Source organism: Cupressus sempervirens, chromosome 4 (genome assembly GCF_028749045.1).
Source record: "Cupressus sempervirens isolate cs-2001-9-10 chromosome 4, ASM2874904v1, whole genome shotgun sequence".
NCBI classification, from domain to species: Eukaryota; Viridiplantae; Streptophyta; class Pinopsida; order Cupressales; family Cupressaceae; genus Cupressus; species Cupressus sempervirens.
The window spans coordinates 487384504-487528682 of record NC_143121.1 but is presented as its reverse complement, the minus strand read 5'-3'; the positions used below and the strand labels follow the sequence as shown (position 1 = coordinate 487528682).

The 144179-nt window shown below is 36.2% G+C and overlaps 1 protein-coding gene across 2 annotated transcripts; it reads right to left on the bottom strand.

The window, feature by feature from the left end:
- Nucleotides 1-70931: 70931 nt before the first annotated feature.
- Nucleotides 70932-141554, bottom strand: LOC149562075 (uncharacterized). Of its 2 annotated transcripts, none has more exons than XM_089825612.1 (10): nucleotides 140320-141554; nucleotides 140034-140234; nucleotides 139643-139756; nucleotides 139451-139488; nucleotides 139221-139332; nucleotides 102751-105915; nucleotides 102366-102521; nucleotides 90334-90444; nucleotides 90028-90170; nucleotides 70932-71451 (listed from the first exon to the last, which is right to left on the bottom strand). In XM_089825612.1, exons 1-10 carry the CDS (start codon nucleotides 140386-140388, stop codon nucleotides 71208-71210), a joined length of 4353 nt encoding a protein of 1450 aa, XP_089681738.1. In that variant the 5' UTR covers nucleotides 140389-141554; the 3' UTR covers nucleotides 70932-71207. The 2 variants fall into 2 exon arrangements, with proteins under 2 accessions (XP_089681738.1, XP_089681739.1); XM_089825613.1 differs by having other exon boundaries at nucleotides 70932-71439.
- Between the last annotated feature and the right edge of the window lie 2625 nt (nucleotides 141555-144179).

Below are 144179 nucleotides of genomic sequence, written 5' to 3'. Positions count from 1 at the left end.
CTCTTGAACTGGATCTACGTATTTATGTACCTATCTCTAGCATTTCTACTTATGTTTCTCCTATTGTGACTACTCCTTTTTAGGCATCTAATCCTCTTAGTAGTCTTCTCATTCCTTCTTTTCTTATGAGTGTTTCTCTTGTTTCCTTTCTAACTTCATATTCTTCATATAACAATGTTCATTTAACTTAACTACTTTTTTTGTTATGGTTCCTAGTGTTTCACTTATGCTTCCTTCTATTTCAAAGAATTAACACACTTCCTAGTGTGTTGAATGTGTTTGTGTCACCTATTTCTTCTAATGATTCCACCATCCTTAGTCTTTCTTGGATTGTTTCTTCTTTACAACAACTTGATTCTTTATTCAATCTAAGTTTAATGTTCCTACATGTGATATAGGTAGTCCTTTATCTTTTGACATTATCCATATTGCTTCTCTTCAACAAGATGATATGCCTTGCCTTAACACTTATAATGGTAAAGGTGATCTTGTGACACATCTTTTAGCTAAGTTGTTTTCTCATACTTTCTACGGCAAAGGTTTGCAATGGTATTGCTCTTTGCCACCTTATTTTATTGATTATTTTCATAAAATTGATAATTCCTTTATATAAAAATTTTAGAATAGTATTGGTCCTTCTCTTTCTTTGACTGATTTGATGCATTGTATACAAGATCCTAAAGAAAAAGTGAGTGATTTTATTGGTAGATTTAAGCATTTTCATGCTCAATTTTCTTATCGTGTGCTTAATATTTATTTTTAGCATATGTTTATTTCAAATTTACAAAAATACATTCTAGATAAGATTCTTCATCCTAAGTTTACTTCCTTTTCACAACTTTCTATAGCACATCATCATTATCAATTACAATTGAGTGAGTTTGAGAGCACCACTCCAGTGACTCCTATACCTGTTGATAAGAGTGATGTGACACATGGTCATACAAAATTCCAAAAACCTAACAACTATGTCAAGATTAACAAAGTCATGAATATAATAGATGATCAAATAACTACTGCATCTTCAAGTGCCATTTCTTCTTCCTCTATTTTTCACATGAATTGTAAGCTTGCTCCTATTTTAGTCATTAAATTCCATTATGAGTAGGTTGGTTAGTGATAGTATGATTATACTTCCTTATGTTAAACTTATTCTTCCTTAGTGCTAATATGATTACATCAACTCCACACTTTAATCCTAAATCCTTTTGTTAATATGATCACCAAACTTGCCATGATAATGAGATTTGTTATTCCTTGAAACATACTATTAAGGATTTGATGGTTTTAATGCCTTATTTTTTGATAGTCATGATACTAGAAATAGTTTTGCAGCACCTCCTAATAAAAATATTCAAATATATACCGTTCCTTTACTTAAGCACACTACTAATACTATTGTTCAACATCCTCCTTCTTCTTCTCCTGAAGTGAATGTTGTACACTAGAAATGTGTCACACTCTAAACCCTTCTATCCAAATTATTCTATGAGTTTGGAATGCTTGGATGCCGGCTTAGAGCTCCCTATCCATGGAGTACAAGAGAGTATATTTCAAGTTCAAGGGCTCTGAACTGAGCCTTAGAAATACTCTTCTTGCCAGTAAACTATGCAATGGGAGGTTCCAAAGACAAGATGCAAGAATGCAAATGTCTCAAGGAGTTCCTCAAGAATGCAATGCAAGTATGGAAACTAAGCTAAGAAGAGAATGCAAAATGTAGCTATGCTAAAACATGTATGAGAGTGTTACAATAATATTAAGCTATGTGAGAGATTATTGCAAGGAAATAACTAAACTAGCATGTAAGTATGAATCTAAACTAGTGTGCAATGGTAATGAGAGAATGAGACAAGAAATGAGAAATTCTCCACAAAGCTCCAAAGAAACCTGTTAGAAAAACATGTAGCATAACAATATTCAAAAGATGGATGGATTGAGGGGGAAAGCTCTCTCCCTTTTAAAGTTGTATGGATGGTAGAGATCAAGATGAATATGGTGGATGATCAATGGTGGAATTTGAAAAGAGGAGTTGATCCATGTGCACACACAAGTCAACCAATAAAATATAAGTTGACTTCTCATATATGACAAAAGTCACAAAGCCTTTTCTTTTAATTGCAAAATAGAAAAAGGACTTTATGTGTGCACTTTAAGTGGGTTAGAAGAATGGAATCTTTTAATCAAATAATGAACTTAGGATAGCATAGTCAAACTATAGGTTATAATCAAATAAATTGATTATTAGCAATTTGGTCTAGGTAAATGATTAAATTAAATTAGCCAAAATGTTGAGAAGGGAGCTAATAGTCTAGATGACCATTTTTAGGTGATTACATTTTCCCCTCTTTGACTAATACATGATCAATCGAGGAACACATTATGTCAAAGAAAATAGAAGTCAAGTAGGCATCAATAGAAATAGATGTCTGATTTCGAAGAATGAAATGCAAAAATAGATAGCAAGTCCTGAATGCACAACCTAATAGCGGTAGTACTGAACACTAGGAAGATGATGTTAGGATCAAAAAAGAATTCTAACACCTAGCAAAGTGAATAGATCAAGAGCAAGTGATAAGGTCAAACAAATGCTCCTAAGAAACAGATAGCTGTAACAATCAGCTATAGAATATTTATGCCCCCTCAAGATCGAAATCGAAATGAGGTAAGGGGACATAAAAACAAACTAGATATGAGAAAATTGAGAATATAGCAATGTCCAAGATGACAGATAGAGATGATTAGATCCCAAGAATGACTATAAGAAAGTGATTAAATGCCCCAGTTTGACTTAGAGTTGACCATGAAGGACATAGTGTAAAATTAGGTCAAATCTAGTAGAAAGATGATTTAGATGTGAAAAGGTGACTAGAAGTAGATATGAAGCATAGAAATGATGAAGACATGAAGAAATGAAGATGCCCCAGTGATGATTCAAAGATTAGACCTCAACGATCAACTAACTGCTCAGAAGAAGGAGAAATTTTAAAATACAATTTTGACCATCAAGATGAAATCAGATTTTGATTTTGATTCCAAAAATGGATCTAGGATGTCGAAATTAGCTAGGGGTGCAATTTTTGCGCAATTTCAAGGAGTTTGAAAATTAGGTCAAAATGAGGTTGGAGGCTATAAAAGGGGTCCAAGTGTCATTTTCACTATTCATTTGTCTTTTTGTGATTTGAGAGATTTTGTGAGTGGTCCACATAGCATCATGGCTCCAATGAACATTCCTCTTCATCAACATCGATTTGAGCGCAGCCGGTTGCACAACCAGCCAGAGCGATATGGGGTGTCGGTAAGTAATTACTTTTTTTATCGCTTTTCGAGCTTTTTGTGAGATTTTTCACACATTTTAAGGTTTTTTGAAAAAAAGTCACACGATACTTTTAAAGTATCGCATGGGCATTAAAATAATGTCGTGCGACACTTTTTTTCAAAAAAAGTATCACATCGCTAAGGGAAAACTATTGTTGCGGCCATACCCAAATGTCGCATGGAATGGTTCAAAATGTCGCATGACAAAATAATGTTGCACAGCCTTAGAAAAAGTGTTGCATGACACTATTGCAGAAAAATGTGTTGCACGAGGCATGTAAAAAGTGTCGCACAAATGTTTTTTAATGCTTTTCTTAATGCTTTTTTCATCATGAGACTATTACTGATAGTTGCATGTTTTACCTGGATAGGAGGTATTCTCAGCATTATAGATCAGAGCTCCTAGGGTGGTGGGTTTGCACATTTTGTAGAATTTGAGCGATGAGGAGCAGATTGTGCTAGTGGCTATGGGTTTGTAGTGGGTTGTACAAATGCCCCATATTCGAGCAAACCATAGTTTGTTGTCTGCGCTGGTAGAGACGTGGCATAGTGAGCATAACACCTTTCATTTATCGATCAGTAAGGCATCTATTACCTTGGAGGACGTATATCACATTCTGCAAGTGCCATGCCATGGCAAGTTGGTAAGTTACTTGATTAGTAGTTTATTAATTTAGCAATTTTAATGTTGGATGTCAGGTGTACTGATGTTAAGTTTGATGATGGCACAGGTGTACTATGATATGACCCCGAAAGAGGGGCAAGCGCAAGTGCAAGAGCTTTTCCAAGATGTGACCATTCTGGACCATCACCTGAGTTGGGAGAGATTGATGACTAAGTATAGATATGATTATCCTTTGCCCAACTTGCTATGTTCTTTGGTAGCCCAAGCCCTGGTGACAGACCGAGGCCAGAAGGGCTTTCCACTAGGATGGGTCGACTAGTGTATGATTTGATCTCTCGACCACATAGGATGGCATGGGGGCCTGGCATATTGGCAGAGATGTACCAAAAGCTCCATGTGATAGTATACCATGAGGGTGGGTCATGGGCATGTGGAGCAGTGTTAGGACAGATCTGGGCTTAGGAGTACATCGTTATGATCTGACCGTGGGTGCAGCCATGAGAGCACAGCTAGCCTTATATTTTTTGTTAAAGAGGTTTTATCCCACAAAGACATAGTGTGGATGTGACCTATTATCGGCATGTACATGATGAGCTGATGGTATTCACATGGCAATTGTACCAAGAGTGTCAGCGGTGGTCAAATGCATGGGAGCTAGACTACATGCGGTACATCAGACCACTGGTGGGTCGAAGCACAGACATTGTGGAGCAGTTTGTGATTAGTCGCGTATGGAGATAGTTTGCAGAGTGGCAGGTGGTATCAATAGAGACTACTACCTATGCTCAGATGTGCATAGATGAGGGATTAGGGTGGCTACTAATGCTGGACTATCAGACAATAGCTCAAGATATAGTGGCACTAGTGGTGACTCCCTGGGATTATCACCCAGATGTGGCAAATGTAGGGGCAGATCCAAGATATCTTTATGAGATGCAGAGACACTATTTCCCTTGATTCACATATCCATATGTGGCACCTACAAGAGTGGGAGGTGGAGGTAGCGGGGGAGGAGGAGGCAGAGGGAGAGGGAGGGGGAGAGGTGGCAGACAGATGGAGGGGGAAAACTCTCAAGCAGGGCAGAGGAGGATGCAAGCACAGACGATGTAGGAGGTGGAGGAGTCATCAAAGTCTGATGATGATGATGGTGGGGAGGAGGAGGTGCCCCTGAGGAGATGGTGGGCAGTGACGGTAGAGGCACCTGCAGAGCAGCCATCAGGAGGAGAGGATTAGGGTGCATTGATCTGTGCCTTGGAGGCAGAGCTGCAAGTAGCTCGGGTGACTATCATTGTTCAGGATTAGCAGCTGATGGATGAGTGGGCACGAGTAGATGAGCTACATTAAGAGTGAGATACTACGAGGTGAGAGGTAGCACATCATGGTGCACGAGCTACATATTATCATGCCACCTATAGGAGTGTGGTACCACTAGGATAGGGTTTTCCTGACTATTCAGAGTGAGCGAGTAGATTAGAGGGCACAGTGTAGCCACTAGATAGGAGACAGGCTCCTCCACCAAGGCCAGCACCAGCTGCAGAGGCTGGTAGTTAGACATGATGTTGAGCGATAGCTGTGTTTTGATTGTACCTTATGTATTTTTGAGACATATATCCAGATTTTGGATCCCATATTTGTATATGTACCATGACACATTTGATATATATATGAGATATTAGATTTATCGATATTCTTGTGTACTTGTCTCAAAATGTATGTTTTAGCTTTCATGTGGTGTTTCAGTTTTTGTTTTTAGCTCATGTATGTGTATATGCTCATGTGTATTGATTTTGATCTCATATGGATGGTAAAGACTTAAATGTTTTTGTGAAAATGTGACACTTGGATAGATCATATGTGATGTTTTTGGATTAACCCCTTGTGATGACAGGATAACAAAGGAATGTAGCGAAAGATTAAGGAGGTGAAAAGACATGAAGAAGTGAAAGATGAAATCAGCTAGTTGATATGTCTATGAAAAGATGAAGAGAGAGCTTTTCCCCATATGGAAGAATGCAAGACTAAGCTAAACAATGAACCTAAAATGCAAGCTAATATGCAAAAGTGGTTTACCAGCAAGAAGTGCATAACATTTAGACTCTTAATTTCATCATTGAGCATTTATTAGGGACATCATGAGATCATACAACCATCACTAGTATAACTATGAGGATATGAATATGATCGATATCAGATAGGTATGTGGAAATCCAATCTAAGCATCTGAGACATGTAAGTCAAGATAAATACATGATTAGATTCCCTAAGTTTAATTTAGCAAGATTACACCTATATCAAGGCATAAGCGCTAGGATAAACCCTGAGTGCAGTCTTGCAGAACAGTCAAGGATGATACATTTGTAAGTCAAAATGTTGAATAGGACAAGCATAAATTATTACAACACTATAGACAAACAAAGTATACCCACAAGCATAAATCAAGAAAATATGTCCCATGCCCCTAGTCTTCTAGTCAATGACATCCTCGAAAGACTATTAGGGAGGGAACACATGGCAAAAAAATTGTCATAGACAGCACACAAAGTAGATAAAAGTCAGCATAACTCATTCATTTAAGTGTTAAAGTGCATGTGTGTAAGTCACTTGGCCATTTCTTCAAGACTTGATTTTGATAGTGAGAAATATCGCGACATCAGAGACTGTAGGTAAACTATCTGAAAAGTGTTGAGAAACACTTGATGTCAAAGTGGGTGGGGGTAGTGTTGAGAAACATTATTTTGTAAGTTGTCAAAGAAACCCTAATGCACAAGAATACCTCAAAAGGCTAAGTAGCTATGCCCCTGAGATGAGGACAAGAAACAATTCCAAGCTAGGAAATGTGTAGCGAAGTGGATGATTGAGACTGATAGATATAGGTGTGAGAGTTTCAAGTAGCACCTGTTTCCAGGTTTTTACTACTTAACAGATTTTTTTAGGACTTTTTTCAATTTTTTTTTTTTTTTTTTGTATTTTTCAAAAAAAAAAAATTTGGTGATACATCAAAGCGCCTATTGCTAGGTTTTTACTAAGATGATCTTTTTTTAGGACATTTTTTTTTTATTTTTTTGGATTTTTTCAGGATCATAGATATATACAAGATAGCTAAGTAGCAAGCCTCTAAGCATAGAACTTCTTCTAGTGTAGGATGTTGATAGGCTCTGCAAGTTCTTCACCCTCTAAAGTAGACAACTGATAAGCACTAGACTCGAATGCTACTATGATAATATAAGGACCCAACCAATTAGATTCAAATTTCCCTTTCTGCTCTCGATGTTGCTGATTTTTTGGATTCTCTCTAAGCATGAGTTCACCTACTTGAAACTCATGGGGGTGAACCTTCCTGTTATATTGTGTAGACATGTGCTTCTAATAAGCTCTCATGTGATCAAAAGTAGCCTTGCGACGTTCATCTAGAGTTTCCAGTTCTTGTACTCGCATAGCTCTATGATCTTCATTGGTTATTAACCCATGTAAGGAGATGCTCAAGGAAGGTATCTCAATTTCTAACGGGAGAACAGCCTTAGAGCCATAGACTAGAGAAAAGGGTGTAGCCCCTGTAGGAGTATGAATGGTGGTTCTATAGGCCCAAAGTGCCGAATTTATTTGCAAGTGCCAATCTTTCCCAGACTTGTAAACTGTGCAGTGTACGATTTTCAGCAGTGTTTTATTAGAGGCCTCAGCTTGGCCATTCCCTTGGGGATAGTAAATAGAGGACCAGTGTTGCTTGATTTGAAACTTTTTGAACAGCTACTTTAAGTCCTTATTCTTGAGCTGCCCTCCATTATCCATAATAATAGAGGATGGGATACCATATCGGCAAATGATGTGATTTACTATAAACAAGGCAACATGCTTGCCTGTAGCAGTAGATAATGGTATAGCTTCCACCCATTTAGTGAAATACTCTGTTGTTGTGATGATGAATTTATGACCATTGGATGAGCTTGGATGAATCTTTCCTACCAAGTCAAAGGCCCATTGCTGAAATGGCCAATATGTCACAGAAGGGATTAACTCTCACCTGGGAGCATGTATCAAGTTGTCATGGAGCTGACATTTTTGACAAGACTTCACATAGCGCACAGCATCAACTTGCATGGTGGGCCAGTAATAACCCATCCTAAGTAGTTTTTGGGCAAGTGCAAGGCCATTAGAATGTGCCCCACAAATGCCATAATGGATTTCGGTGAGTGCCTTCTCGGACTCTTCTAGCTCTAAACACCTAAGCAATGTTCCATCTAGACCCTTCCTATACAAGTCACCAGAGACCAAAGTTTAGTGTGAGGCATTACGAAGGAGTTGGCATTTTTGGTTGTGTGTGAGGGTTTCAAGAATAACCTAATCACGTAGGTAGGAGAAAATAGCCGCATAGTTGGAGGAATCATGACCCACAACAGTGCAAATTACTTGGTTATCTGAGGAATCATTGGCTGGATGATGCAATTCTTCCACCAGGAACTCAAATTGTGATTCATGTTCTTGCAATTGGAGGATAGATGCTAAGGTGGCCATAGCATCAGCAGCTTTGTTTTCTACTCTAGGAATTTGTTGGAATGTTACAAAGATAAAATAATTCCTTAGAGCGTCTATCAACTTTTTATAAAGGATCAACTTGTCATCCTTTTTTTGATATTCATTATTCACTTGGTTCACAACCAATTGAGAATCCCCATAGATGTGTAGCACAGTTATTCACCATTCAAGGGTCATTTTGATCCCATTTGTTAATGCTTCATACTCTACAATTTTGTTTGTACATGGGAACACTAGTTTGTAGGACTTTGGGATCATATAACCATGAGGGGAAACAAACAAAACCCCTACTGCAGCTCCATTCTGTGTATGGGATCCATCAAAAAACATCTTCCATGTTCTGTCAGTAAAGTACATGATCGAGGCATCTAGAAACTCAATTTGCATAGGTGCTACATCTTTAAGTGGGAAGTCAGCCATATGGTCAGCTATGGCCTGTCCTTTGATTGCCTTATGTTCAACATATTGAATGTCAAATTTGGAAAGAATCATCATCCACTTAGCAAGACGACCAGTAAGTGTAACTTTACTTAATAAATATTTCAAAGGGTCTATCTTGGCAATCAAGTGAATTGTATGGGCCAACATATAATGCCAGAGTTTTTGGGAGGCAAAAACTACAACAAGGCATGCCTTCTCTATACTTGTATAATTTAGTTCATAAGCCACCAAAGTTTCATTAATATAGTATATGGCTCTTTCTTTACCCGTCTCATCACTTTGGGCTAAGAGTGCTCCTAAAGAAGAATCTGTAGCTAAAATGTACAGAATCAAAGGTTTTCCCATAATGGGTGGCATCAAAACTGGAGGTTTTGCCAAGTAGCCTTTGATTTGATCTAAACTTTGTTGACAATCACTATTCCAAATATGGGTAGATCCTTTATGAATTTTTTTTTTGAAAGGTTGAGCTTTATCAGCTAATTGAGAGATAAATCTTCTTATGGATTGTAGTCATCCTTGCAGACCTCTAAGCTAATTGATAGTCTTTGGTGGAGGCATATCCATGATAGCTTGTACCTTTTCAGGGTCAACCTCAATGCCTTTTGCTGAAATGATATAACCTAGCAATTTTCTAGAAGTGACACCAAAGGCACATTTTTTTGGATTTAGCCTAAGTTGGAATTGTTCCATACGGTCCAATATCAAACTAAGGTCTTTGAGATGTCTGTCTCATTTCCTTGATTTTGCCAATGTGTCATCAACATAGTCTTCCATGTTTTTATGCATCATATCATGAAAGATGGTTGTCATTGCTCTTTGATATGTAGTGCCAACATTTTTAAGCCCAAAAGGCATGACATTCCAACAAAAGGTACCCCATGCACATGTAAAAGCTATCTTTTCTTGGTCTGCCGAAGCTATCTTGATTTGGTTATACCCAGAAAATTCATCCATGAGCGAGTACATCTCATAACCTGTAGTCATGTCCACTATCATATCGATGTTTGGTAGTGGAAAGTCATCCTTGGGGCACGCTTTATTGAGATCTCTAAAATTAGTACAAACTCGTATGGATTTGTCATGCTTGGAGACAGGTACGATGTTGGAAATCCACTCTACATAATCAATGGCCCTAATGAAGTTTGCATTCAATAATTTTTCTAACTCTATCTTGACCAGTAGGGCCACATGTGGATGTATTTTTCTCAACTTCTGTTTGACAAGCTTGACATTTGGTGATATTGATAAGTGATGCATGATGAGATCTGTATCAAGCCCTGGCATATCAGAGTATGTCCATGCAAAGTTGACCTTCTTGTCTTGAAAGAATTGAGCAAACTGTGTCTTTTCTTCGTCTGACAAAGATTGAGCTACATGGATAATCTAAGGACATTCTTCTATTCCCACATTGATAGGCTATGTAGGTTCAATGAGAACTGAAGATCTATCCTAGAAATAGCTTGGCAGACTACCAAGTACCTCATCTACAGGTGCCTCAAAGAGGTTTTCACCATTAGACATGCCTTTATTTTCACTTTTTTAAGGATTAGACACCACCACAATGTGGTTTTCGCCATCTGATCGCTTATTTTTCCTTTTAATTTTTTGACTGAGGTACTTGATATCTGATTTTCTCATGTTAACCGCAAGTTCACTGGTGGAAGAAGTGACAAGTTCAGTTGTGTTCAAATAACAAGCGATCTCATAGTTATTTTGGAAAGACCGTATTTCAAGTCTTTAATTTTGGATAGACCAATCTATGAGATCTAGGTGAATTAGTGAGAGTGAGGGGGAAGTTTCAATGCGATTAACATGGAAGGAGTCATCTCTGGTGACCTGTGAAGTTGAGCCTATAGAAAATGTCACAAAGGAGTCCAACTCAGGAATAGTCCTGTAGGGACTAGCGTGATCCATTGAGACATGTTGTGAGTCAAACTCATCCGACCCTATACTAGACCATTCGACTACATTGGGTTGGATTGTATAGGTGTGAATGACATCCACCCCTAGCTCGCAAGATACATCAGAGAGACTTTCCCACTCATACTCATGAGAATCTGTACTCTGATCCCTAGCATCCACTGGCCCATAGGGCTATGGCTCAAAGGGAATAAAGAGATATGGCCCTCCTCCCCGATCCCTTTGCATCAACATAGATGGCTCTAGTTCACATGCAATAATATGCCTATGATGAACCAGATGCCTATTATTTTATTTCCATTGATCGATCAGAGAGCTATGAGATGAGTAATATTCTGCCTAATTCATCCTCTATTTATGTCCTCAGAAGTAGACCCTTCTTGTTCCTATTGTTGGGAGGTAGAAGCTTCTTCATTATTAGAAGTCACTATTTCTTCTCCCCAAAGGAGGGAAGTGAGAGGAACAAAGTCTTTGCCTTGTGCAGTGGTAGCAATTATAGGAGAGTCATCATCCTCTGATTCACTAGACATGAGCAATCTTCGATCATAGGTTGGTTTATCATTGTTTAGCCCAAAGCCTAGACCAATAGTGTCTCGAGTATCACAACCTTGAGTGTGACTTAAAGGTTCAACTAGAGCATTCTTACAACCAGTTAAGGACCCGTGGCCCTAGTAGCCCATTTTTGTCAAAAATTTATAGCCTTTTCCATATCTTTTGGGAGAAATAGGAGTAGTCATTGTAACCTCCTCGTCTTCCTCTTCTCTGTAGATCCAATCCCTAATGGCCTGTTCTTCCTTTTTTATTTCTAGAGGTATGGAAGATTGCACAAAAGTGCCAAAAAGTGTCATAGCAGAAGCATAAGACTTCTTTGAAATAGTTGTTTTCCCATAGGATCGAGGGGAAACTGGTAAGGCAGCAATAGAGTCCAAAGTGTACTTGCCCATACCAAGGCTCATCATTTTCAATTTTTGTTCACATTCTATGAAAGATGGTGCTAGCTCATCAGAAGAGTGATTGTGCAGGACTAGCATTTCAGCAACAGATAATGTGTTGATAGACACGGAGTTGTTGTCGGGGACAACTACTTCAGTACCATTAAAAGGGAACTTAATGCACTGATGGTACATAGAGGGTACTACTTGCATATCATGAATCCATGGCCGTCCCAACAACAAGTTGTATGCAAGTGGTATGTCTAAGACTTGGAAAATGAAATTCTTCTCAACTGGACCAACTCTAATTGGAAGTACAATTAGACCTTTAGAAGGCCTTTCGACCTCATCATAGGCCTTTATAGTGATCTTGCGCTTAGGATCGATGGCAAATTCAGACATGCCCAACTGTTGGATTACATTGAACAAAATGATATTTAACCCTGCACCATTTTCTATTAAGACTCAATGGACATAGGTACGAAAGATTTGAACTTTTACATGAAGAGCAAGGTTATGGGGATGACTAAGAGCTCGGTTATCTTATTTAGAAAAGGTGAGATAGTGAGGCGAGGATATGTGGTTCACCATAGCTCGAAATTGTTCTACATCAATATCTGTGGGAATGTTGGTAGAACGTAAAGCTTTCTCAAGGATATCCCTGTGCAAAGGAGATAACTCTAGCAATTCGAAAATGGAGATTTGTGCTTGTGTGTGTTGTAGTTGGCTAACAAGATCATAGTTGGAGATCTTGGAAGTAATTGGTTGCTTAGATGATGAAGCATTTTTAGGATCATTAGCAACTTTTAGGACAACCTTAGATTGCCCCCTAGTGACAGTGTTAAGTGGTTCACCCTTAAAAGATGAAGACTCAGCCACTCAGAGTACCACCTTGGGTCTAGTATCAGTAAGATCTTGAGGAGTGGATCGTGTCCTTAAGACCACTCTTGGTTGTTCATCTTTTGTGTCATAATTTGGCCAGTTGTCTTTGTTGGAGCTTGTCATACATATGTATTCAACGGGCTCAAGCATGCCTGTAACATTATTAGTGTCAACGTAAGCATAACTAATTTTGGCATCATGATTCTTTTTGGAAACTACCCTTGAGGTCTCACCCTTTTCGTATTCGGGTAATGGTTTTTGGAAAGCCTTATGATCAACATTTTTAACAAGGCCATCTGTGACAACTTTGCCAGCTTCGATGAGGTCTTGAATTAAATCTTTGAGTTTGAAGAAATTTTTTGTGTTATGTCCTTTACTTTGGTGATAGCTACAAGTATGATCTTCTCTCCACCATGGAGGTCTAATGGGTGGATCATAAGGACACGATTTGTCTGGTAAGGTAACCAATTTGTTTGCAATTAAGGTTTTTAAAACCACTTCATAAGGTTCGACCATAGGTGTGTAAACATGTCGCTTCCTCACAAATTTAGAACCTTTGTCAAAGGGTTGTGGCTTTAAACATTCTTGTTGTTTTTTTGTATAGATGGCATTGGAAAGGTTAAATGCAGGCTCCTTAGTCTTCATTGAAAACATACTTGTTTTTGTTCCAAGGTTTTCCTTTGTCTTTATCGTTTCCATTGTTAACTTTATCCTTGTTTATGGCAATGTCACCTCTATTGATAGCAACATCCTCAATGCGATATGCACTTTCCACCATGGTGTTGAAGGATGTGAATAACTATTTTCTTAGATCAAAGTATAATTTGGGTACAAGCGTATTGACAAAAATGTCAATTTTTTTAGCCTCAGGCACTTGTCGAGGATACCGAGAGTATAAAGATCTCCATCATTGAAGTTATATTGCAAAAGATTCTCCTGGTTTTTGTTTGATGTTGCATAAGTCTAGCACAATCACAGGATGTTGAATGTTATATGAATATTGCTGGATAAAGCATTGTGCAAGTTCATCAAATGTCTTGAGAGGGGGACTCAATTTGGTAAACCATTCCATGGCTTGTCCTCTCAAACTTCTGAGGAACAAACGCATAAGAAATGTGTCTTCATGCATAAAGTCCATGCTAATAGCATAGAAATGTCTCACATGGTCATGAGGGTGATGCAGGAGCATCCAGAGGTATAAGGGCAATCCTGTGTCACCCAAAAAAAATGTACTTAGACTTAGTTTCTGTTTCATGTCTTTACATTTTTGGATACCCATTTGGGTCAAATAAAGGTTCCAACTCTCACAGTTCCACTATCAGTGTGTTTGAAAATCTCAAAAAAATAGGAGCATGCAATTTGGCCATCATTTTGGTGACATAGAAGGTGTGAATTGGCCAGATGAATATAATTGTGATTTAGAGCATTCCAGAAAAAGAATCAGGTCAAAAGGCCCCACGGTTTGAAAGTTATTGCAGTTTTTTGAGTTTTGGAGACCTCCTAGGAATGCTTCAAAGTCAGGTTAGGGGCATTAAATGACCTCAAAAAGGGCCAAAAAATGGGAAATGAGAAAAGCTTCTACATAGGGCTATAGAGCGCTTTGAGAGCTTTCCAAAAATGTAAACGGTTCGTCAATTGGAGCTACGGTTCAAAAGTTATGCCTCCCAAAAGTTTGGCTACCGTTTCTGGAATCTTCTAGATTTGCACCGACTTCTAACGCCGCTTCTAGAACCTTCTATTTGGTCTGTGGATGCCTACTAGCACTTTCTAGAATGTACTCCTAGTCCTTAACCCTCTGGGGTCTATTTAAGAAGATTTTTGGCATTGTAAAAGGCAGTTCGGAGTGGAGTTTGAGAGGAGGTACAAAAAGGAGAAATTATCTCTAGATTTATGCTATTGTAAGCCCTTAGGGCATGTTTTGAAGTTTATTTTCTCTGCACTATTTGTACTAGCTTATTTTCTCAGTTAATATAATTTTCTCTTTTTGTTGGTTCCATTCTGTTCTTGGGTCATGTCCCCATCAAGTGGTATCAGAGCGGGTTTTCTTGAGTGTGTAGACAGAGCACCGACTGTGAGGCAGTTTGCACCAGGACTGTGTGGTTGTGGGTTTGAGTTAGAAGATGCCTCCATGAAGAGAGCATGGTGGAAGGGCCAGAGCTATTAATCCTGAGGAGGTTAGAGCCCTCTAGAGGCAAGTACAAGCATTGCAAGAGGAGCTTCGTAAAGGAGCAAATGTTGCCGCAGGTGACAATAGTGAGGATGACAATGAAGAAGAAGTAATGGGACCAGAAGAGGAAGTTGACGGGGAAGTTTTGAATCCTGTAGAGGAAAGGCTTTTCATGGCCATTACTAAGTTTGGAAAAAGACCTACAATTGAAGTGGGTGTATTTTTCAGGAAATCTGAAACCAGATGAGTTGATCGATTGGATCAATGAACTGGAAGAATACTTTGAGTATGAGGATATAAGGGACCCAGATAGGGTTAAGTTTGCAAAGGCCAAACTGAAAGGCCATGCCAAAATCTGGTGGCAAGAGGTTCAACTGGAAAGAAACAAAGAGGAAAGGAGAAGATCACAAGATGGGATCGCATGGTGGACAAATTGAAGAAGCAGTTCATTCCTGTGGACTACGAGCTTGATCTGTTTAAGAAGATGCATGGGTTAAAACAAGCAGGAAGATCAATCCAAGAATATATAGAGGAGTTTTACAGACTCTTGATTAGAGCGGGGCATGTAGAAGCAAATAAGGAGAAGGTTGCTCGTTATATCAATGGGTTGCGACCTAGCATCTAGGAGGAATTAAGTTTGGTAAGAATGACCAGCGTTGAAGAGGCATACCAGTTTGCCCTACGAGTTGAAGAGAAGTTGAATAAAAGGTTTGAAGGAAGACAAAGAGGGTGCGGTCAAGGAGGAAGGGGAAGTGGTAGATCATCTAGAGGCTGCAATGAAACCCAAAAGAAAAATGAAGATGTGGGTACTAGCAGGAACCAGAGGAATGAGGGTTTCAACCGCTCCTATGATCAAGACTTTGAAAATCAAAGAGGAAGAGGTAGAGGACGTGGACAAGGAAGAGGAGGCTTCCGTGGTACCTATTTCCATTGCAATGAAGAAGTTCATCGTGCCTTTGAATGCCCTCAACAACAAGGAAGGATAGATAGGAGAGCTGAGGGCCAAGCTAGGGTTGCTCATGTGGATGAGGATGTACAATCATCACATTCAGAGGATGCAGAAAGAGGAGAGACCTTGGTAAATGAAAGAGTCCTACTAAGTGGTGAGAATGAACCAGGACAATGGAGGAGTTTGTTTCGTACCAGATGCAAGTGTGAGGATAAATGTTGTGATGTGATCATTGATGGTGGTAGCACTGATAACTTGGTATCAGAAGAGATGGTCTCTAAGCTGAAGATCAAGAGGGAGAAACATGCCCAGCCCTATCGGATTTCTTGGGTAAAAGATGATCATAAGGTCAAGGTAAGTGAACAATGTTTAGTGAAATTCAAAATTAAGAGTTACCATGATGAAGTTCTCTGTGATGTCATTTCGATGGATGTTTGCCATCTATTGTTGGGTAGACCATGGCAGTTTGATAGATGTGTAGTGCATGATGGACATGCAAACACATACTCTTTGACAAAGGATGGAGTTCACCACAAATTGAAGCCCATGAAAAAGGAAGGTGAAAAGGTATGTAGCAATGCTAGGATTTGTCTTGTTGATGGAAGGAAGTTTTTAGATGGCATGAAACATCAGCATATGTGCTATGGTTTGATTCCTAGGAAAGATACAGAAGGTATTAGTGAAATACCACTTGAAGTTTCAGATTTACTAGGGGAGTTTGGAGATATTATCTCTGATAATGTTCCAGATGGATTGCCACCGGTAAGGAAAATCAGTCATCAGATAGATCTGATTCTAGGAGCTAGTTTTCCGAACAAGGCTGCTCATAGGATGACTCCTACTGAAATAGAGGAGCTAAATAGACAGGTTCAGGAGCTGTTGAGGAAGGGCTTGATTCGAGAGAGCCTAAGTCCATGTGCAGTACCTGCAGTACTCGCACCAAAGAAGGATGGAGAATAGAGGATGTGTACAGATTCTCAAGCTATAAATAGGATCACCATCAAGTACCGGTTTCCTTTGCCAAGGATGGATGATATTATGGACTGCTTGAGTGGAGCTCAGTACTTCACAAAGATAGATCTGAAGAATGGTTATCATCAAATACAGATTTGAGAAGGAGATGAGTGGAAAATAGCCTTCAAGACCAAGGAGGGTCTTTATGAGTGGTTAGTCATGCCCTTTGGATTAACGAACACCCCAAGCACCTTCATGCGGCTCATGAATAAGGTACTTAAGAAGTTCTTGGGAAAATTTGTTACTGTCTATTTGGATGATATTTTAATTTTCAGCAAGACTTTGGAAGAACATTTACTGCATATTCATAGTGTCCTTGAAAGGCTAAGGGAAGAGAAACTGTTAATTAATCTAAAGAAGTGTGTCTTTGCAAAAAGGGAGTTAGTCTATTTGGGATTTGTTATATCACCCGAAGGTCTCAAAATGGATCCAGAGAAGGTAAAAGCCATCTTGGAATGGCCTACTCCAAGGACTGCTACTGAGGTAAGATCATTTCATGGTCTGGTTAGTTTTTACAGGAAGTTTATTAAGAATTTTAGTGGCATATGTGCACCCCTAACTAATACAATAAGAGGGGATAGAAAAGAGTTCAAATGGACTGCAGCAACTGTGAGAAGTTTTGAATTGCTGAAGAAGAAGGTAACAGAATAGCCTGTGTTGGCACTTCCAAATTTTAGAAACGTTTTTCAGGTGGATTGTGATGCTAGTGGTAGTGCTATTGGGGCTGTATTAAGCCAAGAAGGTAAGCCTATTGCATATTTTAGTGAAAAATGGAATGATGCAAAGAAGAAGTATTCTGTTTATGATCAAGAGTTTTATGCAATAGTTCAGGCCTTAAAGAAATGGAGGCATTATTTATTGCCAAAGGAATTTGTTTTGTATACTAATCATCAGGCATTATAGTACCTAAATAGCCAAGGTAAATTGAATCAGAAGCATATGAAGTGGGTAGAATTCTTGCAGAGTTATACATTTGTGTTGAAGCATAGAAGTGGAAAATCTAACAGGGTTGCAGATGCACTAAGTAGGAGACAGTCACTGCTTACAGTAATGCAGGTTGAAGTAGCTGGGTTTTATGAACTCAAGAATTTGTACCCCGAGGATCCTGATTTTGCTGAAGCATAGAAAGCTTGTAAAGAACCTATTGTTGTAGATAGAACCAAGTGGTTAGACTATTTGATTCAGGATGGCATGCTGTTCAAAGGTAGTCAATTGTGCATTCCAAGGAGTTCCATGAGGGAAAATCTGATTAAGGAGAAACACAGTGGAGGAATGGCAAGACATTTTGGTCGAGATAAGACCATTTCCATTCTTAGAGAACATTATTTTTGGCCTCAAATTTCATAGGATGTGAAGAAGTTCGTACAAAGTTGCTAGGTTTGTCAAGTTGCCAAGGGGTTTAGTCACAATACTGGTCTATATTAGCCATTGCCTGTTCCATCAAGGCCATGGGAGGACATAAGTATGGATTTTGTTCTTGGATTGCCAAGGACACAAAGGGGTAATGACTCAGTATTCGTGGTGGTTGATAGGTTCTCCAAAATGGCACATTTCATTCCATGCCACAAAACTCATGATGTTGTCCATATTGCAGACTTGTTTTTCAGAGAGGTGGTAAGACTACATGGTCTTCCAAGGAGTATAGTTTCTGACAGAGATACTAAATTTGTGGGGTATTTCTGGAGGACATTGTGGAAGAAGTTGAGAAAAGACCTAAAATTCAGTTCCACGCATCACCCACAGACTGATGGTCAAACAGAAGTGGTAAATAGAAGTTTGGGCAATTTGCTGAGATGTTTAGTTGGGGATAAGCCCAAGGGATGGGATTTGATTCTACCACAGGCAGAGTTTTCTTATAATAACTCCGTAAATAGGAGTATTGGAAAATCACCATTTCAAATTGTATATGGGAATAGCCCAAGGACTGCACCAAAATTGAGGAAGATAGAACAAGGGGAGAGGACAAGTGTTGAAGCTGAGGAATTTGCTAAACATATCAAGCGTCTACATGAGGAGGTTCAGGCACACATAACCAAGATGAATCACGAGTATAAAGCTAGGGCTGATCAAAGGAGAAGACATAAGGAATTCCAAGTAGGAGATTTAGTCATGGTGCACTTACGAAAAGAAAGATTTCCAGCCAGTACTTACAACAAGCTGAAAATGAAGAAATTTGGCCCTTGCAAAATTTTGAAGAAACGTGACTCAGGAAATGCATATGAAGTGGAGCTGCCAGATGGTATTCACATTTCTCCCATTTTTAACATTGCAGATTTAACAGAGTATTATGATGGTGGTGCAGATGATGAGCTAGTGTTAGAGCCATGTCCAATTCCTGCTTCTAAGAAGGAGGAGATAGAAGACATTCTAGATCATCGTGTGGGTAGGAGTACCAGAAATAGGAAGTATGAAGAGTATTTGGTCAAATGGAAAGGATGACCGATCGAGGACTCAACTTGGATTTTAGCAGCTGAGTTTTCCCATTTGGGATTTCCTCTACCATCCATAAAGTGACAGGGTCACTTTTCAATCTACCCTGGGTGTCTGATGCAAGAGCATCCAGAGGTATAAGGGCAATCCTATGTCACCCAAAAAAAATGTACTTAGACTTAGTTTTTGTTTCATGTCTTTACATTTTTGGATACCCATTTGGGTCAAATAAAGGTTCCAACTCTCACAGTTCCACTATCAGTGTGTTTGAAAATCTCAAAAAAATAGGAGCATGCAATTTGGTTATCATTTTGGTGACATTGAAGGTCTGAATTGGCCAGATGAATATAATTGTGATTTAGAGCATTCCAGAAAAAGAATCAGGTCAAAAGGCCCCATGGTTTGAAAGTTATTGCAATTTTTCGAGTTTTGGAGACCTCCTAAGAATGCTTCAAAGTCAGGTTAGGGGCATTAAATGACCTCAAAAAGGGCCAAAAATGGGGAACGAGTGAAACTTGTCCATAGGGCTATAGAGCGCTTTGAGAGCTTTCTGAAAATGTAAACGGTTCGTCAATCGGAGCTACGGTTCAAAAGTTATGCCTCCTGAAAGTTCGGTTACCATTTTTGGATTCTTCTAGATTTGCACCGACTTCTAACGCCGCTTCTGGAACCTTCTATTTGGTCGGTGGATGCCTACTAGCACTTTCTAGAATTTACTCCTAGTCCTTAACCCTCTAGGGTCTATTTAAGGAGGTTTTTGGCATTGTAAAAGGCAGTTCGGAGTGGAGTTTGAGAGGAGGTACAAAAAGGAGAAATTATCTCCAGATTTATGCTATTGTAAGCCCTTAGGGCATGTTTTGAAGTTTATTTTCTCTGCATTATTTGTACTAGCTTATTTTCTCAGTTAATATAATTTTCCCTTTTTGTTGGTTCCATTCTGTTCTTGGGTCGTGTCCCCATCAGAGGGTCACCATTTCCATTGTATTTGTCATACTTAGGAACCTCTATATCCTTAGCAAATGGCAGCATGTATAGACTCCTATCAAATGGAAGAGCGCAAATTGATTCAACAAATGATGTTTTAGGTGGCCCTTTTGAATTTTGTAGTTATGCAAATTGTTTCCTTAGTTCCTATATTTCTTCCCTTAACATTTCAGCCTCAATGGGCTCTCATTTTAGAATAATATGCTCAACATTAAAACCTTGAGGGAGTTTCCATCCCCTAGCTACCATGTATCAGAAGTATTGGTCTCCATTTTCCTCTAAAGCTCTAAGCATTAGTTTTTGGGCGAAGCCATCTGGTTGAAATTTGATCACATCTTTGCTAGTTACTTCTTTGTCACTATCATGATGAGGTGGTTTAGGTGGTGAAGGACATGCACCAATAGCAGCTCTAGGAGTCCTTAGAGGCATGTGATTACCATCATTGTTCTCAAAAGGATTTCAAGGACAAGTTCCTTTATATCCTTCATAGCATGCCTGATTGTTAGTGTCGACTTGTTGGTTTTCTCTTTCCATAGCCTATATCACCTCCAAAGTCTTTTGGGTTTCATGTGCTTGTTCTTCTAGGCGATGCTTAATTTCATCAAGGTGCACCATAGTGATTATACCACTTGTATCCTTGGGTGTCTCAGAGGGTGTACCAAATGGATTTTCAAAACTATAGAGCGGATTATGTCTAACGTTAGCTGTTTGTGTTTGAGTAGACTCGGGATCTTCCACACAAAGTTGTTTGCGAGGACGCTTAGGTGGTGTCTTCAATTGCTTGAAAATGAAAGGCGTGTGGCTACCGTTACCAACTTGATATCTAGTTGTGACTGAAATGTAAAGAGTTGTCTTTGTTTAATAGGACAAGAAAAGCGAGCCGAATTTGAAGCTTTTATGATCAGGACTAGTCACTTGTCAAAATGTGGTAGATGGCTTGTCAAACAGTGCTCAAGATCTTACAGCACGGGTGACTCGAGCCAAACAGATGAGCGAGAAGCTCAATAGTAGATAGCTAGAATAAAATAGTAGCTGAATTTTGACAAGTGATTCATCAAGATGTTTCAAGACTTACATTCGACGAACTAAACCCATCTTTTCAACCTAGGACAAATTCTTCACACATTGATACGTAGCCAGGATCAAGGGTGACCAACGTGATGCTCCTTAGACCAAAGAATCCAACTGTAAACTCTATTTTTGACCCAAAGTGACTCTAGGCGATACTTTCTCAAAAGGAGGGCAACATAAGTTCAGCAAATAGTGTCGCGCGATAGAATTTTAACACGGGTATGACACTTTTTGTCTAAGCGACAGATATTGTAACTGAGTGTGACAAAATTTTATAGGTAGTGCAAAAAAATTTACTACTGACATGTGACAGATTTTTGGTTAAAAATATGTCACACGATATTTTTGGTGAGAGTGTGCGACAGAGTGCCAGTTTTGTGCAAAAAAGGTTAACTTTTGGTTTGAAGTTTGTTTCAATTTGTCAATCGGATAATTGTTTCAATCAGACAGTGTTTCATTTCAGTTCGTATCAGTAAACAACAAGGTTTGCAAATCGAAAGTGTTTTAACATGTCTCAAAACAATTGATCAAGGGTAAAAACAACCTTCTCAATACGCATTTGGGATATTAGAACGGCCTTCCTAACAAATTTTTATCAGAATGTTTATGTTGCAAGAACATTAACACTGGTCAAAACATCAAAAACAATAGCCAAGCAATCTACCTTAGACTCATGGTTCATTACTCAACAACTTGGCCCACGCTTGATGCTCCTTTGCCTCACACCAAGTGATTTCCCACAAGAGATATTGGCTTTGTCATGGAAGTGGCATAAGCACAACCAAGGGAACACATATGGTGAGTGTAAATCTTGGGGTGATCCGAGTAGTCCACTAGGATCAATTCTTGCACCAAGAAGTTGAGCAGCAAAATAAGGTGGATACTAACTTAGGGTTTTTAGATTGGGCTTCCGTTCATAGTGTTCCTCTTGCTCCCAATCATGGGACACCTCACCTTGTGATGAGTAACTAATGTCACGACCATAAGAGTACCTTGAGCATTCTTGCCTAGTGATCTCCCTATGGTCAAAATCCCATAAGTGATCACACTAGATGAAGACAAACACTACGTCTACCAAATTTTTGTGTCCTTGGTAGCCTTGAGTTTATAGTGGGTTGGAAGAGCCAGGTAATCGACTTGTCCCCACTTGATTCATTCCTCTTAGGTTGTTCGAGAGCAGGCCCTCTAAAGTATTCTAACTACGCAGAGTGGATCAACTTTCAGAAGTCAAGATTTTTGGTTCACCACAAGGGTGAAGAGCATACTCTCCTATTCCAATTGTTTTCTCCCAAACACATTAGGAAGATTCAGTTACCCCTTGCTTTTGAAACCAAATGGAAAGTCAAGATTTTTGATTCACCATGAGGGTGAAGAGCACACTCTCTATTACTAAAAGACTCCACTCACAAGTTTTATGTGCCTATAAAAAATGAACAATTAGTCAATGTCGCACATGAAAACAAAAAATCAAGCAAGTTTGGGTTTTTATGCTTTGGGAAGCCCTGCAAACAATGTTAGTAGCCCTTGCACATTTGAAGCTTTGACATGCATTCTTTTGTATGCAAGGTTTCAATTTTTCTTCACAAAGAGGGCAACCTGCAATCACAACTTCTTAGCCCACAAGTTAGCATGAAATAATCACAAAAACTGTGAATTAAACCTCTGTAAAATAGCCTAGAAATCTACTTAAAAACAACAGTCAGCCAGCTAAGAAGAAATTTGATCAAATCCCTCAAGGAACAAGCAAAAAATTGTTAGGTGATACTTTTTGCTGAACAAATGTCATGCGTTACTTTATAGTATAGCAGAGTGATAGTTTATGTTCAGGCAATATAGTTTATTTAGCCGTACTACAGAGTTTTGCACAAAGGGTGATAGAATGTAGGCTTCAAGTGCGACACTTATTTCCAAAAAAAGTGTCGCACAATAGTACTGTGAACTGTCGGGAAAAACTAAAAAATGTCACCCAACATTGCGACTATAAAAAAAGAAAAATGCAAAATAGTAAGGGAAATGCAGGGTGAAACATATAGTACAGCCCCACGGTGGGCACCAAAAATGTACACTAGAAATGTGTCACACTCTAAACCCTTCTATCCAAATGATTCCATGAGTTTGAAATTCTTGGATGCCGACTTAGAGCTCCCTATCCACAGAGTGTAAGAGAGTATATTTCAAGTTCAAGGGTTCTCAGCTGAGCCTTAGGAATACTCTTCTTGCTAGTAAACCATGCAATGGGAGGTTCCAAAGACAAGATGCAAGAATGCAAATGTCTCAAGGAGTTCCTCAAGAATGAAATGCAAGTATGGAAACTAAGCTAAGATGAGAATGCAAAATGCAGCTATGCTAAAACATGTATGAGAGTGTTACAATTCAAATATTAAGCTATGTGAGAGATTATTGCAAGGAAATAACTAAACTAGCATGTAAGTATGAATCTAAACTAGTGTGCAATGGTAATGAGAGAATGAGACAAGAAATGAGAAGTTCTCCACAAAGCTCCAAAGAAATTTGTTAGAAAAACCTACAGCATAATAATATTCAAAAGATGGATGGATTGAGGGGGAAAGCTCTCTCCCTTTTAAAGTTGTACAGATGGTAGAGATCGAGATAAAGATGGTGGATGATCAATGGTGGAATTTGAAAAGAGGAGTTGATCCATGTGCACACACAAGTCAACCAATAGAATATAAGTTGACTTGTCATATAAGAAAAAAGTCACAAAGCCTTTTCTTTTAATTGCAAAATAGAAAAAGGACTTTATGTGTGCACTTTAAGTGGGTTAGAAGAATGGGGTCTTTTATTTAATTAAAAGGGGACATGTTCTTTTAATAAAATAATGAACTTAGGATAGCATAGTCAAACTATAGGTTATAATCAAATTAATTAATTATTAGCAATTTGGTCTAGGTAAATGATTAAATTAAATTAGCCAAAATGCTGAGAAGGGGGCTAATAGTCTAGATGACCATTTTTAGGTGATTACAAATGTTTCTTATGATACCTTACGATAAGAGAATGATAATAATATTAATGATATGGAATGTGTAGTTCAACCCCCACATCCACCTAAGAAAGATATTTCATCTACATCTAATCATCAACCTAAACTTAAATTGAATCTTAAGCATACTAGAGCCCTTGTTATCTCATTTATAGATGCTAATAATTTCAAGCCTCATGATGGTCCTCTTTACATTACTACTCAAATTGATAAATATCCTTATTAAAGGTGTCTTGTCAATCCTACTTCCATGGTTAATATTATTATCGAGGACAATTTATATGCTAAGAAAAAACATCATTATTTCTAGGATTCAACTAATACTTGGATTCAAACTTGTAATTGTTTCTTGTATCCTCCTTAAGGTTCCATTTTGTTTCCTATGGAGTTCTATGGTAAAGTGGTCAATAGTAACTTTTTTCATTATTTCTACTTTTAATCAAATTCCAAGTGAAACTTATCTTACCTCGGTTGACTTCCATGCAAGTGTTGGTCTCAGATTGGTTTTGAAAATTGAGTGTCAACAGACTTAACCAATTCTTAAGTTAATGTCGAGTATAATACAGATGTCAAGCTATAGTATGTGCCAAGCCATAAATTCAACAAGTATCGAGTGATAAGTGATGCTGAGCCACAATAGATGTCAAGCAAAGTATAGATGCTGAGCGAAATAGAATTACTATAGGAGCCGAGTGAGACATAATTCCTATATGTGTCAAGCATCAGTAACTAGTAAGTGTCAAGTAACACAAAATCAGAATATGAGTTTATGTCTTCACAAACTTAGATGTAAACCATTTTTTTGAGCTGATTTAGGATGAATCTTGAAGGATCTTGAAGATAAGATCGAATCTTTTGCATTACCTATGTAATCAACATGCAGCCAATAAGAAAAATGAAGAAGGCATGTAACCAATTAGAAAAGTGAAAGAATTGAGCAAGAAAAGAAGAATGAATATTGACCATAGATTCATACCTAACCCTAAGTCTTCGAAGCCTTTAAAAGGAGGACAAAGCCCCATTGTGTGTGCACATGAGTAAGAGTTTATGGGAGAATGCTAGTGAAGTATAGCGGGGTGTAAAGACTTAGAAAGAGTAGAACAACATTACATAATTTAGTTGATCAAGAATAAAGTATCAAAATTTTGAGGAGAGACATATCAGATCAAGCAAGGATCAAAGTAAAATAACAATCTGGAATCAAAAATTGAAGATTGCAAGCCATCAGGTCAGAACTTTCTAATACTCTCTAGCCATTGTATCAAGAATGAAAATCTTATGATGATAGGTTGGTTTAATAGCCATGTTGTAAGCCTTTCAATAAGGTGCTAAATCCTTTAATAGGGTAACATTCCAAGTGAGTGTTCATAAATCCTCTAACTAGGTCACTTTTAATAGAGTGTAAAGTCTTTAATAGGATAGGCCTTTCATAGGGCAGACCATTAGAAGTGGTCAAACTTTGTAACAATTTCCAAATAGAGAATCCAACATTTGAGCCAATTTCAATAATGATTCAACACAATTTCATCAAATTCAAGGTATTTACATTTGTGTTGAGCTATATAGTTTCACATTTTCTTTTTGTTAAAACTCTAGCTAGCACAAATTGCATCCAGTTCTAGGAAACCATAGGAGAAAGAGTTGTTTGAGGTCCAACTATAAAAAAAACTAGATTTTTGGCCAATCCAAGAAGTGGCATACAAAAATGATCCAACCGGAGCCCTATCAGTGATACCCCCTAAGGTAGTTATGGTTCAAGATGTTAGAAGATGTTACAACTACAAGATTGGAGCCATAGGAGATATGGAGATGAAGGAAGCCTATGAGAGATTGTGTGAAAATGGAGGTTTGAAAGAAGAGTATCAATTTGTTGAAAAGAATGGTTTGAAACGTGCCCTAGAATTCCCACATTTTTTAAAACTAAATGGATTAGGATAGTGCTTAGCAGGATTCATGATGAAGTTTATGGTCGGAGGATCATCCAATAAAAATAACAAAAAGCATTGTACATAGAGTGACAGGGTACCCAACCCTAGATCGGCCAAAGACCCTTAGAAGTGATACCAAGGAAGCAATTTAAAAGAACAATGGTGTCAAATGGAACAAGGGAGGAATGAAAATAGACACCATCCAAGACCCTCTTGTTGACTTTGTTGTTAGGGTTATTGCACACAAATTTTACCAATCCAGTAGACTCAATAGTGTACCATGCATTGCAATGGATGTAGTTTACAAACTAGTGAAAAAGGATCATACTTATGATCTTGTAGAACTACAATTGCAACAAATCAATGAAAATTTAGTAGCAACAAGGAGAACCAAGGGAGCATAGTGCAAGTTTGGTGCAATTTTGATTTGCATATTTTTCTATGTATAGAATGAATTTCCATCTTTTGGTAAAGTTGTTTGGAAAGAAAATAAGTCTATAATAGCTCAAGTTAATGAATAAATAGAATAAAAAAGAGCTAATTTTGAGACTCTAATGACTAGCTATTTTGAAGACTTCAAGAAGACCATGAAGCAGAGGCTAAGAATACTAGTTTCATTGGTAGAAAAGCATGTAAATGATGTATATTTTCTTGTAGATATTGATTATACTTACATACAAGCTACCATACCAAGAGTTAGATGGTTAAGACCTCTTGGCTATGAGATAAATATAGATGAGGCATCTGTAGCTATAACTGCATTATTAGCTGAGGAAGTGGACAAAAGTGCACCACATTTTGGAACTTTTGATGTGCTCAAATCAAAGGTGGATATGGAGTTGAAGATTGCCTCCACATTGAAGAAAAAGGATAAACTTGTAAAGGAACTCAAAGCCAAATTTGGTGAGGGCACTACAGAAGAAGAAGAAGAAGAAGAAGAAGAAGGTGAAGAAGCAGAAGATGATGAAGAAGAACAAGGAAATGAGACACTTGCATTGACCCAAGGCATGGGTGAGGATGTAGAAGAAAAGGAAGGTGCCAAGTAGGAAGCACCAAAGCCAAATCCTAAGAAAAGAAAGGCACAAAAACAGCTAGTTGCACAACCCAAGGGGAAGAAGAAAGCAACAAAATCCAAGCCCATCCAAGTCAACTACAAGGGTAGACACTAGGGAATCAAAACAAGTGGCAAAGGAATAGGGGAAGCAAAAAGCCATAGAGAAAGGAGGGCTTGTAGAAAAAAAGAAAAGAATAAAATATGTTGCACCCCCATAGCTAGATGAAGAAAAGACAGAGTCTGACAATGACCAATTCAGATTGGTAAGACATTCTACCAAATCTAATTTGGAAAATATTTGTGATAACATTAGGGACAATGTAGATTTGACTGGATTAAAAGGAATTGATTTTAATAAATTGTCAAGAGAAGAACAAAACATAGTGGAAGAGTCTATCTACATTATGATGGCCAAGTTCAAGACTACCCCACTTGAACTAGATAATTCTATGCCTAAGGACCTATGCTCCATTGTAGAAAATAAATGGCATTACTGTCTTAATATGGAGAAGGAAATAAGGGATTCAACATTGGCACATGTAATGCTAGACCTTATGAAAGGTCAAATAAGTAAGGCTACCAAGAAACATGGGAGCAAATTTGTACCCAAATATAGAGGCTTTAGTAGTTTACAGAATAAAATAGAGGATGTTGTAAAGAAATCCATACAAATGTGGAAATTGTTTTATGGATTGACTATTGTCAAGGAAGGGTAGGAAGATCCCTTTGAGGGAAGAAATGATGAAGAGGAAGAGGAAAATGAAAAGGATGAAGAAGGAGAGAAAGAGAAGGAAGAGGTAACTATGGAGGAGAAGACACAACAAGGTGAAGAGGCAACAGCTGAGGAGCAACAACTAGAATAGAGTGTCCAAGACACCCAATTGCCACCACCAAGTTCTCCACATACAACACCTGTAGAAACTATAATTGCAAAGGATGTTCCTGACACCTTAGGTCAGAAAATCAATCCATTGACTATAGAGGATCTCAAAAAGATCCTTCACAAAACAACATTGCAATCACAGTTGTGCATAAATTCAATTTTGGTGAGTGTAGAAGAGTTGCAAAAAGTTGTAGCAGAAATTACCAAGGAGAAGGTGAACACACAAGAACCACCTTCACAACCTCCCATAGCTATAGATGATCAACCAAAAGAGCAATAAACACAAGACACAACTACTAAAGTTGATCCTACAATAATAGCAAAAAAATTGCCAAGGACCCTGCAAAGGAGAAGACATGACAAGATGTTCCTATAGCACAAAGAGAAGGTGCACATCCTCAAATCATTGTCATTAATCAAGGCAAAAGTAGAGAAGATAGGGAAGAGGAGAAAACCCACAAGGAAAGAGAGAAAGAGGCAATACAAACACTGGTAAACTTGCCTACCTTAGGGACTCCTACCAAACAGTCGAGCATTGATGTAGTACCTCTACAAATCTTAGCACCAGGCTCAAGCTCCACCAAGGTAGCAAGGGTACTTCACTATGGAGACCTTGCACTTGATGAGGAAATAGTCATACCAAGTTATGACTACAAAACAATGAACCTAGCATAGATAAATGAAGTGCAAGAGGCATTGGAGAGGAAGAAGAAGCAAGAGATACTTAGAAATGAGTATACACAAAATCAAGCATTCGTAGAAATCAAAGACATATTCCTTGATGCATTTAGCTTGTTTGTACCTGATGAAACAAAGCCTATCATGGAGCAGTTGTCCAACATAGTGGACCAGGTACAAAATGAAGACCTTGACACTAATGTTAAATTATTAGAATGGTTTGAAAAGAAATTTCAAATGAAAGTTAATGAGAAGATATCCAGTGAGATAGCACTATCACAGGTTGAATTGGTTAAGAAAATAGAAAAGGTGAAAACAGTACTTGAAAAAATATTCTCATTGTACTCCAAATTGTATGACTCATCATATTTCACACAAGAAACTAGCAAGAGAATACTGAGCTTGGAGAGGAATCTTAATATATCTAGCACACAGCTACATAAAGATGTAGCTCAAAGTGAGAAGCATTTTGCAACAACGCTTCACACTCAGAAGGAGTTAGTTGTATTAACAGCAGAAGAGGCCAATGTTAAGGCCAAACTAATACAAATACAATCTGCTATTACCCCACATCTAGAAGTACTACATAAGGAAATAGCCTATGTAGAAAATGTTTTAAAGAAAGATCCTAATCTTTCTACCTTAGAAGGCCTTGTACATCTTGTAGCAATGACAACCATCCAGCTCAAAGCACTAGAAATAGAATTGAACAACTCGGATGCTTCTCTGAAGATAATAATGGAGGTAAATAAAACATTTTTGGCTAAATATTTTATTCATTCTTAGGACCCTTTGACATAAGTGTCAAAAGGGGGGAGAATTTTCATTTTTTGAGAAATATATGGAGATAATACATTTTTTTGATGGAAGTAATAAAGAATATCCAAAGGGGGAGACATAATAAAGATAGGAGATGATAAGAATGGATGTGTAAATAAAGGGAGAGATAAGGAAATAAAAGCCAAAAGGACAATAAAATCTACAAGAAGATGTGTGAAAGAGGCAGCAAAAACAAAGGGGGAGTACAAACAGACCAAAAAAAGGGTACATAGAAATAGAGACAAAGGAATGATAAGATAGATAATGGAAACAACATGAGACAAATTCAGCCTAAGAGAATTTTGGTTACAAAAATGGCACATTAGCTCATGGGAAGTTACAAGTTTTTGAGGTATATAGTCTTCTACAAAATTTTGAACAAGTTTTTGAAGTTTTGTACATATGTAGAACAGAATGTGTAGTATACTCATAGAGACTAGATTCATAATGCTTAGTTAGGTGTTTTTGCCACTCATGTCAAGGGGGAGATTGTTAGTATCATATTGGTTTTGATAATTGAGTGTCAACACACTTAACCAATTCTTAAGTTGATGTCGAGTATAATATAGATGCCGAGCTATAGTATGTGTCGAGCCAAAAATTCAATAGGTTCCAAGTAAGATTCAAGTGTTGAGTGATAAGTGACGCTTAACCACTATAGATGTTGAGAAAATTAGAATTACTATAGGAGCCAAGTGAGATAGAACTCCTATATGTGTCAAGCATCAGCAACTAGTAAGTGCCTAGTAACGCAGAATCATCATATGAGTTTGTGTCTTCACAAACTTAGATGTAAACCATTTTTTTTTGAGCCGACTTAGGATGAATCTTAAAGGATCTTGAAGATAAGATTGAATCTTTTTCATTACTTATGTAATTAGTATGCAACCAATAAGAAAAATGGAGAAGGCATGCAACCAATTAGAAAAGTGAAAGAATTGAGCAAGAAAAGAAGAATGAATATTGATCATAGATTCATACCTAATCCTAAGTCTTTGAAGCCTTTAAAAGGAGGACGAAACCCCATTGTGTGTGTGCATGAGTAAAAGTCTATGGGCGAATGCTAGTGAATTACAAAGGGGTGTGAAGACTTAGAAAGAGTAGAACAACATTGCAGAATTCAGTTGATCAAGAATAGATTATCACAATTTTGAGGAGAGACATATCAGATCAAGCAAGGATTAGAGCAGACAGAGTAGAACAAGGATCTAGAATCAACAATTGAAGATTGCAAGTCATCAGGTCAAGACTTTCTAATACTCTCTAGCCATTATTTTAGGAATGAAAATCCTATGATGATAGGTTGGTTTAATAGCCATGTTGTAAGCCTTTCAATAAGGTGTTAAATCCTTTAACATGGTAACATTCCAAGTGAGTGTTTGTAAATCCTTTAACCAGGTCTCTTTTAACAGAGTGTAAAGTTTTTAATAGGACAGGCCTTTTATAGGGCAGACCATTGGAAGTGGTCAAACTTTGTAACCTAGACAATTACATATTGTTGCAGTGATACTTTTTCGGTGTCATCCCCACCCCAGTTTTACCTTCTTATTTTGGAGGGTTTCTAGGTTACCAAATCTTGTGATGTCTATTTTCATGCATGTCTTTACTTTCATGTTTATTAGATGAATTAGATGCATGTGAATGATTTCAGCTAAAAGGTTTTAAAAGGTTAAAATTAGTTACTTCTAATTCAACCCCCCCCCCCCCCCCCACCCCAACCCCTCTCAGAAGTAAATTTTCCACTTGTAAATTCCAATAGCAAGTCATTGCTTCTCCTATTCATCAGTGTATTAAATTTCCTTATAATAGTGAGATTAAGATGATCATCATAGTATTTATCATCCTTCTAGACCTCAACATTGTGCTACTTTTGATTGCTTTTAGCCTTATATTCCTACTACACCTCCTGATCTTCAATTATTATTTTTTGCACTTATCAAGCTCATAAATGTCAACATGTTGTTAAGTATGCCTACAATATTTCTCATGGTCTTTTTCCTACACCCTCTACACCTATTTCTTCTACTTCTTCTATTTCTAATGGTCAACCAAATCCTACATCTATTGATCCTCCTAGAGTGGCTCCTCCATGGAATATGGTTTCCTCTTCCACTAGGAATCCTTCTACTAGTGTGGTTCCTCCTTATAATGTGGTCCAACCTCCTAGTTATCATCCTCTTGTTGTTCTTCCTCTTGTGTCATCAAAAGTTAAGGAACCTATGGTTTTTAATATTTCTTTTTCTCAACAAATCTATAATAAAAATAAGTGAAACTGACATTCTTATGAATGTCAAAAGAACTGCCAGGATTGTGCTAAAGCTAGTATGAATGCTTCTCATCAACCTTTTTTTGAAGAGGAAACTAATGAGATGGATAGATTTGATATTCCTAGTTTGGATTCTATTGCTATTAATTTAGATAAAGAAGATAATTTAGATAATGATTAACATGAGATTATTGATCTTGATATTGACTTACCTAACATGATTTTTATGCATCATATGCTTACATATACTCCTGAGCATAGTGACTCTCTCAAGGGTCCTTCTTTAGGTTTAGCTATGATTCCTACAATGTTGGATATAGCTCCTCTTATAAGTTATCCACATTCTATTATTACTACTATCCAAGACAGAGAACAAGGGAAACATGCTTAAAGTGAGTGTTCTAGCATAGTATCTTTTTGTGTTTTTTCATGTTGTAGTGTTCTTCCCCCATATCTTTATTTCTTAATGTTTGTTTAGATTTATTTAGATGATCCTTGTTGATTTGTCAGCTCAAGGTGATAAAATAATTAACATGTTCCATAACTCTTCTATTTGTATCTAACTTCTTTTATCTATTGTTATATATTATGTTGTACATGTGCTATTTGTTTGTACTTGTATCCTTTTGTTATCTACTTAGATTTGTGACATGGTAGCACCAATTCTTTTTGGTCTCCATGATGGTAGTCCAAAAAGACTCTTCTCTATAATGCTTGCATGTCTTTCTTCTGTTGTGTTGTATTTCTACTTCCTTTGGGGGATAATGATATTTCATACTTCATATAATATTTACATGTTATCATATGATCATATTGACCCTAAAATTAGTAGATCACTTTCTGTTCTTTATATGTTACAATTGTATTTTACTTGATTTGTCTTCTCCTAGGGGCATCTTATAGTGTAAATTTATCTTAGTGATCATACATATACTAGTCTGTTAAAGTCATTGCTCATGTTAAAGTATTAGAAATGACTTCAACATGGGGGCATACACTCTACTCATTCTTGCCTTCAATCATGGGGTAGTGAATATGGATTTCGAGTATAGCTTGGGGTACTTTAGACCTAGATGCTTAGTATGCTTCCTAAGTTATCCTTAAATCTATGCATTTCTACTTCAACCCTTTTTCTATACACACATTGTTTGAATCTCTTTGTAGATTATGCACAATCCTAAAGAAAAAAATTTCTATGCACGCATTCAATATAAGAGGTGAGCATCATTGACATTGGGTCTCACTTTCCTTTACACACACATATGTTGAATTTCGTCTATGGGTAACATAAAAAAAAATTCTAAGTCCCATATATGGGTAACACAGTCTTATTGGACCATGCCATGGTGATATAAATAATGTTGACCTATGGGTGGGTCTTTTGATGGGATGACTAGTGGGTTACCACCCTGTTAGACTATTTTCATGTCATCTTTCATAGTCACTCTTTAAATGATTCATAGTAGGGTGGGAACTCTGTTGGGTGAGATAATCACTCCTCTCCTCTTCTCTTTGATTCTTTTTAGTCAATGATTTCTATATTGCTATTATTTTAGAGTTTTCAAAGTTTCAATCCCTCGGGGGCTTGATGGATTCTGTCTCTTTGATTATAATGAGAGTATCTTATGCTCTGTGCTCTACTTTACCAAGGATTTTGATTGAGTCTATACTCTTGCTAAAGGGGGGGATATATATACCATCTTAAATTGGAAACACTCCAATTTAATGAAGGTTTAGCACCTATTTAATGTGAGATCATCAATATTCTTGCACATTTCCTTCTTTCTTTCCTTTTTTTTTTCTTTTTCCTAGGTGGAATTGGGGTAAAACCTAATAAATCCTCTTTAAATCTCTAATTTTCATAGTTTTAATATCAAGGTAGGATCTATCATCCTAGGTCCCTCGTTCCCTTCATCTATCCACTTAAAATATTCTCTCCATATCGTAATGACTATATTTTAGACTATTTACCTCATTTTAAGGATCCACAACAAGTTTTGGGATGTTGTAGGGACTTTAGAGCTTCTAGAACCTAGTTGTGAGGGGAATAGCATGCTCGTCATGGGATAATTGGGGCCATAGTGCACCCTTGATTGGGACATATTATGTGTCCCTTCTTTGGATCCCATGTTTGAATACCTTCAGGATGTTAATTCCTTATCAATTCTGAGCTCTATATAAGCATTTCCATCTTCTCCTTTTCTAAAGACAATCCCTCAACTTCATATGAAATCATTCTATGATCAAGAACTCATGCTCAAGTATTTGAGTTTTCAAGCATTTAAGTCTTCAAGCATTCATTCAAGCATTCCTCCATTGAAGATAAAGGATTCAAGAACACAAGAAATTGAAGGATTTTATCTTTAAGATCTTCTTCAATACATTCAAGATCCTTTTGTTGCATCTTCTACATCCATTCATCTTCATCTTCTTGATCCAAATCAATTGGTGAAGTAAGCACATTACATTCAATTCAAGAAATCCTACTATTGTAAGGTGAATTCATACATCCTCTTTAATTTCATACTATTTCAATTCAAGGTTAATTCTAAAACTAGGGTTTGACCAAGGCAAATGCCCCACCAACAACAAAAACCCCTTTTTATTGTAGGTTGTGAATCAAATCAACAAACATGTGGTAGATTTGAGCACCCTTTTTAAATTTCTTTGAGATAGAAAAATTACAATCAACATTACACACATTCTATCAGGTCTAAAGGGGCCACCTCTGATGCATAAACAGTGACCCCCCTAAATCATCTAGCTTGACCCTAACAAATTTTTGAACAATTTCTAGGTTAGGTCTGTTGTATAATTTTAGGCCTAGATGCAATGATTGGCATTCATCGTGATCATTACAAAAAAGCATAAAAACAAATACTAAAGGTGCATAGTGTACCTTCCTTAAATTTTTAGCATATCTACTTATATCTAGCTCTACCTTATCATATCATCTAGGGTTTTCAAGGATTTAGTTATCTTTCTCCTTATTCTTCCTAGACCTAGTTTGCATTAGTACCACTTTTTTGTTTGGTTAGCACTATTTCTAGAATTATTTCTTTATAATTGGGATTGAAAGGACTCATCTCCTTGACTTCCATCTCTTTATTATGCATGTATATGTGGTTATGTGATAAACATAGGCTCTATATCCTTGATTCCCATTTCACCCATCACAAGTATACTAAGAGCGAGTGAGGGGAGAGACAATCAGTATATCCTAAGGATTTCAAATTTTCTACTACTATCACACTTCACACCAATCTACATGTTTTTGCTGACTACAACTCAATTGGAAAGGATCTAATAAAAAAAAAAACATGAACATAGTGACACATAACACAATATTTATCTCATGTAAATATGACTAGGGTAAAAACCATACTATGTGAGTTGATCCTCACAAATCTTGCACTCTCTTGAAGTGTGCCCGATCAAGAGCTTATCTCTATTAAAAGATTAAAAAGACACTATTAGGTGCCACTCAGTTAAGGGATATTTATGAGACCTATTAAATTCTTTCCCTATTAGGAGAAGACAAATTAAAGGACTTATAGACACGAGTCAATATGTCACCTTGTTAGGAGATCCAATACAAAGAACCTATTCGAGTCTACCCTCGATGGGATTTACTACTGTAGTGATTAGTAAACAATAAGGAATGATCTATTAAGATAGATACTACACTTCTCTTGGATATAGATCCCTCTAAAACTCTACTGACTAATTTGGAACTCAGCTCTTCCTTCTCTTGGCTTTGCAACTTCACACACAATCACATATGCTCTTGGCATTATTCTCTCTTGTAAATAATCACTCTTGTGCTATTCCAACTCACTCACTTTTTCTTAGAACATATGCTAACTCCTTAGTCATGACTTAACTCTATCACTCTCTTCACACTTTCATATTATACTTAGCTCATCTCTTGGATGTCTAGCTAATCAATCAAAAATCTAACCTTTTCTCTTTTGAATCTATTTTCTTTTATAGTCCCATCTCATTCTACTTTGGAACCCTAAATTATGAATTCAAAATCTGAATTCTCAAGCATACTTCTACCTTGTCTTCCCATTGATGTTGTGTGTCGTTGTTGTCAGATGTAGTGTGTTTGTACAAGATACAAAGGTTTCATGCACTCTTAATGGATAACATCATTGGAAAGAATTCAAATTATTTCAACTATTTCTTGATGTGACAACACCATCACCATTAATTCAATGATGAGTGCACCACTACCTACTTCATGACATTGCATTCATGATTATCTTGCTCCATACTTTCCTTGCTAACTCGACCACTCCATCCTAAATGATCACCAATTGCTCTTACTTCCTTTCATACTTGGCATTCTTCTATTTATTCTTACTTCACTTATCATTCCTCAATATAAGTGGATGGCATTTGTCATCACCTCTCTTGGCCCTTCCCTTTACCTTTCTCTAATCACCCTTCTGAACAAGACTCATACCCTTCTGAACAAGACTCATACACACAAGATTGATGTACCTTGTCGGTCACTTCTCCCTACCAACTTAATTTCCTTCTTGTGCCCTGACATCAATGACAATATCATCATAATTGATTTCACCATTCGTTATATTAGCCAACCTTCAAGATTTAAGATAATTATGCCAACAAAATGTGCACAGTACCAAATCCATTTTTCATAGAAATTAAAGGATACTAAAGTTATTGACCTTCAAACTAGGCCCTCTAGAAAATTTATAGCAAAAGAATCCCTAAGTGTCATAGTTAGCTTTCACATCAAAAGCACTTCAAATTTATTTGAAACTTTAAGGCACTAATAGGAAGAAATCAATGATCTTATCATCTATAGCTACAAAGTTCTCGTCTCCTAAGAAATCAAATTCTAGTCTGTTATGGAAAGGAAAAGTGATAATATTACAATAAAAGAATATTGATTTACAAAAAAGGTTGTCTATTGGCATATATGTTTAGAAAGATGATGTATTGAAGAAGAAATAATTATTTTCCTGAAGTCTTTTTAGGGATTACTCTCGTGGTTAAAGAAAGAAAGATTTAAAAAATGGTTAGAAAGAATGTCCATAATAATAAAGTGCAAATTAGTTCAATATAAGGTAAGATACACAATGACCTACTCACATAAAGAAGATCAAGGAAAACATAGACTTCTCAGAGTTCCAAATAGAAGAAATTGTCCAATGTTTTTATATCCACAATATGAAAATGTAAGGAACAAGATGAGTGAGTTGCATTCTTATCTAATAGTTTGGTAGAGTTAGAGAGAATAATAAAAATAATTTTGTGATTTGAAAGATATTTTGGAGATTTAGAAGTCTATTTTCTTGAATATTCTTGTCAATAGGGAATAATTTGTATAAAATATACATGATGTGGAAGATATAGAAGAGTGGTTAATTCAGTGTAAATCTCATAGTAAGATTCTTTTTGCTACTATACATCCTTGAGAGACTTCTTTTGTCAGCTTGAAGAAGCACTTCAAAAGTATTTGACCTAAAAAGTTGATCAATTGATATTTATTCCTTCCTTTGATTGGTATGTTTGTGCATAGCTTTAGAAGAGATGCCATAGTAAGCGAGAGTAGAAAAAACATTCTTTTATTGGCACATTTTTGGGTTAACCTTTGTTCTTGATATCAAAGGCAAAATCATTTTTGTTAATATTCATAGGTGTTGTCATAAATAATAAAGAGGTAAAGAGGTAAATTCTTGCAAATATTGTATTTTAGTTTCCATTTATATCAAAATTATTGAAAGTATATTGCATTGATGATATACTTCTTGGTGTCTTGTTTATTAGGTCTTATCAAGTTGGTATGGATAGTAGGAATGGGATGGAAAGTTTCCTTTATGGATATTTAGAATATATATTGTGTTTCACACCTAAAACTCTCTAGGTTAGGAAGATGTTTTGTATTCTAAAAATATTCCAAACTAATTGCAACAGATTTTCACAATCCATGATATTTTGTATTCGAGCTTCTTGGTGAGATTGTGTAAGATTTTTTAGCATCAACGTTTCAGATCATACTCCACGATCCATCATCAAGATGTTAATGAGAGAGCTAAGAATGATTCTCAGCTCTCTCATTAACATCTTGATGCTAGATCCTGTAGTATGATCTGAAATGTTGATGCTAAAAAATCTTAGACAATCTCACCTAGAAGCTTGAATACACAATATTCCAAATGTTTTAATACTATTGTTGATTTCTTTGACCAATTATATGGTGTAACTTGTATGGCATATATATCCTGGATGATAGCATTTGTGTTGTGGTATCATTAATCCTTGGTGTGGTAAATGTCCAATTGTAGTAGACTTGGAAGACAAAGGTTGTACTTGATGAAAATTTGAAAAGAGGTCAATATCTTATGTGGTGTGGATTGCTTATTTACTTTGATATTATGCAAGAATGTTCGCAATGACTATTTTAACTCTTTGTTTAGTAGGTTCAGAGTTTGTTCTCTATTGTAGAAGGTTTACTTAAGGATTTTGTATTTGTACAATAGGTGGCGATTTTGTGTCCATAACTAATTTCTACATTTGGTAACATTCAATGATTGAAGAAATATTTGGAATACTATAGAGGGGTGTATTGACTTGATGTTGTTAATTCTACATATTGTAATTCAATCCTTATGTGCCAGAATGAGTTTACATATCTCATTATATATGTAAAAGGTGCCCTTTTACCAAGGGACACCATTAATATAATTATATATTAAATAATTAAATATAACTATTTATTACATTATCATATTAATATAACATAATTTTAACATATTATTAATAATTATATTTATCAATATAAAAATATTATCACAATTATTATATTATTAATATAATATAATAATAATTATATAATCATATAACACAATAATTATACAATATTATAATAACTATATTATAATATACTTATATCATCTCATTATAATTTAAATAATTATAAACTTTGTGATATTTAGGTTGGCTTGTGGATTTCGACCATAGCTACCATAATAGTCAACAATGCAGATCTCCACACATCTTATTTCCTTTCCAAATATCACTTTTGTTGAAATGTTTGGTTGACCTTGCATCTATATGATCTCTTTTGGCCTATCCTATTGTGTGGTCTCAATGGTATATTAAAACAATCTTGTTGAATATTTAGTGTATGGTTTGTGAGATATATAATGTATGTTGTCATATAGAAAAATGATGTGGAGCAATTCCATGGTTCAGATGTTAATTTGTACAAAAACAAAAACATATTCAAATGAGCATTTATGGTGAATTGTAATCCAACATGTTTGATGCTAGTTTTTGTTAGTTCAATTTCACTTTGTAATAAAAATATATTTTGTATCTTTCTATAAAGAAGCGATCTTAAGTTTGCAAATCATTTTTGTATCTTTCTTTATAGGTAGTTAGCCTTAGTTACAAGTCTTGAGAAGTGATATCTCTGGCAATGAGCCTAACTTTTTGTAATCATAAATTATACATATATTGTACGATAACTTTCATTGTGGTTTTTTTTCGTTTTGGTTTTCCATTAAAATAATGTTCTTAAGATTATCATTTGACTAATTTTTTTCTTTATTTCATACATGATAAATGAATGAGCTAAGTCCAGCATTTTTATGGGTCAAAGAAAGTCATTTAAAAGTGACATTTTATAACTATATAGCCCACTATTACGTAAGTATATAATTTCATGTTGAAAATGGTTTCAAATTGTTACCATGAATATAAGTTTGTTACAAAAATAATACTAACCTCTATATAAAACACTAAGAAAATAAAAAAAATTCCAATAAAAAATTTGATGTATATATCTTTAGCTAAGTAAAAAAAAAAATTGAGTTTGTATATATGTATAGATAATTGTATTATATTATTACCACTTAAAAATACATAATAAATAAATCCTTTAATGAAAAAAGTACCAACAATAGTCCATGTCCTAAAAGCTAATCAAGAAGATCTCATTTTATATATATATATATATATATATATATATATATATATATATATATATATATATATATATATATATATATAAGGTCTACATAAACATAAATTTGTCTTTAAATTTTTGATATATTATTTTGGTAAGTTGAAAAAAATTAGTTGAATGCTGAAAACTATTTTTTTTGTGCCCCAACTACATTAAAAAGTGGGGTGTTACTGTTCAATCTTCCATTATGAAGATGACCTATGCAAGTGAGGTTCTAACCTCTTTAAATCCCTGAATGTTTAATTTATGTTTGTCATTAATTTGTGTCTATCTCGACATAAAATACTTTTTGTGTTGTGAAGTTTGAATGACAATGATAGTAATCCCTTGTTACAAACCCCTCGTAAGAGTACCAAGCTAAGAAGTTATAAAATGATCAAGGACAAGAGCCAACCATGCCATAGATGTCGTACAAGATGATACAATGCATATATTTTCAATATACAATCCTCCATTATTGTATAAATAAAAATGTGTTCTAAATCTCCATGACTAAAAATGAACTTTGATTACCCTTTTAAATAAAATTCTTACATTTCTAGTCATTGTGCATAGCCAAATGGGAAGGGTTAGATCAGTCCTAAATTTAAATTCTAAAGGATTGGAGGCATTTTATGCAAGTACATATTTGAACTAGGACATTTATATGATTGTGGATATGATCTAAGGTAAGAGATTAGTGAATTTGTTGATCGGGACTAGTCCTTTAGAGTGAGTGTAGGTGGAAACAAATAAGACTTATGTGTTATCTATCACTAGAAAATGCTTCATTTTTACCCTTTTCTTTGTAGAATAAACAAGCTAGCCAAATGAATGAAATTGGAGAGGAAAAGTGAAAGGTGTGTGTTTTTATCATACATATAAGGTTCATGATCATCTCAAGGGGATTATTGTTGAGAATTGGTATCTTTGGTTAGATGAATATGAATGATAATAAGATCAACAGGATGATATATATATATATATATATATATATATATATACATGATGTACATTGATGTATACACATACATATTTAAATTATTGAAATAATATAATCATACCGATCTTATTGGTGAAACAAAGAATCATTCATAATTAGCTCAAAACATTATATATGTTTCAAGTATAAATATGCATCTTATTGATCTATATTTGAAGATAATTATTATTGACATGTATATATGTATCGAGTAATTAATGGTGTTATCATCAATGTTCCATAATGATAAGATCATAACTATTGGTTATAAACTAATGCATATTAATTTGTGCAATGAATTTAGTCATTTCTCTTGTGTTATAAACTGATGCATATTACTTGTGTTATGAAAGGATGCAAAAATGTTGATTAATACAATCCACTGATAATGAAGCTACATGTAGAATATAGGCATCTTGATGTAGAGACATGTCTTTACACCAACATGTCCTTCCTAGGATCTTTATACATATGTAGTCATTATGAGATTGATTAAGATGAAAAACACATAAATTTATTATTGTAAAGCATTTTGTGTTTGATATCAATATTGTAAATATTTAAAATTATATTCAAATAATTATTGTATCAAGAAGACTTATGTTGTGGAGCACCATTACAACCTAAAGAAAAAAATTGTAAATGTAGATTAGATTTATATCAGACTAGATGCCTTTTCAATTTTTGGAATTAAGTGATTACTAATATAAATAAATCCTATTTTATGGTTGCATATTAAAATATGGTTATGAAGGTTTTTATCAATCTCAATTAAATGTGAAGTATATTCAATATTTATAAAGATTGAATATTAAAGTCTAATCGCATAACTAAAGATCAGGCAGAGAGAATTTATCGCTTTCTATGCCCTTATGCCCAATCAGGTATGAATATATATACTAATTTGGAAGGACATGTCTTGGGTGCATGTGTCTCCAAAAAGTCGTGATATTTTTACACTTGACATATTTTTCACCAGTGATTAGTTTAGCAAATGAACCAATTAACAAGTGTCTTTGATTATCAATTTGAACTTAATCAAACCTCTTCACAGGTTTGTCAATTTCCAAGGGTAGTTGGTTAGATTTCGATCTGATTATCTAATGCATATAAGTCAATATCATGATCGTGTCTTGTTAAATATAATAACATGAAATGAAAAAAGGAAAGATTAGTTAGAACAAAGCAATAATACACTTGGATAAGAATGTAGATTTAGTGGATGACAACATAATGATCTATATTGATATAGCCATGGTGTGTCTGAATGTAAATATCTGATATGAAGATTCATATTATCATCCAGTTTAGTTGAATGATGTTATTTCTTCAACACTCCCTCTTAGCTAGGGAAGATAAAGAATTTAACCAAGTATATATGTATCACAATAGGCTCATCTATTATGAAAAAAATATATCACCTAACTTGTGATATATATATATATATATAGATAGAGAGAGAGAGAGAGAGAGAGAGAGAGAGAGAGAGAGAGAGAGAGAGAGAGAGAGAGAGAGAGAGAGAGAGAGAGTTGAAACTCATTATGACACTTGATGCCAGTACATATACCATGTATATCCAAGTTATGATATATGTAGTGGCACCAAGTCTCATGATGTCTACCATAAAAAGTCATGGCATATCCACAGAAACACTTTTCCACAATAATTATCGCATAAGTAACATAATGGATTTCAACTAATATCAAGTCAATGATATCCATTAGAATGTCCAAGAGATACTAACTATCATGAAATTTCTACAATCATCAAGTCACATGATATTCATAATGATAGTGAACTAACCATTTTAAAGTCTCCACCTTACAATGTTAGATACAAGTGTATATTATCTGAAATATCTTAACCTTTCAATAATTTACATAGGAGGGCAATAAATTCATAGAGTCAAACATATGACAAAAGAGTTTACACATTAAATTTTATATATATATATATATATATATATATATATATATATATATATATATATATATATATATATATATATATATATATATATATATATATATATATATATATATATATATATATATATATATATATATATAGACAGAGAGAGAGAGAGAGAGTTAATAACTTACAATTCAACAATACCAAGTTTCCTTCTAGAGTGTTCAACTTTAACTCTAGGGAGAGGCTTGGTGAGGATGTCTATTGTTTGATCACTTGTACTAATGTAATCCAACTAGATCACATTCCTTTCTATCACCTCTCTCATATAGTGGTAAGGAATCTCTATATGATTTGATAAATCATAGAATATTGGATTCATTGAAATCTTAATAGAATTTTGATTATTGTTGTGGATAACAGTGGGTTTTAAGGGCTCACTAAATGGGGGGGTTTGAGTTAGGATCTATAAAACCTAAACCCTTTTAACAACACTCTCTTGCATTCACCATAATTACCATCTCATGTCCAATGCATGCATAATATAACTTGTAAAATCAAACCATTGTAATAGATAGATCTAATCTATCAATCACATGCATAAAATGTAAACATGTAACGCAAATATTGGGTTAATTACCCAGAAACCCTCTAAGGTGAAGGTAAAATTGGGTTGGGGATGACACCCACAAATCATCACTATTGTAGTAATAAAGCTAACCTATTAGGATTACAATGTTGATCATAACTAATGATCTACCCCATAAGGGGCTACCCTACTAAAGGATGTTAAGATTGTGATGCATGGAGTTCGGAGAGTCATAACTTTTGACTTGAATTTGGGTTTCCTTAGATTTTTTTGGGTTTTTAAAAAAATCTATAGTTGAGGTGGATTCCAACTTAGCCAACTTTTTTGGGGCCATTTTGACTATTTTTTCAAGAGCCAAAAATTCCATCTTGACCTCTAAATTTCACTTTTAAAATATCTTAGGTGTTTTTTTTAAAATTTTTCTGCTTTGTAATAAATTCGAAATTTCTTTCTAAATTTCAAAGATTAGTTGGCAATTCATCTTTTTAGATTAAAGGGTAGAATTAGGAAACTTGAAATTTTCTTTTAGAGCTTTTTTAGAAGTTACCAAAAATGGCATATTTTTCCTATTGTCAAAATTTTCCAAATTTGGAAATTTCCTCTTTTTTGTAGTGGTTGTTATTTAATGGAGTTATGTAGAAGGGGTTTTTTTGGAGGAATGAAGAATTGAGAGTTTCAATACGTATTGTGTTTTGTTATGAATTTATTAATTCTTCTGTGAGTTGAGATTTGCTAGCTATCATTAGATTGTTAGGTCTTACCTTGTGAGAGGATTTCACACTTACAACAAAGTAAGGACTCTGTTAGGAGATTTACAAATATCTATTAAGATCGCTTTGTTAAGAGATTTACCTTGACTCAATATGTTAAAACTGATTCAGTACTTGATCCTCGATCTGCTCTGATAAGTTGGTTTTGGATCTCCTCTCTTCAATCTAATTTGACATAGCTTTACTATCCTTCACTACTTTGACAAGGTCACTTTCTCTATTCTACAATAACAGAACTTAACTCTATTGCCTTCTTCGAAATGCTCACACATTCACACTTGATCTGCTCTGTGATCACACAATATCTTGTTCACTCCTTCTCATCACCATACCTTAAACTAGGTTTAGATCTGCTCTATTCAAAGATTTCATAAAGATTTTTCTACTTTCTTCCTTATTTTGCCTCTTCATCTGACTAGTTAATCACAACATATAGGGATTTGTGATCCATGTCATAAAATGTGTAATAACCTCTACAAATATTAAATATCTTGTCAATTTCAACCTAGATAATTCACCTTATAGTGTGTATCTTTCCTGACTTGAATGTCAATTATGCGTTGCTCGACACTTATTGTCTCTGATAGTTGGCATTCATTGCACACTCTGTTGATGCTTTGTCTTTATTGTGCTCAACACCTTATGTGTAACCCAGCTTCGATGTGCTCAAACTGCTCAATAATCATTAAGCTCAACTTATACTAAAAATACTCGGCAACCAAAGACTTTCTCTACTCCTATAGAGCTCTATATATATATATATATATATATATATATATATATATATATATATATATATATATATATATATATATATATATATATATATATATATATATAATTACAAGTCTATCTCATGACTCAGCCTATAAAGAGTAGCTCAATCTCAATGATGAGCTTCTAACTTTGCCTAGTATATGACTAAGTGTTTGACACTAATAGACAACAATAGTTAGAGATATCAACACTTTGTACCATTGAAGACTATTTCTTTCTTTTCCAAGAAATCATAGTTGATCCCAAACTGAAGCAATATCCTGATGTGCTTTTCTAATCAATAATGTTTTAAGCCTAATTTGAATCAGATTATCCATGTGGATTTAGGTCAACTTTTCCATATTTAAGACTATATCCAATAGTACCTTGAAAGTACCTCAATATATTCTTTGAAGCAACAAGGTGTATCTCTCATGGTTCATACATAATTAGCTCAAAGTATTAACTGCATAACAAATATCTGATCTAGTGTTTAATTAGGTACATCAGTGATCCAATTATCTATCTATATAGAGTAGGATCTACAAATCTAGATTTTTTACTACTTTAAATGTATATAAGTTTCTTACCATGGGTGTAGACATTGGTCTACAATTTAACATTCCAAATGTCTTTAGAAGATCAATAATATATTTTCCTTGATTTAAAATAACACCATCATATTTCTACCAGACTTTCAATAGAAGAAAGTAGTGTAAAATACCCAAGTCCTTCATGTCAAATAATGAGGGCAAGACCTTCTTACATTGGACAATAAGGTGATCACCTATTGTAATTAGAAATTCATCAACATATAGGATTAGTATTAACATATCACCTTTAGTAACTTCAAAATAGAGATTTGAGTCCCCACCCTTCTTTGTAAGCCCTAGTCCCATAAAATAGTTGTCAATCCTTTCGTATCAGGTTCGGGGAGCCTGTTTAAGTCTGTAAATAGATTTATTCAATTTTCATACATGTGAGGTTGCATTATGAGTCACCAAACCTTTAGGTTGTTCTAGATAGACTTCTTCTTCAATATTCATTTTTAAGAATGTAGTTTTCACATCTATTTGGTGGATCTCCTATCCTTTAGCTATTGCAATAGCTATGATTACTTTAACAAAAGTATATCATCGAGAAAAAAGTGAAAATTTCTCTTCATAATGTATACCTTCTTTTGTGAGAACCCTTTTGAAACAAAATGTGCTCTGTGTTTCTCTGTACTGCCATCTACAACATGTTTGATTCTAAAGAGCCATTTAGAGGAGAGAACATATTTCTCTTTAGGTCTAGGTACTATATCCTATACATCAATTTTCAAAATGGATTGATATTCTTATGTCATAGCATCTTTCCATACTTTATGCTTGAGAGATCTTTTACACTAATAGATCCCGAGTTAATGTTTTCACTCATTAAAGTGACATAACTTGAGAATTTTTTAGGCCTCTTACTTTATCTAAAATTTCCTTTAGGTGGTGCATAATTTTTAGCTTCCTCAATTATTTTTCTGCCCCAAAGTGGTCTCTTTTGGTTATTATTTTGATTTCCCTCTTGATGCTTCCTTGATTCTTAGGAGTATTTTGGTTTTCATTTGTGATTTCTTCCAGATACTTCCTCTAAAACTCAGGAGAAGGACCCTCCTCCATATCTTTACATGAGTCCTAAATTTCTATCTCATTAGAGATCTTTACCCTTATACCATCTTAAATTGGAAGCACTCTAATTTAACGGAGGTTTAGCACCCATTTGATACAATTCTATCATTTATTTGCATTTATCTTCTATTTTCCTCCATTTAAATAATTAATTTCATCTCATTGGACCTTTTATTGATTTAGAATTAATAATAATGGGTTAGACCTTTATTTTTCTTAAATACTATGTCCTCATTTATTAAATTTTTTTTTTTTTAATGGATCAGTAAGAGGCCAAAGCCAAGATTCATTATTATTATGTGACGTGATTAATTATTTTAATTTATTAAGCTTGTGTGGAGTCGAACCCAAAACCTCTTTCATAAGAGGCTCACAATTTACCGTTGTGTTGTAGGCTCTTGCCTATTAATTAATTTAAATTAGTCATATCTTAAATAATATTTGATCTCCCCTATAAATTATTATTATGTATCTCCTCTTATTTTATAAATTGGGGTATACCTTTATTAATTCAAATTAATAATCCTTAATTTACTCCCCTAGGAAATCTTACTTATTGCTCCACTTTACAATGGGCCTCATCACATTTTAAAGTTCAAGGCATTAGATGCTTTGAGATCTCTATAAAAGGAAGCCTTTCATTTCATTTTTACATCAAGATTTCACAACATCAAGACATCTAAGCATTCTATGATCAAGCACTTAGGTATTCAAGTCTTCAAGCATTCTTTAAGCTAACCTTAGATCAAGGATTCAAGAATTCAAGCTATTGTGTGAGTAATCTTCAAGATCTCCTTCAATCCATTCAAGATCCTTTGTTGCATCTTCTTCATCCATTCATCTTTGTACTCTTGATCCAAATCAATTGGCGAAGTGAGCACACTATATTTGATTTGAGATCCTACTATTGTAAGGTGAATTCGTACATTTACTTTACATGTTATTTCAATTATTTCAATTCAAGGTTAATTCCTAAACTAGGGTTTGACCAAGGAAAACCCCCCATCACCAACAAAAATTCCATTTTTATTGTAGGTAGCGGATCTTGGATAGATGAACAGGTTGTAGATCTGAGTACCATTTTCGACTATCTTTGAAACTACAAAATCAAAATGAGTGTCAAACACTTTCATTAGGAGTGCACTACACCCCAAGTGATCCAATTTACCCTTGAAGAACTAGTTCAACCCTAAAGATTCTAGTTTTCCCCTGATAGGCTAATCAGGGTCGCAAGGCACCCTTGATTTGACTAGATCACCCTGATTTCTCACCAAATGATTTATGAGTTTTGTCTGCAATGCAATTTTTAATCCTAGTAGAATGAATCGGCCCTTTTGGAGATTGTTTGATAGCCCACTTTTTAGGTTTTTCATGAGATATATATATATATTTCCCTCTTTCATTTCAATACACTTTATCATTGATCACTTCTACATTGCACATCTACTTAGCTTCTCTTCATAGCTCTTGCTAAATTAGGGTTTTAAGGACCTTTGTATCCTCTCTCCAACCTTATAACCATTAGATCTTTGTTTGCATTAGTGCTCCTTTATCACTCAGTTGGCATTAATTTTCCTATATCTAGTTACCTTAGAGTTTGGATTGAAAGGATCAACTTCCTTGACTCCCTCTTTGAGTTGTGTAAGTGGGATTTGTAATGAACTTAGGTTTTATATCCTTAATTCACATTTTCTCCTTAACATCCCACTTGAAGACAATACCCTCCTTAAATATAACATCTCTACTCAATTCTAATTGTCTTTGTCCATGTATGTATATTTTGTAGGCCTTTGAGATTTCATATAGCTTACCAAAATTCCTTTCTTTCTAGAAGGCTCTAGTTTTGACCTTTTCTTTTTAGGTACATGGATTTAGAAAAGGAAACCAAATATTTTTAGATTAAGAGAAAAGTAGGTTTTGAAGGGATCTGAAACCCTTTAACAAAATCTAAAGATCATCATTAAGCACTACCAGGTTTTACAAGGACCTGAAACCTAAAGTTTACCAACAAAATGCAAAAAAACTAGGTCTTACAAGGACCTAAAACCATAAGAGTAAACCAACTAGAAAATATACCCAAGTTTTACAAAGACCTAGAACCTAAAGTTTAAACAAAAAGATGGAAATAAAAACAAAGAGGACTAGCAACCAAAACACTAGCGACCATGACCAACACCTACAATAGCTCTTTTATGATCTTCTCAACCTCCTTACCTACCTCTACAATACTCTGGATAATATCAACCATGGCAAAATCAGGAACCTTAGGTGTCGTAGTAGTCTTTTTCCTCATACTCTTCCTAGTTCTCTTACTTGGTCCTCTAGGACTCTTCATACCAACAGTATCTAGAGACATAATCTCCTCATTCTTTTCTTTCCCAAACTAGTCGCCGCAACACATAAACTAGAAGTAACCAGATCTATCCGCTGCCCATTATCCTTGATTAATTGCTGGAGTTCTAGTTCATACTCCTTAATTTTTTCGGGAATGTTACTAACTTGGTTTTCCATATGGGCTCTCATAGCTTGTTCGTGATCCAACTCTTTCTGAATATCCCTGACTTTTTTCTTAAGCACCATTATCTCATTGTATAGCCAAGAGTCACTTTGAAGGGAAGCCTCAGCTTTGAGCTTGACAATGTGAAGGAAAGATAACTTTTCCTAATGAGACTCATCTCTACATCCATCATCTACCCTATTTGCAGAATTAATAGTGGCCTAGAGCTCAGCGTTTGCATCCTACTTCTGGTTAGGCTCATCTTTCTTATCCTTGCTTAAGTTGTGCTCTTTCATAACAAGGACTTACCCTCATTTTTCTTTTCGATATCCATGTCCACTTTCTGCTCACTCAAATTCCATTTAGAGGGTGAAGGGTGATCATTATGTTTCCCCTCTTCATCCCCTAAAGCTTCTGACCTTGCATTAGACACAATTTTCCTATCTTTACTATCCTCCACATTATCCTTGCCTATAGACATGCTTCTGCTCCTAGAATAACCATCCAAGTTCGAATTGAGGTCCCCCATTTCCATTTTGGCATCATCTGCAATAGAGTTTTCAAAATTCATTACTTCCTCCACATTTTTCCTTTTAGTCTCCCTTTTATTGCCTTATTTGGTAATCTTACTATCACTAATACCTTCCTCACTTTTAAATTTCTTTGAGTGAGGTTCATTACCAATCACTTTCTACTTTTTCTCGACAACCAAAGAGGGTTTAACAGCCTTGTTTTTGTAGTAATTTTCAATAAGTAAGATTAAGCCCTCATGGAGCACAGGACATGACTCCTTCTTCCTATGGGCTTGGAGACTTTGAATCAAAGAGTATTTCAAATAAAACAAGAAAGACACTCTATCTTTATACCTAAAATTATTTAAGAACACAAAATAAAACTTGTGAATCCTCTTAGATCTACCATCAACGATGAAATGCTCACGAATGCACAATAAAACATCCCTCCAAATAACCTTTATCTAGCTCAAGTTGTAGAATCCGTTACTCTTCTCCATCCTTTTCTCCTCTTCACAAGGGAAACCAAATATTATTAGGTGACTTATGTCAAGTTTTAATCCAGCAAAAGCCTCTTTAGGATTATTTTTATCAAGGTGTGAATGTAGACATCTATTTTGAATGTAAATAATTATTTTAGATGCTTTTGCCCAAAATGTGGTTTCTACATTTTGGTCATACAACATTGCTTTGGTAGCCTCTATAATAGTTTTATTTTTCATCTCACCAAGACCATTTTGTTGTGGAATATAGGGTACAATAAATTTCCTTTTAATCTTGACATTAATACAAAATTCCTTAAAAGTTTCTAAGGTGTATTTATTTCCATTATCTATTCTTGATAATTTAATTTTCTTTCAGACAAAGTTTTCTTAGGACTTTGAAATTATTGAACATTGTAAGGATTTATTTTGACTCTTTACTCTTAACAAAATATAACCAAGTCTTTTTAGAGAAGTCATCGACAAAAATTACATAGCTGCAACCATAGGTCCACATAAGTAAGAGTAGACTAATTATAATATGCTTTTTGTTCTACTTAAACTATTTTGAAAATTTCCCTTAGTGCTTTTCCCTAAGGCACACCTTTGCATGCCCCATTATGAGTTTGATTTAGATTGGATAGTCATGTTTCCAATTTTTCCATTGAGCTTAGGGCATGGAAATGAATGTGTCATAGTCTTCAATGCTAGATTTCATTTGAGTTTGAAGACTCATGAATAAGGGCTAGTTGATTTGTCTCAATCAATTTTTTGTATAGGTATCCTTGTCTCATGCCTATAGTTTGATCTATCTTTATGGTGGATTTCTTTGGTGATGTAAGAACTTTTCCATCCATAAAGGTAACCATGTACATGTTATCTTCAAGGGAATATATGGATACTAAGTTCCTCTTAATCGGTGGTACATATACTACCTTAGTGAGTTGAATAGAGAATTTGTATTTCAATTTGATGGTGCAAGTTCCAACCCTTTTTACTTGATGTGCAGAATCATCCCCAATTTTTACTTACTCATTAGTTTCTTCTTCCATAGTATCTAAGTGTTCTCTAAATCCTATGATGTGTTTTTATGAGCCACTATCAATCACCTAGGCGTTAAGTTTTTTTGATACTTGGCTTGATAATGCCAAGTAGAAAACAAATTTTTCATAATCATTTTCTATATTTGTCTTTCCAACCTTAGAAAATGATGCTTGTTTATTTGTTCTTTCAGGACACTTGATTGCATAGTGTCCATATTGATCACATCTGAAATATTGAATTTGGGAAAAATCTTTCTTCTTGTTTTGTGAACCCTTTCCATGAAAATTTCTTTTTCTTTATCTTTCTTTTTCTTGTGAGAATTTGTGTTTAAAATCTAGGTATCATCATCTATAGGTTTCTATTTGTTTCCTTTTTTCAAATGTCATGTTTCTTCTTGTAGACAATCAGATCTTAACCAATCAAATTTTAGGAGTTTTCATATTGCACTTATGCCTTGAACAAATGACTCCCATGAATTTGGTAGAGCACCTAAAGCTATTAGTGTTAACTCTTTTCTATCAATTTCATACTCAATCATTCACAGTTGATCCTTAGTTCAGTGATTCTCATGAAGTATGCATTGATAGATTCTCCTTTGTTCATGCTTATATGAGAAATTTGTCTATTTAGTGCAAGATTTCCTCCAGTGTTATTTATTTCAAATGCACTTTCAAGGGATTTTAACACAAGATATGAAGTCTCTTATTTTACCAATATAGGTAGTATATTATCCCTAACTGCATCTAATGTTATTTTCATGGTTTTCTCGCTATTCTCAACCCATTGAGATTTCTCAATTTATGTCTTCTTATCTTTCACAAATGAATATAACTTAATTTTCTTTTGGTATCATCATAATTCTTAACTTCCATGATGTGAAGTTGCTTACAACTTCAAGACAATCCTCAAATCTGATCACATTTGACATTTTGAAGAATGAGATGTGACTATAATATCAAGAGAATGTAATATGGTATCTCAAGTTCAATCAAATCTTCCTTAGCAAGGCTTTGATACCATGTCAATGTAGATTAAATTTATATAAGATTATATGCCTTTTCAATTTTTGGAATTGAGTGATTATGAATCTCCTATTTTATGGTTGCAGATTTAGATCTATTTATGAAGGTTTTGATCAATCTTAATTAAATGTAAAGTATATTCAATATTTATAAACATTGAATATTAAAGTGTGATTGCAAAACTCAAAATGAGGCAAAGCATTTCTCAATTTCTAAATATATGATTAATTTGTATATTTAGTGCAAGGGTTCTACTAGTGTCCTTTATTTCAAATGTGCTCTCAAGGGATTTGAACATAAGGTATGCAGTCTCCTATTTTTCCAATATAGGTACTATATGATCCCTAAGTGCATCTATTATTAGTTTAATGGTTTTTTCGTTATTTTCAATCCATTGATACTTCTCTAGTTCATTCTCAAGTTCTATCTTCTTATCTTTCACAAATGAATCTAACTTTTTCTTTTTTAGATCATGATAATTCTTAATTTCCATGTTGTAAAGTTGTTTGCACCTTCAAGATGATCATCAGATCTGATCATGTTTGACATTATGAAGAATGAGATGTGACTACAATATCAAGAGAGTGTAATCTGATATCTCAAATTTACTCAGATCTTTCTAAGAAAGGCTTTGACTAGATGCCTATTCAATTTTTGGAATTGAGTGATTACTGATCTCCTATTTTATGGTCACATATTCAAAATCTGATAATGAAGCTTTTCATCAATCTTAATAAAATGTGAAGTATATTCAATATATATAAATATTGAATATTAAAGTTTGATACTCAAGATGAGGCACAGCACTTATCGAATTCTATGCTCTTTTGCTTGATCGGGTATGAATATATATACTAATTTGGAAGGACATGTCTTGTGTGGATGTTTCTCCATATATGTCTCCACAAAGTTGAGACATGTCTGTGTCACACAAGACATGCCTTTTCACCATTGACTAGTTTAGCAATTGAACCGATTAGAAATCGGTGTCGTTGATTACCACTTTGAACTTAATCAAACCTCTTCACAAGGTTGTTGATCTCCGAGGGTAATTAGTTAGACTTCGATCTAATTTTCTAATGCATATAAGCCGGTATCATGATCATGTGTTGATAAAAAACATATCGATAGTATACTTGGATAAGAATGTAGATTTAGTATATGACAACATAATGATTTGTATTAGTATAACCGTGGTGTGTTCGAATGTAAATATGTGATATGCAAATTTATATTATCATCAAATTTATCTGAACGAAGCTATTTCTTCAACAAAAATAGCAAACATAAACATATTATTCAAGATTCAAAGAATTAAAAGAACATATATAGTTCGGATATGAAATAAATCTAAGCATTTTAACATGGCATCAGAGCCTTGTTAAGGAAGATTCGATTAGATTAGAGAGTGCATATTAAAACTTAAATATAAATTTTCTTTCAATAAGATAAATGTCCAAAAGCCGAGAGATCCTAGCTGAAGAAAAAGAAGCAACAAACATTATCAAAAGATGATATGAGAAATACACGAGCATCTAAAAATGCAGCAACAATCTGCAAATGCGTTGAATATAGATAAGCAACTATATCATAGAGTTGGTGTTCTTGTAGATATTGCATGTAGAATTTGGAAATCTAGACAGGGACATAAAAGATTTGGTGGACTCCCTCAAAGATGTGTTAATCTCATGGAATACAATGACTTCAAAAGTTGCATAAATTGTTTATAGTGCTTAGAAACCTTCAAGCAAATGCACTGCTGCAAATATGAAATCATGTTTGAAGTCTATACATATTGTTCAAGACAACAAATATGAAAATCAAAATAGTCATCATCAATCATGAATGTATAATAGCATAGAGAAGAGGAAGCATCTATGATTTCTTATGGAATTTATGGTATAAAACAGCAATTAAGACAAACGGTTATAGAGAGGAATTTGTGTGATAAGACATCACAAGAAACATGTTCGATGGATAGTTTAATCACTGTGACGTCACAAGGATATTTCCAATCTCTATAAAGACGATATTTCTATTTGATCATAATATGGACTAAGACACTTCCCATGGATCTATAATCTAAATATACGCAGGGATTCATCAATATTCACCATTGATGAAGAATGTGGTCAAATGGACAATGAATTATATGTTAATGTGAACAGATTTTCACAATCCATTATCATATTTGAGAGATGTATTTTTGGATTAGATTGTGTTATATTTTTTTGCATCAACGTTTTGAATCACACTCAGTGATCCATCTTCTATCGCATCCCAATAGTTATAAAGTCATGTCTAGTAACCCATTCTCTAAGATTCTTAGGAAAGTCAACTTGGTGGTGTCCTCATCTTCATTCGATGTAGAGACCAAGAAATGCTTCTGTCCTACAAAAGAGGTAACAACCCGCATCTACGGTATTCCCAAAATCCACAAGGATGGAATTCCTTTAAGGCCAATAGTGGATACCATATGCTCTCCTTTCTATAAGCTTGCTTCTCACCTTGCGAAATTGGTCTTACAACTCACCGGCAAAACTTTGTCATTCATCAAAGACTCCTGCCATTTTGTTGATTTCATCAAGGATAAAAGGCTTGATAATAATATCTTGGTGAGATTTGATGTGGTCTCTCTTTTCATCAAGGTCCCCATCCTTGATGCTATCGACATTGTTAGGAGAAAACCCAATTATGAGATAGCTTTCCTTGTTGAACTTTGTTTGAGTTTCACCTTTTTTTTCCAAGATGTTATCTATGAACAGGTGGATGGGGTGGCGATGGGCTCCCTGCTATCGCCAATATTTATATGGAGTATTTTTAAGATGCTTCTCTATCCTCCTTCCCTCTCAAGCCCTAGTGGTGGAAGCACTATGTGGATGACACTAGCATTTGTTGGCCTCATGGTCTTGACAAGTTAGAAGAATTCCACACCCATAGTAATAACCTAGTCCATTGCATCTTGTTCACCAAAGAATGGGAAGTGCCCAAGAAATTGTCTTTCCTTTACATTCTCCTTATCAAGAAGTCAGATGGATCTCTAGGCCATAGAGTTTATCGCAACGTGACCCATATAGACTATTACCTTCACACTTGCTCTCATCACCACCTTAACCAAAAATTAGGTATCCTCAAAATCATTTCCATGTGAGCCTATCACATTTTTTATGAGGATAACCTTAACCAAGAGCTAGCCCATCTTTGCCAAGTCTTCATTATGAATGGATACACCAATAAGAAAATTTCCAGAGCTTTTAACCAATCTAGATCTCACTTTCTATCCCAATCTACTCCCACCCAAAGTTATATCATCTATTGTGCTTCCATCCTTACATTGAAGGCATCTCACACAAAATTGCCAAGATTCTTCTAATGAGGGGCCTTCGATGCTCATTCAAGCCTTTCTCTTTTGAGCAATTGTATCCCCTCCCCTTCGAGGACCAAATTAATATCTTACTAGACTTAGGGTTTTACAAGATTGTGTGCTCATGCTACATTCCTTGTATAGGATAGCCTAGACATTCATTCAGCAACAAAATTAAAGAACATAGTGCTAACATGAACCATGAGTGAACACTCAAAATCTTCCTTGGCTAAGCGTTGTCTATCCACCAAGCATCACATTTTTCTTGAGGACACCTAAGTGCTCTTTAGAGAAAACAACTTCAAAAGGAAGCTCAAAGAAGTGATTGAAATTCACAACCACCCATCCAATCTTAATTGTGATGAGGGTTGGAGCATTAGTGCTTCCTAACATCTGTTGTTATCCAAGCTGAGATAGTCCCCCACCATCTTTCTCTTCCCTGTCCTTGTACCTCCCCCCCTCCGCAGCTTTTTCTGTTTTGGCTCCACAACTTGGTGCACTTGGCTTTTCTCTCCCTTTTTGCCTTACTTGTCATTCTTTTTCTCCTCTTTCTTTCCTTTCTAAGCAGATCTACCCGTTTTTATTCCTTTCCTTACACCCTCTCTCTCTCTAGTTCACCTTTTTTCTTTTTCTTCTATTCTCTTTTATTTCCTTTTTCACTCTTGTTTTCATTCTTCTATATTTATTTGCTACCATATTTGCACACATACAAATGTGTGTGTGTGTGTGTGTGTGTGTCTGTGTGTGTCTGTGTGTGTACACGTGTATACATTAATACATGTGTATGTGGGTGTATACGTGTATATATGTATGTATACAATTACTAAGGTGTGTACATGACATGTGTAATTGTATACATATATATATATATATATATATATATATATATATATATATATATATATATATATATATATATATATATATATATATATATATATATATATATATATATATATATAGTTGTGGGTATATGTGTATACACTCACATACATATGCAGACATACACTTTTATTATTTTTATAGAGACATATACACATGTCCACACACTCGTGTGTGTGTGTGTGTGTGTGTGTGTGTGTGTGTGTGTGTGTGTCCATTTTTATTTCCTTCTTTCACTTATTTGTATGCTTGTGCTTCTCATTTGCCCACTGTGTTGCTTTTCTATTCATTTTTATTTTTTTAGTTTGGTTATTTTTATTTTAGTTATTTTTCATTATTTTTTTAGTTGGTTTCTCTATTTCTCTTAGGTTCTTCTTTTTGTCCCCCCCTCTCCCCCCTTTTATTATCTTTGTCATTTCTTGCATGTGTGTACACACACACATAGATTAAGGATAATAATATAATTACCTTCATTTATATATTCATACATATAGGAATGTTTAGGTTTATAATTGTTTAATTAATTTTTTCTTATCTTATCCAATTTCTTTTTTTTTCTTTTACACACACACACATGTATATGCATAAATAATATATATACATATATATAATCTACACATTATATATTCATATTCATATAAATATATACATATACATATTTACATATATGTCCTTATGTTTTCACCTTCCCTTTTTATTCTCTTTCCCTCTTTGGTTAGAGAGTTTTGGCAACTCTTACCTTTTTCTTCAATTTTTTTTCTATTTTATTATATATTTTTCCTTCATATTTGTGATTATCTTTCTCAATATATAAATATTTACACACACACACACAGAGGAAGATAAAGAATAATAATATTAATTGCCTTCATTTATATATATTCATACATATAGCAATGTTTAGGTTTATAATTATTTAATTATTTTCTTCTTATCTTATCCAATTTCTTTTTTGAGCTTACACACATGCATATGCATATATAATATATATATACATATGTATTCATAGAAATATAAATATATGCATATACATATTTATATATATGTCCTTCCTTTTTTCACCTTCATTTTTAATTCTCTTTCCCTCTTTCGTTACAAAGTTTGGCAACTCTTACCTTTTTCTTCAATTTATTTTATTTCATTGTTATTTTTTATTTTTATTTTGCTATTTTATTTGTTTTTATTAAATTTTATTTTATTTTCTTTCATATTTTTTATTATCTTTCTCATTATTAATGTTTGTGCCTAGTTTTTTCTTTTCTTTTCTTTTCTTTTATCCTTTTAAGTTTAGTATTTTCTTTATTTTACTCTTTTCTTTTAGTTTTTTTATTTTATTTTTACCCTCTTTCTTATACAAACTTCTTTTTGTAAAAAGTTGACCCCCTTGGTTGTCTTGAAATTTGTGCCTCTCTTTGTTCTTTTGGTATTTTTATTTATCCTCTATCGAGTTTGCAACAACTCAGTTTTATCTCCTCCACCTCTACTCTAACACACAATCTAATCGAGAAGTACATCTCTCAAATAGAATTGCATGTTATGATGAGTTTGTAATGTCCCCTTTCTAACATTCATAGCATGATGTTGTTGTTAGCCTATTTCCCCACGGTCCCATAGGCTAACCAGGACATTAAAGGGACTTAGAGGCCATTTGGCCTAGACAATTTCAATTGCAGGTCTTTCTGAGGGGTTTTGAAGCAACTTTGGGCATACTTACTATTTATAGTAAGCCATCTTGGATATGGTCGGACATCCAGTGGCAGCGGTATGTCGATGGTAATTGTTTAAAATTGACAAGAAGACTTTTTTATCATTGATAAGATTTGTTATGCATTGATAAAGCTATTTTGTAAAGTTAAGTTTAAATATTTAACTTTATTAATGCATAGACTATAGTTTGTGGGAAATATTTAAATTAAAAGAATCCCCTTTATTTTATAACACATTGGAGACATAAGTTACATAAAGGGAGTTATGTTTTATCCCACATTGAGAAAACGAAGGATTGAGCTCTTGTGAGAACACTATAAAAGAAAGGGAAGAGCTTCTTTTTAGTATGGTTGGAAATATCAAAGAAATTGGAAAATTTTCTGGAGATTATGTCTCAATAGTTTGAAGGACGAAATCTCTTCAAGCTGGAAATATTGACGCCATTGAAAGATATGGTCTTTAGATTCAAAAGGGTAGCAGTCTAAAAAAGCAGTCCGAAAAAAGATGAACCGAAAAAAGCGAAACCGAAAAAGCAGGCCAAAAAAGTAGTCCAAAAAAGAAGAATTGAAAAAGCAAGTCGAAAAAGCAGTCCAAAAAAGCAGGCCGAAAAAGCAAAGCAGAAAGGGCAGCATTGAAGAAAATTATTACAGCCATCTACAACCAGGTTCCTTTATTAGTATTGATTTTTAGGGGTGTTATAAGTTTCAGCTGTAAGTGTGCATTATACCAGCATTATCATTTTGTAATCCATGTAAATGCCAAAAGTCTTGGCCATATTTCATGAGCATTGTATTAGAAATTTCATTGCAAATTAAGAAGATAATAGTTGCTGGTGTCATTTAAGCAATTCAGTATCATTATTTATCAGCTAGTTAGTTTGTACACCAACTGTTTGTAAAAATGTCAGTTGGTTGTGTGTGCTAAAATGTTGTCACACTTCTATGAATCATTACATGTAAGAAAATTCAAGAATGAGCCCTCACAAATCGATCCATAGCTCTCTACTCATAGAGTGCAAGGGTTTGCAATGGAGGCCCTCAGTTTGACCTATTTTTGTGCCCATGCAAGTACACCATGAGATGAGAGATTCAAAGAGGAAAAGCAAGAATGCTAGTCTCTATGATCTTCAAATATGCATGAAAATAAGATCTAATCTATGAAAGCAAAATCTAATCTATAAATGAAAGATCTAAGCTAAAAGCCCATGATGGGTGCAAGAGAGAAAAAGACAAGAAAATAGAAGTTCTCCACAAAAAGCTTTTGTATTCAAACTCCTTCAAAAATTGGTCTTCAAACCTGCAGCATAACGATAGCATAATCATGGGTGTCTAACATGAGTAGAGGGCTCTCCCTTATAAAAGAAATTATGGAGGTGAGAGGCTTCTCACAACCAATATGGGATAATAGAGCTTGATCCATGTGAGACAAAATTCCACCAATGAGAAAAGAGGAGTGGTTGAGAAGAAAGTGATGATCCATGTGAGACAAGATTCCACCAATTAGAAAAGAGGAGTGGTTGAGGAGAAAGTGGAAAGATAAATCCCACTTAGATCACTTTTTTTAAGTGTAGAAAAATTAAATAAAAAGAATTTATTTTATTTCCTTTTTCATCAAAAGAGATATTTAAGTGGGATTTTTATTTAATTAAAAGGGAGCAAGTTCTTTTTAATTAAATAGAAGATATTTAATTAAATTAAAAGAGAGGTTTTTCTCTTAATTAATTAAATGTGGATGAACTGTTTAATTAAAAGAGAAGTTTTCTTTTAATTAAATGGGGATTTTATTTTATTTAATTAAAAGAGAAGATTTTCTTTTAATTAAATAAGACTTGGAATAAAATGATCAATCTTAGAAATGAAATAAATCGAATTTGATCAAGGAAATTGATTTGAATTGATTTAATAAAATATTACAAACCATTGATTCAGAAAATTTGATAAATTGAATAATGGGGGCCCATAGTCTAGGTGACCATTTTTGGGTGCATACATTTGCCCCTCTTTGACTAATGTGTGATCGATTCGGGAACACATGTAGTCAAAGAAAGAAATTGAAGTGTGAGGTCAATTTGGGATCACAAAACAACCCAGATGTGTGGTCGACTCGGGAACACATCAGGACAAAGAATAAAAATAAATTTTAACTTGAAAAAGTCGAGGATAAAATTGATAAGACTGAATCAAGGGTTGAAATTGATAATTACTGCCCCCTCGTGATCGAAATCGAAATGAGATAGAGGAGAAACAACAAATTGATAAATTTGATCAAATCGAACAAAAGATAAGGTTCTTGATGTAAGATGAAAGATATAAGAATCATAGAACCAAGGTAGATCATCAAGCATGAAATATTATGCCCCAAAGGTGATTTAGAAGAAAAGAAGTGGGGAAAAAGGAAAATGGAAGATAGAAGTTTGAAAGATATGGAAAGAAATAAAAATAAGAAAAGAAAATGCTCCAAAAATCAATCAACTGTTTAAGATAGAAATTTCGATTGAGATCACGAAAGAAAATAAGGAAATGAAGATCAAAATGTGACCACAATTGATTAAATGTCCACAATAAAGATGAAAGGAGAACCCTCTCAAACTCATAATGCAGCCTAAAAATGAAAACTAACATGAAGTCTAATAATGCAAGCTACATGAAATGCTATGGTGTACTTGCAAAAGAGCAACTGTAACATAGAATTTTGTGTTCATCATTCATTAGAGAATGTAAAAGAACTTATTTTCATCATTGGGCAATTATTAACGGACATCGAAAAATCACACAATTGTCACTAGTCACAAGCGCAACTATGAAGATATGAATGTAATTAATATCGGATTGGAATGTGGAAAGATTCTAACATAAGCATCAAAGACATAAAGATCAAGATGACTTCGATATTAGCTTACCCAATTTAATGTAGCAAAACCATGCTCGCATCAAGGCATAGATGCCAAGATGACCATAAGAATGGTTGTGCAAAAACAATCAAGGATGATACCTCAAATCTCCTACGTGTTTCAAGGGGACAACAAGAGACACTCTAGAGTTCAAGACCACACCCGCAAGCAAAAATAAAAATAAAAAAATAAAAAAATAAAAACATGTCCCATGCCCCAAGTCCTCTAGCGATGCATCCCGGAGAGACTTATCAAACAAGGACACTCAACAAAAATCAATAACAGTCAACACACAAAGAAAAGATCATGACATAAGTCAAGCATTAAGTGTTGCGTTTAAAAATTTAAGTGTGTTAACTAATACTGAGTTATGAGGACAAGGATCAAATGCTTGCAAGAAGGTAAGATCACATGATGATACTGGGTAAGACCAAACCAATAAGTGTTGAAAAACACTCGATGTCAATGGGTGTTGAAAAACACCATTTGCGAGGTGTCCTAAAGAATCACACATCTAAGAAACCAAAGCTAACATACAATGTGTGCTAAAATGTTGTCACACTTCTATGAATCATTACATGTAAGAAAACTCAAGAATGAGCCCTCACAAATCGATCCATAGCTCTCTACTCATAGAGTGCAAGGGTTTGCAATGGAGGCCCTCAGTTTGACCTATTTTTGTGCCCATGCAAGTACACCATGAGATGAGAGATTCAAAGAGGAAAAGCAAGAATGCTAGTCTCCATGATCTTCAAATATGCATGAAAATAAGATCTAATCTATGAAAGCAAAATCTAATCTATAAATGAAAGATCTAAGTTAAAAGCCCATGATGGGTGCAAGAGAGAAAAAGACAAGAAAATAGAAGTTCTCCACAAAAAGCTTTTGTATTCAAACTCCTTCAAAAATTGGTCTTCAAACCTGCAGCATAACGATAGCATAATCATGGGTGTCTAACATGAGTAGAGGGCTCTCCCTTATAAAAGAAATTATGGCGGTGAGAGGCTTCTCACAACCAATATGGGATAATAGAGCTTGATCCATGTGAGACAAAATTCCACCAATGAGAAAAGAGGAGTGGTTGAGAAGAAAGTGGTGATCCATGTGAGACAAGATTCCACCAATTAGAAAAGAGGAGTGGTTGAGGAGAAAGTGGAAAGATAAATCCCACTTAGATCACTTTTTTTAAGTGTAGAGAAATTAAATAAAAAGAATTTATTTTATTTCCTTTTCTCATCAAAAGAGATATTTAAGTGGGATTTTTATTTAATTAAAAGGGAGCAAGTTCTTTTTAATTAAATAGAAGATATTTAATTAAATTAAAAGAGAGATTTTTCTCTTAATTAATTAAATGTGGATGAACTGTTTAATTAAAAGAGAAGCTTTCTTTTAATTAAATGGGGATTTTATTTTATTTAATTAAAAGAGAAGATTTTCTTTTAATTAAATAAGACTTGGAATAAAATGATCAATCTTAGAAATGAAATAAATCGAATTTGATCAAGGAAATTGATTTGAATTGATTTAATAAAATATTACAAACCATTGATTCAGAAAATTTGATAAATTGATAAATTGAATAATGGGGGCCCATAGTCTAGGTGACCATTTTTGGGTGCATACAGGCTGTAGGTGTTCATTTCTCATGCTTAGATCATATATATGCACTGAATATTGTCAAAATTAGTAGCACACTCATGTTAGGTCATTGTTTAGTCCATTTGGAGTCTTCTAGCACAAGATTCTCATTGATGCAAATTTAAAAAGAGTCATTTAAGGCTAGCTGAAATACTATATCAGTCATACGTCCCTTGCATGTGAATTGTTTGATGAAATTCTTTGAGCTTTCATCAACATTTTTTGAGAGCAGATTTGAGGAGGGCCATTACAGTGGTATCAGAGCTTGCTTGCAAAGTGTTTGACGAAATGTCAAACAACTGAAGTATAAAGATTTTTGGTGTTTGAAGAAGTTATAACCTGTTGGGATTATTACAGTGGTATCAGAGCTATAAGTCCTGCCATCCTTTGGAGGTCTTATAGGGAATTTGGAATAGCCAGATAGAGAGAAAAATGTTTGACAAAATGAATGCCGGTCCAAATCAGGGAAAGGAAAGATTCTTACAATTATTAGACACCTTAGCACAGGGACAGCGATCAACAGAGCAAAGAGCACAGGAACAGAGTCAGAGATTTGAGCTTATGATGCAGATGATGGCTTGTCAAATGGGGTTGAATGCTAATGTGGGTGGAGGAAATAATCAGAATGGTAATAATCAGGATGGGGCACATAATGGAGGCAAACAAGTTGGGAACAATTTCGGTCATGCACCCCAGCAAACTAGGACAGTAAGTTTGCGGCCCATGATTCCCATATTTCCTCCTAGAGCTCCAGAGCAGCCCATACCAGAGCCCCAAATCACTGATATAAAAGACCAGCTGAGGAGAGATTGGGAAGCCGGAGGTCCAGATTTTATTGCTGCAATTACCTTTAGGGAGTATATAGATGTGCGGATGAAGCATATGCCACGTGGACATGACAGGAACCAGAGCTATGAGCTACAGAAGAAAGTAGGAAAACTTCAGTTACCATATTATGATGGCTCGGGGAAGTCTACAGCAAGAGCTTGGGTTCAAAAGCTTGACACATACTTTCAAATGAACCCTATGCCTGAGAAAGAAGCTATTAAGTATGCAACAACTCACCTGGATGGGTTAGCACACAAGTGGTGGCATTATGGTATGGTCACTATGGGTCATGCACACATTACCTCATATGTGGATTTTTCGGAGAGACTGATTGAACGCTTTGATAGGCCTAATGATCATACCTTCCCTATGACAGGCAGAAACTTGTATGAGGAGTTTAACAGACATGCAGATTCAATACAAGGAGACTTCAGCACATCTTCAGGTAATGGTTTATCTGCATCATCTTCATTGTAGGTTGAGCCAGTTGCATCAGAAGGTGATATCATAGGCACACCGGATTGCATGATTGACACAGATAGTGATTCCAGTACAGTTGGGCTGGATGAAGTTACAGCAGTTGAGGATACTGTCATGTTTGAGGATAGTACAGTTGATCAGAAAGTGAGCATTCAGGACTTTGTAGAGAATGAGTATCAAGCACAGTTGGATGTTTCTTCACATGAGATAGAGGCTAGTAGCTCTTCACTTGGTCTGGCAAGCCAGCTGAAGGCAAGGGACAAGGATATTGTCGCAACTTTATCTCATCATGACAGGATGTATGGATTGATTGAGAATCACATTTAGATGATTCAACTGTAGGAGAGACAGAAAGGAGTCACAACAGGTTCTTCTTGTGACGACTTACAGCAGATCAAGGAAGGCATGGAGGCAATGAAGGTAAGTTACATACACTGACTTTCAGATCGTGATCATCTCCTTAATCTTGTAGGGATCTATTTAGATGCATTGAAGAAAGAGGAGGAGGTTGACCAGCTTTCTCATGAGCTAGAGGATACTCGAAATTCCTTAGTGTGTATTGAGTTGGCTCTCCAGGATTCTGAGAGACATGTGGACGAGCTTTGTCTTGAGGTGAGCTCAGTTCGAGAGTTAGCGCTTATAGCAGGGACTCAATTTTCTTTTACAGTTAGGTCACATGTTGATGATTTCTCAAAGATGACAGAGTTTACAGGAGAGTCCCAGGATCTAATTATTACATACGACACCCAAGGGGATGTTGTGGATAGTTTTGAGGACTTAGTTTCCTCAGCAGTTTCTTATGGTACGGAGGGGTTGGACAGCGATGGTACAATTTTTGATACTGCGTATGTTGATATGAGCTTTGGAGTTCATTCGCAGGATATGGATGGTAATACTCTAGAGACCAATAACTTTGAGGATGCTCCTTTAGATAGTGTGTCAGAGGAGGTTTGTAGAAGACAGTCTAGCCAGTGCCATCATGTGTCTAGTCAGTTGAGAGTTAGTGAACGAGACATTTCTATCGCTTGTCAGCATTTCGACGTTGCTCATCAGTTGTTAGCAGTTTATGGATGGGGTTGTCCTACTAGTGATAAGCAGGGAGCTAATTATCTTTCCTTGACAGAGATCCACTCTTTATGGGAGGCTATTCAAATTTTGAGACAGGATTATATGCAGTTGGTAGCCGACAGAGATTATCTTATGGAGTGGGGGAGTACGACATACGATGCATTATTGGCCAAGGAAGATGAGGTGAGTGAGCTTACTCAGCAGCTCGAGGTGACTTCTGAGATTCTTGAGAGTACACAGTTGGCTTTCGAGGAGTCACAGTTTCATTTGGCTAAGGTGACCATGGAGTTAGAGCGACTGCAGTCTTTACCAGATTCTGTACAGTCACAAGCTGTGGTGTCTAGTGATCCGAGGATGTCCATGGTCGAGATTGTCAGAGACAGTGGAGATGGGGATGCATCCACCCTTGATACTAACATTGGCATATCGGTTCTGTTCCTACTAGAGTCAGGTTCAGTTGAGTTGGGTGCTATAGCAGATTGTTGTGGTATGCCTGACATGGTGGTGGCCTCTAGTACTGATGGCACAGAGACTAGAGATGTTGTATCAAAGATCATGTGTGATGTTGGTGAGCCGGTAGTAGGCATGGTTCTTGCTAGTGATACTACTCCCTTGGCGATGTCTTTGGAGGTAGTAGTCAGTTCCAGCTTGGTTAGTGATCAATTGCAGTTAGTTTCATCTGGGTTGCAGTCTGAGCCACTGACTAAGATTGGCGTGTTCTATCAGCATTACACTGTGAGGTATGCTCATCAATATACATTTGATGACTATGTTGATGAGATGATGATACAGAGATATACTTTGATTCCTAGTGCTTGTCATCAGTTATGGGATGGTTTAACGCCACAAGATGAGAGTTGTGATGGGCATGACATGGCAATAGGTTTTGCGGTTGATAGCTTGATAATACATGCCTTAGAGCAGGAGTTTGGGAGTGATGCTTTAGCGATTGTTGTTATTGATTCTACTCCTTTGGCTATGACATCTCCTGACTTAGCTGGTGATCAGTCACAATGGGTTGTATCACTTGTTCATGGTGAGCTGTTGACTAGGGTTGGTTCTTTTTATCAGCATTATACTATAGGGTATGTACATCAGTTAGCATTTGATCCTTGTGTTGAGGAGTTGGTGGCAGGCAGATTTGGTTTGGGTTCCATTTCTTGATGTTTATCTTGTGATGTCTTTTCACCATTAGCGGTGCATGGGAGTTATGGTTATGAGACAGTGGCCCATAATCTACAGAGTTGGGTTAACTGCAGTAGATGTACAGTGTGTGGATTCTTTATATTTGGTGCAGTTTCATGTGGGAGTGGTCACCATTGTTGCAGATTTGGATTGTACATTCCATATAGACCAGTGGGATGCGTTGATGGTATTTATTGTGTTGGCAGTTTGGGTTATCTACTCTACTTGGGTTCTGATATTTCGAGAGCTTGTTTCTCATGGGTTCCTGACTTTGGAGTTTGGGTGAGTTGTATTCGCCAATTTGATTATGCATTCCTCTTGGTTAATTTTCAGAGGTTGTTGCAGGAGCCTATGTTGACTGACAGCAGTATAGTTCATGACTACATTTGGAATCCAGGTGGATTGATTGGGTTGTTGTTCGACCATTGCTTGGGGACAAGCAATTTTGGGAAGGGCGGACTGTAATGTCCCCTTTCTAGCATTCATAGCATGATGTTGTCGTTAGCCTATTTTCCCACGGTCTCGTAGGCTAACCAGGACATTAAAGGGACTTAGAGGCCATTTGGCGTAGATAGTTTTAGTTGCAGGTCTTTCTGAGGGGTTTTGAGGCAACTTTGGGCATACTTACTGTTTATAGTAAGCCATCTTGGATATGGTCAGACATCCAATGGCAGCGGTATGTCGATGGTAATTGTTTAAAATCGACAAAATGACTTGTTTATCATTGATAAGATTTGTTATGCATTGATAAAGCTATTTTATATAGTTAAGTTTAAATATTTAACTTTATTAATGCATAGACTATAGTTTGTGGGAAATATTTAAATTAAAAGAGTCCCTTTTATTTTATAACACATTGGAGACATAAGTTACATAAAGGGAGTTATGTTTTATCCCACATTGAGAAAAAGAAGGATTGAGCTCTTGTGAGAACACTATAAAAGAAAAGGAAGAGCTTCTTTTTAGTATGGTTGGAAATATTAAAGAAATTGGAAATTTTTCTGGAGATTATGTCTCAATAGTTTGAAAGACGAAATCCCTTCAAGCTGGAAATCTTGACGCCATTGAAAGAGATATGGTCTTGAGATTCAAAAGGGTAGCAGTCTGAAAAAGCAGTCCGAAAAAAGCTGAACTGAAAAAAGCAGAACCGAAAAAGCAGGTCAAAAAAGCAGTCTGAAAAAGCGGAATCGAAAAAGCAGTCCGAAAAAGCAGTTCGAAAAAGCAAATCGGAAAAACAAAGCAAAAAGGGCAGCATTGAAGAAAATTATTACAGCCATCTACAGCCAGGTCCCTTTATTAGTATTGATTTTTAGGGGTGTTATAAGTTTCAGCTGTAAGTGTGCATTATACCAACATTATCATTTTGTAATCCATGTAAATGCCAAAAGTCTTGGCCATATTTCATGAGCATTGTATTAGAAATTTCATTGCAAATTAAGAAGATAATAGTTGTTGGTGTCATTTAAGCAATTCAGTATCATTATTTATCAGCTAGTTAGTTTGCACACCAACTGTTTGTAAAAATGTCAATTGGTTGTAAGTGTTCATTTCTCATTCTTAGATCATATATATGCACTGAATATTTGTCAAAATTAGTAGCACACTCATGTTAGGTCATTGTTTAGTCCATTTGGAGTCTTCTAGCACAAGATTCTCATTGATGAAATTTAAAAAGAGTCATTTAAAGCTAGCTGAAATACTATATCAGTCATACGTCCCTTGCATGTGAATTGTTTGATGAAATTCTTTGAGGTTTCATCAGCATTTTTTGAGAGTAGATTTGAGGAGGGCCATTACAGTGGTATCAGAGCTTGCTTGCAAAGTGTTTGACGAAATGTCAAACAACTGAAGTATAAAGATTTTTGGTGTTTGAAGAAGTTATAACCTATTGGGATTATTACAGAGTTTGATATCTATTATGTTCTGAATGTATAAAGATTGGCCCAATGATTATTTTGTCTTGTTATTGCTTGAACTATGAGTCTCTGAATGTTGATGTTTATATGGCCATGCAAATTGCAAAAATCAACTGATTTGATTAATGATATTCGAATAGAGTTGTAGTTTGGATAGCTATGTGATGAATTGCAAACCTCCAAGCATCTCTATATATTTATCAACAATCATTGCCATGCCCTCGATTGCAAATAGTGGAACGATGTATACTAGTGATGCAAACTACACATGAGGAATGTGTTGATATTTCTATGATTCTATCATTGATATCACCTAAGGATTTTACATCATTGTTGCCAATGTCTATCAATAGGACAAAAGTACACAGAGATAGGTGGGGAATCGATGCAGATGTCAAAGATGTATATTGTCATTATGATGTGAATTTATACCTTTGTCACAAGCATCGTTATTGAAGTGCTTTGTTATAAGATTTGAATCACATGAGTAACAAGTCACACCTCAATATACTTGGTGTAATTGTTGTTTGTGGGTGGAGTCGTTGAGAATTGAGATTAATATTCAAAACTGTAAGTTTATTGGGTTTGAAGATTAGGCTTTGCAAGGGCAATCTCCCTAGCACTAGATGTTAATGAACGCATGTAGAGTCATATTCTTGTGGGGAAAAAAATTATTTCAAATAAAGGATTTATAGAGATTGTTGTGAATGTTGAGTCGTTGTTTCTAAAATAGAGTAATTCCTGATAATTTACTCTTGATCTTCCATTGAGTTTGGAGACACTCATCAGGATATTTCATGTTGGGTTGGAACACAAGTTATGTTTTAGGCACTTGATTCATTAGATTGAGACTATATTTCATCAAAAGAAGGTTGATATTAGACTCAGAGAGAGTCTGTCATTTCATCAAAGTAATCATGGATAGGGAGATCAGTAGGTTGATATCTATTTTAGAGAAAGTCACATCATCATGAAGACCTTGTTAATGAATTCTTCTTCAAGAGGGAGAAGTTTTGAGGTACAATCACATGTAGCACTCTTCTCTAAGATGGAGAAGATTGAGATATCAACCCTTGCTAATGAATTCTTCTCAGTGAAAGAGAGGTTTGAAGTGAAAGCTCTTATTCCACACTCTAAGAGGAGTTATGGAAAATCCATCCTCTAATATGGTTCATGGTGGATGTCAAGTGTATGGCATTGTAATAACACCACATGAGAGAATCTGTGGTGACTGTGTAAACTTTTGTCGTCATGTGTGTGACTCCATGACTTTATGGGGCCCCCTATGTACATTATTGAAAGGTGACAATCTTCAAAGAATGAACACGTGTATTTGACATTGTAAGGTGACGACTTTACAATGATTAGCTTCAGCATCACAATGGATATCATGAGATTTGATATTCGTGGGCATGTCATGATAGTTAACATCTCTTGAATATTTAATGGATATCATGAGACTTGATATCAATTTAAGATCATTATGATCCTCAAGAGATATTCATGGTTTATAGTGAATCCTTGTATATACCATGATTTGTTAAGCAGACATCATCAGACTTGATGTCAATGCACATACCATAACTTGGAAATTTTATGAAGAATGTAATGCAACTTGATAATCTTTAGCAAATTATATCCTTTGACATCACGAGTAAGTTGATATCTCTTTTCACAATAAGATGAGCCTTTTGTTGAGACCTATACTTGGTTAAAACTTTATCCTCCCTAGCTAAGAGGGAGTTTTGAAAATGGGTAGCTTTGGTTAGACATCATCAAACTTGATGTCAGTGCACATACCATAACTTGGATATTTTATGAAGAATGTAATGTAACTTGATAATCTTTAGCAAATTATATCCTTTGACATCACGAGTAAGTTGATATCTCTTTTCACAATAAGATGAACTTTTTGTTGAGACCTATACTTGGTTAAAACTTTATCCTCCCTGACTAAGAGGGAGTTTTGAATATGGGTAGCTTCAGTTAAATGACTATAAATAACAATAAGATCAGTAGGATGGTATAATTACATATGCATGTGTATACATCAATATACATGATGTATACACGTACATATTTAAATGACTGAAATAATATAATCATACTAATATTATTGATGAAACAAAGAATCATTCATAATCTGATTGAAACATTGTAAATGTTCCAAGTATAAATCTGCATCTTATTTATCTACATTTGAAGATCATTATTATTGACATCTATATAAGTATCGAGTAATTAATGGTACTGCTGTCAATGCTACATAATGATCAGATCATAACTATAATTTGTGCAATGAATCAATGTGTTATACCGATGCAGATCGGTTGTGTTATGAAACGATGCAAAGGATGATTAATACAAGCCACCTATAATGAAGCGGTGTGTAGAGAAGAGACATCTTGGTGTGGAGACACGCATAGAGACATGTCTATGCACCAACATGTCCTCCCCAAGATCTATATATATGCAGTTATTATGTGATTGATTAAGATGTGAAACACAGAAATTTATCAGTGCAGATCATTTGGTGTTCAATCTCTATATTGTACATATTCAGATTTATATTCAAAGTATTATCATATCAAGAAGACTTATATTGTGGAGCACCATTACAACCTGGAAGAAGAAATAGCAGATATAAACATATCATTCAAGAGTCAAAGAATTAAAAGAACATATACAGTTCAGATCTGAAATAAATCTACTCGTTTTAACAATTATTACTTCCACTTTGAAGCAGCCTGCCATGGAAAGTGTTCATTGAAGTCTATAAGATTATGTGAAACTGAAGAAGATACTTCTCCAACAATTGCTAGCTAGTTTCCTCCTTTTATTTGGAAAAAAAATTTAGCTAGTCAGTGATTTTAGCTGAAACATCATGCCGGATCTCATTGGAAAACCTTGTAAAATATGGCTTGTAACAAGCAGATAGGAAGTTGTTATTTCCATCATGATAATCTATTTATTTAAAAATGAATGAATGAATGAAATTATACAATTTTGCTTTGTGCCAATCTATGGTTTGCCTTGCATCATCTCAAGCCCAAAGTGAACTAATGTAGAACATTGTTATCAACATTTATAATAACATAAATGGAAGTTGACATTGCTTCAATGAACATAACAGTAGTTGCAAGATCAAACTTTTTTGGCATTCTTAAGACTCCTGATAGCCATAACTAATTGTTGTCTCTCCCCTTCAACTTCTGCAAACATGAGACTTATCTGAGAATAGCGATCATGCATCTCTTTAAGTTCATCCTCCATAATGGAGTTCCTTCTCTTCAATGCCTCCATGTCATCCACTGCATTATTCATGTCACTATTTCTTCTCAAGGCTGCTTCCTGCTCCTCTTGTTTTCTCAGGCCACTGCACAACACTCTTAAACAATTAGATGTTAATACCAGAAAACTGTCTTTAGTATCAAAAGTAGTCTGTAAATGTGATGGGAAATGATACGAGTAAATACTAACAAGAGATTTAGTTAAACAATGTAAACAGGAAATCTGTATGCCTGTTGCTAGCTGGGCAAAAATCTGGAATGATACTAATCTGTGGTAATTAGCAATTGGCAACTTTGTTTTTGATCAAGTAAAACACATTTTAACGGGTGCCTGAAACCCCACAGTAAACAAAATAAAACCAAATTAAAGTTCAGAACATAAAGCAGAACAGCAATAAACAACAGGCCAGGGAAGGCCACAAACCAGTCCTAAGACAAAACAGCCTCTAAAGGAGACCCAGCTAAACTACCAAAACAAGGGGAAAAAACAGAAAGGCCAGGAGAACAAATAAGGGCACCGCATCTTTGACCAGCTCAGCAGTCTTGAGCTCTAGCTTCTCCATGGTCTCTACTGCTTCAGTCATCAGCTGATTTTCTTCTGGGGTATCCTCCATGTTCCTCTTCCTTTTGTTCGATCTCGCTTTATAGCTTGGGCTGTCATCCAGGGGGTTGGCATCTGCTTTAGAAGTTCTGTTTTCCTCTTTGACCATGTCAACATTCCTGTCTGTAACCACCTCCATCATCTCTTGCATTTTTTTAATATTATCATTTAATCCTTTGATAATATTAAGGCTCTGGTTAGCCGAATTGTGAAGAGTGCACTCCATCCTATCCAATCTCTTATCCATCTCAGTGACCCTAGTTTCTAGAATGTTAATTCTGTCAGACCCATCATCTCCTTCCTTCCCTTCTAGCCCTGTAACCCTGTCCTTTAGCTCTTCAGTTTCATGGAAAATCCACTTGATTGACTAGAAGTTATCCACCATGTTGTTGCGGACATTGTTGCGGAGATTCATCTTCACTTCCCTAGCATTGTCGCTAAGAACCACCATTGTCGGATCAATCAGTTCCTCCGGATGGAATTTACCATCATCTCCCTCTAAGACCTTGGGTTGAATAGTCTCTCTAACAATGCCCACCTTTGTAGTCCGAGACTCAAAGTTCCTCCAAACCGTTTTCCTACCCTTGGAGCCAAAAGAAATAGTGGTTTTCTCCTTTCCATAATCCTCCTTCCTGACCTCCTGGGCAATGGGAGTTGTCTCCAAACCCTTGCCAAAATCCTGATCAGCTTCACTTTCAATTCTCCTCTTAGTCGAGCTTTCCACCTTCCTGCGAGTCTGAACCTTGTTAGTACCCTCCTCTTTCACAACAGTCTCCTCTTCCGTATCCATCCCCTCGTCCTCTTCATTATAATCCTTTGCTGAATTAACCTCAACTTGGAACTTTTACCCATTGAGCCTTTCGCAGTCTTTTTCTTCTTATGCTTACCCAAATCCTTAATTATCTTGGCCACCTTCTCATCATCGTTTGAGTGGAGCCCCACACTATCCTCAATATCAAAAAGGAGATACGAGCTTTCTGTGTCGTCTGAGGACTCCACTTTGTGGGCAATAGATCTGCCATAGGTTTGAGCCTTGAAGTGCTCATAGATTAGTAACAACCCCTCATGGAAAGCAGGGTTAGCATACGACTTCTTGTAACCCATTATATTCTTATTGAGGAGAAAAGGTAGAAGGATATGGAGATTTTTGTACCATACCTAAAGTGATTAAGGATGACAAAGTGATGGGTACGGATTCTGTCATACCTAATATCCAGCGTAATGTAAGAAATAATCTCCCTCAAGACGAACCTCCAGAGTTTTTTAATTGAATCTTGTTCATAGTATGCTCCTGTCTCCACAGTTCTTTCATCTCCTTGGCATCTTTAGCAAAATCTTTCACCGCATTAAGGGAAACTTTCTTGTCCCTGAAGAATTTGATTCCCTCGGCAGAGGAACCAGTGACCTCCACTATGACGCCTTCATTTACCTAGAAATCAACCCCATCAATCGTAACTTTCTCATCTTTCCAGGACGTGACCATAAGATCAATTATCTTAGGCTTCCAGCCATGCAATTTCTCAATGAACTTGGAAATACCACCATCCCTCAGTTTCTCCCATACCTTCAACTGCCTTTTCCAATTGGCCACCTCGTCCTCCGGCCCTTTGCGATGCCTTTCGCCCACCATCTTGCTGCTTAGAGAATAAATTTTCTACAACCTCCGATAAAAAAGAACTAATTGCTTATAAAACTCACCGAAACAAAGCTTGCCTTTGTTCTTGGGAATGTAATGGAAATTAAGCTTATCAATCACCCATAAAGCATGCCAAAAAGCCTCCCAATTAAGACAACTCATGTTCGGCCCATGTTTAGCTCTCAATAAAATTAATGTGATTCTGACACTATTACCTTTTATTATTACTCTTTATATTTCTCGTCCTCCCCTGGAGTCTCTCAATCTCTATCATGCTTTTTGCTTCCATCGAAATCCCATCACCGTTAATCCAACTGTATGGCATTTCCCTTTTGACCACATCATTGGCCATCTAGCCAGAAACTGAGTTAGCCTCTCTATATTCATGTGACACGTGGACCTTTTCAAAGGTGAGCAAGATTTGTTTGATCGCTTCCACCAAATTCTTGATTGACCAGGACGGAGGATGCTCGCCTTTTAGACATTTAATGATGTTGTTCAAGTCCCCCTCAAGCCAAAGGCATTTAACACCAATATCCTTGGCTAACATAGTAGTTTGAAGGGTAGCACACGCCTCAGCAAAGTGGTTGGTTCGGTGCCCCCATAGGGAAGGCAATTGAAACTATGCCATAACCGTAGCAATTACAAATTACTCCACCACTACTTGCTCGCCTCGGGTCCCTTTAGCCGCCCCATCAAAAATTGTTTTGTGCCATCCCACAGGGGGCAATGTCCATTGACATTCCTCTCTTCTTTTCTGTGTGGCATTACTGCACCGGGTGTCTCCTACAAACAAGTTAGAACATTTGCAAAAAATGTAGTTCTCCAAAAGAGCATTAAGAATTTTACCCGACACAATCTTGGCGGGGAAGCTATCTTCCCTGAATATTTGATTATTGCATTCTTTCCATATTCCCCAACCAAAGTGAGGCAAAGCCCTTCCACGAGTCATCCCATTGCCTAAGGAATTTAGTAATCGTAGCAGGGGCACACCAGTCTAACCCAAAAACCTGATTTTTGCAAAGGACACATCTATTAGGAATGTAAAGACCCCTTTTGATGAGATTGTCAATAGTAAGCACCATGTTCTGGAGGAGAAGCCAAAAAAAAATAGTGAGTTTAGGAATAAGGCTAGGTACCAAGCCTTTGCCCATATTGGTTTGGAATTTTGTTTCAACTAAGCTTGGTACCTCGAGGCCACCGAGTAAAAGCCAGAAGAAGTGTTCTCCCACACTAACTGGTCCAAATTCACATTCAAGATCATAGTGTGAAGGATAGTCATCCAAGGTTTGAGCTCCTCAGAGATTAAGGATAGGTCTCCCCATTCTAAGCCTAATCTATGGTCGTTGACTTTGTTGCCAAACCTCTCTATGCAAGTATTAGCCCATCTATCAAAAGCTGGAAGATTGAGGAGAGGCCCCTGGATAAGCCAAATGTCCTGCTAGAACATTATCTCTATACCCTTGCCCACTCTTCATTTTGCCTTGCTTTGGGCCGTTTCTAAAGCTTTGAGCATACCATTCCAGATGTAAGAGCCCTTAGGATTGGTGTCTTCATTGAACAGTTGTCTAATGGAAGGTCTCCCAAGGTATTTATCTTCCATGATATCACACCAAACCCCTTGCTAGAAAAGGTTCTACAAATTTGTTTGGCTTGAAGGACTTTATTAAAAGGGTCTCAGTCTTCTGATTCCCAAGCCCCCTAAGTGTTTGGGGAGGCACACATTGTCCCAGGCAATGAGAGGAAATCTCTTGTGTTCCTGTGAACCAGACCAAAGAAAATTCCTATGGATCTTCTCCAATAAGTCAGCATATTTGCAGGGAATCCCAAATAGACTCATCGCATAATTTGGAAGATTCTAAAGAGTAGATTTAACCAACTGAATTTTGCCAACTTGGCTAAGGGTAATACCCTTCTAGCCAGCCAAATTTCTTATTAAACCTATCAATAAGACTAGTCCAGAAAGAATCAGGGGGTTTGAGGCCCATAGGGAGACCCAAATAAGTCAAGAGAAGGCTACCTATGCCACATCCCAGAATATCAGCTATCTTCCTTTGTCTCATAGCCGGAGTATTGATGAAGAAGACAAAGCTCTTATTCCAATTGATAAGCTATCCTGAATCCTTGGTGTCCGATCTCAATATCTTTTTGACCACCCTAGCTTCCCCAACTGATGCTTCCCCCCGCCCCCCAAAATAGTGTTGTCCACAAATTGTTTGTGAGAAAACACCAGGGGGCCTGAAGAAGGTCTAATGACTTTCAAAGCCCCAGATATCCTATTGGCAGAAATCATCCTTCCCAAGCACTCAGCCAAAATAATGAAGAGAATGGGCGAACGGGGGTCACCTTGTCTTAACCCCCTTGAGGGTTTGACGAACACAGAAGGAGATCCATTGACCAAAACAGCCAAAGAGGAAGTCGAGATCAACTAGTTGATAAGCTTGCAAAGCTTAGGATCAAACCCAAAGGCTTTGAGGACCTTAAAGAGAAAAGACTAGTCCACCTGATCGTAAGCCTTGGACAAGTCAAGCTTTAGGAGAAAGCCTTCTCTCTTGCCTTCTTCCAAGGAGTGGATGACTTCATAAACAATCATAATAGAATCTAGGATTTGTCTCCTCGGAACACTGGTGAGGTGCAATAATCAAAGGGAGGATCTTGATAATTCCTATTAGCCAGGACTTTAGAAATAATCTTATCAAAAGAATTGTAGAGGCTGATGGGTCTGAAGTGATCCATAGAGTCCGCCCTTGGCATTTTAGGGATAAGCACTAAAAAGGTAGCATTCACCTCCTCAAGCAAACTTTTAGCTCCAAAAAACTCTTTGACTGCTTTGATAACATCTTGATGGATCACTTCCCAGAACAAGTTAAAGAAGAAAGTAAGGAACCCATCTAGGCCCAGAGACTTGTTTGTAGGGGGAGAGAGAGAGAGAGACAGAGAGAGAGAGAGAGAGAGAGAGAGAGATAGAGAGAGAGAGAGAGAGAGAAGAGCCTACTCAATTTCCAAAGGGGAAGGAATAGCCTCTATCATGGAGTTATGTTCAGGCTAGATCAAAACTGGAATGTTGGCTAAAATATCCTGCTGGTCCCCATCCTCAAGATTAAGGCCTCTGGTCAAAAGATTGGAGAAGAAAGAGATGGCCTCTACCGCAATATCTTTTTCATCCTCCAAAACAACATGCCCCTTTTCGATGCTACTAATTCTGTTATGAACTTTGTGCTTTAGAGTGGAGATATGGAAGAATCTAGTGTTCTGATCCCCCTCTCTAAGCCAGACAGCTCTTGATCTCTATCTCCAGAAAGCCTCATCTTGCCCAATAATATTGTGAAGATCAGTAAGAATGATTTTTTCCTCCTCCAGCCTCTCCTCATTATAACCCTCCTTATGAATAACACCTTGAATAATACTGAGGTCCTTTGAAATCTTGGCTTTGGATTGAAATATGTTACCAAAATCCGACTTATTCCACTTCTTGATATTGAGTTTGACATTTTTCAGCTTCTTGGACACCCTGAACATGGCGTGCCCTCTATGTAAATGTTCCGCCACTCTGAAATATGAAGGAGATATCTGGGTGGGAAGTCCACATTCATTTGAATCTGAAGGGGAAGTTACATTTAATAGCAATGGGATCCAAAGTGAGAGAAATAGGAGAGTGATCTGAACTGGTTTGAGCCAAAAGAGATAAATTATAATAGTTGGAATTCATCCAATCTAAAGATATAAGAGCCCTGTCCAGTCGCACTTGGATGCACTCCCTTCCCACTCTTCTATTAGACCAGGTGAAGAAGCCTCCCTGAAGCTCCACATCCATCAATGCCAAATCATTGATTTAGTGAGAGAGGTCTTGCTTACTCTCTAGATCTGGAGCCAGGTCCTCCTGTTTCTCATCATCCCTTAAGGGGGTGTTAAAGTCCCCCTTAATGATACAATTGCCCACTTGGAATCTTGATAAAATATTTCTAATCTTAACCCAATAGTTTCTCCTACCATTCTTATAATTAGGAGCGTAGACATTCAAAAGATACCAGTGCTCATTGTTTTTGACATTAAAAACTTGAATGAGTAGAATATTACCTTCACCATATAGACTTGAGACTTGGAAATATTGGAGTTGCAAAGAGTAAGCAGACCCCTCGAAGCCCCATCAAAGTTCGTAGCAAACCTCTCCATGCTGCTACTAAAAGAGATTTGCTCCACACTCTCCCTTTTCATTTTGGTTTCTTGAATGAGCATAAAATCAGGTCTATGATCCCTCATCATATTTTTGAGAACCACTTGTTTGTGGGCTCCATTTAGCCCATGCATATTCTAGGATATGACCTTCATCTCTTCTTAGCGAGGCAAGCCTCATGGATGGTCTTTTGACTCCCATCCGCTAAATTCCTTCTAGTTTCCTCTTGCCTATTCTGGTTGAGGTTGTTCCTTCCAGGAATTCTAGGTTTTGCTCCTACATCAACTTTTGTTCTGCTCCTAGTGGCAACTAGGGACATCAGGGAAGGGTCTCTACTCTTATTTTTCTTTCTCACCATCGTCCATTCCCTTTGTCATTCATCTACACAGCTCGCAAGTAGAGCCTCCATTCTAGTTAATTGTCCTGGCAAAGAAGCTCTAACCAAATCCAACACTCTTGAAACCTTCCCTGGAGAAGCTAACCCCAAGCCAAGGCTAATACTCGATTCCCTACGAGAGAGACCACACTATTGATCAGTATCCTCGCCTCCAACAAGAGCCTGGGAATCCGGTACCTGAGATATATCAAGAATCCCTTGCTCCCCAGATAGAAGATCCCCCATACAAGTAACTTCCATCACATTCAGAGGGATAGAAAGAACCTTAGCATCGCTTACCAGGGGAGCTACCTTGGTGCTAACCTCATCAGTAGCCCACTACTCAGCTACCAAAGGTTGCAAAGTTTCAACTTCCTTAATGGTGATTCCTCCAGAATCTACCCTGTGGACCTCAACAATGGTCGAAGGCAAGGCACCCACCTGGTCCACCTGTTGTTGCTTGGGCCCTCCTTCCTAATTCACCATTTCCTTCTATTGCCATACCTTTTCTCCCTCATTGGAGTGCTTAGTTTTATCTTTGGAAGTACCCTTGGCCTTATTCCTATTCTACGCTTGTTTCCTAGCTTTCTCCATAAATCTAGGGCATAACTTAGCCACATGGCTTGCTTTCTTACAATGAAAGCACGCAAAAGGGACACTTTCGAAATCCAATTTTTGAATGTGCGTACCCAATTTGGAGTGAAGATACACAACCTCCAGCATATCTCTACCCTCCCTAACCCTAGTGCAGATCCTTGCATACGTTAATCGGCTTCCTGACACTGTAATGGGATCAATGGATAGCAGCCCCCAAAAGATTTTGCTATGGCGTCAAAAACATCCTCATACCAAAACTCCATTGGAAGTTCAAGAAGACGGACCCAAACAAGAGCTTGAACAACAAAAGAGTCATTAAGATCCAGTTGGGATGTCCATTTCTGCAAAGCAAGGGTGGATCGGCCGAAAGACCAAGATCTTGCGCAGAGGATCCTCGTGAGATCTTTCATGCAAGAGAACTCGAAGGTAAGGAATCCCTTGGCCATAGCCGCAATCTCAACATGACCTTTCAAGTCCCATTTGTTTCTAGCATATGGTCGTACAATATTTATATTTGGCCTTGGACCAATGAACTTCCCAACCAGAGAAGAAGCCATTGTAGCAATATTATGGTCTACAAGTTCGTCAGGAATCTATATAGCATATTTCCCTTTTTCCTTATCCGAAACATCCTTTATCTCCGAGAAGGAAGACTTACTTGTGGGTTTGATACCAAAAAGAGAGGACCACCAACCAGTCATAACGACATCGAGGACTTTCCGAGCAGAGTGCAAGCCTGGCATAGTCCACCCTGGTCGCAAAGCATCCTTCCTAGGCTCCTGTCTTGAAACACGTGGGCTCTCATTCCAAGAGGCAAGTTTATCCCCTTGTTCCTCCTCCCCTTGGCAGGCCCCAGAACCCTTCCCTGCTCCATCCTGTACAGAGCTGCCTGATGCGGAATTCAAATTTCCAATCTTGCCATTTATCGCTCCAACTCCTACTCCCTCCCCACGTGCCATTTTCAAAATTGCAATTGGCAACGTTGTTACAAGATCCTATATAATGGTATTTTTTGTACCTTAATCTAGGAAACTAATAGACAACAATGCACTTCAGAAAATAGGGGCATCTGGATAAGATATGCAGAAAAGAATCAAATACTTTATAAAAGTAAGAACTCTTATATGCATAGTTTTCATCTCTATATTACGTCTCTTAATCAAGACTTTGACATAAGCTGCTTGTAACTTCATAGCAGTAACCTTTTGGTCAGATCTGAAATTTCCTCAAGAATCAACACAATAAATATCCCACTTGTATAATCGTCTCATCTGCTATTAATATCCTAGCACAAACATGTGCAAGAGATAATAGAACACTTTGCATCTCCAAAGATTATACACTTTGTAAAGGCTGAAACAGACTAATTTGCATTTGTTTATATAAACATCTGGATTCATACCAAGCATTTTAATTAAAGATTCTAGTTAACAGGGTTTGAGAGAACAATTTACTGGCCCCAACCATTAAGTAAATTTTCAGAAATTTTATTTATCTGTGATAAACTTCTGAGCTCTTCTGCCTAATGATCCTCCCTGTGCACTTTTTAGATGAAATTTGAATTTTTTTTGTTAATCTATCCAAGTTCATTTATTTACTTCAGAATCCTTTGTAAAGAACGCTAGAGTAATTGTATACATCCATGTGCTGAGTCAGCACAATACTCCTTTTTGGCTTAGTATATGTTGCTATTAATTGCTCTATATTTTTACCAGTACTTCAATTTGCCTCCACTGATAACAAGTTAATATTTCTTAATGAATATCAAATCCACAGTAAGTTATCTGTAGTGTCCCTAATTTTTATAGTGTGTCTTAATTTATTTCATTATTTAAGTGATCCTGAAACTTAAATAATATTATAAGGGCTTATTTAATTGATAATTTAATTATTAATTGAAGGGGGTAAAAACAATTAATAATAATTAAAATGTTGTTAGCCCATTGTAACCTTCCAGATACTTCTTGGAGATCTTTATAAGGAGGTGGCTGGCATCATAGGAGATCATCGTAGAGTTTATATTTCTTGTTTATTTGCGATTTCAGTTGAAATTGAGTCTTTGTTTGCAGTTTTGGAGGTGCACGACTCTCCCTGTTCTGTATTTGCAGTTTCGCTGGGCGTCATTCTTTGCCGGAGTCTATCACTGGAGATATGGCTTCAGATATTACACCTTGTACTTCATCGTCAGACTTGTATAATCAAAGATCTAGCTATTTATCAGTGTTGGTGTACAATTTGGACAAATACATTATGCATATCAACAATATTCATGCGTTGTATCAAAGAACAAAACTGCCTATAGATCACAGAAATCTGAAGATAAATAATCTTACTTTCAATTGTTGAATGTCAAAAGGTGTCGTAGGTTAAGTGACAAAGGGAGTTAAAGGGTGTTGAGAGCCGAAGCATGCCGAGTGTCAAAGGGAGACAACAGTTGAAGGTCAAAGGTGTCAAAGGGATTTACCATCGAGTATTTTCCCTCAGGTACATTGCCGTCAGATACTTACCCTCGGGTACATTTCTGTCGGGTATTTGCCCTCAGGTACTTGCTCTTGGGTACATTGCCCTCGAGTACATTTTTGTCAGGTATTTGCCCTCAGGTGACTTCCATCATTCAGTACATCACATTATCAGCAACTACCATGTACATGTTCTGATTTTATATAGGAACCAAAGTTTCTTGTTGAATACACTTGTGTAAGCACATTATCGAATCATTTACTTCTTGCACATATAAATATGTTTTAATATATTAAATCAGAGATTTGAGTTTCTTGGCAAGGGATTGGAACTCCTAATCTTTCATTTTCCCACCCACGGTGACCTTTAAATTTTCAATGCAGAAACACTGCTTTATGCGCCCAACAATGCTAACACAAACTGCTTACAAGCCACAAAAGAAAGTAAACATAACTATCCATCTATAAGCAGGGTTTACCAGAATACCGAGACAACAATTGAAACTTTCTGAACAGATTGCAAATATTAAAACCCTCACAGGGAATCCTGAAATTGCATTTCCAAAGCAATCCAAAATCACTAAAGTATAAATTGTAAACTTTATTGGAAATTTCAGCCAAAGCAAGTAAATCAGCATCCCTAGTACCTTTATATGTTGTCAAAATGCAGAAAATTTAGAGATAAGTTGGGGCATTATAGCTAGCCGATCTTAGATAAAAGCCATTAGCCTCTAGGAAACTCAAAAAATAACAAGAGCATGCACTTTCAGCGCCACAATAAACTGCTTTTCCAAACTGTTGATGATTATGTCAAAACTATAAGGGGAACTATCAGAAGGAAACTCCAAGGGATCCTACTTGCACTAATTTTCCTTTCCAAGAGCATCTACCTAACAATTTTCTACCCTAAGAAAGAAATTCCATGATTAAAGTACTATATATCTGTATTTTGGCACCCATCTTCAACAAGAAAATCCTTCCATTGAATTGGGTACCTGTAAATACTTTGTTTTATACTATCTTTCTTGGATTGCACGAATCTGATTAGAAATTGATGTCAGTTTCCTTCAGAATACTGTTAGGGTAGGGTTGGAGAAGCTTGCAATTGTTATTCATAGGGTCTCTTCAGACATGAGACATTGAATGCATTACGAATTTAGGGTAATGGAGCTAATTGGAGTGTGTGCTATCCACCCCATCTTTGAAATAATGTTGAAGGACCCATCATATTTGGGTGACAATTGTTTCTGGAAAAACTTTTCTTGTGGGATGTTTGCTTGTAGGGGTGAAGCTAGAGAGCAACTTTAACTCCCGCTTAATGTCTCTCTCAAAGTAGTTCCAATCCAATTAGACCTTCATCCAATTGTATACCATCTTCAGATTTTCCTAGTCTACAAAATTGTGGGCTCTCTAAAATGATATCCTGTACCGCTGAACCTTGATTTCTCTTGTAGTTTAATAATAATCAATGAAGGCGGGCCATAACTGGTTTCTCTTGTAGTTTATAAGTAGTCAATGAAGGTGGGCCATAACTACAGAATGCCTTGAACAGAGGCATCCATAGATGTCTAGTAGATGGCTCAATCCATTCTCAGATAAGTGCAACTGTGCAACCACCTGAGGCAATTACTTTGCAAATCAGCTAAGCAGTTATGAAGAAAGGTCATTATCAACTATCAATCGACCTTCAATCTGAGGATGGTAGGTGTTAAAGAACAGAAAGGTACAAGTAATACCAAAAATCTCTTTCTACAGATTTCTGACAAACTTGGATCATGGTCACTGACTATGAATCTTGGTTTCAAGTGTGGCTTGAAAATTTCCTCCATTAAAAGAACTGCCAGCTTTGTGCCTAGCAATTAGAATCAATCTCCAGTGACACGTGTAGTTAACAAATCTTTTTTAAAAGACCTTCTTTGATGAACTTTAAAAGTATAATCAATTGCAATGAAATGAGAATATCTGATTGGTTGACCAACAACTAAATAAAACAATCCTTACCATTGAATTTGGATTATCTTATAGGGAAATCCATACTCATGGACTCCTATTTTTCATTTGGGAAGGAAAGAGGAATGCTAACTGATAAAAGAGTTGCAAGTCACCCTTTAAACTATCCCACTTGTGTGTCTTTCTAATACATGTGTAGGCTTCAAAAACTCTGGTGTATGCTGCTAACAGCAAAAGAGAGGTTTTCAGCTTTGACTTTAGATTTGAATTTTGACCTAAGTTTTATCCCATTATCATAATACCCAACTCCGTTAATTTATGTCTATCATCCTTGTGGATACTTCTTGCTGATCTTCTAATAATGCAATCAATCCATAATCTTTTGATTACTCTTCTTCAATTTCATAATCCTAGTCAGGTAGGGACACCAAGATAGCATTAAGGCCTGAAATGAAAAGAGAATCAGCTACCACAATCTTTTGGTCCTTATAATAATCGATTTCAAAATCATAAGATGAATTTTGTTTATTCACTTTGCCTTCTTACTAAGATCATGTTGGAAAAGAAAGTAATTCAAGCTGTTATTACCTTCATATTTAAAAATACTCACAGACCAACTAATGCTTGAATTTCAACAAGACATGCAATTCAAAAGCATTTCCTTGTATATGGCGAGTTAATTTCAAATGCTACAAGCCTCTCTTACTCATTAATACAACACCAACTCTTAAGCTTCAAGCATCACATTCAATTATGAATGAGAATGAGAAATTTGGTATGGTGAGAGTATATACCTGGGACATTACAGATACCTCATGAAAATGCCCTAATGTCTTGTAGAACATAACATTGCAATGCATGCTGAGGAACTGATCACATTTAGAGAAGCAATCTTGCAACAAACCGAGACCCTTTGGAATAGAGAAAACAAAATTTGCAAGATTGAAAATTTCAGACGGTATTGGCTGCGAGGCACTTCACTATGACTAAGATAAGGATATCCAGGTCACGCATAATCTGATTTTGACAAGTCAAGTCAACATCAGTTAGCATATTGTTAGTGTTCCATTACCATCCCTAATATCATATCAGTTAGCAGATGATCAGGGTTGCATGCATGTAGTTAATACAACATATCAAAGTCGATCATCAGTCAAGAACTCAAGGAATATAACTGCAACTGAATTTTCCCTTATCTTTCCTATTCTCCAATTATATAAAAAGCTGATTGCACTCATTTCTTGGAATGCATCTTTTGGAAGCATAAAGATTCTTTTGGTCTAATTGGGGGAAATTGGTAGTTCCTAAGTGTGAGAATGGCCCAGTGAAGAGCTTACGGCATATGTTGTATCTCAACCAGATTTTTTGTATTTGTATGCTATTGCCTCATTCTGTATTACAAATTAATCTACTGCTGATAATTCACTTTGCCATGCAAATTCTAAGCTAAATGTGTACAGGATTAGGCAGGTACTTTGTTTACTTTGAATTAATGTGTTTCTCATGCATTCTATTACTGGATTTGCAGCTCTGTCCCACTGTGTATTCCAGGCAACTGTTGAATTTTCCTAAAGCTAACCTGCAGTCTTTACCTGGGATTATTTCAATTTTTGTTTTCTGAAACATGGTTTTCTTGAAGCACATTTAATCAAGTTAGGTTAAAAAACAACAGATTCATTTCCTTTGTTGACCTGAGAAAAACTGCTACAGAAGGAAGGACACTCAAAACTTGATGCCCACAACAATGCTAGTCATCCAATCTTGAACAGAAACAGTCCAAACTCTCAGAAATCTCAACCTTTGCTGTACAACTACATACTATATTAAATGAAAACACATTACAATGAATTTTATAATTTTATAGTGTACATTATGGTGATTATGAAATGTGTCTCAAGGATTGTATTCACATCCAAAATACATATTAGATGGTGACTTCAATCATAAGAACAGTGATACCTGTAGATCCCATAGTGATACCTGTATATCCCATATATGATAATGTTATGTTCCATTTTTAATCAATTTAATTTTGTGGTCAATTTGCCCATTCCTACTTATCCCATGTGTCAAGGAAAAATTGTTATGGAAATAAATATAATTAAAATGTATCATAAATTTATCTTGTAGGATGTGCACTGGTATTCAATAATATTGACTTTGAAAGTACTCTAGGTATGCTATTCTTACTTTCTATTCTTTCTGCCTTCTAAAAGTTGCTTGTGAAAGGACGAAGAGAAGGGGATGAAAATCTGCATTACTCTCTTACTTTGAGGAATTGTGAGAGAAAGGGGGGGAATAGGAAAATTCAAAAGCTCAAGAATAATGGTTTTGAGGATTTTTAGTGAGAAGAACAAAAAATGGTTTTTATTCTTTAACATAATTTGCACTTTTTCCTTTAGAATTATAGGAAAAATAAAATCTATTGCCTTTATTTTGCTTTCGGGAAAAAAGTGGCCTGGGAATGCTAAATGCACATTTTCTTTTTAGAGTGAGAAAATTCAGTAATTTTTTGCCTTTTTTTTTCTCTTTTGTGAAAAAAGGAATGTTTGTCAATTTCGTAGCTGGAAGTTGGGTTCAGTTCATACCTAATTTGAATTTGATTCAAAATCTTTGCAAATTATGTCATAGGTTCCAAACATTCGGCCCAAAGTCTGTTAGACAGACCCAGGCCGAATTTAGGTAAATTTCATGCGAATTTAAAACCCAACAGTGGAACCCAGGCCAGCTTTGGGCAAAATGAGTTTGTTTAACTTTTCAAAAGTTTTTTGTTGCGTAATTTGGTCTATTCAACCCTCCAACCCTGAAAGAGACCACTAAAAAGGCCAAAAAAGATGCTTTCTATGGCATTTGTGCATTTGTGAATGAAAAAGAAAACTTTGTGCCTCCATTGCTAAACTTTCTTGTTTGGTCACCATTGCTCAAGGAGTGTTGAATGTTGTAAGCTTGTTTGTGAGCTATTCCTACATGGTTGCGAATGTGGAGAACTCCTCAAAGACATTGAAGAGGAAGATTTCAACAAAAAAGGTATGGTTTTGTTGATTTTGTTTGTTTTTTAAAATTTTCTTTGCATTTTTTTAACAAAATGAAATAAACGTTTTAATTTTATTTTCTTTTTTCATTTTGTCTTGTGGCTTTGTTGTTGTTTATAGATTCAAAGAATGGAAAGCACTTCTAGCACTAGGAACTCACAGCTCAAAAAAAAAATTGGATATCCACTATGGAAACATGTGGAAATGGTTCAGCAAATGCCAGGTGGAATAAAGAAGAATATAGTAGCTCTTATAGTAAAGTGAAAGCACATTTGTGCTTTCCCTCAAAAAGCCATTAAGTTTTGTACAAGCCAGCCAAGAGTTGTAGGGCGGCCTATACCTTAAAGTTTAAACCCTTCTTTCAAACCATAATGTGAACAAATGTATTCAAGAGCAAAAACAAGCAGATGAAGCACCTAGGAATCCAATCATTCATCCTTTGCAAAGGTCTAGAAGTAAAACTAAAAAAGCATCTATGGCCTTAGTTTCCACTTCTAGTGAACAACCCGCACAAGGCCATCCATTTCGCATGTTCCTCAAGAACCAATGACAAATAAGAGAGCAAAGGGGCCCTTGGAAAATGTCATTTCAGAATGAGGCTAGAGACATTGTCCATCAAGACATAGCAAGATGCATCTATGCAAATGGATTGACATTTCAATTTGTTTGCTCGCTGTATTTGCAAAAAATTGTGAGATAAATTAATGAAGCTCCTAGGGGGTTATGAGAAGCTGTCCACTTTATTTAGCAAAGAGTCAAGGATTCATGGATCAAGGCAGGTTTGTCCGTAGTATCTAAAGGATGGAAAGATAAAAGAAATTGTTCTTTGCTCAATGTTATTGCAGTATCGACAAGAGGTGCAATATCTTTGAGAATTGTTGATTTTGGAGGGGAAGTGAAGGACGGTCCCTTTATTGCAAATATTCTCATCCAAGCCATTGAGCAAGTTGACCCTGAAAAAGTTGTTCAAGTAATAATAGACAATGCCAAAAATTGTAGGTTTGCCGGGTTACTGGTTGAGGAGTGCTCCAACAGATTTTTTGGACACCTTGTGCTGTCCACTAACTCAACCAAATGCTGCAAAAAATTGGCAAGAAAATTGAGTGGATCAAAAAAATGTTTGAAGATGCCAAAAAGATCTAAATGTTCATCACAAACCACCATATGGCGCAAGCCCTATTTAGACATTCTCATGATTGGAGCTCTTGAAAGTGGGTTAAATTATTTACACTTTAAAAATGTTTTAGACATTAGTTTAGTAAACTTTCTATGTTTTTTATTTTAATTTATTATTGTTTTGATTTTGAAATAGGTTACTACAACCTGTGTTGCCTCCAACACTATTATTTTGAGACGTGTTGTGAAGGCTCATGAGACATTGTCTAGAATGGTAATCAGTGCTAATTGGAGCATATGGATGCAATCTAGTAGTACAAGGGCAGCTACCATTAAGGCAATGATAGTAGATGACACTTGGTGGGATATTCTTGAGTACCTCTTGAGGTAAACTGAGCCTCTATTGAGCATAATCCAATAAATTGACATGGATGGGCCTTCTTTGGGTGACGTATATAATAGCATGGACTTCATGATTTAGGATATGAAAAAAATCATAAATGAGAAAGACCGAGATCTTGAAGAAACATTCTTCAAGGAACTACAAAAAACCATGTGGAGAGGTGTACCAAAATGACTACCCCTTTGCATCTACTTGCCTTTGCATTGAGCCCCAAGTACTATAGCCAATCATTCCTCAAGAAGTGTAGCACTTGAGTTGCCCCATATAGAGATCCTGAAGTTGGTCACGAGTAGTCTCTATCCCAAACACATACGGCCTATGGTGAGGACTGAATTCATAAGTTTCACAAGCACCAATAATTGTGGTCTTGAGGCTCTTGAAGACAAGAACAATGCCGATGCTCATAAATGGCAGTACTTCCGTACAGAAATGTACCAACACCTAGAACCTCTTGCTATCAAAATTTTATAACAAATTCTTAACTCTTAAGATTCTGAATTCTGAATTCTTGTAACTTGTTGATGAACATTGAACATTGAATATTGAATTTATATTTTTTATTTGTTTAGTCAAAGCTCTTTAACTCTCTAATTTCATAATTGAAAATCCAGATAGGTTGCTAGTTTATCATCATCCGAGAGGAACTAGAGAAAATACTCCTCCATCCACTCAATAAAACACAATAGACTGCATTCCAAGAAGGCGGAAAACTTGGTTTGTGTGCATTCAAACTTGAGACTCATAACACAAAGACAACACCTACAAAAAGGGGAGGCAAAGCATTGGGATGTTGAACCAAAGCATGTGGAGTTAGAAGATTGCATTGCTTGCCTTGATGCACTTGCAATTGATGACGATGATCACGATCTATCTAGTGATACTGAGGTAGCTCGTGGGACTATCATTGCTAGTACCAATTCCGATGGCACTATTTATGCTTCTGATTTGCCACAGCCAGATGATGATGATATGTTTGATAATATTTAATCAGTGATGTCTGAATGTTAATGTTGACATTGTTATCTTTTTAACTGAAACATTGATATGGTGGCATATTTTGGCATTTTGTTGTGTCATTTGGACTACAAAGTTTATATATATATATATATGGTGGTGTATTTTTCTTTGATGTTTTAATATTAGCATAGTGGGGTGTGTGTGTGTGTGTGTGTGTGTTGTGTACACACATTTATATTTATATTTGAATTTATAATATATATTTTTAAAAACACAAAACGAATTCAAACCCATGCCAAAAAAAAAGAACGAATATTGGACCCGAATCCAAACCCGCAACTTAGGAAAATAGGTAGTTGGGGTTTACTAGGCATGCTTTTTCTACATTTCAATTTTTTAAATATGTTTTTGACTTTACAGCCGCATATTTTGACTCACAAGATTTTACAAACATGTTTGAAGATTAAGTCACTAAATGAGATGATGACACACAAAATTCAACCTAATCACCAAATTTCAACACTAGTGATCTCACAATGGGCAGTACTTGAGAACAGGCCACTTTAATGGACATCTGGACAAATGTTTATTAAGCTACACAGAAATAGATATGCTACGCAGAAAAATAGTAGGGCAATGGTGTGGACTTGTCTCAATTGGACAGCCTAATTGAGGGGAAAAACTTTAACCAGATCTCTGTCAATATAGTTTGCGGCTAAGTGTTATAATTTAGAAACATCAAACACTACCAAGTTGTTATTAAGAAATTCGTAGTGAAAATATTGAACAAAGAATAACTTCGTAAATGCCAATCTTGCTTAATTAAAGTAGATGGCAAATTAGAGTGGTTGTAAGAGACAAGTTTAATGATGCCATTTTATGACAGTCTTGGTCTCTCCCTTGGTCACAAATATTCTTTGGTAATGTCATCATTTTGAACAGCATAAGTTGCAGTTGCATACAAATTTGTTGTGTAAGGATAAACACAGATAAATAAATAAATTTGCTTAGCTGGAGCAATGGTAAATGAAAGTGCTAATTTGGGATGACACTTCTATTAACAGTTGCATAATGAAGATATTTACTTTACACAAACATAATAAAAATTGATTGGTGATCTTAACTCAAATTGAAACTGAAAACATTCTCAAATCAGCATGCTCATGATATACAAGGAACAAAATTGCATAATGCCATTAGAGAGAGAGAGATTAGCTTAAAATAATATCATATGTGAGACTGCAATGTTTTCACGGAGACTTTACACCAGTGACGGTCTCAAAAAAGTTAAATCATGTCTTAAGATTTTATGTAGGATCATTGTTCAAAGAAACTAAAACTCAATAATTTGCATCTGGATCTTTAATTCTCACCTCTGGAGTTGTTTTCTGTAAGTCTCATTTATATCTAAAGCATCTGCCAGCTCTTTCTCCAAAGCAAGAATCCTCTCTTCAGCCTTTTCACTGTTTAAAGGTTCTTTAAACTTAGAGATTGTGCTCTCAAGCTGTGCATTGACCTGTACAGGAAGCACCTCATGTCATACCACAGCATAAGAAATGATCATTCTTTTAACTCTTAAAACTCTGCAGTTATTCTTTGAATCACAATATGATCATGCATTGTTGTTTTTCTTTTATTTGATGCTCTAAGTTAAGTGCACGATTAAAAGATGTACATACTGTCTGTAAATGTTGCACTTCTTTCTGAAGACTTTCTTGTGAACCAAGACTGCACAGAAGCTCCTTTTCCCTTTGTAGAAGAGATGAATTTTGAATTTTTAAACTTTTTAACTGATAAGAAAAGAACTATTAGGAGCTGAACAGAGATCATTTAAAACTTATATAGAACAGCAGATAAAATTTCAAAAGATTGAAAGAAATCTATCTTCATACTTATTACATATATTGCTTCTCAAAATAGAACATCTCACATGACTGGTAAAAAATAAACGAACTGATATTTAATTGGCATGTGGAAGTGCAATATTTTTCACTCAAGCACTGTATAAGCCGTGCATCACCTTGCTTGACATGTGTTTTAGGTTGTTTTTAAAAGGGTTTCACATTTTTTTATCTATTATGTGAACTTACTAGCACTTGCATTATTGACCCCATCTTTGATATATAAGAACAAGAAGATCAAGTTTCTCACTTACCAACTATCTTTCAATGATCTCTTTCAACCTTCTATGGATAACCAAAAGTAGGCCCGGTCAACAAGAAATGATGCTGAGCAATCGCTCCATTCATTATTTCCAACAAAAGGTTCCCCTCATACACTCTCAGGAAGATGTACGTTTCCTTAAACACAATCACCACAAAAAAAGCAATATACAATTGTACAGAGGAAAAGTATACAACCTTACACTTTTGCTACTCATGTTACACCACCTTTTGAGGATGACTTTAATGCATGGTCTACTGTACTTTTTGGCTTTTTCTGTCCACTTGCTGACCCTGAAGTCACATCCAACACTTTCTTATGACACAAGTTACTACTAGGGCTACTGTGAAAGTATAACAGCGTCCAGGGTCTCAAAACTGTTCTTGTCTACTTACAATAAAGAAAATGTTTGCCTAGAGTAAGGGACTATGAAAAAGCTCATGTGTGGATAATTTTTCTAGATGTTACTCAGTCATGTTAAGTATAATCTGAGAGGAAAAGGGAGGACTTATTTTTGTTGATTACTACTTTTGTGTGATTTCTTGTCTGAGATATGTTGAATTGCATTGGCCATTAGCAAGAAATTGGAAGTTTAAGAATCAAAATACAAAGGTTTGGATGTTTAAGTCCTTACGAAGCTTTATTGGCGTGTTTGGCCAATTACAACCATATTAAGAAACCAAACCCATCTCAGTGTCCTCTGTGAGATGACCCCATCCGATCAGACTGCTGATTTTTTTCTGGAGGCCCCTGTGATGTTCCTATGTGATCCCCAAAATAAAAAAGAACCAATATATGCACCAATCAAGAATCTTAGACAGCGATCAAGAAAAGGTCTAATCGCCATTATGAACTATAGGAAGATCTAGGATCTCCATTATCTTTGAAATAGCTTCAATTCTGATTGCATTCATGTGTGCTGATTTTACAATTTTGTAGTTTTCTGCAAAAGAATCCCACAAGTATTTTGCTACAGATTTGTACGTAGTGAACTTGTTCATCGTTTATGATCCAAATTCTTCAGAATCAAGATCAGCACTGACTCTATCAATATACTATGAGGTCATTTCTTATTCTGTGAACAGGTTGTCATGTTCAGCAAGGACATTGCATCACAATTGCTCCAGATCGCACATGATCTTTGTTTCCATTGATTGACAGCCTTCTAAGGCTCAATGTAGCTTTGTCAAAAGTTTTCGAAGTACCTCCTCCTTATGACCCATGAGTCCCCGATATCCATAGAGCATATCAAAAGATGGGATGACGTTACATGCAATCAAGGTATCTAGGTGAACATTTGCAATTTGATCCCAAATACCAAAAATTTATTTCAAGGTATTGATTTCTTGATTTAAAGAGGCAATCATATCATGTAGTATCTGCTCAACACCTCTGATATGTTCAAGAACATTGACGACATCCTTGATGGATTGAACTCCTTCAAAGATCACTTCTTCAAACCAAGCCTTGGCTACTTCGGCTCTCTGATTCTCCTGAGTTGTCTGAGGTGTGAGATTGTAGGCTGTGAAGACTGTTGATTGATGACCTCATTAAGACAAGCAACCTCCTACTTCAATTGATTTTTCTTCTCCCAAAGCTCACAATTGCTCTTCGACAAATTGGCGAGTGCATCTTGGGCATCCTGTAAGCATCCCAGCCATGACTGTTTACCAAGTTCAATTTTGGTGAACTTGTAATTTGAGTAGTTAAGCTCCTCAGCTGGTTTGTCTACCAAAGGCTCTGCAACCTCAATGTACTTGGTTTTTCTAGAATCAACAACAATTCTTGAAACAACTTTGGCTTTCGAACATTTAGACTTAGTCATTTTGACAAGGAATTTGTCTAGAAGTACTACAACCTTCCTTCTCTACATAGTGATTCTTTCCAACCACGAGAGTAATGGAACCTTAAATTTTAACAGTTTCCATTAGTGCACTTTCCTAAGTCTTTTAGCTTTGTGATTGTTATCATTCTCTTATTTTGCAAATTATTACTCAAGGTTAGTCCTCTCCATATTCCTACAAAGTATTATCATAAACAAAATATCACACAGATATAACATCGAACTATTGGTATGCAGGTTTGGTTTGAGTTTTATTAGTTTCATATTGTCCAAGATATGAAACTTAACTTTATGACAGCTTCACAAGCTATTAATGTATTAAATAGTATGTACTTGTATGAGATGAGCTGTAAATTGTTGTCATTACAAGTCACCATGTTCTGAAGAAACACCTATACAGCAGTGGCATTTATGTATCACATTTGGTTTATTGGATCTTCACAGGCATTCAATCAAACACTTGTCTTGCTTCTTCTAAACAGAGTACCTCTTAATAGTAGTCTGTAATAATATTAGGGAATTTCTGAATGTACAATATGGGTAGTTTGTTGAGAAAATAATGAGGCATATCACCAAATCATATTTGGCACAGGTATGACAGAAAATAGGAATTTACAGAGTGAATTATTGTACCTAATCTTCCTATGCCAAACAATGAATTTAAAGGAATGAGCACAGACAGCAGCAACTCCTATCCTAATCCAAAGTGGAGTTATTGGGAGTTGGAAAGTTTGAGTCAGATATGAATGTTATGCAGTAAGAAAATCAGAAGGGGACAACGATGGAATAACCAGCCACAAAGACAAGTCTGATGATTTCATATGCACACAATATATATATTTTTCTTCTAGAAAAGCAAAGCTATTCTATATCTGTAAGGAAGAAACTATCATGTTTGAGGGGGTCATCTTGTTTCCAGAACTCACTGAAAGGTACGACTCGGCTCTAATTTCATCTGCAATTCCAATAGAAGAGTGGAGTATGGAGTACGTAAACTAATAATCTTGCCTGGAGACATATACCGATGCAGAGGAGATGCGTCTGATTATTCGCAGATATCATGGAAGAAGAGACTCGAGCCATATGGAGTATGGACCCCTCGATGTATACCAATTTCATCTGATGTTCAAAAGTTGCAAGTCAACAATATTGTTCCAGGTGTGTGGGACATGGGATATGGTAGCAGCAGTACAGATCAGATTGTTTTCCAAGCATAAAAATGTCTGGAGAAAAGCAGGCATCATCGGAAGTTTGGCACATCACAGATTTTCTATTCCAAAGGATCATGCACATGATAATGGGGACTTCAACGTCTATCTTTCACAAGGCTTTGTTAGCGGGGAAACTGTGATATTTATTATCAATGATTTTTTAATAATTACCTAATAACGTCTTTTTCTGGCACAGGTTTATGGATGCATGATAGCGGGAGAACTGTGCCATTAATGATAGTGATTTAAGAAGATTAATGTGCAGTCAAGTTATTCCCAGTCAGATATTCTTGGTTGCGTCAGGTTCAACGCTTGTGAGGTGCACATCTATATGGAAGAGGGAGAGTTCGAATGATAGGAGCCCTTGCTTGTCTTATATAACTTAATTTATGCCCGATTTAAGTTTATTTTTTTGCAAAAAATTGAGGGAGTTATCGATTGGTTATTTGTTATGAAAAGATGCATTGTTTTGGGAAAGGCATAGTGCCTTTTCGTTGTGTATAAATAGGAGAATGTAAAATTCAAACAGTACACAATTCCATATAATATAAAAAACTCTGCATATTTCTGAAGCATATATGTTATCAAATTTCTTCAATGGCAAAAGACTGAATTTTGAAACAAGCTGGTGGATATCGAACTATTGGGCAATAAATTTTATATGTTATTTGGGATCAAGTTGCATCGAGTGGAACATCAGTGTATGAGTGTCTTCAATGCAATTTTGTCTATGACATAATCCTTAAGAATTTCTATTTTATTTAAAGATTTTAAAGTTATAATACTATATAGTTCGTCCTTTATGATTATTTCTAATTTTCTATAAATAATTTATTATTGGGATAAGTGGATTAATTCATTCATTGCTATTTGAACCTGATAAATACAAATATTGTGATCGTTTCCTTATTTGTATCTATTTTGTCCCTATAAGGGTTAAAACTTAAAACACCATAGACCGGTCCAAATATGCATGAATACAATTGAGATCTATATTGCAGTGGAGGGGAGCAAGTCCACCTTGTGACCTCCACTAGTCTAGGCCAGCCCAAGAGTCTTGGCCTATCCTATCAAAAAATATATATATTTCTTTCATGAGTAATGATTCTTGAAATTTATATCAAGTTTTATGACAAGACTCTTCCTTTGTTGATTATACAAATGTGTCATACATACATACATACATACATACATACATAAGTAAAGATACATAGGGTTTCTATGAACTTTGTGATAAGATTATTGCTTAGTTGATTGAATGAATGTATTCCAAGTGTCTCATGAGATCTACATTGAGATGGAGGGGAAAAAAATCCATCTTCTGGCCTCCACTAGTCCAGGCTGGCCCAAAAGTCTTGGACTTATCAATCAAAAAATATATGTATTTCTTTCAAAAGTAATGGTTCTTAGGATTTCTATTAAGTTTTCGTGACAAGACTCTGTTGATTGCATAAATGTGTGAATGATGAAGGCCATATATATATATATATATATATGGTATCTATTAGGTTCAGTGACAAGATTCTTGCTTAGTTGATTGCACTAATGTGTGAATGATGATCTTCAGGGTTTCTATGACAGCATCTTAATGACGGGACAAATAAAGTTCAAAATGCAATTCAAGCCTATATGAATGAAACTCACTATTGCTTTACTGATATTATGGTCATTTTAGTTTTTATAATCTCAAGTTACTAGTTTAATGGTGTGTACTAGAGTATATGAATGAAACTTACTATTGCTTACTGATATTATGGTCATTCAGTTTCTGTAATCTCAAATTACTAGTTTAATGGTGTGTACAAGTAAAAGTTGTATCCTTAACCTGGGGTTCCCCTCCCTACCATGATGACTTGAGTAATTGACACTTAGCAAGGATTTCAGTGGACTGCACCCCTTCGTGAAGAAGTGTGGGTTTCAATTTTGGAGGTTGGATTGAATAGATAGAGATCTTTGCTGCATTGTTAACTGTGAAAAATACTAATCAGTTAAACTGTTGACCGTAGACGGCTATTTACCATTTGAAGATCATTTGCAAACTCATAGTAGGGAGAAAATTGAATAGTTGATTACACTTGAGTTGTACTATATTTGGCATAAGGGCAGGAAGTAGTCTTCAATTTACTTGAAAATCATTTCGTCCAAGATATGAAATAGTACAATCTGAAGCATATGTTTGACGGATTGTCAAAGTTTATGACTTTCAGTGGGTTGATAGACCCATGGTTCACTAGTTGCCATGGGATGGATGTTTCATTGTTTTTCTGTCAATTTATTATTAAAATAAATATTTGTTTGAAAGTGTGTGGTTTTCCAATAGAGTTTCCTGTGTCATGTCTGTTGAGTCACAACTCGTAAGTTTGGAAGGTACAAGTACACTTCCTAGATGGGTTATCAACCTCTTACCTATAATCTTGAGTTGGCACCAAGAAACAAAGGCATGGATGGTTTCTTGGAGTTTGAGGCAGCAAAAAGGTGAGCCTTATTGATAAGATATGGGCCTAACGATTCTTAGTTATAAATTTGAAAATTTGAAAGTGGTTGCCATTGATACTTTTGGGACTTCTTTAACAACCATTGCCCCAAGAGGGGGCTGGGAATATGGTTGGCCCCAAGTTGGGTGAGTCTTATGAAATACTAGTGCATGTTCTCATGTTAAACTACAGTCTATATGAAAATAATGGAGATGCCTTCATCCTATATCTCAAGTTGCTCTTGTATTCTTACCCTGATTGGAAATTCTTATCATATGTATTAAAGAGAAATATTCAGTTATTATATTGTAAATTTTCTTATTTATGCAATCGCAAATTTACATGCAATCGCACCTTCGAACATGAAGGAAATCTTAATTGAGAATTGAAATGAAATGAAATGAAAGATTTTAATAATGTCCACGAGGCTAAGGCAGCCTATGGGACCCACAAATAGCACCCACCCCCAAAACAAGGAAAAAATTAATCTAGCCATAAACTGTTGGTCTAAGTTACTAGATTCGCATATCAGATCCCGGATCTAGATTCGGGTCCAATCCAGATCAAGATCCGCTCGTGGATCCATGAGGATCCGGGCAGGATCCATAATCCTGCCTGTGGATCCATAAAGATCCACTGCGGATCCTAACGGATCCACAGGCAAGATTACGGATCCAACGCAGATCGAGCGCGGATCCACGCTAATCCGTGCTAAAGGAGCAAGGAAAACTCAAAAAAAGTGGGCCCATTCGATTTTTTTATTTTTTATTTTTGCCTAAACCCTAAAAACAATCCTCTAAGTCATAATGCAAGTTCATTTACTCTCTATTTTGCTCTTCATACTTGCTAGTTTGAAGTAAAGTGCTTGGATTTGAAGGAGTTCGGCTGTGGAGCTCCAAATACCTTGCAACAAGTGTTTAAGGTATGCATTTCGACCATATTCTTAAGTTCTTTCATAGATTATTCATTTATTTTTAATTTTCGAAATTTTCAAGTTTTTGTGTAAGTGTGAAGCATGGTTTTCTTTCACTTTTTTTCTAGATTGCAAGAATAGAACAATGAGTAGTCGAGGCTCAATGGGTGGGGGTGGAGCTGCAACACCAAGCTTCAAATTTGATAATGGGTCTCCTTTATGGAGACACACAACAAGAATCGCACAATGTCCTGGGGGTGGGGCATACATATGGAAATGTAATTATTGCAATATACAACATAGAAGCTCCTATTCCCGAGTGAAACTACATTTTTTGGGCCCTGTGAGTGAAGGAATTAACATGTGTCAGGGTAGTGATAAGAAGGGATTACCAGCTACACAAATAGCAGCATTGGCAAAAGAGCAAGATGATACTGATAGAGCAGTTGCAAAAGCAAAACATGGTGCTTCCAAAAGAACAAATACACAACACCATCATCCGATCAAACAAACACAAGAACACATCCTTTTTGCCTATGCTAACTACAAATGATGAAGATGAAGACCCATCTCCACTCACCCACAAGAGAGGCCCAATAGATAAGGCATTCCAAAATGAAAAGAGAGACATTGCTGATCACAAAATTGGACATTGTTTAATTGCAAATAATGTTTCATTTAATTTTGTGAGATCACCTTATTTTAGGGAGATGGTGGAAGCAATAAATGAAGCACCCCGTGGTTAAAAACCGCTTGGTTATGAAAAGTTGCGCACTACCATATTACATGATGAGAGGAAATCTGTAGAAGCTGAACTTCAACCAATAAGAGATTTTTGGGTTCAATCAGGTGTGTCTATTATTTTGGATGGGTGGAAAGATTGTAGAAACCGTCCATTGATCAATGTTATTCTTGTATGCCCTAAGGGAGCAATGTTCTTTAAGGCAGTTGATTGTGAAAGGCAAGCAAAATTTATTTCACGCATTCTCATTGATGCCATAGAGTCAGTGGGTCCTGATAATGTTGTCCAAGTGGTCACGAACAATGCAAAGGTTTGCAGGGCTGCAGGGATAATTGTAGAGTCTAGATATGATTGTATCTTTTTGGACACCATGCACCGTCCACTCTCTTAATTTAGTGATGAAAGCAATTTTTAGGAGTTTCTCGGACTTGGAATTATTGAAGGTAAATTTGTATATTTAACTATGTTCCCCAGGGACGCGTACCCGGCCTAAAACCCAGCGTTTCGGGGATGAGGACGAGGGGATGGGTATGGGACGTCCCCCAGCCGTCCCCAAAAAGTGAAAAAATGCAGGGGATGTCTCAAAAACTTGGGGACGCCTGAGGGGAAAAATGGGGACGGCCAGCCGTACCTGGTACAGAAAGGGGACATCTATGGGACATCTATGGGAAGTCCCCTAGCCGTCCCCAAAAAGTGAAAAAATGCAAGGGACATCTCGGAAACTTAGGGACGCCTGAGAGGAAAAATGGGGACGGCCAGCTGTACCCGATACGAAAAGGGGACATCTAGACGTCCCCTTTCCATACCGAGTACTTCTGGCCGTCCCCCTTTTTTGTTTGCATAATTAAAAAAGTTAAACATAATTTTATTTTTTAAAGCCTCCAACTTGGTCGGCCAAGTTGTCCCCACCCCTCCAAATGCCCTAAAAGGCAGTAGAGGCAAAATAGGAGCAGCAAGCTGCTTCACTTTTCTATTTTTTTTTTCTATGTTGAACATGAACATGATTATGATACATTGATACTTATGACTTTATGGCAGCCCTCTACCCTTTGGGCCTATAGCTTTGGGCATATTTTGATTTTGATTTTCAGATTTATCATGTTTATCATTATGACATTATGATATTGACAATTGTTAATGTTCATTGTTCAGTGTTCACTGATATTGATATGCATTTTGACAATTGGGTACTAAAATCGGATATTATTTCCTATATGGCATTCAAATGTTGTATTTTATGGTTCTATAATGTTTAAATGACATGCTCATATGAATGACATGTATATTTGCAAATTTCAATATATATTTTAAAATTTTCCTATATATATATATAGCCATCCCCGTTTGCCATCCCCCCCCGTCCCCAAAATCGCCAAAAAAATTTGCCGTCCCAGAAACCCGTCCCATCGTCCCCCGCAATACCCGTACCGAAAACTTGGGGGAACATAGATATTTAATACACAATTGAATATTATTGGATCCCATAATTTTTTTTGTTGTTTACATTAACATGTTTTAATTTTTAAATGTATTACTAACTTGAGTTTAACATGTTCTTAGGTTGCTGAAACCTGCTTTGCCTCTCACAGAATCGTCTTGAGATGACTTGTGAAGGTAAAAGAAGCATTGAAACATATGGTCATTAGCCCCCAATGGGGCATTTGGAAGAATTCCAATACAACAAGGGCCTTAAATGTGAGAAGAATGATACTAGATGAGGATTAGTGGGGTCTTTTGACTTATGTGTTGGAAATCACCAATCCAATAATGGCAAATGCTTTGCTTTGCAGACAATGATGAGCCATGCCTTGGGGATATTTATGATTCCATGGACATTGTGCTAGAAAAAATTAAAATGGTGAGTTTTATGCTCTTTTACAACAATTTTTTATTTAAGAGATATCTAGATTCTAAAGTTTAAATTGACATATTCACTAATTATAATTATTATTCATATCTCATATCCTAGGTCATACAGAGGAGGGAGAATGATCTTGAGGACACACTTTACAAGAAGGTGGAAAAAATTGTTCATCATCGATGGAACAAGATGACCACACCTTTGCACCTCATTGCATATGCTCTATCCCCAAGGTACTATAGTTCTTATCAAATGCTTGTGCTCATTTTATCCAATGTTTGTGCTATTGATATTTGATAGTGTTCAATTGTCTTTTGTTATCCCCAGGTACTATAGTGTAGATGTACTTCGCCTTCCAAGTAGAGTGCCACCATTTAGAGATGTAGAGGTTGCAAATGGGTATAAGAGGGCACTAGCTAAGATATTACAAGATCCAAAGATTGAGGCAATTGTGAGTGAATTTGCTGCCTTCATCTCAGGAGAGGATTTCCACCCTATTGTCATAGCAGACCAAAGTAGGATGGGTGCCATCAAATGGTGGTACCTTCATGGGCAAGCCTTCATGTACCTCCAACCTCTTGCCATAAAGGTCCTATCCCAAGTAAGTTTATAAAATTAAGCTTAAGGTTAACACTCTCAATTCCTTGAATTTATTATTTAATTTATTTATCTTGATTGTTGTATTGATAATTTTTAGTTTCTCTTTAGGTTGCCAGCTCTTCTACAGCTGAGCGGAATTGGAGAATTTACTCCTTTATCCACTCAATCAAACGCAACCAATTGGCTCCAAAAATATCAGAAGACCTTGTGTTCATTCACAACAATTTGCGGTTGTTGTCATGGAAGGATCCAATGTACAAGAAGAGGCCCGAAAAGCTTTGGGATGTAGCACCTGAGACTCCTAATTTAGATATGACTATCCAGGATCTTGCTAGATCCACTTTGATTGATGTGGAGGATGAGGAGAAGGATTATGAGTTCACAATCCCGTCTACTACTAGTGGCTTGGGTTCCTCTACTGATACAGATGTAGCACTTGCAACTCATCAATACCCCTCTGATGCGGATTTTCTTGAAAATCCATTTGATGATTAAATCGAAAACTTTAGTCTTGACTCTTGACTCTTTTATGAGTAAATCATGTTACAAACTTTAAGTTTAATGATTTATATTTTGAATGTTACAAACTTTCACTTTCAGTAATTCAATGTGAATGTTCATGTGTTGATTTTCTTTATAATCGTGAAAATAGATTAATTATCATTGATCAAGTATACTAGATTCATAGATGCATACTGGAATCATAGATTCATACTATGAAATTATTTAGTTTTAGAATTATGTTACATGTATATTTCTCTTATTTTTTAGTACAAATAATGCATATATATATATATATGCACGAATCATAATTAGGTTAAAAAATCCCAAACCCATGGATCCAATTCACGTGCCCGAATCAGATTCGTGTCACGAATCGGCAACTAAGCTTTTGGTTAATTTGTCTCTCCGTCAATGAATTTTGATAATCAGGGTCGTTGTTCCCTTCAATTGATTCTCCTCAAATAAGTAGTTCAAGTCTCTTTTCTCTAAGATCTTTGCATACCCAGATCTGAGGTCACTATATGCCAGGCACTCCGTAACAAAGTGGTCCTTCGTCTCCACCACCCCCATATTACAGAATAAACATGTTCTGTTCTACTGGTTTCACATTTCAGCTGGTGAGAACTAGTTCTGAGTTGAGCTATAAGCATTTTTACTCTCTATTTAATAGGTGCCCTTATATAGGCCTTTTCATCATGACGAGAAGTGGGGTTAAATTCTTGAATATAGTAAGATTTTTTCTGCCCCTTTTGTCTTGTCCAAATGATATTACGAAATTTTAGTTTATTAAATAAAAAGGGACAAATGATTTGTTAATTGATTATCTTGGAAGTTCCAACAGAGTTGAAAGATTGTGTTCCCATTTACATTTCTTTTTGCCATGTTTAAGGGTGTGTAATATACTAATAAGTTCTCCCAGGTGCATTGAGATTGATTCATTGTAAAGTGAGACCTTTCTGGTTACTGTTTACTGCCAGGAGCTTATTTATCTCATTTTCTCTTTGACTATACATATATATCAACCATGATATGTAGGTTAGAATGGGAATCAAGCATTATGCAATGGGAAGGGTAGAAAGCATTGGAGTTGGTAATGAAGCCACCATACAGAAGCCCAAAAGTTGCTTTATAGTCGCATCCTTCATGTTGTCTTCAATTTAAAAAAGAACCGTGTTTGTTTTATAGCAAAAATTCTGATAGATAGCATAGATTTTATCCCAAAATCTGGCAAACTTTTGTTTATGGTTTTCTCTGCCTTTAATTGATGTGCTCAAGTCTAACTGTAACCGTATATCCTACCTAGAATAAATATATGGAAAATAAGGACTTATTAGATAATTATTTATACATTGCTCTAGTTTAATTATAAATATGCATAGTGAATAGGTCCATAATTCTACCTGATCCTGAAGTTGATCCATCAAACTTGCATGATTCGGCTTAAGATGTTGGCCAATCATTTCCAGTTGTTCAATTTTTATCTGTAGGCTTTTTTCCTTTGCATTATGTTCCTGCCTCGAAGCTTCAAGCGCTAAGGTTTTTGACATAACCTCATTCTGTTGATCATTTAGCTGGATAGTTAAAACTCTGTAAACACAAATCTAGCATCTCTATCTTCTTATATAAGTAAAAGTGAGCTTACTTAAAGCATGAAATTTTTATCAATACATAATTTTATAGCTCATGGTTCAAGTAGCTTCTAAGTTATTTTAAAAGAATGAAAAAATGATACAATATGTTGAATATTCTAATACAAAATCCTTCACCACCTTTGACTAACTTTACCTCAAGAAGTTTCACTTTATTCATCAAATCTGAAATCTCCTTTACATTGCGAGTGAGTGATCCCCCTTTGTTGTTACCTTTAGAAACTGCCTTCACAGGGATACCTACGGCATAGAACTTTAGTTTTTCTTCCTTGTCCTTGTACTTTCTCTCAACTATAGCTAATGCGTCTGCCTTGTGTTGAAGCTCTTCCTGCAAATAGAATATTTGTTTCCTTGTGTCTTCTGTCTCAGATTCTTTCTTTGCAAACCTTTGCTCAAGATCAACATACTGCTTTCTAATTTGTGCCAACTGATGAGCATTTCTGTTGTTAGATGATATTTGAACAGCTTGTTCCTTTAACTTGGAGCTCAAAGTTTCAATTTTTGCTTCTTGATCATCTCTGCTGTTTTTTAGTTCATTCATCTCATTATCAGATTTTCTCATATTTTCTTTCAATGACCTCATCTCTTCATCAAGTTTGATTTTCTCTTGATTGGTTCTTTGTAAAATTGTTTGTAATTCTATCTTTGCTTCTCTGCAACCATCTAAATCTATTTTAGCACCTTGTAGCTCAACCTTCAGGCACTCACACTCCTGTACCTTTTGAATCAGCTCACTGTTTTCATTCCTGAGGGCTTCAACTTCTGTGTGTAATTTTGCCAGTTTCAAGGAAAACTGTTCAATTTGACTGGCATATTTTGTTTCATTTTTCCTATGTTTCTCAAGCTCTATCGAAGACCCTTGTAGCTTTGATGAAAGTGTTTCACACTCTTGCTTGAATTGGTCCAGCTGAGTTGTAACTTCTTGGATATTCTCTCTGCACTGCTCTCTAATGGACAATATATCTTCTTCAGCCCTTTTTAGTGTTTCTTGTAGATTTGTTTTTTGTAGACGCAATTCAGAGGCTTCTGCAAGTGCTTGTGTTGAGAATTTCTCATTGGCATCAAAACTAGCTCTCATCTGTTTTGAAAGCTTCTTGAGTTCTTCCTGAATTCGCTCTGCTGCAGTGGCATTATTCCACCGAGTCTTTCTGAGTGTCTCTTCTGCTATCTTAGCCCTCTGCTCCTGTTCATTTTTCAGCTGCAACATAGCATCAAGTTCTGCTGTGCATTTTGTTGTATGTATGTCAATTTCTTGCAGTAAACTTCTGACCTTGTTTTCAAGTACATTAATTTTAGATAGAGAATCAACTTGCTCATCTCTAAGATTCTGCAATTCTTTTTGCAGCTGTTTTTCAGATGGCCCACACTCTGCATGTTCCTGTTTCAGTGCCTCATAGTCACGCTCTATCTGTTCCATCTCTTTTGCCAAATAGTCTCGTGCCATTTTGTAGTCACAAGCCTCACTAGAAAGTTCAAGGACCCTTTTATCTAATTCAAGGGTAAGTTTCCTCTCCATTCTCTTGTAGTCTTCATCATTTTGTTTTTCAGTTTGCTGAGATTCATTTTCCTGGCCCTCAAGTTCAAAAATTCTACCAAGAAGTTGTCCATTTTGCTTCTGTAGATGAACTAATGTATCAGTGCCTCCTCCGTGTTCTTCCTCCACTTCAGATATTTGCCAGTCTGTGCTTTTTCTGATTCCACTTTCAGATTCAGTCTTACCAGAAACAATTGACATTTCTTCCATAAGGTCTCCAATTTGAGCCCGTGCTAGCTTTCCAGCTTCCTGGGTTGCAAGAAGACAACTTTGTAGCTCAAGGTTTTCTACTTCCAAAGTTTCAAGCTTTGCTTCCAAATGCTGGTTAGATTCTGTCAATGCCTGGGCTTCTTCATCCACCATTGAAAGCTGAAACTCCAAGTCAGCAATATTTTGCCTGCTTGTTTTAATTTCCTCCTCTAGGTCTTGGTTTCTGTTTCTCAGTTCAATACATATTTTATCAAGCTGTAAAATCTTATCATGTAAATGATCTAGATCAGATTCAGTTCTTTGCAGATAAGACTGGTTATATTGTAATCTCTTCTTGTCATCTGAATAATTCTGTGTTTTTTTCACAAAATGCTCTTCTCCTTCTAGGTTGCTTTCATTATTTTTAAGAGGAGAGCCCTTCCTTGATGAACATTTTAAGTTATATTCATGATCAGAATTGCTCTTATTTATAATATCTACTTTGTTATTCAGTTTATAAATCATGTTGCTTCCTAGTTTAGCCTCTTGGAACGCTGTTTTCAAGATCTTCATGTCATCTTGTAAGGAATCAAAGGATATGTTATGGCCATTCAGAATAATTTTGTCAGTTATTTCTCTGATTTTCTGCTCTGAAGATGATAACTTTTGTAGCCATTCTGTCTCTATATCCTGGAACGTTCTTGCCTGATTATTTTGACCATATATTTTAATATCACATGATCTGTTAGAGAGATCTTCGATCTCTTTATTTTTCTTCTCTAACAATTCTTCCAAATCTTGAACAGCTAGAAGCAGCTCGGAATTTGATTCTTGTGTTTTCTGTAATTGCAAAGCCAAATTTATATTTATCTGTTTTTCATAACCTAACTCTTGCCTAAGCTCCTCTATTCTACACCTTGCATCAACTATTTCATTTGATGTTTTATCTACAACATTGTGTTTTTCACTGCCTACTCCTAATGCTTTCAGTTGCTCAAACTCTGATTTGATGTTATCTCGCTCTATTTTGAGCGAGGAAATTTCAAATGAAAACTCTTGTCCCTGCTTAACCTCCTTTGCGAGTTGTTTCTTCAGCATCTCCATTTCAATGGCTAGTTCTTCTGTTTGTACGCCCATTGACAATATTTCATGTTGATGTTCCTCAATTGTTGACTCGGAATCTTGCAGACTCTTTTTCAACCTTTCATTTTCTTTGGAGATCCTTGTGTTATCATTTTCAACGGAAGGAATTGGATTTGGACCATGACCATTTTTTATTTCTGGTGATCCACTATGTGCCAGCAGGTGGCCAGAATTGTTTGCAAACTTCTGGACCTTGGCATTTTGGCTGAGAGAAGATAGAAAGCTCACTGCATCTTGATGAATTCCATTTTCTTTCCAACCAATTTCATGAGCATCAGAAATTTCCTGCTTTGGTGTATTACTGCTTCCTGAACTAGAACTCGATATGGCATCAACATGTGAGTATCTCCTGCTTCCATTGGCTTCAGAACGTCTTGATACAAACTTACAAGAATCAAAATTCAAGTGTGGCTTCAAAGTTGTACCAGATTTCTCCTGTAATTTTTTCTCCAAGCACAAAGTGAATAATATATTTGAATTTATAAATAAAATAAAAAGCATATGACAAGCAGCAGTATGTTAAAGTTTCGAGATAATTAGAAAATGGAGGCCCATTCTAAGCAGTACAATTAAGGACACATAATATTAAGATGCAATGCTTCATATACAGATTGTCTAATGATAGACCAGAATATGTGCACTATTTGATTCGACGGATGTGAGAAGAAAGAAAGGTTATAGATAGCGCTAGCTAATGTTTTATATATGTATGTGTGTGTAGTACAGCAGACAGGACTTCAAAAGATGCTCTAAATAATGGTTATCTTAACAATTTATGAAGTTGCCATCTTATGCTGACCCAACTCCATTAAGTTTATTTTCAGCAAGCACATTTGACTATCTCCCTTGAGAAACTTTTAGCAAATCACTGTATTTTATGTCATCTACAAGTGTGTAAAACTACATCAATACCAATTGGAGGTATCAACAACAGTCAACCACAGAAAGGTTAGCATTTTAACATTTTAATAATCTCTATTCAAATTGTAGGGTAGCCTCCCTGTAACAGAAAGAATAAAACAAAAACCCCAGGTCCTAATAACACGGCATCTAGCTTATTAGAGTATTTGAAATTTAGTTCACCTAGCTTTCTACAATATCTGAAATTTAACTCTCCTCTAACTTCTCACAATAAGTACAATTTAGTTCTTGACATTTTCAACATTTTGTTACAAAAAAATATCCAACCATCTACTTATTACTTAAAGCTGCAACAATAATATTTCATTAAAAAGAAAATTTGATGTACCTGCACAATACATATAAATCATAAAAATGTTTAAAGTAATTTCAACAGCAAGAACATGCATAGTAAAGTCCATTCTCAAAATCTAAATGGAAATGGCACTACTTGAAGGTTCTTGCAAAGTTTTGCGTGAGAAATGATAAAAAAGACAACTACAACTCCTACACTATGAATCATTTGTTTGCACACAGAGAAATGTTATTATACAATTTTGTCCATAGATTCCAAACCCTAAATCGGCAAATCTTCAACTAGATTATTGACTATAAATATACCACCTATACAATTATCAATAAATAACTAATATATGAATGAATTTCTTAGAATACGAGTATCTTCTCAAAAATAGCTATCTCCATATAATTATCTTCTCAAAAACAGTGAACACTAAAACAGACAACAAGAATAGCTTTGGCTAAAATTATCCAATTTGACACTTTTCCCTAGGAATGATTCTAGCGGAAACCTTCCATTTTGTCCATGGCAGACCCTCTGATGAAGCTTTGAAGCCTTGGCAACTTGAGTCTGACTCCTACATCAAAACATATGCAATTCAATGCCAGGTGCTTGGATCTTGTTCCTGATGAAGACCACTGTCAATCCATTGTATAATGGTGAAAGAGCTTGATAAATTGATCAATGATAACCAAGATGCTAGGGAAGCTTGGATTAATGGTCTCCCTTAATGGTTTGAAGATAAAAGCCCGATTCCAACATATGAAAGCGTGTTTTCTGGTCTTCACTTCTGTTAGTCACCCTGCATTTTGACATCCAACCCCTCAAAGGCACACCAAGGGCACCAGAAGGTACTTTATCTTCTATTTTAGAATTCACAACTTCAAATTAGGTTTAAAAGTGTGCTTTATGAAGGAGCATCTGCGTACAGACGCAAAATCCTACAAGTCTTTAAGTTTTGCAAGCAATATTGGGCATGCATACAAAATAGTGGATTGCAACATGGTGCACATTGATCAATAGGCATGCATGGCACGTGCACATATCAACCAAGTGATGGAGATCAACTAATGTCATGATCTCAGTTTTGAATAGTCAACATGACATTGACATGGTAGAAGTATGTAGCAGCAATTGGTGATTGGACTACATATCAGAATTGTTAGTGTGCATGTCAAGACCATCCAATCTGCATTTAACTATGAGATTTCCTTGGATTGACAACAAATTTAGAGGAATCCAATGCATGTGATGCTGGTGAGATGGGATGTTGAAGCATACTGCATTTGTGACTGCTGGATGGTTGCTCGCCAAGTGAGATTGCAATTTTGTGTATAAATATGCAAATTCTGTACAGTGCACACAATTGAACCTTTTAGTCTTAGAAGCCTTGGAGTTTGCATGTATTCAATTCATTTATTTTGTAACCATTGCATTTGATATTCAATAAAATTCTTTGTTTCAACCAATTTATAGTTCCCTCCTTATTGCTTGGGTGTGTTGTTTCCACATTGCCTTTGTGCTGTAGATTTTTTGTATCTAGGAACTCTCATCGCAGATTCTATCATTTTGGTATTATAATGCAAGGTTTGGCCTGTCAAGCAATGGCAGCATCACTGGGTACTGGAGAAAGGTTTCTGCTAAGAGATTTCCAGCTTCCACAAAGAAGAAGCAAGTTTAGAAGGCAATGATGATATCTAAAGGCTATAGGGTAAAAATTAAGTAGTTGAGAAAGAAGCAATGCCAAATAGAGGAATTGATGTTTGCAAAGAAGGAAGAAAATTAAGCACCCACAGCAGTAAATCTAGAGAAATGGATGTACAAGGCAAGGTAGAGGCAAAAAGAAATGCTTAACAAAAAAATCAATGTGGACTTGAGCAATGATGAAGTACCAAGCTGACCATGTAGACTGAGGTTGTCAAAGACCTAGAAAAAAAGAGATTGTGGAGAAATTTTCAATGCTGCTGGCAAGTTGCACATGGATATTTCAAAGGATATAGGGTTTTTACCCAAAAGATTTGACAAAGTGGATTGCAAATCTAGATAAGTACTTTAAGAATGAGTTCACGTGCATCAAATAATAGGGCCATGTATCACTATGATAAGACTCTATCCAAAAGGATAGGCATTGACAAGGGCGGGAAAAGATATATGATTGGAAGAAGATGGTTGAAAAGATTGGGGGGGCGGGGGGGATTCTACCCATGGAATACAAGATGCTTCTATTCAAGAAGCTCTAGAACTTGAGGTACACAGAAATGAGCTCTATATATCAAGGAGTCTTAACCATTTGTGTGGGGCATGACAATGGTGGCATGAAGAAAGTCACGAAATATGTGAGTTATTTAAGACAAGGTCAGCACCATACACATTGGAGGTAGAATCATAGTTATCACAGAGACAACAAAGCATTGCACAAGGGAAATACAAGTTTGCACAAGGTCAAGGTATTGTGATGGGTAGAGAGAAGGTGGATTCGTTGGAAGAACACAAAGGAGAGGCAAGCACATTGCAAGCTAGTGGAGATGCATCTAAGATAAGACAGTTTTTTCAAGGGAAAAGGATAATGGGGTAGATGTTTTTTCAAAACATGCCAGCGATGCAAAGAAATGGGGTATCACACATTTGAATGCCCAAGCATGTAGCAGAGCAACACTCTATTAGCAAAATAGAAGCAAGAATCCATGTTGCTCAAGGAAGATATAAGAGCAATGAGTTGATGGGATGTACAAATGAGCCAATGATGAGACATTCACCATGAGGAGGGTGCTCGTGGAGCTAAAGAAGGAGAAGAATACACCTACGCAAAGGAAAAACTTGTTCAAGGCCATTTGTAAGATTGGAGAAAAGTGTTATAAGGTACACATCAACAATGGCAACAATAAGAACCTAGTCTTCCAAAATGGAGGAGACATTGTGCCTAAAGAGGCTCAAATACAAGAGTCCATACAAGGAGTCATGGTTATTGTAAGGGCCATCAGTTGGAGGTCAATAAGAAATTAAAGGTCCGTTTCAAAATTGGCATGTGCACAAATAAGGTATTGTAACATATCATGTGAATGGACTATTTATAACTTAGTTACAATGACCATGCCAATATGACTAGAAGGCACAACATGTTGGGCATGCAAACACCTATACCTTGTGGAAGGACTGGAAGAGGTATAAGTTGGTGCCTTTGGAGTTTGAAATATATAGATGCAAAGGTGGAGAACAACATACAAGTGCTACTTGTGTTAGGAAGTCAATCACTAAAGGGCATGAAGAAGCATTTGTGCCTTGCACTCATGCCAAATCCTATGCAAGTTATGATCGCAAAGGGTGCAAAGGAAGAGGATATTTCCACTAAAATGAAGGATATTTTGGATGAGTACAAGGACATCACATTGAAGGACAATCCAGATGGTCTGCCACTTGTGTGCAACACCAATCATGCAATAGACCCAATTCAGGGTCTAATCTGTAAAAAGGAGTTGAATGGGAAGTAAAGGAACTAATTAAGGGGCCACTTAGAGAAAGCCTAATCCCATGTGTGGTTGATTCATTACCTCTTTGCATTCATGGGAATTCAAGGAAAAAAGTAATAGACAAATCCTCCCATGGTTTATCTCGCATGGGCAGTGATTTGAATGATTTTGCACGAGACAAGGTACATAATAATAAGGGGACATGAGTGAGGAACTTAATATATCTATTTAAAGTAATACTTTGCAGCAACCCATGTAAACACACCACCTTGTTGAAGAAGCCTACATGGAATAAAATGCACCATCTTTGAGAATCTATTTAAAAATCAAAAACATTAAATCATTATCTCTTTGCATTCATGGGAATTCAAGGACAAAGGTTTGAATGACCCTATTACTTGCAACACTCCCTTAGCAATATTGCATATCTAGCATCACTCAACAAACTTACACATCTTTGTGCAATTTGAGGCAATAGTACCTTCCCTTCCACATGATATGTGTCTTATCAACTCTTGCTTCACCTCTAATCCCACACTGTGCAACTCTTTCAGAAAATCATTCCATTTAAATATACAAAACACATAATTGGCATATTCTAAACAAGTACCCTCTTATGTGAAGTAGTTTGCAAATGGGCCTTTGTCTCAACCATGATAGAATGCATATTTTCTATGCATCTATAAAATCAAGTTATATCACATGCAAATCCTTCATCCCCTCCATGCCCACTAATTCAACAATTGTTGTGGACCACAAAACATGTCTCCAACTTAAGGCATATGTGATTTGATTTGACTTGTCACACCCATGCTTTCCTTGTATAACATCACAAATACTCCTCACACCTTGTGCCTCTTGTCCAACTTTGCTTGACTGTTATTATAGCACAATGCTAATGATCCATGTACAAAATGAATTCTTTGGACAAGAATAATTCCTCCACTTCTGCAAAGATTGAACTATGGCATAAAAGTCTTGGTCCTACATAAAATAATGTGTTGGCATCATTATTTTTGTCACTAAAAAATGCAGTTGGCCTTCTTGACCAACACTGTCACTTATTGTAATTCCATTGACAACATTTTAACTTAAAATGCCTTATTCAAATTTGGAAGCACTTATGCAAGCTCCACAATCACCTTGTGCTTCAAGAGATTGCAATTCTTTCCAACACCAATAATCTACTCAAATCATTTTTTCTACATACAATGACTTAGTGGCACATGAAAACCACTAAAGTGTCTTACAAATTTGTTATAGAATCTTGTCAGCTTATGGAAACTTCTAAGTTTTGCAACACCTACAATGCTATGCATTCAATTATTGTTCTCACTTTCTTTGGGCCCATTCTCAACCCATCTTGAGATATGAAAATCCCATGTATCACAATGCACTCTAAAAACAATTACATTTCTTGATGTTTATATGCAACTCCTTCAACTACACAAAAACCTACTGCAAGTGTGCAAGATGATCCTTTCTTGTCTTGTTGCACATCAAAATGTTGTCCATCTAGATAACCACAAACTTATCAAGAAACAACCTAGGAATTTAGTTCACAAACCTTTTGTATATTCTTAGGGCATTTGTCAACCCAAATAATATCCATCCACTCATATAACCCATCATTTGTCCTAAATATAGTCTTCCACTCATCTCCTTAGATTCTAACCAAATGATAACCACTACAGAGGTTGATCTCTAAAATGTGTATCTCCACTTAATCAATCTAGGCGATCATCTCTCTATAATAATGGAAATCAATATATGATGGTAGTTTTGTTTATAAAGTTGGAGTCTATGCACATTCACCATTTGCATCCCTTATAAGGCACAAGTATTGTCGACACTACACAAGGTCTTGTAGTCTTTGATCTAACCTCTTTCCAACAACTATTCTACTTTTTTGTTGAACAACAAATTCAAGTTTGGCCTCATTTTGTGTGGTGCCTTATCTAGTAGGATAGATCTTGGGATTAGATCAATACAATGTGAGATTCTCTATTTTGGTGACAATCCCTTTGCAATCTCACAAATAATCATCTCCATGTATTCCTTGAGTAATGTTGCAATCCCTAGCTCCTCTAAGCCAGAGGATGATTTCTCCTCTTGCAAAGGCTTGAGTGCCAATGCATAGCCCTCCTCTACACTCCCGACCTCCTTGAGAAACTTCTTGCTACTTAACAACATGTAATTGATCATGCCTTCTGCTTCCATCTTCATTGGAAATGATTCAAATTAAGCATCATTTGTGATGATAAAGGTGATCTTCTACCCATTGTGGATTGCGCTTATGTTATACTGCCACAACCTTCCCAACAACACATGGCACTCACCCATTGGGATCACACTACACCATTCCTCATCCACAAAATGTGATGTCCCCTTTATGAAATAGGATCTAAGAATAAAACTAATGATTAGAAAATTAAAATAAGAAAATTACTAATAGTATTATTAAAATATAATAAATAACTAATAACAAAATATAATTATTAATACATAATAATAATGAAATAATATCAATTCATAATAATAAAATTAAACATAAAAATAATCAACATAACATTAAAAAAGGAAACAATTCCTATCTGATGGAGTCTGATTAATAAAACAAGGTACTTCAATTCAAAAGACATCTCTCTTCATAAAGGGCGAGAGAAAATTAAAGGAGGAAAATTGATGGAAGGAAATGGGGACTTCTTATTAGATATTGAGGAATTCCCTGGCAGTTCATTGACTACTAAGATTATATCAGATTGAGACTGCATCAGCTATAATCAATAAGATAAGAATATATTTTTGGCTTGGACCATAAAATGGGAGAATAGGAAATCATAGGTATATTCCTACAGATAACAAGGAGCTCAGGAGGTAATAATATACAATCGCTGACAGAAAATGGGATTGCTGCTTAACTTATATATTACCAGTAATTAATAGAGTATTGTTTATGAATGCTGCTATGGATCAGGATCATAAACAATTTTTTATCAGGAAAAATACACAAATTATTATGTATGTCATAACATCAATAATAGCTTATAAAAGGGGAGAACATTACGAAGAATAAGAGATTAGTTAATATTATAAAATAAGACATGTTATAAAGGGAAGTATAGAGTACATTGGCATATGAATAAGTCTGATTCTAAGACTAGTCTGACAGCAAGGACAGCTCTGGATATTAGTCTATAAAATAAATGTATATATATAAAATTCACAACTAATAAGGCTTTAGGCAAATGTATGGCTGGGATCATATATTCAGCTCAATTAATTAATCAGAAACAGTATATATATAAATATGTTAGTAGCCTTCACCTTTTACTCTCCCTTTGGGAGTGTTTGTTATAAGGAAAGCTTACCCAACTTGTCACGGTCCCTGTCTAACCTCTAATGGTCAGTCTAGAAGAGCCTTTCTAAAGTAGTCGTGGAGTTACAAACTTCTTTAAATCACCGATTCCCCGTCATCATGTGTCATCGATCGTTCAATTGTAGGTTTTTGCAAGTCTATAAGGCCCCATCACTAGTTGTCGGTTTAGGATAGTAATCGATTGAGCGTACCAATGGGTCCTAAGTCGTAGTCATAACTCCGTTGTAGGCATCCTTCTCGTTGCCACGTCAGTCCTCCCACCTTGTACTTCCAGCCTGGCACGAAAAGTTGCACGATTTTCAAATTGGAATGATTGTTTATTAAATGCACATATCACTTGAGGTTAATATATCTTTCGGGTGGCAAATTTTCAAGCATCGCTCTTTAAAATACCTTTAATACGCTATTTGCTTTGTTTTTGTTCTCAACATGCAATCCACGATTTAGAGTCAGTTGGCAAGGTAAAGGACATTAAGAAGGAGTATGGAGATTTTGATCAATTTTTGGAGAGATACGAAGGCAATAAAGACTAGGAATCTTGGGAATAGCTGCTCCTCCAGAATGGCCTAGTACATACAAGAGGCTTTCCTTTAGCCATGCAATGCCCTAACATTATCATCTTGCTGAGCGGGAAATTTGAATGCCCAACGGAAAGGTGTCGGCAAAGATCAATTCAAAGAGGATTGTGCAAGCTTTGGGCATTCCTTGCGATCGCATAATGGAGAGGAATACAATTGAAGTTGGGCATGAATATTTCGGAGATCACAAGGATCTCTGCCTCAAAAGCGTCGCTAAGAATTAGCTCAAGGCAGAAAGGTAAGGTAAGTCCCAGCTACACAACAAATTAAAGAAATTTCATTTGAAGGATCCTATTGCTGATGTGATTCGATTGTTACAATAGGTAGTCAATAACCCTAATTCTGAAAGCTTTAAGTTTTGGATGTGTAAATTCATTTTGTGGGTTTGTGGGAAGAAAAACCATGTTCACTAGGTTGGTCTTATGAATTCCCACCTCCATGCTCAAATGAAAGGTTTTCCCCAAAAGACGAAGTTCTATTTTTCTACTGTGTTAATGTATCTCATTGCCAATTGTAGAAGTGTTTGGGAGGGTTTGACTCCACAACCTATACAGTCCGTTTGAGCCCCCATTTATAAAGTGTTCCCTCAACTCACAGTCTGCAAAGGTAACTCACATTTAGCCTTGGTTAACAAGTCTTTTTAATGAAGTTGGTTAGAGAATTAGAGGGAAAACCCTTTATGAGATTGTCCCAGGAAGCTACGGATTTTGTCCTAGTGTTTGGCAATGTGTTCACTATATTCAAGCAGTTTACATACCATGAGAATAGGGAGCTTTGAAAAAGAGCCTTTGTGATTGCCTAGGTATCCCTCTGTCCTTCTTGTGTTCATGGAAGTTTGTCACCTTATGGTCACTGTAAACATAAATTATTCTAGTATGGCACTACCAACTATTTGTTGCTATCAATTGTATGAGATGAAGTAATAGATCTACTTCCGGCAGAAGGAAACAAATCCCCATAAGAGCTCATCTCCAAATCAGATGATACCCTACCCAAGTCTTGTGAAGAAGTGGGAGTAGTGTCAAGAACTAGCATACAACTCTCTAACGAATCCACTACTATCACATCAAGACTCAATACCTTGTTCTTCGTTATTTGTTGGTGTGCTAACTACTTAGAGACTTGAAACAACAGGAAGCTCTCTGTAGTCCTTCATTGATACACTCATCTCAATTGTAACTACTACACTCATATCAAGGATAGATGTAACTCCATCCTCATAATATCCATCGTCTCTATCCATGAAAGTCAACTCACCACCAACCACCATATATGTAGATGATCTAGATCTGGGGCTAGTGTAGATTGTACATGCTCCAATCCACAGCTGCCTCTCTCAACTGCAATTGTGACTCTTGTAGAGTCAATTGGTGCTCTACAACACCCCATAAGTTGCCTTAAGCTCATGGTTGAGCTCAACCACCTACTCCTTTCCCTAACAATGCCTTATAACAAGTACTACCCCACTCAAGAAGGTAATCCTTGTCAGCTACCAACTATAATAGTTATGCTTCAAGATCCTAACAACCCCTTGAAGTGAATGAATCTCTGATAGGGTAAAGCAACTACCATCGTGCTCATTTTCCATAAGAGTACCCCAACGAAATATAGCTAACATCTATAATGCTCAAGAACTAAAAAGGTATCACTGTCGCTCACCTTCAATTGTCAAGCCACATGATGTTTCTATATATCCTGGCTCCTACGTAACCTCTCTGACTCACTAACGACATTGTGATAGGAAACTATATCCTCACTGCTCACCACGTGATCACTAACATCATGTGCGGTAACAACCTTACACATGTCTATCAACAAGGTAGTGCTACTCGGTACCTCTACCAATACCTCCTCTAAAGAAGTGGAAGTCACTATTGTATCAAGCTTGTCACATGTTTCTACTTCCCCTTCACCTATAAATCAATGTAAATTACAATCCAAGGACCTATCATCATCCAATAACCATTTTGAGTCATCATTAAACATTTGATATGATATACCAGATTCGTTACAGTGTGAGTCTTCATCACGTACAACATCAGAGGTCCCCACATCACTAGTATCAACACCATCCAATTGATGCCTCTCTACTATCTCTTACTGCTGCATACATAGCTCAATGTCATCATGTGAACCAACAAAACAAGGGCATAAATCTGCATTACCTGACTCCTCTATAATACTCAAACCATGAGTGTCATAATTGGGTAGCTCCATGCCCTCATCTTTCGCACCTGAGAAGACAATTGTCCCCTATACTAACTCGACACTATAACAACTGCCATACAAATCAGAACTGTCAGTGCTCATCTCTGTAAAATGGTTAGCGTAATAGAATAATAAAGCAAGAATTCAAATATAATAGTATCAACAAAGCATTTATCACCAATATCAACCATAACAATGTTGGTGAGGGAAATCAGTATTCTTTATTGATTACCAAAACAACAAGTGCATCATTCATGTTCCATTGTTCTTAAATAATGGTCGATTGGTTAGGAAGACCACTGACACATCCCCACGCTACCTAACTACCCAAACCCATTATCCTTAATTACATCATTGTTTATTATGCCCTACATTTATCTCCCCCAAAAAAAAGTCCTCTTCCAGACAACTCCTTAGCAAAAGCCAAAAGAAATCTATACTTCAAGATGTAGGGTTGGAGGACATAGCTAAATTGGATGCCTGTTCACGGATGCACCATAGATCTTGCTCCTTAGCCATATGCTTAGCTCGAACTCCTTGAAGTAGTCGCAAGGCTTCCATCCTATCCTTTTCTAATGCTGCCAACTTCTCTCCCAGAGATGCTTTCTTTGCCTTCCATTCTTCTTGTCAACTCCTCTCCCAGAGATGCTGCCAACTTCTCTCCCAGAGATGCTTTCTTTGCCTTCCATTCTTCTTGTCAACTCCTTTTCCTGTTGAAGTGTTAGGAAAGTCCCTCTAAATACTTCCTCCATCTGGGCAAGTGACTGCATGAGGGGTGGGTGCTCCAGCACTGTGGCCGTATCTCAACTGCCTTTTCATGCCTGACTCCACTCTACATAAGTAAACTCCAGTTTGTATGGCAGTCTCTCTTCACAATGCTACTAATGACTCTGTTGTTCTGATTATGGCATCCAAGTTCTACCCTTGAGCCTGTTTTATGATCTCCTTAGTGATCTATTCCATCCCCTATAACTCTTTGAGGAATTTTTCAGCTTTTTCCTCAAATGAGAGTGTTTTTATTCCTGTCTCTAATGGTTCCAAATGCTCAAATTGTGCTTGCATTCTATCTTCCATCTCCATCTCCAAGGGGATTGGTGAAGGTGGAAGTATCATTTCAAACTTTCCTAGCAATTTGTTTGCCTCCTTCGACACTATGTCCTCAACTTATGTTGCCTCTTTTTCCATACTGTTTCCTTCCATGCACTTCCTTCTTTCTGTAGATTGAACCAACAAGGCAATTGATTGAGCCACTTCTATGCCTTTTGGTGTCTCCAGTCCAACGTTATGTGCAGCCTTCCTGTGGCATCGAAGATCTATCATCTTAGTGTGAGTAGCTGATTTGGAGCAACGAAGATTGCTACGGCTAGAATGGAAATTCGTTTCACGCCCCACTGAGGAATTAGTTGTCTACTCGGTTCTTATGTACCCACGCCTTGTATGCGCTCCTTATCCTGCAACAACAACATGGTTGCTTTACCTCTATGCGGTCATTCTCCTGTTGTGCACCATGCATACAGACCTATGTACGAATGTCCTCTATGTTAGCATCCTTCATATGAACCTCCTCGGTACAAGATTCCTACGTACCCGCATCCTTTGTGCATACATCTCTTTTATGCATCTCTTCCTTTCCCTTTTGCTTCATATGTTCATCCTCTGTATGACTATCCCGACCATGTCTTTCGTACCAACTTCTTCTCTTGTGCCCTCCATACGCCCAACTAGCATACAGTTGCCTCCTCTTCCGTCCACGTGGATCTCTACGTACCTAGGTATGACTTGTGACAATGGGCTTTCTTCTATTGGTAGATATGTGACATCTCCAAGTGTGCCCTTGAGGTGACTTAGCCGAAATTCCTCTTTGTCCAAATCATCTGACTTGTCCCTTATCCATCGGAACTCCCATCTTCTCCATCTGTGCTTTGTGTTTGAATAGAAGTCTCATGTACCACCATGTGCCTTAGTTTCTTCTTCATTAGCTCTCCCCCTCCAAGCCCTATTCCAAATATATCCAGCTGAAACCAATATGCCATGGCCGGTTTATAGGGTTCCACTCTATTTTCTAGTACGAATGTCATTCTATGCTCCGGGGCTACTTGTGTTCGAACTGCTTCTACGAACAGGACTATGACATGATGAGGCATGTAGAACACTTTATGCTTTAACTAAAAGAATTCCCTTAACTTTTCTGAAAGGACTTGTGCCTAGTTGTAAACCCTTCCCACATTCAATCCATTCACTATGGGTAACATCTAGATGGCAATGTCATGTGTGCGGCTCCCACCAGTCAGTTTGTTCTTTACTGGGTCCACAATGCACCTCAATTCTTCATTGGCTATAAATATTTCCTTCAGCCCCCAACTATTATTCTTGCTCAAAATGTTGCCTCATTCTTGTTATGTGAGATCACTTTTGCACATTAGTCCTAGTCATTTTTCCTTTCTTTGATTGTCATTTTTGTTGTGTTTTTTGTTGCATCGTGCCCTTTGTTAGGGACCCAAATACTTTAAATTTATCTCTTTTGGAGAATATGAAATAGTGAGGGTTTGCTAAAAATAATGAATCAAAAATGTATGCCCTTTTTTGTCGTATCTAGCAACCATAGTTCTCAACACAAGATTAAATTCTTTTGAAATAAAAAATGGGCATGAAAATGATTTTATCTACCTCTACCTCGTGTAGTGCCTCCTTCGCACATGGTTTTCCTCTGCATTTTCCCACAATGTCTTGCATTCACTTCCTGTCATGCTTTAAAATGTGACATTGGTAGCTGTAATCTTTTCTGCGTTCTTCCCCTTATCCTTCTTTGTGGTCATTTTCTTCACCTGCAAGACTTTGTCTTTCCTTTAATCACTAACCGTTCCTCTGCTTGGATTACCAATGCTTGTCTTCACCATCTTGTAATTATTTTCCATTACCCTAGTAGCTCTTATGATGTCAGTCTTTGTCTTTGCACTATCTTTTTCCACATGTCCCAATCTGTGGCAAAGCTTCTATTTTCGTGCAACACTCTTCCAAGCGTTTGTAACCGCTTACACATTGTTGCTCACCCGTACCTCTCTACCCTTTCGTAACGTTATTATGTAATGACCCCCTTGATTTAAGATAAAAATAATTGTTTTAATAAAATCATGATTGTAAAGAATATATATTAATTTCATTATTTGACAAATTTAACGATCATCATTTAATCATGGTAAATTTTTTTGCAATTATATAATTACTAAAATATCTACTATTGCAGAATAATAAACATTGCTAAAATAAATACTATTATTATAAAACAATAACAAAAGAGTACAAGGTTGATAATTGGCCATGACACTTGACCAACCTACATATTACATGGAATAGTTGGGCTTGGATGGGTAGCGACGATCAAGACAGAAAACACAAGGAGATGGAATCGGCCCTTAACAAGAACACCATTGGACACAACAAAGAAGAGTCGGGCAGCAAAGCCTATATACATACACGACAGAGATCTTCCTCTAAATTGTCAAGCATATTTGAAAGGAATTAACACTTAGTAAACCCCCCTACAAGAACTGGCTCTTAGGCTATTGAGTCATCGTCCTTCTTTCATCCAATTTATTAGGTTATTGAGTCTGTCTCTTAGGCTCTGCACATCCCCCAACCTATGTTCAACAACCACTCTTAGACTTGTTACTGCATATTCAACAGGCATTACGGCCTCCTATCTATACATTAAATGAAAGGGGTTTGCCCAATGGTGGCCTTGTACGTAGACTAATACGCCCATAGAACTGTTGGTAATCTCTCCTCCCAATATTCTTTTACAACTCCACATGTCTTGTATAGGATGGTCACCAATACCTTTTTTGTATCTTTTGCTTGTCTGTTAATGCTAGGGTAATATGGATTGGAGAAAGTATGGAAAACCTTGAACTCACTTGTTATTGTCCTAATCACCTAGTTCACAAAGTGTACTCCTTCGTCACTTGTTATCTACAAGGGTATGCCAAACAGAGTCACTATTTGTTCATAGAAGAATTTGGGATTACTTAGGTTCATTTTGTCCAGAAGTGCTCTCGCCTACATCCATTTTGTAAGATACTCCGTTGCAACCACTATATAACTACATCTGTGAGTGTTACTAGTAAGCAAAGGGCCCATAAAATCCAAACACCAACATTCAAATAGTTCTTGTGGCTATGAGGGAAACAATGGCATGAAGTCTTTTTTGAGGGGTTTTCCCACCCTCTGACATGTATCACAACTTAGGATCCATTCCTATACATCTGCATAAAGTGTAGGCCACCAGAGTCCAGCTAACAATACCTCCCAAGCTATTGCATACGGTCCTTTTTGGCCTCCTGCCAAGACTTCATGTGACTCTCAAAACTATAGGGATCTCTTCCTCCATGACGCATATGCTGAGCACCTCATCAAGCTCCGCCTTATACAATAACCCATTAATAAGCTGGAATGTCTTATTTTTCAATGCAACTTTTCTACTCTCAGCCACTAGCATTTCTTTGGGAAAGGTAGAAGTTGATAAGTATTGACCAATACCTTAGTACCACTCTAGTGTACGACAATTTGAAACAAAGTGTGCATCTAGGAAGTCCATGTTTACTCCATTTCCAACAAGGTCTCCTGACTTTATTCTTGACAACAAATCTGCAATCACATGACTTTTCCCTGGCCGAACTATGATTTTGAAAGTATATTCTTAAAGGAGGATTAGCCACCTACTAACTCTCCCTTAGATAATAGGTGTATTAATTAAATACATAAGCGTTGGATGATCAACAAAAAATGAAAAAGAAGTGGCTAATAAGTAATGTCTAAATTTTTGAACTATGTAAACCATACCTAGTGCTTCTCTTTCGGTGGTGTTGTAATTATGTTCGGATTTTGAAAGTAGCTTTCTTGCGAAGTACACTAGGTCATCCAATCCCTCTTTGCGGGTTTGTGCCAAACTAGCGCCTATTGCATAGTTAGAAGCATCCACATAGACATGAAACTCCTTGTTCTAGTCTAGGAATATGAGATTGGAGCTCACATGAGTCTCCTCTTTAATTCTTAAAAAGCCTCCTCTTGTTCCTTTCCCAAAACAAATTGCTCTCCTTTCTTGGTTAATTTTTCCAAGGGTAGAGATACTTCGACAAATCCTTTTATGTACCTCCTATAGTATCCCACATGCCCTAAAAATGAATTGACAATGGTCACATCTACAAGAGCCTCCATGTTAACAACAACTGATATTGTCATGGTCTGTTTTTAACCCTTCTTTACATAATATGTGTTCAAGGAGCGTGCCTTGGGAACTATGAATCTACATTTATTTGGGTTGAATATTGGCCTAGCCCTCTGACATCATTCCATGCAGTCTCCCATTACCTTTAGGCGGTGCTCATCATTGTAGATTGACCAATTTTCCATAAAGGCCTTGAAATTTCCCACTAGCATCCCATCAAAGATATAAAGAATAGTTCTATCAAATGTGGCAGGTGCATTACACAACCCAAATGGCATCCTGTTGTAAGCATATATCCCATCCTCCACTACAAAGGTGGTTTTCAGATTTTTCCTCTTCGATAATGTTGATTTGGTTGTACCCTGAAAACCCATCCATGAAGGAGTATATCTCCTGCCCAACCACTTATAAAATATTGTCCCTAAAGGGAATTGGGAAAGGGTCTTTTATAGTTACTGCATTTAGGTATTTGAAGTCTACACAGATCCGAATTTGATTCTCATCCTTTTCCAATGATATAACTATGGGCGACAGCCACTCATTGGTCTGTACTTTGAATATTATGCATGCATCAAGCATCTTAGTGATCTCCTCCTGAACTTTGGCAGCATAGTTCTTATTCATTTGATAAGGCCTCCTGCATACGATGGACGCACAGTTCTGGTAGCACTCCTTTTAAATCTTTGTATGTCCATGCAAACGCGTCCTTATACTCAAGGAAGATTTTAAATGTTGTTGCTTTAAATACAGGATACCAGCCATCTCCTATGAAAATACCTTTAGGATGGTCTACTTAGCGTGCATCTAGGCAATGGCTAATACTTCCTCCTTTGGTTCTACCACCTCAAGCATGTTCACACTTTTTTGTTTGGGGCAGTTGGCATCCTCATGATTACCAGGTCCGCACCACTTGTAGAGAATCTCTCCATTTCGTCCTCCACTCTAACAATTGTAGGCAAAGTGTCCCCATTCATTACATCTACTATATTGTATCATGGTGTGTCCCCTGGAGTCGTACTTAATTCGGCTCCTTGGTGTATTGTTATTACTATTGTTGTTGCTACCCCTCCTGTCATTTCAGTACCCTCCAAGTGATGCTTCCATGTTTGTGTTGTGTGGGAGAGTAGAGGGAGGTGTGGATTAATCTCCTTGAGAAAAAAATACCTGGGCATTATGTGCTTTCAAATTGTGGGGACAATCTTTAATTGAGTGTCCTAATACCTGACATATGTCACAAAATGCCTTTTTGGAGCAAGTATTCTTTGTGTCCTTTTTCACAATCTATACACCATAGTTCTTTTCCTTCTCTTTTCTCCTCCTTACTTCCTATTATTTCTTTCATCATCCTCGTCGTGTCTTTTCACAATGCCTAGATAGTTTTAGACTCATCTCCACTTTCTTCAGAGCTCTCGCTCCCACTTCAATGCCTCCTTCCTTTAGAGGTTATGCTTTTACTCTCTATATCCATGGCACGAGTAAAAGCATCAGCAAATGATAATGGAGGAACAATTTTCATTTTTCTCCATAGGGACAGGGTTAACCCTTCAATAAAGCACCTTTTCTTCAACCCATTTGCAAGTTTGTTATCCAATTTCCTATTAACTCCTTCACTCCTACTCTATGCTCTTACCAATTCAATTTTTCCTTGTCTTGTATTATATACCTCTATTACTATCTCATCGTCATCCTATAAAAGTTTGAATACTTCTTCGAAGGTTGTGCAGAGATCCTTCCATGTGGCATTCTTCCCAACCTCTAAATTTGTGTACCAATCAATAGCCATACCCTTAGGGTGACAGGAAATGCCTTTAACCATTTATTGGTGTCATTCTCTCCATTTGCCCGCCATATGCTTATGCAAGTTTTACAATGTCTTGCAAGGTCTTTCATTCCTTCTCCTGTGAATCTTGGGAGTTTTTGCTTTTCTGTGGTCATCCTCCTTTGACTATTCCCTCCTACTGCAATTGTGCTCCCTCCAGCCAAGATGGTTTCTTGAGTGCTTGGTCTAAAGACTTCTCCTTTTCCCTGTTACATCCCAAATTTTGGCCCAATTTTAAATGTCTTTTGTAGTGTTCATTAAAATTTCAAAGTTCATCAAGGACTATGAAACACAAGGGAGAGGGAATTTTTGGCTCAATTTTAAAATGCTCATATAGTCGTTGAGGTTTCATGTTAAGTCAGTTGATAGGTAAAATTAGTTATGATCATGTGAAATGGTAAGATGGTTAATTGTTATAATTTTCTATGAAGATGACATGTTAGTTAATCGTTATGATGTTATTATAATGTTATCTTGAAATCTTGGAAAGTTGGTTATTCATCATAAATTCATGGAAGTGATATGGTGGTTAGTAGTTATGATGGTTTATGAATAATAACTTGTTATAGTAATTGTGATTATATTGAGGAATATGATATTATTGTGGAGAATTTCTTTCTTTGCAAAAGTACATCGAAGGGGGAAAAGCATTGCCAGAAAGGAGTTGGGCACAAGGGGCACCACCTACCATTGAGCAAATAAGCAGGAGTCCTAAAACATCACAACCAAGGAAAAACAGCTAGGCAAGCATGGGTATACTAAGGAACAACCATGAGCTAACCAATCAGTTCATAACACTTATCAATTAAAGAAAAACATTAAGCATTAACTTAACAAGATAAGTTGCTACCTTTTTACCTGAGATCATTGTGGAGCCTCCTGTTAGACTTTATATACCAGCACCATGATATCAGAAATAAATGATTAAATTTGCACACATGTATGTATGTGTATGTACAAATAGAGGTGGCATAGATACCATGATGCCGATATATTTTAAAAATCATTTGGAGGGAAAAACTTTATCATTATTATTATTCCTAGTTGATTTTGAGAGATTGCCTATCTTTTCATCGAGCTTATATTTCTCAAATCTTCTTTTCAAATATTTCAACCAATGGAGTTTATTTATTTTTGAGTCAATGGAAATGTAATTCTTTATGGAACCGATGTTTGGTTATGTGTCTACCACCTCGGCCTTTCTTGTAACCAAGCATGCGTTTGCAAACTGTTTTATATATCTTCTCGCCATAACATTGCGAGCATTCTTCTAGTTTTAGCTCTGCGATTCTATTCATTCTTCCAGCAATATTTATAAGCCATTTTGCAAGCACTACAATTAGTATTGTGTTCGAGCTCCTATATCTTTCAAGAGCCAAGTATTGTGGTTTTCAGAATTGCCAAATCTTTTTGGCATAGCATCCAACTTCTTTAGATTTCATTTTTGTTGACCAAACGAGGATAGCAATTTATACCTACAAGTCAGCACACCTCTTTCTAGCAGTACAGTAAGGTTATGCATTTTATTATTCTTTTTTATGCTACAACAGAAGGACCAAATGCTGATATCATAGATGTGAACTTCATATCTTGTCAATGTATTACTGCAAGTAATCCACTATACATATGTTCCTTACAAATTCTGTGTATGATATGATGTTTCAAAGCACCGAAGTACTTTACTTTGCATATTGTTTAAATACGCTAGCTTATCCAAAGGAATTGGCAATATGCCTTTGAGATAAGTGCAGTATTTGTTGCCATGATGAAAATTCTATACAATGAATATGATATCAGAAATGCAAATTGATACTAGAATTGAAACTCCACTCAACAGATTTCCTAAGAAGCACCCATAAGGACTAGAATGGCCAATACAAAGAGTGGGAGGAGAGAACATCCCTGCAATAGAAAAAACAAGATGAATCAATAATATATATGTATATGTGTATGTATGTATAACAGCATTATGTATATGTGTATGTATGTATAACAGCATTGAATAATTGAGTCAACTCATGGTAGTTCAGTGTATAAATCTTGTTGTCTAGTCGAGTGATGGGTTGATGCTCTAACACTAGGTTGCGCACTGGCTCAACAATGGTGGTCCTAAGCCTAGTTCTAGGTAGGGAGGGCCTTTCTCGATTGAGATTGTTTTGGGGATGTTAAATGGGTCCGCAATTGGGAGGTTAAGCCCCTAACAATGCTTCTACTCTCCACCAGATGCCAAGGCTTGCACAAGACAAGATACAATCTGCATCCAAATTTCTCCCAGTTATGAGCTTGGAATTTCAAGTTGAAGGTGCGCTAGATGGTTAATATCATTTAATCAATTATTCCTTTCAATGCTCAGAAATCAGTTTTCCTTTTCAATGAACTAGGAAATCAATTCAAATCAATTGATTGAACATGAAATGTAACTGCTTGAATGAGACAGGCTTACTTGATAGTTGTTATAACTATCATTCTTTCATGTGAACATAAATATGAACATATTTTTTATTTACAATTAATTAGAAATGGAAAAAAAGGGACGTTATAGTGGTTTTGTTGCCCTAAATGGTATTGGTTATTACAATATAGTGGTACAACTTTTGTGCCCTAAGCGGTATATGTAGACTAACCCAGAGTTTTGCAGATGTTGCCCTAGGCAGATTTTGGTTTTGGAATTTAAGGTATTGGAAACTTAAAATCCTCAATTTAGTTTCATTTGATTATGCCTTCAATTGTTAGTTATGATATTTCAATTAAACTGGTTGTAACTGTTAATCTCTTTCGTACGAACATATAAAATAGCTGTTATAACTACCTTCTCATGAATGTGAAGTAGTAAATGTATTTAGATGATATGCTAGTTGTTAGCTAAGGCCCGGGAAAAGGGGATGTTACACTCCCCCTAGTTCTTCCTCTCCATGCCTAGAGCTTTGTTCTTGTATAGATCGATGTTCTCCTCACGTCGGGGTCTTGGGGTCGCTCCACCCCTCCTTCCTTCCTCATCCTTTTGAGATTGCCAAATTGAGTATGCCCTTTATTGTGTTTTCAATTAAATTCTCCTCAATTTGATTCGGAACTTGAAATTGGTCAACGAGTTCTCTTAAGTGGCGTTGTCTTTCTTCATGTTCCCTATGAGGTAGAATCCATCTCAGTGCAATTTCCCCCTCGATTTCTTCTTCCCATACTCATCTTCGATCCTTATTTGGTATTAGGGGCATGAATTATTTTATTGTTTGGTTATCCTCCTTGGATTTTCTTGCTCCTGAAGTTCTCAACTACTTTTAGTGAATTGTTGGAGTACTTATTGTCTTCTCTGCTCTCTTTGTACTTCGCGTCTTTCTTCCTCCACTCGTGCCAAGTTTTTAGCTAGCAACTGAGGTATTTGTCCAAGAAGGTCATACACTATTGGTGAAACCGAAAGTTTGACCTTTACCATGCTCTTTGCAACAACTCTCTCTCGAGCTTCCCTCTATACGTATTGGTCGACGGAAACTTCCCAGGCTACCACCAGGTCTTGTGTCACCTGATCTTCTCTTGTTATGTCCTCTTCTCCGTCAGTGTTTGTGACTTGCACTTGTGGTAGAAATGGTCTGCCCATTACTCCATCCATTCTTAAATAATGGCCGGTTGGTTAGGAAGACAAACCGACACATCCCTTTACTACCTAACTACCCAAACCCATTACTAACTATCCTTAATTACATCATTGTTTTATTATGCCCTACAATGTCCTCTCAATCTTCAAAAACAACACTCTCATCAAGAGAGTCTAAACTAGTGATGGTATCAACTGCCTCTTCCGCACTTTCCCTATTAGCAACTCTATCAACATCATCAAATAAGAATCTGTTGTCTTGAGAATCAGACCTTGTGTCATTGACATTTTTATAACCACTAACTAGACTAAGGTTGTCATCAATGGTAGTGAACATGTCATCATTATTGTCATGTTCACTAACTTTGGTCTCATCAAGATGTTGAGACTCAATGCGGCTACCCTATAGCAAAACGGTCATATCTACGTGTCTCTACGAAGGGTTGCCAACATCATATACACAAGATGGACTAGTGGTCATCCCACTAAGCATGGGATCATTTGCACCATGATCACCCGTTGTTGAAAACTCATTGTGAAGACTTCTGGATGTTTCACCTATGAAAAACTCTAGTTTCTCATCCTGCACTCTCTGTGAGGGAAACTTTTTATTTATGGAAACTATATAACTTGCACAATTATCTAGAGTTGTCAGATTCAAGAGTAAAGCATCCATCCTTTTCTGATTATGTCTAAGGTCTTCCGTAGTTTCCATCAACGCATTTGTTTGCTTCCTAAGATTATCCTTGCTATTCAACTGGCTTTCATATTTACTAGATCTTTTGTATTCGTCCATAACTGAAATAACTACAAGAGGGTCACTCAAATAACAACAGCAGGACCAAAATAATAATAAATTTACCTACCCCACAAGATGTCAAGAAACCGTTTTGATATCGTTGTAATGAGCCTTGTTGTCTCACTCTAGGATTGTTGTCAGTAAATGTATAATGTAGCCAATGGGTAGAATAGTATCAGAACGGGCACGTGATGCTTGAGTCACCACTTCGGAAAGGTATATGTACACGTCCGAGATGGACTTTGGAATCATCACAGATCATTGTAGTCATTGTAATTTGCAAGTGCATACATGAATAAAGTACCTGTTCTGAATTGAATTGTGTTATACATGTGTTAACTTCTTACCCTATGTGGTAAACATTTGGCGCCGTTGCCAGACATACTTGGAACAAACGAATAATATGAAGATTAATGCCGAATTTGCCAAACAAAGATCGGAATAAGGTAAAAGATAAAAATGAACTAAGTACAGCAAAAGAAGTTTTAATTTTAACACACCAAGCAGAACGCAGACAAAGACTTCAGCAAATTGCCGAAGGGCACCGAAGGGGTGAAGAGGCACAGATGGAGGGAGTGCACTCACCTAGTAGGCTGAGGAGTGTCGAGGAATTGCTGGAAGAAACTCGACAACACTTGAATTTGGTGGAGGAAACAAGGGAAGAATTCCTTAAACTGTATATGCTGAGGGGAGAGTGTCCGAACGAAAGGGAAGCAACTCGCACGGCTCGAAGTGCCGAGGGAGCACGAGCGTGGAGGGATCTCTTCGTTCCCGATACACCGGACGAACGAATACAGGCGGAGAATAGAACGTCACTTGAAGACTTTTCACCAAACAACGCAGTTGTTGGAAACAAGACTGTTGTCCAGAATAGCACGGAAGTCTAGAACAGCGCAAGAACACAAAACAGTGTGGGAGTCCAGAACACAACAGGAACACCCACTAGCACAGTAGATAGTGATGACGGAGGCAATTTTTCTTGATGATGTCGCAGCTCTAGCATCTCGGGCTCGCGAGGTTCTGGCTTCAGCAAAGACGCAGGCATTGGAGTCAGTAGGGAAGGAGCTGGAGAGAGTCATATCCTTCATATAGACGAGATGTCCAGCTGCCTTTATATTTTGTTTTGAGGAGAGGGGATGGCCCGATGTGGAGACCACGGAGATGCGACAAGATTGGTCCATGACGAGGGAACCCCAGATGGAGGGTCAGATTGAGATACTGATTCAGGAGATTGCAAGGTTACACAGGGAGATATATTACACCCTTCGGAGGAATCAGGCGGACCAGCTAGCAACTGAGAGAGCTCGGGAGGAGTCAGCTGCCAGGTTTGCTTCGGAGAGGGCAGCCTAGGAATCAGAGAGGGCGGCCTGGCAATTCGAGAGGATAGCCCTGTTAGCAGCAAAAGAACAGTTAGCAGCAGCAAATGAACAATTGATGACAGAAAAAGAAAAGATGGCAGCAGGGAAGAAGAAGGAATTGGGAGAGGTTGGAGAGATGATGCAATCGGCCCTAGAGCTCCAGTTGGAAGCAGAAGCAGAGCTAAAAGATCAAGAAAGAACAGGTCTACAAGCTAAGGGCAGAGGTGAACGAGTTGCGGACGCGAACGGCCACTACGCCAAGGATGCATCCCTCTGTCTAGTACTTATGCATTGATGTACTTCGTTAGAAAATTTTGTTAATGAATTTTGTTGTATTGTCGTCCGGAGACGACCTTTTCTTTTGGGGGGGATGATGTTGTCGGTAAATGTATAATGTAGCTGACGGGTAGAATAGTATCAGAACGGGCGCATGACGCTTGATTCACCCCTTCGGAAAGGTATATGTACACATCCGAGATGGACTTTGGAATCATCATAGATCATTGTAGTCATTGTAATCGGATTGTAATCTGCAAGTGCATACATGAATAAAGTACCTGTTCTGAATTGAATCGTGTTATACATGTGTTAACTTCTTACCCTATGCGGTAAACAAGGATAATGTTGAAGAATAGTTTTGCTTTTGTTTCGAGTATATATAGAAATGCTCATAAAACTAAACACAAAATTAAAGCTAATATGAAGCGTCAACTCATTAATTCCAATTGCAATGATCCAAATTTGCAATTATTACAATGCAAGACACATAATAAATTCAATCTACTTAAAAAACCTGATTCGAGATGATTGACATTGCAGATTTGGAGATCACAATTTCTTAAACACCAAATGCCAATAGCGGAAATCTGATTGCAGCCCAAGGAAATGGTGCACTTCCATTATTTGATAAAAGGTTGCCTGTAAAACCCTCAATACTGCCCTAATAAGGAGATCGCAGGTTTTGATTCAGATCGCAGCAGCACTCAACTCCACAAAATAGTGTTTGATTGCAAAAATTGTACAGCAGATTCGACGCACAATAATTGATTTCCCTCTCTTATCAAATTGCAGCCAAACAGTTCATTGAATGGTATACAGCAGCAACATTCAATTCCTTAGATAATCTCAAACCAATACTCAACAAATAGAGCACAATTCACCCAGTGTTTCACGTATTCAAAGTGTTGAAATGGTGAAGAATTCACAATTCTCCAAAAATGTTGAAACCCTTGTTTCAATCTCTTCTCCAAACACAAAGTTATCAAATGCACAATAAATAACATAAGCAATAGAATGATTGATTCTTCTCATGGAGTGCTTTTGATAACATTTAAAAGCCAAAACTTCACCATCACACCAAACGACATGTAGCTTTGTAGATACACCTTTCACTTAAAAGCCTTTTGCTTTATACTTAAACATATATTTGAATAATATTATTTATTAACACCCTTTGGCTCCAAAAACGACCTTTTCAACAATATTATGATACTCTAACATACAAGGTCATTGTTTCATGTGCCCAAGATTTAAAACTTTTCAACCTAGTTCCAACGAGTTATAACACCAAGGTGGCCAATATACAATACCAACAAAAATAGCAACCTCGGCATATTTAATTAAATTAATTTCATAATTCAATTGTCTTGTGAAAATTGTCGAAGAAGCATCAGAATCAAAATCTAATAGCACATGACTGATCCTGATGAAGAAAGATGACGAATGAATCAGACAGGGTGACTCACTAAAATAAGCTGAGATGTATTGTTGGATCCCAAACTAGAAGCCAAAAATAAAAGTCGATAGCATCATTCAACTCCTCTAACTTACCTGAGCTCAAAGAAACCATCCATTGATTTACGACAAATAGTAAGACCCAACAAACGGAGCCATAACCCTCAATGAGGTCGTCTAATCACCAATATTAGCCTACAAGGGCCCAGCAAAAAGTTAAATCCATACACTATCATAGTCATGCTAAATAGGGGACATTACACATTGCAACTAGCAAGTTAGTTGCATGGCCTCTTGGCTTGAGAAGCTGCTTGGCAATTATGCTGAAGATATCATGAAGTAATTTTCTCCTTGCATTAGATTTTAATAAAATCTCCTATTTAGTTTTAAATCCATTTTGGAGCTGTGCATGTTGTTATTCACTTATCACTTTAAATTATTTAATGTGGAACTCTCTCCCCTCTATGAAAAGTGTGAGTTGAGCTACATAATACGAAAGATCTCTATTTTTTATATTTAACATGCAAGTGATGCCTGTTCCTTGGGTTAGCTCTATTTGAACTGATGGTTCAGATTGCTTCATTTTAGCAATCTAAATGTAAATGGCTTACCCCTCTTGTAAAGATTATTTTTGTTGTTTTCTCTAGTAACAATCACTGATAGATCAGTGATTTTTCAGCTGTTGACTAATAGAATACTGTTTAAATTTTTTGGTACTCATATCTTGTGTTGAAGAGCCCCCTTATGTCTAATTTCTGAATTTGTTTTATGTTTGTCTATTTCTACCCCCATGACTGAAGTGGATTATTTTTATTCATAGTTCACAGACACAGACTTGGAGAATACTTGGCAAGCCCAAGATTTTCAACTCAGCAACTAGAAAGTACTAAAAATTAAAATTTCTTCAAAAATCTTTTTTTTAATTTGCAAATATCAATGAAAACAAATGTGTCAAAATAGAAATTGGAATCTCAAACAAGAATAGGCATGGCTTTTATAGCAAAAAAAGTGCTTTAAATAGCATTTTACACATGTCAGTGTTTTTATGTGAGTTTATTGCATGTCCATAAAAGCTCACAAGTTGTAAAAGCTCACACAGCAAACAAAACAGAGAGTATCCGCAGAGTTTCCAAACTATGCTTGTGCGCATTCACTATACACTGGTCATAGATGTCTTATAATGTTGTTATATCCACAAGTGAACCCGCGGTGAGTAAGTGGAAACAGTCCCACCACAATATTTGCATATTCATGACAATCATTTGTGTGCTAAAGCAAGGGCTGACTAATCTCTTTCTTTGGTGCCCCACCATTTTCATTTATTCCTCTAACCCTCATCTCCTCTTTTGAACCCTCCTCTTTACTCTTATCCTTGTAAACATTAGTTTAGATAGGAATCAACCGATTCTAGAGGTTACTTGTACATTTGAAGTCATGCCGTGTGTGAAGGCATCTGCAATTGTGTTGCCTTGCTCCCTACACCCTCTCTCCTTCAATAGATGTCTCTGGCCTGTGGATCCCAGGCTGTCTGTTTGGAGTAGCCAAAACATTGTTAAACTTGTTTTGAAGAAGTGTGTTGATTATTATTAGGAAAATAAAGGCTAAGCACTATGTTCTATTTCATTGGAAGATATGTAAGCAGGTATGAAATGTTGGATTGAACTGTACTTTGGGTGCCAGTTTGGAGCCTAGGACCCTTACTCAGGTTCCTAGGATTTTTGTTCTCTGCTAAGAGCCCTTGGCCTATTTGTTTTAAAATGTAAAGTTCTGTTATTTGTATGGTAGACTGCCCTTTATGCTCATATATTATGTATATTTGTTATTCTCATTAACTTCCAGCAATATTAATAGAAATTGCTTTTAGTGATTATTATAACTGAGTTCTATTCCAAGTGTTTAAACTTCATACCAGTACAATACAAATCACTGTTGAGATCATTAACCTTGCTGAACATCCAATTTTATGATATTTAATGTATATTAAACTGTTTTATTTTAAAATAAAATTGATTATTTTGTTAAATTATTTAGCAATTTTCCCTTGTTAATGGAACTCAAAAGGATAATCTTATGCAAAATGCTAGAAACAAGGTGAAATGTGAGGCCCCAAATTTGGTTGGGTCAAGACAAATTTTATATGCAAGTTCTATTCCGAGTGTCTAAACTTCATACCAGTACAATACAAATCATTGTTGAGATCATTAACCTTGCTGAACATCCAATTTTATGATATTTAATGTATATAAAATTGTTCTATTTTGTTAAATTATTTAGCAATGTTCCCTTGTTAATGGAACTCAAAAGGATAATCTTATGCAAAATGCTAGAAACAAGGTGATATGTGAGGCCCCAAATTTGGTTGGGTCAAGACAAATTTTATATGCAAGTTCTATTCCGAGTGTTTAAACTTCATACCAGTACAATACAAATCACTGTTGAGATCATTAACCTTGCTGAACATCCAATTTTATGATATTTAATGTATATAAAATTGTTTTATTTTACAATAAATTGATTTATTTTGTTAAATTATTTAGCAATGTTCCCTTGTTAATGGAACTCAAAAGGATAATCTTATGCAAAATGCTAGAAACAAGGTGAAATGTGAGGCCCCAAATTTGGTTGGGTCAAGACAAATTTTGTTGGTGCCTCGAGGAAATCCAGGAATGAGTGGAGCTAGCTGTGTTGGTCAGGAACACAAAGTGAAGGTAGTGAAAACGAAGTCGATCCCTTTGGGAGTGACAGAAAGCAACAATGTTAAGTTCAGAGCAGCTCTAATTGGTGTGAAATCTGGAAATGAACTGACAGTGGAGAAATTACATCTGGAAGGGGATTCTCTTCTGACAATTAAATTGATTAAGCAAAGATTCGCCCCTAATTGGAGGCTTCAGAAATGGATAGATGTAATTTGGGAATTGATCAAAAAATTCTCAGATTTCAAAATTTCCCATGTATATGTGAGGGTAACGAAGTGGCTGATGAGCTAGCCAAAGTGGCGGCAGAGTCGAACTCATTGGAGTGTGATATGATGTAAGAAACCAGTGTATGATGAAGATGGAGATTGTGTAGCATTTATTGTCAGCACATGGGGGGTAAGGCAATTCTTTTGGAATGGAAATTGTGCTCTCTCCTTTTTGAAGAATGAATTGTTGCATGCAGATTGATGTAAGATCTGATGGGCAACTGCCCAGACACATGGGATCGTGTAGCATTGTTTTATCCTAGCAAGGACAAATGGACGGTAGGTTAGTGGGCTTCAACGCAAATGGAGTGAATGATTTAAGATGGTGGGATGGCACTTCAGAAGATAAGCTTATTGTATAAAAATTGCCTTAAGGAAATTTTGAGATTTAAAAGCGGTGTTTCCCTTTTTCACATCACAGATTCTATGCTTTGTAAGATAGCCTAGTACCTTTGGCTTGGTGTGTCATTGGTGAGTGGGTGTCACAGCGATGGATATGCTTGTTAGACTGCTAGGCCGAAGGAGACAAATGGTCTTTTTAGAGAGTCTAACAAAATATTGTGGCAGATTTTTTAAATCTGACGAATGTTGGTTGTGTGTGCCATAAGAATGGTTTTGGGGTCGGATTACCTCTAGGCTGATCTACAGCACAAGGTTGATCTGGACACATCTACAATGTTCCTCGCATCCATGCTAAATGTAGGGGAGTCAACAGAGATGGCTAAGAGAATTTGCAAAAAAACTAGTTGAAGGAAGGTTTTTGATGGAGCAACATATGTGCTAGAAAATACTGACAAGAACTTGGGTATCCCTCTTACAAAGGACCTTTATATGGTTCGCACACATTGGTGAGGTGGTGAAATATCCCATCACATATTACCTTGACCTGACAATTATACCTTGCAGGCAACAACTTGTAAGCCACAGTGTGTCTTTCTTAAAACTTATGATGGGTTTTAAGGAGGAGCTGGGTGGGTGGCTCCAAAGGTATATATGAGAGGAAGGCCTGATGAGTAATCACAAGGAAGACATGGACTTGAAGTGCAGAGAGACTAGAGGTGATGTTGTGGTGTTCTTTGGCAACCATTTTGTATCTCGAGTCAACAAGGATGCTCAGGGAGTCAGAGGATCATGCTAACTGTGATCTAGGGTGTGCTTACAAGGTGTCACTTCTGTTTGGGAAAAGGCTGAAGTAAAATTGAAAGCCTTCAAAATGTTTGGTATGTTTGGGATAAATGAGGGCTTTTAGAGGGTTTACAGTATTACTCCATTTTGATATAGAAGCCTAAAAATTTAAAGTTTGTAGGTGTAGTGTTATGTGCTCTTCGAGCGCTCCATTAATACCAGCTACATTCAGGTGATACAGCTAATGACAGTAGATGTGTGTTAAGGAGGTACAGTTGTTCTGATTGCTTTGGGGGTTTTTGGTGCTTGATAGAAGACATCTGGTCTGAAAGGACATAATTTGGATTGCAATATGTATATACTTTACTAGAATGAGTGCTGCCCATTTTGCTGCTATTTTCTTGTTAAATTTTTTTTTATCAATGTTAAACTATTTTGACAGTTTTTTGGATATATTACTTATATTTAAAAATAAATAAATTTTTAATGTGGAACTTTTTGGGAATTTCACTTTTGCCAACCTTCATCTGAATTTAGGATCACCGAACTCGAATTCGAGTCCGAACCTTGTGACTTAGCCTGAGTACAAATGTGTATAATCATCATAATTTGTTAGAGAAGTCATGTAACATCTATATTCATTTTTTGTATCCAATCACAATAGGTTTTAAATGAGGGGGGGCACAATAGGTTAGCAAATTCATGTCCCCACCAAAAGGAAAGTATCGAAATGATCTTGAATCTAAGACTTCACAATTTTCTATTCTAAGAATGAGCAACCAGACCAGCAAGGATAGGAATGAGCAGAAGTGATCACTTGGAAGGCAGCAATTAGTAGAAATAACAATATATTATACAGTGATCAATTCTACGGCAGCAATAATTAGTTTTACACCAGTGATTGAAGGATCATTAAGAGATGTCATTAAGTGGGTAATCTATGGCATCCATCAATTATGAAGAAGCATCATTGAAAGTTTGGTTCTGAAGAGGCATGCCCATTCCTGAAAGAGCAGCAACTTCCCAAGGGTCGCCCCTCTTTATGATGACATTAAGATTTAAAATTGGAAAGACCATGATGGAAACAAGGCATCATGAAAGGCAATTCAATAAGCATCAGTGCTCATAAAGAACAGGCAAGTTTGTAGATATCAAGCAATCATTCCAAGCAACATCGATCCTCATAATACAACAGTACATTCTTCAGCAATCAAATTTATAGATCGAACCAATCAGCATTAGCACTCATCCAAAGAGCTGATATCAGCATCCAAGAGGAAAATGGCATCAAGTCAGATCTGTCTAATTTACGATGGCAGACTGAAACATTAACCTACAATAATCTTATATTCTACAAAAGAGTGGTATGAAATAGCAAATCAATAATTCTTCTGTGATGATGTAAAATGCATATTCCAAAACATTAATCTATTTATAACCTGAAAAGCAAATTATGTAGAGAAGTGAAGGAAATGCAAGAAAGAGGAGCAGATATGAGATCACCATCTAAGTAGACCACCCCATGATGAATGTCCAATATGCCTGCCACTTGGGTTCTGGGGGTATAAAGTCTGCTCTTGGGCTTAGATAGGAGGATTTCCAGGAACCCTATTGTAAATACCTTTCTAGAGCAATCAGTCATAAGAGAATGAATTAGGAGACAAGAATAGGGAGGGCAGAAACGAGCATTCACTAGGTAGAGCACCCAATAATGGATGTTGAATGTGCCTTGAACATGGGGCCAAGGGGGTATTAAGTCCAATCTTGGGCTTAGTGTGAGGATCACTTTGAGCCAACCAATCATGCTCCGCCATTCAAAACCTATTGTGATTGAATACCAAATGAACATAGATGTGATGTGACTTATCTAACGAGTTATGATAATTATACATATTTGTACTTCAACATGTGATTACAAACTAAGATATATATATATATATATATAGTACGCTCTTGGGCTTAGATAGGAGGATTTCGTGGGAACCCTATTGTGAATTCCTTCTAAACCTATAGAATGGTGGATTGTTAGAGCAATCAGTCATGAGAGAATGAATAGGGAGACAAGAATAGGGAGGGCAGAAATGAGCATTCCACTAGGTGGACCACCCAATAATAGATGTCCAATGTGCCTGCAACTTGGGGACAAGGGAGTATAAAGTCCAATCTTGGGATTAGTGTGAGGATTACTTTGAGCAAACCAATCATGTTCCCTCATTCAAAACCTATTGTGATTGAATACGAAATGAGCATAGATGTGACATGACTTATCTAATGAATTATGATAATTATATATATTTGCACTCCAACGTGTTACCATACATACATGCATACATACATACACACATACATATACACATACATACATACATACATATATGCACACAATATTGTATAATGCATTGCAGGACCTAAATCAGGATTTGCCTTGTTAAAAGGCGGCATTTTAATTGGTAAAGTTATTTCTTATTTTAATGGAATTTGTGATTTTGGAGCAAGATTTGGGGCAATCCCAAAAAGGTGACAGAGAGAGAGAGAGAGAGATTTCTACAAGTTAATGGACAGCCATATAATAGCAGTAATAAAGCATGATCTTGTCAAAATGATGTTGGATAATATCTGCAAATGCCTGCATACGAACCACATTCCTAAAATATATCGTTTCTCCGCATTTCTCATGCAATACCACACTATACAAAACCATGCGCAATGCACCTTTAATCTCTTTAGCAACTAACAATAATAACTAACTCTAACATCATATCAAGAATTTTGAAGCTTAAGACTTTTTTGAACAATGAAATCATAAATTCAACATATTGCTATCAGTGTATATAAATTCTATTATTAGCTATGAATCTGACTCATTGTATATTTATTGGTGTTATACTATTGTTGTTGTCACTGCTGGCATAACAATTTAATTGCTGTTATGCTGCTGTCATATTGCTATCATCATATATTTATTGCTGCTGTTATAATGCAGTCATGTTACACTGCTGTTGTGATGCTATCAAAACATATTTAATAGTCTTTTTAAAAAATTATGAACAATTTTCTCAAAACATTATAAAATATTACTTTGCAGTCAGGGACACCTGACCATCCGAGGATGATCAAGGGACATCTCAGTCCCCGGCTGTCTCAGAGAAGGCCTAACGTTTCCACAGTGTTTCCTCTTACTGCAACACATTTCAAATATTTGAAGAATTTTGGAACAGCATTGGACGCCCCCTTCAATCTTTCCAGCAAAAACACTATTAAGGGCCTGGACAGGGGTTTGAGGACTAGAGACACATCCCTATAGAACATAGACATTTAGTTGTGAACTGTACATACTACATACAAACATGGCTAATTGAATACATGATTTTGAGTCACATACCTATGCTGATGGGAGGTATAGGGGTTTGAATGTGTAATGTGTGAATTTCCAGCTGAGGGTGAATAGGGGATTCCCAAGATGCAAAGAATAGTCATTTAGTGTGTAAAGGCAGGATTAATAGGCACTAATATATAGGATAGCAAGGAACATTTTATGACCATTGGCCAGAAGGTTGGTTTTTTTATGGAAGGCTTATGATGGTCATGGTTCTATCCACAATAGTGTACAAAGGAGGAGTCGCTAAAATGCAATGCTTATTGCATTAGCCCTGCACACTAACAAATAAAGTATAACTCTGTTGCATGCTAAAACTTATACAAAGATACTTTATTTTCGTGTTCATATAAAATACAATAGGTATAAATGTGAAATAAAGGTTATTATTGGAGGTATAAATGAAACATCTAGAGTTAGACAATTGTACTACTAGCTACATTCTTTATCAGAGTAGTCAAACCCCAATCATAAAATAGGTAAAGCAAGTAAACAACGAGGAACCTACAAGCTTACTAGAAATATCTAGGCCGAGAGTGATATGTGCTCTTTGTTAAATAAGGTGAATGAAATGAAGATTTCACGCATCACATCTTTCCTGCATGTGCCGAACATAGCAGGAAAAATTCACGCGCCCCTTTTAAGTATTGCTCCCATTTTCCCATGTTAATATTAGTCACAGTCCGTTTTCCAGTTGTAACATTTCATTCATTTACAAAACCATGTTAGTGTAATTGGATATATGCTTGCAACAGTTATAGGCTACTAAATACTAGAAAGTTGACACACATAACTGCTTGTATCTAAGCATCATGCAAAGGTATAAAAACTATCGATAAAATGTAATTACAGGAGAAAAATAACCTTATTCTACAAAGAATTTATAGTGAGGAGCCATTGACATTAGCTACAAGTACTTACTTCACTGTCGTGATCATTGGCTGTACCATCAGAAAATAAAGTTGTACCAACGAGGTCATCCTCATCATCATATTCAGCAGTTATAAGATGCTGCAATCGCCTAAAACTATCTCTGCAATAGTTAAACCAGAAATTCAGCATCTACAGCTCTCCAGATTATATTAGAACAAAACAGTTTGGAATCTAGGCTACCATATAATAAGCATGGCTCTAGAGTAAAAGATATTTACCTGTGTCCAGGCTTTCCAGTAAGCTGCTGAATTGTAACCTGCAAAGAGGTAAGGTAAGAAACAAACTAGGCGTGTTGATAACATTTTAAAACAAGATATGTCTATATAACTTCTGGTCAATAAAGCGAATAAAGCAGAAAATAAGAGTCCGTAGTTACATAAACTGAACACGCTTGTTTTAGAATGCCTTACATGTAATATAGTCCCGGTGATGCAGCTTTTAAGAGGTAGAGAAATGGAGGCAGGGTTTATGGCTCCTATGTAATCTGTGAGATTGATGCTTGCTTCTCCCAACTGAGAAGACCCCTGCGAAATTGAATTAGGAAATTTCAGTTGTTGTAACAGAGTTGCTTTTGAGTAAATAAAATGAGCTCAAGTGGCCCTTCGGTTTACTAGGTAAGACTGCTGATCAAATTGACCTCTCTCAGAAGAGATGACGTCAGATCTTATCCAGGACCAATTTGGTGGAGCAAATGTTCTGTCTAAATTCGATTATTCATGCACCCAAGCAAAAGATCGTTGACTTATTTTCGAACACAAAAGTAAAAAAATTAGGATCCTTATCCACAGAAGTGATTAGTACCGTTGATAATACGAGGTTGTAGAGTTTCTCCACATACTTCCCAGTTGTCGCATCTTCCTCTAGCTTTGTTGTTTCATAAATTGGGTCAGCCCATTCGCAATTCCCCTTCTTAAATGACGCCCTCCCTGTCTTACCTGCAATTTTGCCACTCTCCACTGATACGAGGGAAACTATCATCTTCTCCCATCCTGATTGTGGAACCTGAATTCACAGGTGAAATCATAACCATGACCATCATTAACCAAAACCAAAAACAATGGCAGACCAGCCCATCCTGCCTACTTACTTGAGTAGCTTGAAACTCAAGTCTCCACTCGACATTACTCTTGCTCTTCGATTTTGCAGCCTTAAACATTCTGCCTCGAATCCCAACAAAAAAAGCAGCTTTACTCGGCTACCATAAAGCCTTTCTTCCGAGCAAAGCTATTTCTCGCGGGTCATATACCCATTATTGTCTAACATAAGGGTGAAACCGAAGCCCACTTACAGAAAGAACTCTGGAAACAATTGAGGACCAATGTACATTGAGCGAAGCAGAGCATTGCTATTGAAATGGCATTCTGGATCTCAGAATGATCCGCGGCAGTTACTTACGATGCTTTATGCGAGCAATCAAAACTCTGGTGCTGACTGCGGATGCGGCTATGTTTGAATGGCCCACCAACACTATGCAAGGGCTCCACTCCGCTCACTCTCCACGCTCCATCTGCCCCCACACGTTACGACTGCCCAATTACCCAAGTGGGAGACTTTCTTTTCATATAAAATTAATCCTTTCCCAATTACCGAAGACGACTGCATTTTACGTAACAAGGGGAATTGTAAATCTTCCAATCGGGGTAAACAGTAGACGGATTTAGTATGCGTCAACCGAGACATGCTACCCACCGGGTGTTGGAGACAATAACTCCTTCCAACCGCGAGTAGTTGACGGCTGTTCGGTGAGTAGAGTGCCCCGAGCTTCAACCCTCAAACCCTTGCTTTCCACTCCTCAAACCCTTCAAAACTAAAGCTTTGTTGGATCATCGAAGGAAGAAAGGAAAAGAGGGTACCACTGCTGGGCCCTCGGCCCCATAGATCTGTCACTGACAACAAGCAGGTCGTTTTATGTAGTTTTTTAAATAAAAAATACTATCTAAATATATAATTTTTTACTGGTACAGGATGAATTTATAGGATTATCATTTAACTGAAATCTATCAGTTAATCGTACAATCTAAGTATTGAATTTAATAATAATAAAATCTTCAAGATTTCGTTTGGAAAACATTTAGTTAAGCTCCTTGATAAAAACCCTGCCAGTTTTCAAATCGATTCCGCGCTTCTTGAGGAAGCATATGAATTCCTACTTGCTAACAAACATGTTTGTCCAAGTCCGCGCCAATTGGACCTGTCTGTTATATCTGCTACTTTTTATAATATCAAGGCAACAGCTAAATTCTGTCGAATGTGGTTGTTAGCTATTAATGGTGCCCTGGCCATATAAAATTGGAAATAAACTCCATATTCGGAATACAATATGAATTTTTTAATGTGTTTATGATTTTGGAATTTGTATTATTTGTCCTATCAATTATGAGGAAAATATATTATTGCAATTATACATGAAAAAATGGTAGTTTTTGCAAATTATATGTAGTGAGTGGTATTTTATTAGTTCTCCAAAAGCATTTCATTCAATTCAATTTTTCAAATCAACTCATAGAATTTAAAAGATTAAAAGAAATTTCAAATATTTATATTTTTTTTAATTTTCCATTATTTTATAAATCACATTTTTCATTCAATTGGACTATACTATTTTGTTGGGAGAAAATTCAATTTTCTTCAAAAAAAATTGAATGCACTAATTACAACTTTATCTTTTCACATTTGTGACAAATTGATTAGATTTTTCAAAAGAGTAATCATTTTTATGTTCCACCTCACACAACTTTGGACAAAAATAATATCTAATTAATATTAATTATCACAATCTATTCTTTTACCAAGTTCAAATATAAAGTTAAATGTTTTATATTTCTTATTTTAAATATATTTATTAGTTTTACATTGATGTTTATTTTTTACAATTGTAAAACTAATAGTACCCCTCAAACTTACTAGATCTTTTGGTAGTTTGAATTAAGTAATCAACAATTTGATTTTTAAAATTAAATATTTCAACTTATAATTAATATAATTTGTATTGCTATTTATATATTTCTTAAAATAATATAATTATTAATATTTTTAAAATTCCCTTCAACTCTCTCTATCATTATACATTTACTTGTCCTTATAATATCATTCACTCTTTTAGCTCTCTCTTCATATCCTTCGTTCATATTGTTCATTTCTATCTATAAATCTTTATTTTCCTTCTTTTTCAATTATTGGAAGGAACTTTGACACATTGTGTCTCTTGTTATAAATAACAATTGTACTCTTAAGAAATGTTGAAGGTAAATTAGAAAGAAAAATTGGATTATTTTTTAAATATATATTTGTGCAACTCAGAAAATCATTTGACAAACTATTTAATCAATGATATTTAAAAATATATAAATTAGAAAAAAAGCCAAAATTTTAAATCTTAACATTATCACAAACATTAAACTGTAATCTTAGTTAATCCTAAATGAGATCATAAGTTAAACTATAAATACATTTATAGCCCTAAAACTCAAATATATGATTTTTACAATGATATAATATTCAATATAATTATAATATTAATTTTATGTAAAATTCAATATATAATAATATTTGATATAAGAGATAACAAATATATTATAGGAAAATATTTGTGGAAAAAAATTAAAATATCACATGGATTCAATTATTATATTCAATTAAAAGGATACTTGATATTAAGTTATTGGTAAACAGATCTGTCAATGGGAAATCATCTATGAAACTGACCATGTTCACCTTGTGAATAGTACAATTGTGTCAACAATTGGATAGATTATAATCAATCACTATCAAATTACAGTCTTCCTCTACGTTTGAGAGGGGCAACTCCCTCATAAAATATAAGTTTTGATTTTTCAACAAAAATGTATTCAAACTTTGAAAGATAGAAAGAAAGTTACTAATAACAAATGCACCAAACGACGTCAAAGCTTCTTTAGATTAACTTAAATTGTTAATAAGAACAATCAAGAGCTATGCTTGAAGGTTGTCATTAGCACAATGTTGATTCAATAATAATTAAACATTTGTATAATACCATGAAAACACCCATTACAAAAAGAATGAACACTTCAACAGTTCAAATTGATAGATAGAGAACCCAAAATGTGTTTCCTTTTATTTCCTTATACCAAGAACATAAGCAAATTTTTTTATTACAAAGACAAGATTTGTATACACTTTCCAAAAATTGTATTGCTACTAAAACTCCAACATAATTGTTCTATAATTCCCCCAAAATTCCAAAAAAAAAGTCCCTTTACAAAGAAAAATGATCTCTTATATAGATTTGAGGTTAAGAAACTATCCTTCTGCGGTTAATAACTATCTCCCAATTATGTATTTTTGGTGAGGTCAATTAACCTCTTACTTTTTAACCTCTAGAATTTGAGCAAAGAGATTAAGGATCATCTCCAAAACACGTGTTGACCATGTTCGCCCTGTGAACAGTGACAACTGTGCCAACAATTGGATAGACTACAACTGATCACTATCAAATTACAGTCTTCCTCTATGTTTGAGAGGGGCAACTCCCTCATAAAATATAATTTTTGATTTTTCAACAAAAATGTATTCAAACTTTGAAAGATAGAAAGAAAGCTACTAATGACGAATGCACGAAATGATGTCAAAGCTTTCCTAGATTAACTTAAACCATTAATAAGAACAATCAAGAGCTACACTTGAAGGCTATCATTAGCACAATGTTGATTCAATAATAACTAAACATTTGCATAATACCATGAAAACACCCATTACAAAAAGAATCAACACTCCAACAATTCAGATTGATAGATAGAGAACCCAAAATGTGTTTCCTTTTATTTCCTTATACTAAGAACATAAGAGAATTTTTTTATTACAAAGACAAGATTTGTACACACTTTCCAAAAATTGTATTGCTACCAAAACTCCAACATAATTGTTCTCTAATTCCCTCAAAATTCAAAAGAAAGTCCCTTTACAAAA

Bases quoted from the DNA above. Each gene is read 5' to 3' on its own strand.
- LOC149562075 (XM_089825612.1), bottom strand. From the start codon at position 140,388: ATGTTTAAGGCTGCAAAATCGAAGAGCAAGAGTAATGTCGAGTGGAGA. The intron at 139,333-139,450 runs GTAAATATCTTT...TAACTATTGCAG, and splicing joins ACTGGAAAGCCTGGACACAG to AGATAGTTTTAGGCGATTGC. The intron at 71,452-90,027 runs GTGAGAATTAAA...TAATTGTTTAAG, and splicing joins TACAGAAAACAACTCCAGAG to AGTGTTGTGCAGTGGCCTGA.